This window comes from Canis lupus, chromosome 9 (assembly GCF_011100685.1).
Source record: "Canis lupus familiaris isolate Mischka breed German Shepherd chromosome 9, alternate assembly UU_Cfam_GSD_1.0, whole genome shotgun sequence".
Classification (NCBI taxonomy): Eukaryota; Metazoa; Chordata; class Mammalia; order Carnivora; family Canidae; genus Canis; species Canis lupus.
This window is the reverse complement of record NC_049230.1, coordinates 58822696-58966131: the sequence shown is the minus strand read 5'-3', so window position 1 is coordinate 58966131 and position 143436 is coordinate 58822696. Positions and strand designations below refer to the sequence as shown.

At 48.4% G+C, this 143436-nt stretch overlaps 1 protein-coding gene and 1 non-coding gene across 3 annotated transcripts; one reads left to right on the top strand and one right to left on the bottom strand.

The window, feature by feature from the left end:
* Nucleotides 1-35260: 35260 nt before the first annotated feature.
* LHX2 (LIM homeobox 2) lies at nucleotides 35261-55732 on the top strand. The gene is made up of 5 exons (XM_038549423.1): nucleotides 35261-35469; nucleotides 36961-37163; nucleotides 38146-38549; nucleotides 44073-44278; nucleotides 54864-55732. Exons 1-5 carry the CDS (start codon nucleotides 35350-35352, stop codon nucleotides 55149-55151), a joined length of 1221 nt encoding a protein of 406 aa, XP_038405351.1. The 5' UTR covers nucleotides 35261-35349; the 3' UTR covers nucleotides 55152-55732.
* A 10108-nt stretch (nucleotides 55733-65840) lies between these two features.
* LOC111097552 lies at nucleotides 65841-143096 on the bottom strand. Of its 2 annotated transcripts, none has more exons than XR_005364089.1 (4): nucleotides 142729-143096; nucleotides 126566-126622; nucleotides 66945-67043; nucleotides 65841-66099 (listed from the first exon to the last, which is right to left on the bottom strand). It is a non-coding gene; the product is annotated as an uncharacterized LOC111097552 (transcript). The 2 variants fall into 2 exon arrangements; XR_005364088.1 differs by lacking the exons at nucleotides 65841-66099; nucleotides 66945-67043 and adding exons at nucleotides 104938-105221; nucleotides 115663-115906.
* Between the last annotated feature and the right edge of the window lie 340 nt (nucleotides 143097-143436).

The window sequence follows — 143436 nt, the reverse complement described above, 5'->3', positions numbered from 1 at the left end:
AATAAATAAAATCTTTAAAAAAAAAAAAAAAGAGGGGAGGTGGGCAGGGGGTGGGGGTGACTGGGTGATGGGCACTGAGGTGTGCACTTGACGGGATAAGCACTAGGTGTTATTCTATATGTTGGCAAATTGAACACCAATAAAAAATAAATTTATAAAAAAAAAAAGAGGAAGGCAAGGGACAGGTCAGAGGACCTGGAATGCCAGGCTTAACAGCCACTACTCTATTCTGCAGGCCATTAATAGAGATTAGTAGAGTCGGGTTTGTGTTTTCAAAAGATCCCCAGTGCTTCAGGGTACAAGAGGAGTGGTACAGGGAGAGGTGGGAAGCAGGGTGAGCAGAGAGGAGCTTCTGCCTCTCTCTGGTCCCCTGCCCCTCCAGTGGGTATCGCGGGCCCCCTTCCATCTGCCTCCACCTCAGGCTTGGTGTGCCAGAGACTGACTTATTACTGGATAACTAGACTCTCTTCTCAAGGAAGACCTGCAGGGCTCAGCCCACAGCCTACCAGGCTTCTGGACTTCTCTCTATTACGTGGCGGGGAGGGGCACAGGAGCAGTCGGACCATCACCCATCTGGTACCCATGCATCAAGGGGAAGCTTTGAGACCCCACCTGCCCCCTCGGCTCAGTGCTATACCCACCCACCTGCTGGCTGAGAGTCAGCATGGTAGAAATGCCTCGACGTCTAAATTCCAACCACAGAAGGACCTGGGCGGTGGTATTACGGATTGTAGGGGTTTTTGAATTAATCCAGGTGAAGGGCTGACAATAGTGCCTGGTATATAATAAACTCGCAATATCATCTTCTTGCTTGCGTTTCTCACATGAATTTTCTTCCTCTTGTTTGAAACTGGCTACTGAAACTGAAACTTGTTGAATAGTGCCCCAAGACCCAGTCTGAGTGCAAGCAGCCCCCAGCCCCCAGATACTACAACAAAGTATTGGATGTGGAAGTGTGCCTGGCGGGATGACGCCCACGACATTTCACAATCAAGACTATATGGGGAGTGAGAGGTGGATTTTGTTCGGTGAATTGTTCAGCCGATTTTCACCTGGGGCGACAGCCATGAGTCACTTCTGGGTCGGAGGAGGTCACTTGTCTGTTCAGTCAACAAACTCTGATCACTTGTCTGTGGCAGAGACGGATGCTGAGGGAAGCATGCTGAAATCACCACTTCTTATCAACAAGCAGACGTGTTACTGGATTTTCCTAGGTGGATGATGTAAGCAAACTCCACTCTCTGCAAGAAGAGCCAAGAGCAAAATTGTTTCTCCTCTTCCAACAATTCCATATGATGCTTCCAGGTCTGGCAAAGGCATTCCCTCTATTTAGAACCACCGAGTAGTAGCTTTCCAAGAAAATTTTAATGTAGCATTTCACTTAATCTGCAAACGACCCTTTGAGGGAGAGATTATTATATCCTCCACCAAAGAGGTAACTGAGACCCAATGATCCACAGAGATCGCTGGCTACAGAATGGCAGAGTCAGGATTAGAACCCACTTCTCCCAACTTTGAAGTTCATACTCTGTTCACTGTACCATACTGACCCTTATAGACATTTCCACTCCCTAATTACTATGATTCTAGGCTCAAGTGAAAGGAAATGTGCCTTCCAGATGGAAGATTCCAGTCTCTGAATAAGCCCTGGTTCTGAATGGCTGGATAGTCCCAAGAATGATCAGCATCAAATTTTCCCCCAAAATCTTTATTTCTTTTCTTTCTACCAAGGTAACGTGTGTCTATTTTTAAAAATTCAAACATTATTGGAATGTTTAAAAAGTGAAAGTCACAGGTATTCCCCTCCCCCCAAATAACAGCTGTTAACAATATGGAACATATTCTTCTGGTCTCTTCCCATGCAAATATTAATAAGACACAAATAACAGAATAATTGTTAGTATTACAGAAATTAAGGATACCATACCACTTAAAAAAAATTAAAAAAAAAATTTAAGGGCAGCCCAGTGGCTCAGCGGTTTAGTGCTGTCTTTGGCTCAGGGCATGATCCTGGAGACCGGAGATCGAGTCCCATGTCTGGCTCCCTGCGTGGAGCCTGCTTCTCCCTCTGCCTGTGTCTCTACCTCTCTTTCTCTCTCTCTGTCTCATGAATAAATAAATAAAATCTTTAAAATAAATAAATAAATAAATAAATAAATAAATTTAACACCACATCGAGGACACCTTTCACTGTCCGCACAGTAAAAAAGTGCCTTGTTTGCTTTAATAGATTTGCTGTAGACTGCATGTCTGTGTCCCTCAAATTCATAGGTCGAAGCCTAATCCCCATTGTGAGGTGAAATTCTGAGAGTTAATTAGGTCATGAGGACAGAGCCCTAATAAATGGGATTAGTGCCCTTATAAAAGGGACCCCAGAGAGCTCCCTCACCCCTTCTGCCATGTGAAGACACAGCAAGAAGACAATCATCTGTGAACCAGAAAGTGGGCCCTCCCCAGACACCAATGTCCCAGCACCCTCATCTTGAACTTCTCGGCCTCCAGAACTGTGAAAAATAAATATCTGTTGTTTACAAGTCACTCAGTCTGTGGTATTTTTGTTACAGCAGCCCTATCAGACTAAGACAGAGGTGCTCAGGAATCCAAAATATGGATGCACCAGTTTCCCTCGCCACTACCCTGGGGGTTGAGATTTGGGCTGCTACCTTTCTTCGTCTACAAAATCATTGCTTGCACCTTGTCCCACCATGCCTTGCACGGCTAACTTAAAGTACTTGGTATCATCTCGACCAAGGATGTCTATGAATGGCTGTTCGACGTTTCTCTAGCCAACTAAACTCCCAGATTTTTAAGGCATCGTAAGGGATCATGGCTGTATGTTCATGAAAATATTCGTACTGTCTCATTCAATGCTGTGCATATAGTAGGACCTCAATAGTTCGTTTTCTATGAACTAAAAGAATGACTTCAGGGGTGCCTGGTGGCTCGGCGGTTGAGCGTCTGCCTTTGGCCCAGGGCGTGATCCCGGAATCTGGGACGGAGTCCCACATCGGGCTCCTTGCAGGGAGCCTGCTTCTCCCTCAGCCTGTGTCTCTGCCTTTCTGTGTGTGTGTCTCTCATGAATAAATAAATAAATAAATAAATAAAATCTTCCAAAAAAAAGAAAGTTAAAAAAATAAAAAATAAAGGAACGGCTTTCTGTATGGATCAATGCATACTCGTGTTGGCTTCTGCGGGGCACACTCCTGAGAAGAAACACCAGGTCACAGGATAAGCATTTTCAAAGCACGTTTATAGGCTGCAAAGTTTTCCTCTGGAAGAAGCCAACCAGTGTGCGGGAATGAGAGGGCTGGTTTCCACACACTCTTAGGAAGATACTTTGAGGGGACATGAGAGTATAGTCTATTCCATTGTTTTAATAATAAATTTATTTTTTATTGGTGTTCAATTTGCCAACATACAGAATAACACCCAGTGCTCATCCCGTCAAGTGCCCCCCTCAGTGCCCGTCACCCAGTCACCCCCACCTCCTACCCTCCTCCCCTTCCACCACCCCTAGTTCGTTTCCCAGAGTTAGGGGTCTCTCATGTTCTGTCTCCCTTTCTGATATTTCCCACTCATTTCCTCTCCCTTCCCTTCTATTCCCTTTCACTATTATTTATATTTCCCAAATGAATGAGACCATATAATGTTTGTCCTTCTCCGACTGACTCACTTCACTCAGCATAATACCCTCCAGTTCCATCCACGTTGAAGCAAATGGTAGGTATTTGTCGTTTCTAATAGCTGAGGAATATTCCATTGTATACATAGACCACATCTTCTTTATCCATCATCTTTCGATGGACACCGAGGCTCCTTCCACAGTTTGGCTATTGTGGACATTGCTGCTAGAAACATCGGGGTGCAGGTGTCCCGGCGTTTCACTGCATCTGAATCTTTGGGGTAAATCCCCAACAGTGCAATTGCTGGGTCGTAGGGCAGGTCTATTTTTAACTCTTTGAGGAACCTCCACACAGTTTTCCAAGTGGCTGCACCAGTTCACTTTCCCACCAACAGTGCCAAAGGCTTCCCTTTTCTCCACATCCTCTCCAACAGTTGTGGTTTCCTGCCTTGTTAATGTTCCCCATTCTCACTGGTGTGAGGTGGGATCCCATTGTGGTTTTGATTTGTATTTCCCTGATGGCAAGTGACGCAGAGCATTTTCTCATGTGCATGTTTTGAACTTGGCCACAGTAACTTCTTGCAAGATACATCCATGAAGGTAAGAGAAACAAAAGCAAAAATGAACTATTGGGACTTCATCAAGATAAGAAGCTTTTGCACAGCAAAGGATACAGTCAACAAAACTCAAAGACAACCTACAGAATGGGAGAAGATACTTGCAAATGACGTATCAGATAAAGGGCTAGTTTCCAAGATCTATAAAGAACTTATTTTTTTTATGATAGTCACAGAGAGAGAGAGAGAGAGAGAGAGAGAGAGAGGCAGAGACATAGGCAGAGGGAGAAGCAGGCTCCATGCACCGGGAGCCTGACGTGGGATTCGATCCCGGGTCTCCAGGATCGCACCCTGGGCCAAAGGCAGGCGCCAAACCGCTGTGCCACCCAGGGATCCCTAAAGAACTTCTTAAACTCAACAGCAAAGAAACAAACAATCCAATCATGAAATGGGCAAAAGACATGAAGAGAAACCTCACAGAGGAAGGCATAGACAGTCTATTCCATTTAGTCCCATACAAGGTATGGGGAAGCCAGGGATGAATCCTCCCCGTGCTGTTCTTGTGGAGCTCTCACCTGCTACTGAGAGAAGAAAACAAATATGAACTTGCTCGGCCCCTGCAGGGGAGTCATCCCCCTCCCCGACCCCGGCACACTCAGTCCTGCCTACAGCCCCTTGACCTCCAGCTGCCTAGCAGCCAGCAGTTAAAGAAGCAGCCTTTAAAGTTCTGTGTCTGCCCTGCCAGCTTTGGTATGGCTGCCCTACGCCCTCTCCTCAGAGGAAGAACAGGGTTAACCCTTGGTCTTGCTTTAATACTGGGGATCACATGCATGGGGCTGGGGGCTCAGCCTGGAGCCAGGAGTGAGATGAACCAGGAGATAACCTGCAAGACCTCTCTGCTCTGGGCCAGACTTTCTTCTGGCCCGAGGGATGGCTCTGTAGGGTTTTGTGTGTGCACAGATTGAGAATGTCATCGTCCTAGACGTGCAGGCATCTCAGGGGCTGCAGCACCCACCCCAAACCTCTAAGGAAGCAATGGGAAGGCCAAGAGGGTCAAGACCTGTGGCTTAGTTGGTGAACAGGAAGCAGTCCAAATTCCCTCCTCCTCTAGGCTGCATCACCCTTAGATAATGTGTCACATTTTACCCCTCCCTCACTCATTCAACAGATAAGAACTGAGCACGTACCGTGTGCCAGGCCCAACTCATGGCTCCAGTGACAGCACCAGGAATGGGTCAGATAAGACTCTGCTCTCCTAAACTTTGTATTGTGGAAGAAGGGAGCAGACCGTAGGAGCATCAGCAGATCAATGAGCTAAGTAACTTCAGATGAAAAGAATAAAACACAGAATGCTGGGATCCCTGGGTGGCGCAGCGGTTTAGCGCCTGCCTTTGGCCCAGGGCGCGATCCTGGAGACCCGGGATCGAATTCCACGTCGGGCTCCCGGTGCATGGAGCCTGCTTCTCCCTCTGCCTATGTCTCTGCCTCTTTCTGTCTCTGTCTTTCATGAATAAATAAATAAATCTTAAAAAAAAAAAAAAGACAAACTCTGAATGGGAAAAGATATTTGCAAATGATATACCCAATGAGGGGTTAATATCCAAAAATATAAAGAACTCATACCATTCAACACCAAAAAATCAAAATAAGTGAATTAAAAGATAGGCAGAGAGGGGATCCCTGGGTGGCGCAGCGGTTTAGCGCCTGCCTTTGGCCCAGGACGCGATCCTGGAGACCCGGGATCGAATCCCACGTCGGGCTCCCGGTGCATGGAGCCTGCTTCTCCATCTGCCTATGTCTCTGCCTCTCTCTCTCTCTCTCTCTCTCTGTGTGTGTGTGTGACTATCATAAATAAATAAAAATCAAAAAAAAAAAAAAACCAAAAACACAGAATGCTCTAAAGGGAGCAGTGGAGAGTTCCTTTGGGCTGGGTGGTCAGGGAAGGCCTCCTGGAGGAGGAGGTAGCACTGAACTGGGGCTGGAAGGAGCAGAGGGGATCAGACAAGTGATGAATGGGAAGTACAGTGTTCCAGGAGGAGGGCATGACAGGTGCCAAAGCCCTGATGCAAAAATGAATTTGCTATTTTGTTGTCTGAAAGATGAACAGAACTGAATGTAGTGAGCCAGGATCAGATCAGGCAAGGCCTGGTAGGCAGGGGTTTGGATTTTTTTTTTTTTAATAATTTTATTTTTAAGTCATCTGTATACCCAATGTGGGGCTCAAGCTCAACCCCGAGATCAAGAGTCGCATGCTCTACTGACTGAGCCAGCCAGGCGCCCCTGAATTTTATTTTATCATTTTTTTATTTTTAAAAGATTTTATTTATTCATGAGAGGTAGAGAGAGAGACAGGCAGAGACTCAGGCAGAGGGAGAAGCAGGCTCCATGCAGGGAGCCTGATGCAGAACTCAATCCCGGGTCTCTAGGATCACGCCCTGGGCTGAAGGCAGTGCTAAACCGCTGAGCCACCCGGGCTGCCCTGAATTTTATTTTAAATGTGGTGGGAAGTCATTTCCTACCTTGTACACAACTTATTATTGGACTTTCACTCGTTCAGTCATTCACTCAGTCAGTTGGCTGGTCAGTTAACAATCCTTTTCTGAAGGCAAGTACAGGGATTGAGACTATAGAGATGAATGAGAGACAGTCCTAGCCCTTGTGAGGCTTGTAGCCCAGTAGGCCAGTACAGTGCGGACAAAGATACTTACAGGCCAAAGGGACAAACAGAGGAATATTCAAGAAGCCTGGAACCCAGAGCAGGGAGTGTTTGTTTCCAAAGTGGGAGAATCAGGGAAAGTCTCCAAGAACACATGATATATTTGAGCTGAATCTTGAAACACCGAGCACTATGCTGGCACATCGAGGTGCTCAGTATATATTTATGAAATGAAAGAAGGAAGGGAGGGAGGAAGAGAAGGAAGAGGAAAGGATGGGAATTTGCCAGGTGCTAAAGAGAGAAAGGGCAGAAGGAACTATGTGTGCAGAGTTTTGGCAACATAACGGTGTGAAGAAGGGGTAATTGAGCCTGCTAGGAGTCCCCAGGGACATCTGAGAGGTAATATGGGGGCAGAGCACTTCCCACGTCCTGTTCTGGAACTCCCACCATGCATACCACATAGTAGGTGCACAGTAAATGTTGATGGATGTGGTGGTATTTAATGCTACTTGCTAAATATTTCCCTCTCTCTGCTTTCAAGGCACATACTAGGATTGCACTTCTCTGCCAATATGTAAAATTAGGTATGGTTATGTGACTTATCTTTGCCACTGAAATATGAGCAGAAATGACATGAGTCACCTCTGAACAGAAGCTTTAAGAGCTAGTTAGTGATTTGTGGGGTTGGCTTTTCTCTGCCTCAGCAATCACAGAAGCATGGAGAAGGAGCCTTCTTCAGCTCGGTTCCCTGGGGGAGAGCAATGTAGAGAAGAGATCCCCAGCTGTCCTGCAGTGTACACACAGAGGGAGCCACTGAGATTTAGGGGTGGTTGTTACCGCAGCAGAACCTATACTCTCCTGACTTCCAGAATCAATAAGGAAGTGGAGTGGAGCTAAGGGAAGATTTCTGAGTTTGGATAGGGGCACAAAGTCCCTTCAGAAGTTATGAGTGTGATGTGTGAGTGTGATGAAGCTGTCAAAGAACGAGTCATCCCAACGCCCATTAAAAATATTTCTTGAAAAAGAATCTTAGGGCCTCACTCTTAATTTAGCCAATCAGAGGAAACTAGAGTCTCCCTCCAGCCATGCTGCCCCTTCCCACAGACTTTCGCTTCTCCTCTTTCCCAGGGAAAGCATTTTGAGCCTCCCATGACCTCATCCATAGTCTTTGTCCAACCCATTGGGTCATCTGTTCTTTTCCAAACATTTCTTGTGACCTAGTCTGTACTAGACCCTGTGCTAGGGACAGAGAGATAGAGATATAGGTGGAGGTAGAGGTAGAGATAAGAGATAGAGGCAGGAGGAGGGAGAAAGAGGAGGTGTCCCAGCAGGAGAGATTGAGTTGGCTTCCCTGGTGTCTAAACTAGGGACTGAAGGATGGGCCAGAGTTCACCCATTGGAAAAAAGCAGGAAGAGTATCTCAGGCCCCTGGATCAGCATGTGCAATGGCACAGGGTCATGGAAGAGCAGTGAGGCTGTTTGGTGGGGCTGAGTGGCAGGGGGTGGGGGTTAGAGGGTTAAGCATGGAGAGCTTTGGAAAAGCCTTGTGTGCCAGACAAGTATTTGCACTTTGTTCTAGCATCAGTGGAGAGCCAGCAAAGGTCTTTGGGCCAAGGGACTGGGTGAGGGTTGAGTGTGACTGCGAGAAGCACCTGCTGGGGGTCCCCCAGTCCCCCTCTTTCCACCTTGGTCTCTGGTGGTACAACCCCAAAGAGACTCGCCCCTGCTGTATTTCCAGTCTCTCCTGAAAGACATTTAGTGACCTCCTGCAGACCTCACTACCTGCCTTTCAGATTACAACAAAGCCCAGGCTTTGCCCAGCTGATAGGATCTTTGCCCCACTCCCCTTATCTAGAAAGGGGCTTTTTAAATAAACAGAAAAGCTCAACAATTATAAGTATAGGATGTAGAGCCCACAGACCTGGATTCAAGCCCTAGTCCATCAGTTTCCAGCTGGATGACTTTGGCAAGTGAAGTAACTTCTGTGAGTCTCGGGGTTTTTTTTATCTGTAACGTGGGATGGACAACTGTGTATATCTCTTAATTTTGTAAAGAGAAACAGTCCAAGGAAAGAACTTAACAAGGTGCCCGGCACATAGTAAAGATCAACAAATGGTAGGTGTGATTATTAACAAAGTGTGACATCATAGAGGACAAGAGTGAGATTTAATGTGTGTGTGGAGCTGAGAGGGAGGGAATGTAACCTATTCTCAGCCACTTGGCAAACTTTTGGGACTCTTGCATCCAGTATGCCTTAAATCTCTTGGAGGGTACCTCATTTCCCTGTGTCTTGGGGGCAGACTAGCGAGGTGGGTGGAAGGTCTGAATCAGGGGCATTTCACTGAGCACAAGATCTGTGTCTGCGTCACTCGGGCTGTAAACTCTGGGACTGGGGAGAGGCAGCTTTGATGTGCAGCTACAAAGGCCCACCTGCTCCTCCCTGAGATGGCCAGGTGAGTGATGACACCCCACCTATTTTGGAGGATGTCTTTAATAAGGAGCGTTAGAGATGCTGGGTGTATTCCAGAAAGTCCTGAAGGCTGCTTCTGGAATGAGACTGGTTAACATGGGCACAAAGCAGACTTGGAGCTTCGGTCAAACCCAAGTCCTTTGGCTAATTGGGATACATTTTCCCCTTAGGCCCAAAGAGGAAGGAGCTAGCCTTGGTGTGTACCTAACATGTGCGCGGGGTTTGCGCATCCAGAATCTCACCTGATCTCCTCAGCACCCTAGCGGGTCAGTCTCCTCGTCCCTGACTTACAGTGAGAACTCAAGGCTCAGAAGAGGCCAGCCACCTGTCACACAGCTCTAAGGAGAAGAGCCAGAGAGGAAGCAAGGCTGACCTGACCCCAAACCCAGTGACTTATTATTTCTATGAACTTAGAGGATCATGTCTTACATGCCTCCCAGGGGATCTCTTCTGCCAAATTCAGCCCCATCCAAGCTCTTCCTAGAGTAAATCTGGTGATGTCACCTTCTCATCCTCACCATCAATCTGCTGAGAACCTTGCCATGGCCCCCTTGGCCTACAACTCAAAGCCTCCTTAGGATGGTGCTCCCTACACCCTTCACTAGCTGGTCCCCCCTGCTCCCCAGCTTCCTCCAACCCCCAGCAGGTGTCCAGTCCTTCTGATTCATTCACCACTCCTCAGTGGTCCTCCATGCCTTGCCCACAATTTTCCCTCTACCTGCAGGACGTCCCTTCACCTAAATCTCTACCTTTTGTCCCCTGGTGAAGCTCCAGCACCACCTCATCTGGGAAGCCATCCTTAGGGCTCCCACCAGGACCCCCCTGCCACAGCTTTCTCTGTCATTGTCTATCAGGGGTCTTTCTCCCCCATGGGGCCATAAAGTCTTTCAAGGCCAGGGTACTTACATGCCTCAAACTTCTGGTTCCAGAGCTCATAGATTTCTTAAGTAGACATTAATCTCTGCACTTATTACTTTCCCCTCAACAAAGGAGGCTTGAGGGCCATGGTGAAGGTACATTTACCCAAGTGCATGGCACCCACCATTCACTAAGGCCCCACTATGACCCAGGTGCTGTGCCAAGCACTTTATGTATAATCTCTAATGGACTCCACATGCCCTGTGAGGAGGAGCCTTTAATCATACCCATTTTACCCATGAGAAAAATGAGTCTTGGAGAGCTTGAGCATCTTGCCTAAGGCCTCTCCAGCTGCTTAGTGGCAAATCCCAGATTGTTAATGAAGTCTGAATGTATTCTTTTCAATATTTATTCAATCATTCAAAATGTACTGAGGGTCTGCTCTGGGCCAGGTGTTGTGTTAGGCATTGGGAACACAACCTTGAACACTAAATGAGGTCTGTGTGACTGAGTGTGCATGTGAGTGTGTGACTGTATGTGAACCTGTGAGCACATGAGTGTATGAGCATGTGAGCACATGAGTATACGTGTGTGAGAGCGAGACTATATAGGTATGGGTGTCTAGAAGTGTATGTATGGTGCAGGCTGTAGGTAGTGCCCAGGGTAAGAATCAGGGAGAGCTTCCTGGAAGAAGCCATGTGTAAGCTGAGACTTAGGAATAAGTAGCAGTTTGGTCAGCAAAGGTGGAGTGTGGAAGCATCTCTGGGAGGAGAGCAGCAGAGGTGAAGGCCTGGGGAGAGGAAGCACAGTGAGCTTGGGGGGTGGGGAGGAGAGAGTGTAGAGGCTGCTGAGACATGAGGCTGCAGAAGGAGGCAGGAGCCTGAGTATGGAGGGCCATCCCAAGAAAAGTCACCTTCATAGATTTTTAATGACTTAATCAGTTCAGTGCCCTCCAGGGCAGGGAAGAGGATTTCTATAGGTTCCATGCCAAGAGGATTTCCTGTGCCCACAGCCCTGCTGAGTGTTCCTCTACTGGAAGACCAGACAGGGAGGACACAGAGGCTGGGAGGGAAGCAGCCCCAACTCTCAGAAAACTCCCGAGTGGAGGGGAGTGTCCACTGAGTCCAAGGTCAGAAGCCAGAAGCTGGGTTTGGATCTTGGGAGCTGATCAGCTGTGTGGACCTAAGCAATTGCTTTACCTCTCTGAGTCAAAAGTTATTCTGTGTGAAATAGACAAATCCCCATGTAGGTGCCCTAGAAATGCTTGCCCCTTTATTTCCTCCTGGAGAAAGGAGCTTATTTTGCCCAAGAGGGCCAGCTCAGGATAGAATAAAACATTCATTGGACATGCTCTGATTCTTTGCAATTCCCAGCAGGCAGTAAAACACAGGGAAGAGAAGCTGTCCCAGGGACTTTCTAAGATAAAAGGGTGTCCACCATAAGGATAGGCTCCCTACTGGCCTCTTACAGACTCTGTGCCAGCCTCTGGGCTGCCTCTCGACCCTGCCCAGAGGTCAAGTCGGCCAAGGGCTTTAGCTTCTCTGCACATTTTCACTCTGGCTCTGCACCAAAACGAGTCTGACAGGTGGTACTGCCTCTGTAGGCTGTGCTCTGCTGGGCACATAAGCTCCAGTTACTTCCTAGCTGTGAGGCCTGAGGTATGTCTCTGTGAGACTCAGTTTTCTCATGTGGAAAATGGGAAAAGTTATTACCACTGTGATGGTTGCAAAGGACTAAATAGATGATGAATGGGGGCGCCTGGGTGGCTCAGTCGGTTAAGCATCTGCCTTCAGCTCAGGTCATGACCTCAGGGTCCTGGGATGGAGCCCCACATTGGATCCCTGCTCAGCGGGGAGCCTGCTTCTCCCTCTCCCTCTGCCCCTCCCTCTGCTTGTGCTCGTGCTCTCTCTCTCTCTCAAATAAATAAATAAAATCCTTTAAAAAATAGGTGATGAGTGGTTTGCAGTTGGCATGGCACCTGGCAGTGAGCCCTCAATAAAGATGACATAGAACACTGTTCTTGCTTTTCATCTTTGCCTATTTGTCTAGGAGGGCTTTTTATTAGAAATAGGGGAGAGGTGTCTGGCTGGCTTAGTCAGAAGAGCATGTGACTTTTGATCTCAGGGTTGTGAGTTCAAGCCCCTCATTGGGTTATAGAGATTACTTAAAAATAAAATCTTAAAAGGGCACCTGGGTGGCGCAGTTGGTTGAGTGTCTGACTCTTGGTTTCAGCTTGGGTCGTGATCTCAGGGTCATGAGGTTGAGCCTTGCTTCCGGCTCACAATGAGCGTGGAGTTTGCTAAAATTTCTCTCTCCTTTTCGCTCTGCCCCTCCCCACCTCAAGCCCCCCCCCCTCTCTCCCAAATAAATAAATAAATATTTAAAAAAATAAAATCTTTAAAAAAAAAGAAGTAAGGGCAACATCAGCTTTGGCGTTTTTATGGTAGTAAAACATGCATAATATAAAACATATCATTTTAACCATTTTAAGTGTAAAGTTCAATGATGTTAAGCACAATGATATTGTTGCACAATCCTCACCAACACTTGTGTTCACTTTTTTTCATCTTCCCAATCTTTTTTTTTTTAATTTATGACAGTCACACACACACACACACACACACACACAGAGAGAGAGAGAGAGAGAGAGAGGCAGAGACTCAGGCAGAGGGAGAAGCAGGCTCCATGCACCGGGAGCCCGACGTGGGATTCGATCCCGGGTCTCCAGGATCGCGCCCTGGGCCAAAGGCAGGCGCCAAACCGCTGCGCCACCCAGGGATCCCATCATCTTCCCAATTTTAAACTCTGTGCACATGACATAGTAACTCCTCATTCCCTGGCCACCCAGCCCTGGGTGACCACCATTCTATTTTTGATCTCTAAGACTTGCCCATTCAAGGTACCTGAGGTAAGTGGAATCATGTAGTATTGGTCCTTTGGTGTGATGGCTTTCTTCACTCAGCACAGTGTCCTTGAGCCTCATCCACGTGGCAGCAGGTGTCATAACCTCCCTTCTGTTTAAGGCTGAATGACATTCCACTGGATGTACAGACCGTATTCTGTTTATCCTTTCACCTGCCAATGGACACTTGAGTTGTTTTTACCTTTGGCCTGTTGTAAATAATGCTGCTATGAGCATGGGTATACCTCTGCTTTTAATTCTTTCCAATATATACCTAGGAGTGGAATTGCTAGATCATATGGTCATTCTGTTTCATTTTATGTAGTGTGTTTTAAAGTCTCAATTTTGGGACACCTAGGTGGCTCAGTGATTGGTTGCCTCCCTTTGGCCCAGGGCATGATCCTGGAGTCCCGGGATCAAATCCTACCTTGGCCTCCTTGCATGGAGCCTACTTCTCCCTCTGCCTATGTCTCTGCCTCTCTGTGTGTCTCTCATGAATAAATAATAAAATCTTAAAAAAAAATAAAGTCTCAATTTCTTCTACTTAAACAGGGACACCATGGCCAAATAGGATCTCCTTCTCTACCCTCTCTGTACCCAGCAGAGTTAATACAGTTAATACAGACTCTGCCCACCGCCAGGCTTTGGCACCCAACCCAAGGGCCATGCTGACCTCCACTGTGGTGGTGTAGTTGGTGTGTTCCTGGCCCTCCACTGACACATAGCATCCAGCCATCCCTTGTGGGGTAGCTCCTGCCTCTTGCTCTCACTTCAGAGAAGAAATCAGGAGCCACCTCCTGTTTCATGGAAATCCGTAGATGAAGCTGAAGCATAGCCACATGAAGCACCCACCTCTGCCTTAAATCACCATCAACTGGGAGGATTACCTCTTCCTGCTGACATCCCAGGGACTCCACTCCCAGGGCATTGCCCAGCCCCACTGGCCCTCCAGAGTTTGCACCCAAGAAGATTACGGTCCTAGTTATAAACATGGGCATTGGAACCAGACAAATTTGGGCTTGGCACATAGTTCTGGCAGCTGCTGGCTGTGTGACTTTGAGAAAGTCACTTCTCCCTCTGAGACTCAGTTTCCTCATCTACAAAAGGGGGCAGTAATAGACTCTGTTAATAAGGGAGTTGAACTAATGCATTGAAATCCCTGAGCCCTCTGCCTGGTACCCTAAGTGGAACTTTCATGTTTAGGATCATCAGATTGAAGAAGGCGGAGCTTCCAGATGGAAGGGAGCTGGGATGGTGAGCACTTCTGAGCAGGTCCTCAGGGGCCCCGCTGAGGACACTTGGGAGCAGATTCTCCTTCCCTCCCATGTTATTGGATTTCTTTGGTCCTTGGCCTGGAAGTAGACGAGTTTCCCAAAAGAGTCAGCGGCTCTGCACCTCCACCCCTCCTCACCCCCACATGATGCTCTGGGGGGGCTTGTGGGGCTCCTAAGTCTCAGTCAGCTGCATCTTGGCCTGGGGTGGGGAGGAGGACACTGCACTGTGTCCCTCCCAGCTCTCCCTGCTCCGACCCGTGGCTTTCCAGTTCCCACAATGATAAACAGGATGATTCCCAAACTTCTTATTCTTGCCTCCAATCATCCTTAGAGTCTTTGCCACTCCTCGTCCCCACTTTCAAATCCTCTCCAATGCTACTTCATATAAGCAGAAAGGCTCCACATGGCATTAGAGAGCAGGTCACGAGCCTGGCAGGGCCACAGGTCCCCTCCCACATCACTGCCCTCTCTACTTCACTTGGGCTGCTGTTGGCTACATCTCCCTCCTAAGCTGACACTGTTTGAGTTTATATTTTCCCCTGCCTCCTCTCATCTTTTAAACCCCATCAGGCTGAGATCATTTTGGATGCTTATTACACTGATTGTGCTTGTATGATTCCTCCACCAAACAGTAAGCTCTAGAAAGGCAGGTACCCGTCTGTCTCTGTCTGCTTCTCCACTGTTCTGTCAGAGCCTAGTTCAGTTCCTGGCTAGTTCAGTAGGAACCCCTTGCTCCCCTGAAAAAAAAATTTTTTTTTTCATTCAACACAGTGTCTAGTTCTTCCTTCCTCAAACCACCTGTCAGTGGGACAATTGGACTGTCCAATATTTGGCATCATCACATGTGACTTGGATGGACAGAACAAGAACTGGTATAGAGGAGCTAGGGTACTTCCCTAGAGATCTTTTTCCATGAAACAGAGATCTGTCAAAGCCCTTCCATTACAGGTAGTTACCTTCCTAATCACCTTTGAATCCGTTGTACATTTTCTCTATCCTGTTTACGAGGCTGGGCTCACTGTGTCCATTACACCCTTCCTGATCTACCTGCCCAGTGACCCTGGTAAAGAAAGAAATGAGGCTGACCTGGCATGATTTGTTCTTAGGGAATCAGTGCTGAGAATCACTGCTTTCTCTTTTAGGTACTCTCAGAAGCCCCGACTTCTCTGAAATACTGCTCAGAGTGATGTGAAGCTCACCATCACTGTGTGTGTGGAATCTCTTGGCTTCCAGATTTTGAAAATGCAGGCAACCCCTGTCCATTTCTTAGGTTCTTTCAAGGATAGCAAGGATTCCCTGGGAAACCAGGACAGTGACTCTGCAATCCTGTGTGCAAAATCTCTTCTCGCCCAGGAATGAACTCCCGCTAGCTGGGAGATTCTAACTTCTGTGCCCCCCACCCCCTGCCACCCAGTGCCCTCTTACCACTGCCTCATCTTTCCTGGCCTCCTGTTTCCATTCAGCAATATTCATTCGGGTCTTTTTAGATCTGGTGATCATTTTCCTTGCTGGTTGTCATGGGTTGACTGGTGACCTCCAAAAAGATAGGTCCATTTCTTGGAACCTATGAATGTGAATGTATTTTGGTAAATGGGGTCTTTGGAGATCTAACTAAGTTAGGGGTTGAGTTGAGATCATCTTATATTACCCAGGTGGGCTAAGTCCAATGGCAGGTGTCCTTCTAGGAGACAGAAGAGAGCAGCAGAGATGGGAACTACACAGCCACCAACCAAGGAACATCTGGAGCCAGCCAAAGCTGGAAGGGGAAAAGAAGAATTCTTCCCTACAGCTTTCAGAGAGAGTTCGACTCTGCTGACCCCTGAATTTCAGACTTCCGGCCTCCAGAACCGTGAGAGAATACATCTTCCTTGTTTTAAGCACCCAGCTGGTGGTGATCTGTTACAGCAGCAGTAAGAAACTAATGCGCTGCTGGAGACCAAATCTCTGCCTGCTCTTCACCGTAAGCTCTCTTTAGGATGCCCCCACCAGCCTCCCCTCTGGTCTCCGAGCCTCCGAGCTCGCCCCCTTGGGTACCTCAGCTACATGATGACTGCCAGCATGATGTTACTAAAATACACAGTGGTGTCCCATTCCTGTTTGAAGCTTATCAACTAGAATTATCTGTTCCAAGTGACAGAAAATCCAACCCAAACTGGCTTACACAAAAAAGGGAATTTATTGGCTCGTGAAACCAAAAAACCGGGGGCTAGGGCTAGCTTCATCTCGGCTGGATTTGAGGGTCAAACAATGCCACTGGAACTCGTTCTGCTGTGCCCTGCCGCCTTCTGCTCTGTTGACTTTGGTGTCACTCTCTGCGTGGCAGTGAGATGATGGCAGCAGCCCCAGCCCCTCCATCCGGTTGGATTAGAGACCAGCAGAAAGATTCAAAGACCTCCCCCAGATTCTCAAGCCAGAGCCCTGGAGTGGCTCCCATTGGGCTTGATTGTTCATCCCTCAACCAATCACTGTGGCTGCAGTAATGGAATGAGCTGATTGGCTTTGGTCTAGGTCACATGCCCACTCCACTGGTTCTGGTGGAGTTGCTTCCACCAGAACCAGATGCACTCGAAAGGAAGGAGGGAGAAGAGGCAGGGAAACACAATCCCAAAAGAAAGCCCCATTCGAAAGATAGCAAGTGCATGCTGAGCAGCCAAGACCAACCAACCAAACAGTAAATGTCCACCCAGGCGCTCTTCCGTGGTTCCTGCCAAGACGCATCAAGATGTGAGTCCCTGGTCTCCAGCCTAAGCTCGGTTCCAAGTCACTTGACATCCCCAGATGTATCCTGCCATGTCTTGGCCACGTACTCTTGTTCACAAGGTCCCTTTTACTCAGAAGACTCTTTTCCCCTTCTCCACACTCTTCATCTAATTCCTTCTCCTTCAGAACTGCTTAGCTGGAGGTTTTATCTCCACTCTGGACCCTGGAAGCATCCTGAAGTGCAACTCTACTGACCCTTACCCCGCCCGAATGAACTTGACTGCAAATGAATGTATCTCTTCTTTTGAACTCTATCCTCCACGAGGGCAGGAATGAATTTTACTTAACATACACTCAAAACCCTTTCCAAGGGCCAACCGCAATTCTAAGCTCTTTACAAATATTCACACACTTAATCCTCATTAAAAACAAAACAAAACAAAAAACAACGCATGATGTGGGCTCAATTATTAACCTTACTTTGAAGATACGGAAATTGAAATAGAAAGAGCATATGCAATTCATCTCTATTTCCTGGGCCCAGTTCAGGGCAAGGTACACAGTAGGTATTAAAAAATATGCCTTTCATGGGCACCTGGGTGGCTCAGCAGTTGAGCTCTTCCTTTGGTTCGAGTTGTGATCCCAGGGTCCTGGGATCGAGTCCCACATAGGGCTTCCCGCATGGAGCCTGCTTCTCCCTCTGCCTGTCTCTGCCTCTCTCTGTGTCTCTTATGAATCAATAAATAAATGCTTTAGAAAAAATATGTCTTTCACATTGTCTGTCCTGGTTCTCCAATCTTACCACAATAGCCATAGCCTCAGGTTCTCCCATTTCCCTAAGTTGCCCACATTCTGGGTCTTCCCAGCCTGGAAGGGGTTGTTGAGGCCGCCTCAGCCTGTGCTGACATCTGTCTGTCTCTGCATCTGGTGTCCAGGCTAGCAACCTAAGGGCTAGTATAGAAGTCTGTGACATGTAGAAGGGACCCCAGTCTGGACGCTTTAGGCCCACGATATCCCCATAATTACAGAATGAACCCAGGCAGAAGACCCCCCACACACACTTCAATGCCCCCTACCCCTCTGTGTTCCAAGATCCCAGTCCTGGGGTCCTACCCTGATGATGACTTAACCTGGACAGACTCCTGAGGGTGGCTTTTGCCTTCAGAATCCCCCCCTTAAAAAAAAAAAAAGATTTTATTTATTTACTTATGAGAGACACAGAGACACAGGCAGAGGGAGAAGCAGGCTCCCTGTGGGGAGCTTGATGCAGGACTCAATCCCAGGACCCCAGGATCTCGACCTGAGCCCAAGGCAGACGCTCAACCACTGAGCCACCCAGGTGCTCTTACCTCCAGAATCCTAATCTGAAACCTCCTGAGTTTCAATGGGCTCAAAATGAAAATGTGTAAAATTCTTGTGCTCATGGGAGAGATTCTTTTAATTAAGACCGACAAGCCTCCACCTCTGCGGACCTACCTGATTCTTTTTGGTTTCCCTCTCCCCACTGGGCCCATCCTCCATCCCTCCTCCAGCACCCTGTCCTCGCTGCCTCTTCCTCACAGGCCGTCTGCCCTGTCTGACTATCCACATCCCTGTCCTTGCTCTGCCCCTTTGCCTTTGTCTTTTGTCCCGGTCTCTTTCTGCAGGACTCTTCCCTACTCTGACCCCCCGCGTGTGTCTGGCTATCTGTGTCCCCTGGATATCTGCCTGTCTCCTTCTTGACCTCTCTCTCTCCATCTTTGGTGAGTCAGGATGTCCAGAAATAGGCCTGGGACTTATGGCTTTCTCATCAGAGTGACAGAACCCCTCTGTAGCCCGGCAGCCTCAGGGTCCCTCACCCAGGACTCTCTCCTGTTCTCTGAGCCTCCTGCCTGCTCTCTCTGTTCCTCTAGGCCCCTCTGCCCAGCCCAAGAGGCAGGAACCCTCAGGGCCACATGGGCAGGGTGGCCCGTCTGCTGCCCTGAGGACCCAGGTCACAGCAGCTTCCCTTAATGAACGTGCCTTCAGTGACACATTCATTATTCCTGTTTGGTGGCTTCAAGTCAAAACTGATTAGTTACACTTACCGCTGCAAAGATGTAATGATTTTATTGTTTATCTTCAATTTATTTTGATTAACATCTCCGTTCTTTTCATTGCAAGAGCAATTAGGTGCAATCTAACAGCGACTACTTTAATTTTGTTGAAATTAAGATGAATAAGTGATGGCTTATGGTGCTTTGTTTAACAAATAAATCATAGTTAAGAGGAGTGTATTAGTAATAAATGAAAAAAGACAGCTTAATTAAAATGCATGGAGCCAGCCTCTTGATGTACGTCCAAAATCCAACTCTGAATTCCAAAAATCAGAGGGAACGGAGGGCTAGGAAGACCCTCACTGCCCCTCGAAATGGTGATCACAAGATGACAGACTGCGTGGCTTGGTTTTGAGGCTGCTGCTGCGCAGAGAAGAGCAAGGTGTGTATTACGAACCTTGGGAGAGAGTGGCACCTCATCAGCAGGTGCCACCAAGAACCCACGTAGAAACTAGGCTTGGGAGGACACAGGAAGAGAGGCTTTAGCCCTCCAGGAGGAACCAGCTGGCAACCCCACATCCCGAATTCTCCCTGAGAAGCCATCTAGGGCAGGGGGCCTGTTCCCCCCACTCCACTGAGGTTGCCCTGGGAGGTGGGGAGCCCAGTGCCAAGCTGGGGAACCCCAGGGCAAGTCTCTCGGTGAGATCTCCTCCCCACTGGGCCGAGAGAGGACTTCCCCATCTCTTGATTTGGAAACAAAGTGCAAAAAGTCAGCCCTGGGAAGTTTTCCGTGTGAAGTTTAAAAGCGCTTGTGCTGAGGAGGCTGGCTTTGAAGCAGCTTGCTGGGGCCCCTCGGCAGGCTTCTGCGAGTCAGAGGGCCGGCCTCGCCTCAGATCCACTGCGCCAGCCTCTGCAGGGCTGGGAAATGGGAATTGTTTTTAAGCGGAAAAATTACTCATGGAGCTCACTCCTTTGCCACTGCTCTTCTTTTGTTCTCAGTTGTCTCTTTCCTCTGCTTTTCCCTCCTCTTTTGCTCCTTCTTTAGTGAAGAAGAGCAGCAGACCTGGGTTCAAATGTACACTCAGTCTCTTACTAGCAATGTGACCTCAGGCCAGTGACTTAACCTCTCTGGGCCCCAAAGTTTACTCAGAAAAGCGAGGGCCATAGTGCTGTAGAGGCAGGACTGCTGTGAAGGTCAACCAAGGTAACTGCACAGAAGTGCCCAGTACCTGCCTGGCCCAGAGAAGGAGCTTGGGAAACATTACCTCCTTCTCTGTGTACAGACCCTCCTGTTTCCTCCTGTCTGTATTGCTACTAACTGGATCTTCACAGGCACGTCGCCTCATCCTCGCCCAGCTCACTTAACTCCAACTTCTCCTTCCTCCTTCTGCATTCCAGCTTCACTCTTCTCTTTTATCCTCTTCAGCACATGTCAGTGAGCAGCCACCTGTGCCACACCTTTAGACTGTCCCGGGTCTGAGTAATCCTGGGATGGGACTGCCCTCCAAGAGTTGCCAATCCCATGCCCTGAGTCCCCATGGACCTCCTTCCTGATGGTCATCCCAGTCCTATGTATTCCAAAGTGTCCTCCCCACAAAATGAGCACTTCGCGACGGCAGGGGCGAATGCCCCGCACGGGGCCTGCCTGGCACCCATCAGGCCCTCAACAGCTACCGATTGTTCAGTCAAACAACACATGCTGGCATGTGGACCCTCCTGGGGGGGCTGACTGTGAGGGCCCGAAGAGGAACTATGCCTGGATGTGTGGTGCTCTCAGTTTGAATGGGCACACAGATACCAAGGCAGGCAATGACACTATGGAGCAGACAGTGCCCAGACAGAACAGAGGAGGGGACAAGAGATGACAACCCCCAAGGAGGACCAAAGGCTAAGGACTTATATGGCAACTGAGTCTGGCTTCAGTCTTCCTTCCACTTTAGCAAAGAAGAAGTCAGGACTTATGGGGTTCCCATGCCCTGAGCTGCAGACTCCTCCTCGGTCTACATGCCGCTCGCCCTCCATGCCTGGTCCTGCCCACCCTTCCAGCCTCATCCTCCAGCCCCCCTTCTTTCTAGTCCAGCCATACTGGCCTTCCTACTGGCCAGGTTCCCCGCTGCCTCCCAGCCCTGGCACATGTTGGTCGCTGTGCCAAGAACAGTTTCCCTTTAGCAGCTTCCTCTCCATTTCCTGCCACCTGCAACCCTGGTCTCACTCCTGACCTCAGGTCTCAGGTTCTATGTCACCTTGAGAAAGCCCTTCCTGAGCCCCCAGCCCAGGCCAGTTTCCCTGGATCTTGGGTCTCACTGCACTCTCTATTCTCCCATGGCATTTATACAACTGTTATGAAATAATTATGGAATTGCTGTTCATAGTCTGTCTCCCCAGCTAGACTGCAAATTGCACGAAGGCAGAGACCACGCCTGCCTGGTGAATTGCTGTATCCTCAGTGCCCAGCAAAAATACTTGGTAAGTATTTGTTGAATAAAAGCTGAGCAGAATAAATACCCTTCTATAGGCTGGGCACTTTATACATACCATGGATGGTCCTAGAAGAATCCTAAAAAGGAGGTGGTTATTGTTCCCATTTACAGATGAGGACACTAAAGCTTAGACATGTGTGACTAGCCCAAGGCCATGCACTAGGTGGGTGGTTCCATGTTTGTCTGACTCTGAAGCCACAGTCCATCCAAGAAGCCTCTTTGAAGCATAAGGGCCATTCATGGAGTGTGCGTGCGTAAGAAGGGGGTTGGAATAGGTAGGCTTTCTCCTGCTTGGGTCTAAGGATAGGGGAGAGCACTGCCCCTCTGCCTGGTGTCAGTAAGGGAGGAACCAGCAGATTCCTGAGATGTTGGATCCAGCTCTGGGAAGAGCCAGGGAGGTGGCACAGACGCTGCTCAGGAGGGGATTTGGGGGCCCCAGAGAGCCCTTGACTTTCCCTGCTGAACTGGCTTTCTGGTACTTGTCTTGGCCCCCAAGGCCGGTGACAAGCGTTCTACGGGGCACACTGGTACCCACCCAGGGAGCCCTGGTTCCAGACAGCTACTAAGGTGGCTGCTGCCTTTCAGTAAGTATGGACTCGGAGAGGGGAGACCGGAGTCCCTGGGCACCCCCTGTGTGCCCCCCTTGTGCCCCCAGCAGGGCCCCTCCCAACCTCTCCATCAAGAGCGGCTTAAGGCCTTTTCCGAGATAAGACAACTTGCAGCTGGGAGGAAGGGACTTGTCCGAGGTCTCAGCGGAGAAGCGACTCCAGCTGCATTCCCGGGGCTGCCCTCCCAAGAAGGGGCCGAGAGGAGGGACGGCGGGTTCTCCTCTGCAAAGGGAGGAAGGGGTGGAGAGTGAAGGGAGGTAGACGGGGACAAGCCGGGAGAAGATGGGGCGAGCGACCGAGAGAGGGGTAAGGAAGAGCGGGAGCACCGGGACCCGAAGAGAGAAAGAGGCGCAGGGAGCGAGCGAGCCGGGGACGAGGCCGGGAGAGGCCGGGAGAGGGGAGCGCGCGGAGGGGACCGCGGCGGAGAGCGGGCGATGAGCGGGCGCAGCGGCGGGCGCGGAGGCGGAGGTGACCCGCGGGGGGCGCGGGGGGCGCGCGGGGCGGGGGCGCGGGGGTGCGCGGGGGGCGCGGGCGGCGCGGGGGGCGCGCGGGGCGGGGGCGTGGGGATGCGCGGGGGTGCGCGGGGGTGCGCGGGGGTGCGCGGGGGTGCGCGGGGGGCCGCCTCCGCCCCCGCCCCCGCCCCGCGCGCCCGCAGCCTAATGCCCGCAGCCCCGCGGGGGACGCACGGCCCGCGCCCACTCGAGGCGGCCGACAGCTGGCGGCGCGGGGCCGGCCGGGGAGCCCCAGCGCCGCGGACACCGTGGCAGGCTCCCGGCTCGGCGGGCCTGATTGATTTGTCAGCCGAGGCGACGAAGCAGCCCCTGGGATCCGCGGCTGCCCGGGCGCGGGCCTCCCTCCCCGCGCCTCCGCCCGCCGCCCGGCCGGTCCCGCAGGCTGGAGCGCCCCGCCGGCCGCCAGGAGCGAGCCCCCGCCCCGCGCCCGCGCCCCGCGACCCCGCCCCGCGCCCCCGCCCCGCGCCCCCGCCCCCGCCCCGGCTCGCACCTCCCCCGGCTGGGCCGGGCCGGTTCCCAGGCCCCGGGGCTGCCAACTGCGCCCTCGCCCCCCGCCCCGGCTCCGTGCCAGCCCCGGCCCCCGCCCGGCCGCTCCCCCCCAGCCCGACGCTCCCGCCCCGCCCGCAGAGCCGGCCACACCCGCTGCGGAGGACTCGGCCAGGTAAGGAGGCACCGGGGACTCGCCCCAGGGGCCTGGGGGCTGCGCGGGGGGCGCGCGCCGGGGCCCGCCGGGGCGGGAGGGCCTTAGGGCAGCGGGTGACGTAGTGGCCCGTCCCCGTCCGTCTCTCGGTCCCGGGACCAGGAGGTCTTGCTGCCGGGGACGGAGCCCTCCGTCCTTACCGTTCATCTCTTGAGGCATTTCCTTCCTCTCTCGCCTTCACCTCCGAGTCTCTAAAATCGTACGGGACCATCTTCCCGTGTCTCTTTTGAGGACGCAACTCTCTGCCTCTCTCACTTCTTTCCCCCAATTAAGCATATCCCCTCCCTGCTCCAATTGAGAAGGATTTTCTTCCCTTCCCACTCTCCCGTTTGGAAGGAAGTTCTCTCTCTCCTCGCAGTTCACAACCATCTTCGGTCTCACTCTCCCGCTTCAGAGGCTGGACCCCCTTCTCTGTCACCTTTCTGCCCCCACTTAGTTCGGAGTGTGTAGGCTCAATTCGAGGTCTCAAGGAGGGGGTGGACCTTGTGTTTCCCTGGCGCAGGGGCCAGCCATGGGGACTGGTCTCCCAAAGCAGGGTACCAGCAACCCATGGTAGCCTTCCAGGCAAAGGGCAGCTTCCCAGGTGGACGGAGCATTTGTTTCCAGGGGCAAGAAGAGAAGACTTTACCCCCGAACAAAGAATTGAGGGCAAGGAGACTGTCCCAGCCTCTTCGAAGGCTGAAAAATCCCAGCTCCTGGGCCGAGGGGCCACATCGCCTCCCTCCCCCATCCCTTTAACTTTAAAATAGTTTAATGAACACAGAGAGAGAAATCATTTTTTTTTTTTCTGCGTGGTGAGCAGTCTACAAAGAGAATGGGGAAAGGAGAGAGAGAGAGAGCTTTAACTCTGATCCCCGCAATTAGTTCCCTGGGATTGGGAAGGGGGGGGCAACCGGGGAGCCTCAGTTCTTCAGATACAAAAGCATTTAGATCGCTTTAGACCGGTTAATCCTGAGTCTGGCTCGGGTCTCTTTTGTTTCCCAACTCCATTGTGGGTTTTGTGCAGTTTCTCTCTGTTCGCGTGATTGACTAGCCAATGGATGGTAATTATCCAAATGTCCCCTCTGTCCTTTGACTGACTTCTCCGTATTATGGGCAACTGTCATGCATTCTGTCATTCCATATCATATTACACGTATTATCATATGAAGTCTCCCCCCCCCCCATATAAAGGAGGGAGCCTCAGCCCAGATGCTGCTGCTTTTAGAAGGAAGGGCCCCCGAGAAATTTGTCCTGGGCACGTTTTGGAATACAGAGCAGGGGACTCCCGAAATGGGAAGTTCTGCAGGTAATTTGTTTCATTGGTTGGGGGGAGTGAGGGAGATCTTTGGGGCTGGGGTTAGAATGACTGCTGGAGGCTTGGAGCAGACTGGCCAGCTGGTATTCTTTGGCTGGACCCTTGGAGCAGTTTGGACAGATCCAGCATACCTTATGGAGAAACTTAGAACCAGCCTTCTGACCCCTGAATATCAGAAAACTCTTTTGGTGTGGGGGGGTGGAGGGAGAGGTACTGGAGCTGAGTGTCACATGCTCAAGGACATCAGCCTTTGATATCCCAAAATACACCTCTTCTACTTGTGGCCCTTTGCAGGACAAACGCTTTGGACTCTTGTCCCTGTTTGCTGCCAAGCAGACTGAGGACAGGGGAGCCAGCCATATCTATTTCAAACCCTCACAAGCTAATGCTGAAGCTCTGAGAAGGCTAAGCTTTTCCAATGATGCTTTTGCACAGATAAACTTAGTGCCCCTTGGTGCAATTGTGCATGCCATCACTTAAGAGGGAGGCAGGATTTATAACAAGGAGGCTTTGCAGACGGAGACTCTGGGGTCCTCTGAATCTGTGGGCAGGACCAGCCTTTCTTCTGCTAAAATGGGGAAAAAGTGTTTTATTATTGTGATGGATATGAAGTGCTGCCCAGATGTATAGCCTAGCAGTTAATTACCTTGTTCTTCATCAAATATATGAGCAATAAATTTTCCAGAAGGGAGGGGTGTGGATGTGTGTGGATATGTGTGTGTGTGTGTGTGTGTGTGTGTGTAAATAGATGGATGGATAGATGAATGCAGAAGAGAGAGAAGCTCACACTCTTTTCAAGACCACAGAAAAAGGCAGGCAATTTTATAGGAAGCTTGATACACAGCTGCAAGATGCTTTGAATTTTTTGATGATCAAATATACATGATCAAGCTGTGCATGTTAGGGTGTGAGGTGCACTGACGGTCAATGGCTATTGATCAGGCTGTTAAGTATTTCTGCTCGGTTTTATAAATATAGATGGATCCCAGATGATTTAAGGAATTGGATAGTTAAGAAACTGGCATTCTACATTTCTTTGGAGAAGCAGAAATAGCTAGTCAGTTAGAAAAAACACAAACCATTGTTTACTCCCCTCCCCAAATACCTAGGAAAATGTGAACTTCATTTGCAAAGGTGTTCACAAATAGGGTAAAAATATCCCAAGTGTTTTGTTTGGGGTCTGCCCAAAAGAGTTACTTTATTTGAGCCTGATTCACAGACTGGGAGTTAACTTCCTTGTCTCTGTCTCTCTCTGTCTCTCTGCTTCTCTCTCTGTCACACACACACACACACACACACACACACACACACACACATTGGCAACCACAATTTTGCCCCAGACTGACGGGTTACTAAAGAGATGGGGAGAATTTCATTTCTGGGAGTGGAGTCTAAGGTCCTCCAAACGCTTCTGGTTAGGAACAGGGTGAACTGGCCACGAGGCCTTTCCCAATTAACTAATTTCTTGCTAATCTAAAGATCCATTTAGAAAGGTGTGGAGGGAGTCGTGGGGGAGGATGGAGATTTAAAGATAACCTCTAATTGGTCTGGAAAAATTCAGTCAACACCTAGAAAACCTTTTTCTTTTATTCTTTCCCTCCCCTCCTTCTCCTCCTCTCCTACTGTTTTTCACATCTCTTTCTCTCCTTTTGCTTTCTAGAAATTAAAAAGTGGACTTTGGGAAAAAAAGGGTAATAAATAGTTGGGAAGGGAGGAGGAGAGAGCAAACTCTTAATTTTTTTTTTATTGAGTTGCATGGCAATCTTATTTGTAATCATTCAACTAGCTATTTTGTAGAAGGATCATGGTCAAGAAAATCAGCCTTCACCCAGATCGGTGAAACTTAAGCGTACAATTTATAGTTATGTTTTAGTTTCACATCTTAAAAAGGCAGAGTGTAGATTTTAGATTTTTCTATCTTCAGAAAAATCTTTTCTAGGTGAGAGCCCCTCACTGGGGGAGCTCAGGCATTCCTATTGATAAATCCTCTCTGGAAATAGAACTGAAATTGGCATCTCTCAAAAAAAAGTTGATCCACCAAGAAATGGATGAATCAGTCCTGATTGGGTGGACATGCCCTTTCACCTCATTGTGTCTGACCTATCACTTAATTAATCTCTCCCAGATGCAGAGCTGTTGACAATGCCAAAGATAAGCAGTATTTTGAACAAAGCAGGAAGCTTTTTAAAGAACAAGGCACACACAGTGAGGTTTGAGGCTCTTAAAATGTGTAAATCATCAGCATTTAGATGGAGAGTTTGTTAAAACATAGCTGGAGCCGAGGTGGTCCTCTCTTTGCTAGAAACTTTCTGTGCTTTTCTTCAACCATTCACATTTACCTACATTCATTTTCTGCCTCTCCTCTCTCTGATGATCCCCTTCCTTCTGCCACTCCCTCTCTGGATTCAGACTATTCATGGCTAGTTTACTGAAAATTGTCTTCTGCTTACCAGCCTTGTCTCTGGCTCTTCAGATCCTTTTTATAGCATTAGGACAATCGAGGTGGTCAGCTTCGAAGGCTCTGGGTGACAAAATATTGACTGCATTTGCTAGTACCTTATGAAGGAAGACATTTGTACTGGAGGAGGCACCTTGGTGACTTACAGGGAGTAGTTCATTAATTAAAAGACTTGCTAATTGCTACTTGAATTACTGTACAGAGAGAATGAAATGCGTTTGTAGAAGATAACAATTTGGGGAATAAATGTGTGAGGGTTTTTTTTGCTGTTGTTTTTTTTTTGGGGGGGGGGTGTTGCTTAAAATATTTTTATAAACAGGTCCTAGAAAATGTGTTGCTTTTACTCATGCCTCTATCGTCAACTATTCAATTGAGCTTCAATTAACGATAATATATGGTCCGGGATCCTTAGCTGGGTTGACTGATGGAAGAGCTTTGTTGAATTTGGTGCAGGTGGCACTGTTTAATAAGCACAGGAAAGAGTGAATAATGTAGTGCTTGCAAAGAGAAGTAAATGCAAAATAGATTGCTCTAATTATGGCAGCCCCCAGAAATGGAGATGCAAGCTGAAATGGCCAACTAGCTGGGAAATTCCAAATTGAGCTGATTGTCCCCTGCCTTTTTTACTTTCGAGGACTGACACAGTAGTGTAAAAGTAAATTTGGGTGAGCTCATCTGACTCAACGCAAGTACAAATTCAAAACCTGGGTCTGGTGACCTATCCATGTTTGCCTTAACTGTCCAGAATCCCTTACCAGATAGTATAATTCAGCTCTAAAACAGGGCCATCTGAACACTTCTTGCAAGAGATCGGCACAAGCTCATTACTACCAGTCTTCGTGCTTTATCACAAAGTGTCAGGAGATTTTGTTTTTGTTTTTGTTTTGTTTTGTTTTGTTTGAATTTCTTTATGCCTGAGAAAATGAGTCTATTGGAAATCAAAGTGTGAATACTTAAGCATAACAGAATTTCCCATATACCTGCAAGGGTCCATAATGATTTTCATTCATGCAAAGATAATCGATGGGATATTGGTTGTTTTAATTAATGGAAGAATAAAAATTGGGGGGGGGAGGTGAGGGGCTGGGCTTCAGCTGAAACATATGTGGGAAATGACTGTTCCTCACCTAAAGAGACAATGCCAGCTTCCTAAATGGCAAGACATTTGTTAATGGGGCCAATGGAAAGTTGGGCTGGGGTAGGGGAAGGGTCCTGCAGAATATGGCCACAATGAGCATTTTCTTTCCCTGTAAACGCACCGTTCGTCTCAGAAATGTATCATGTCCTACCTCACCTCATAGGAGAAGAACCTTCTTACTTCAAAGAAAGGTGCATTTTGTGCTAGGAGCCTAGAATATTTTGTGACGGTAGTGCCCGTGGCTGGAAAGCCAAAATCAGCATTCTTTAGCCAGAATTAAGGAAACACTGGGGCTGAATATGTGTGGGTTTCTTCATGAAGTGGGCTGAGAAATGTACTGGGTCTGCTAGATATGGGGTGATCTAAACAGCAATGCCTACAGCGAGGGTGTGGAGACTCTCGACCTATGACTGAGGACCCAAGGACGAGCCAAGTCCAGCATCTTTAGCCAAAACCCCCTCTTCTGGTTCTGTGGAAGTGTTTACCAGATCCATCCCCAGTATGGTCTGCGCTGGCTGGGCACCCGTGTTGATTAGTGTATGTGAAGCTCATAAAAGGTTTATGAGGAAACCTTTGCTTAGAAAGAGTTTAGAGTGTCCTGCTGTCAGAGAGGGGTGGCAGAGATGCCTCTAAATACAGAAAGACTGTGGTAGGAAATATTTCCAGTCTCAAGTCCGTGTAGATACAGGAGTTGTCAGCTAGTCAAGAGTTCAGCTGCTTCCTCCCCCTTCCACCCCTTTTTTCACACAAAATCTTGGTTTTCCTTTCAGCAAGATGTGGCTCCCTGTGTGAAGAAATTTAATGCTGTTATTTGTGCTTGAACCTGAAAGGCAGCGAGATTAGCAAAATGGCCCTTCTAGGACTGGGTAGTATTCTGGATTAGATTAAAAAGAAATTACCCTCAAGGAATGGCTGTAGTTACACCAGCTGAGAAAAAAAAACTGACCATCTTGTTGCAATATTTACTCTGTGTGTGTGTGTGTGTGTGCACGCGCGCGCACGCATGTGTGCGTACACGCACCCGCGCCTTCAAGGCAATTTACATCTTTGCATGGATATTAGGAGATGGGGGAGATACAGCCACCTATTGTGTATTTTGTTACAATTGTTCTTTAAGAATAATCTGATATGACAGATTTACATTGTTGATAGTGTGATTTAAGCAGGACCCAGATACAAACTTTCCCCACCCAAATCAATAATGGTAAATCCTCTCGCTGAGGTGAACAATCCCTGACCTAGTATTCCTATTTCTTTTACCGATTTGCTATAATAAAATTGAACATTTTGTCACCACTTTGAGAAACACTGCCAAACACCTTAAAACACATGTCACACGCCAGCAGCCCCTCATTTCCCTCCTCTGGGAGTTTCTACATCTGGAATCATAATCACAGATAAAAACCTTGACAAAATTGCATCTGAGCATATTCCTCTCTGCAGCCCTCACTTCCTCATAACATTTAATACAATATTAATACCTGCCTACCGAAATGCGAGAGGGAGGAAGAGGGCTGCCAACCTGCACGTTTCCTGATGCATCATGTTCAAACCTGAAATTCACACTTCGTGTTTCATTTTAAGTTCTGTGCATTTAACAGGGCCCTAGAGAGAGGGCCCTGGTTAGTTCCCCAACCTGCTCAGCTGACGCCCAGGGAGGTAGTTTTGGAATTGTTCAGATCGCTGCAGGGAGAAGGGGGGAGGAATTGGGCTTTGCTCTGCCTGAGACGGGCATTTATCTATCCACGGACGTGGGCTGCTTCTTGGAAACAACTAAGGCTCCGCTAATTTTTCTTATCAATAACAGTGACCGCCAGATTTTCCGTAAGGTGTGACCAAGGCAATGAACTGATTTCGTAAAGAGGTAGCCATGCCTGAGCTGATTTGCTGCTGACTGACAGCCTCTCACATCAATATAAAACATTCCTCCTGTTTGCTGATGGAGGCCCACAGGCCTGGGAGTGGGGAGCGGGTATCCTTGTTGAAGATAAGGGGTTTTTCTGCCATTCCTGTGACTTGGCCTCACCCCATCTTTAATTAAAGATGTCCACAACCCCACATTCCTGCGCAGTGGCAAGGAATCACCATTCCCCTGCCGTACAAACAAGAGGGAGAGATTACAGAGAAGGGAAAAGTGGAGGAAGCCTACCCCACTGGGGGCAGTTCCTAGGGGCCAGTGTGATACCCTCGAAGTGGACTTTCAGATGTTGGTGGCTTTGTTCAGTCCCTGCCATTCTCTAACCAGAATTAGGGTCAAGACACACTGTAGCAATCCCAGGGAGCCCAACCAGCAATGCTACCACTCCTTCTAAAATTTAAGCCTTCAGGTTTCTGGAACGAGTATCCAGCACTTCTAGTAGCAGCCTCACTGTAGAGGGACACACACACACACACACACACACACACACACACACGCTTCCCTAAGCAGGACCCACTTTGGGGAGCAGGGAATATAATTTGCTGAATGATGCTACTGGAAGAACCGGAGACATTACACTTTACACAGGCAGGGGAGGCAGGCAGCTGGCCCTGTGACTGAAACAACAGCTTTAAGAACACAGTCCTTTCTGCTTCAAGGCACAGAAGAAATTGTTTTTGCCTCTTTTTTATTTGCAGTTATTATCGGAGAGGCTTCCCCGACCCCAATCCCCAGCACCATCCTCATAGTTTCAGGTCATCCGTTGTCAGTGCCCAAAGAGGGGGGGGGGGGCGGTGGTGGGCCTGGGCGGCTCCTTGTGCGCGGAATCCTTCCCTGGTGACTCCCAAATCCGGCGTCTTCTCGGCCCGCCTTTCCCTCGGGGGAGATTCGGAGAGGCTGCAAAAATCTGGGCGCCCGCTCGCTCGCTTGTCAAGAAGCAAACTGTCTTCACATTCTCCAAGAGCAACATCCCTGCCTAGGAAGAGGAAGGAAGAGGCAAAATAAATAAAACCAGTTAATGTTGTAGTTAACTTGCAAATCAAGTAAATCTGTTGGTGCCGTATTTGAGAAATAAACCATCAGAGCGTCACAGCAAACACACACTTCTGAACGTCTTCATTTTGATTTAATGGTATATCAGCGTCAACTATCGCTTCCTCTGCTGGTACACACGGCCTGATGCCGCGGGAGGAGGGTGCCCATGTTTATCACCGAGTGAGATGACTAATTACACCTTGTCAATCACCGGCTATGAAGACATAAAACCAGCGCGCACAATGAAGTAGTTGCCTGCAGCGTCAATTAGTTGGCGATTCGGAGGTTATTGCGTGGCCCTGCTTCGGCCGCCTCTAATAACGGGCCGGAGCGCCGGGAAAGCGCGCTGATCAATCACTCTCCTCCCGCGGCTCCCGGCTCCCGGCTCCCGGCCTCTCCCCCCGCGCCGCCCGGCCCCACTTTCCCCCTGGCCGCCTGTGCTTCCTCCCTGCGCGGCCCAGGCTCCGTGGCGCCGGCAGCCCCGGGAGCCCCGGGAAGTTTGCGCGCGGCAGCTCCGCAGCCGGCAGCCGGGAGCCCCGCAGCCTTCGGGGAGCGCCGGGGCTGGTGGCCCCTTTGTTGGAAGAGGCGTGGAGGGAGCGCTTTTGTTCTGAGTTAGTCACGGTGGCCGGCTGGAGGCTGCTGCCTCATTATGCGCCGGGTCTGCTCGTCTGCGAGGAAGCAGATGGTGGGGAGGTAGGCAGCGGCGAGGCTAGCCAGACCTGAATTCCGTTCACCTGTCACCCGCCCGCAAAACACAGGTTCTGGGGACTTGGGGATGCTTTCTCCCCGTCGGGGGGAGAGGCGTCGAGGGGCCGCCGTCTCCGACGCCTCGGAATACCACTCTTACCTGCGGGCGCCTGCTCCCCCAACCCCCTGCCTCCCTTCCCCTGGGCTGCGCCTTCCCGCGCCCGGTACACGTCGCTCACGTGTCAGGATGTGTGTTTGCAGCCGGTTCCTTTCCTTGTTTGCTCTTCGCGGACTGGGCTCAGCGGTGATGCTACGTCCCCCTGCCTCTGGGGAAGGTCAGCAAAGTGACCCGCTCCCGAGCCCAGGGCCGGGGCACCCAGATCCCGCCCCGTGGCGGGAGACCCCCCCCCCCCTGCGCGTCCCAGCCCCACACGGAGGGATGCTCAGGCGGGCGCGCCCGGAGGGAATCTTGACCGCCTGGGAATTCGGGGTCGGTCACGGATGGGCGCGGACTGCAGGTCACAGTGGCGACGACATCGTGTACTTACATATGTGGGGCGAGCGGAGAGCCGCAGGGTGTGTTTCCATGTTTCTTGAGAAGCCGGCGGCAAGAGTCACCGAGCGCGCCTCCCCGCGCCCCCACCTGCCCCCCACCTCCTAAAGCGGCCCCTCCTCGAGTTCTCGCCGACGGACTGTATCCATCTAGCCCAGGCGCGGAGCTGCACCAACCACAAACTCCCCAGCTTTGTTACAATTTTTTCTGCCCTTTGGGAGACCCCCAGATGAACCTCGGTGACTCCCAGTTTAGATTTCATTCCGTACTTTCTTTGAAAGAAAGTGCCCCAGATGCGTCAGTAAAACACGCCTGTGTATGCGCATAGGCGTCCGCGTGCCTGGGCGCGAGCCGTGTGCAGGCGCCAAAGCACACGTCTGTGTGAACACAGGCGCACGCGCACGTCTTTGGGTTTATGGTCCTTTCCTCGCGTTGGGGCATCTGTGCATGTGCGGCGTGTACACACATACTTGTAACTTCAAGAGTTTTTTCAAATTCGCAAAATATGGCGGTGGAGAAGCCCAAGCAGGGACTTAGGTAGTATTGTCTGAACATGCACTTGTATGTATAACATGCAATTTACCCCTTTATGAATGCATCCTCCTGCCTGGCACAGGCCACTTATACTTGATGTGCCCGAGTAAGTCTTGGTTCTACATTCCTGCTGGTCAAGTTTCTGCGAACAGAGATGAACCCGTGGGCTTGCGCACATGGACACCAATGCATGTGCTTAGACATTACAGACACCCACGTGTTTATGTTTGAAAGTTATGCACAGTATGTAGGAGGTATGATTTTGTGCCCTGTAAGATAAACTGCACAGACCCCGGCTAGCCTGTTACCTCCTTGAGCAAGCAGACACCCCCAAAGCAAACCCAGGAAATGGGGCTTTGTTACTGACTTGCTCACTCGGTTTTTCTCCACAGTCACTGTTTGTTGCCTAAATCCAGCTTCACCACACATCTAGGCATCTTCCCTGTGTCCCCAAGAGACTCTGGGTTGAGCCTGAAGTCTGGGAACTGGGGTGGCAGTTGGGATTTACCCACAGGCTGGGCTGTTGATCCTTGGAGAAGTGGTGCAGCCAGGCGGCAGGATGGATGTCTATCAACAGCTGGGTCTGTGGCATGATGCAACCAGTCAGCAGAGGATGGGCCTGTGATCTTTAAGGACCTCAGTGATACCCAATGTATGTCGAAGTGGGAAAGTTACTAATAGGAGGAGATGGAGAGGGAAAAGAGGGAGTGCTGAAAGAATTTGGTTAGTGCTTACTAGGTTCCAGGTACTTTAAAACCCATCATCTCTTTTGTTCAGTGCACGTGTGGAGGGGGCGCCTTGCCGTCCCTCCGTGAAAAAAATCAAAAACAGCCTAAAGGGAGTTAAGTCACTTGCCTAAGGTTAAACTGCATGTAAATGGCGAACTGGGATTCGAACCTGTGCCTTCACTAGCGCCTGAAGACGTGTTTGCATTCACTCTAGGCTGGAGAGGGAGCGGGAAGGGCAAGAACTGGAGCTACAGGCTCCCTTAAAGTGGGCCCTAGCTTGCTTGGAGCCAGGCTACGCTGGCTGGCCCTCCACCCCCGGAGTCTTCCAGCTCCCGCCGGCTCTGGCCTCCCTGGCCCAGCGGGGTCCCGGGGAGGCCTACGCGGCCGCCTGCAGCCCGCAGCGCGCAGCCTGGGCGGAAGGCCGAGCTTCGCGGGAAGCAGCCGAAGGCTCCCGCAGCTCTGGCCCAGGCCCGCCTTCCCAGGCCTCCCCAGTCGGTACCCGAGGCGGCGGCTCTGGGCCGAGGGGAGACCGGAGTGAGAGCTCCTCAAGCATCCTCCGGCTGCGCCTTCTTAGGATGGAGACGGCAGGGAGAGAGGGTTTAATTTTCTATCCCGGAGAAATCGCAGGAAACTGTTGGTAGCTTAAAAACTCCAAACCCCGCGCTCTCCCTCCTCCCTCCCTTCCTCCCGCCCCCTCCCTCCAGCCTTGCCCACCAGCTCCCACCATCTCGTCTCTCCTTTCCTCCGGCTTCTCCCCTCCCTCTCGGGTCTCCCGCCTTCCCGGAGCACGCGCTGCCAGGGCCCGGGGTGCTGGGCGGCCAATGGCGCGGCGGCAGGACGTGATGTAAGGCGCGGCTGTAGAAAAGGCGCGGACGCTTGGCTGGCGCGGACTGCAGAGCCGGGGCTGGGCTCGGCGCGCTCTTGGAGAGCTTTGCGCGCGGCTGGGCCCGCGGCCGCGGCTCCTCCTTCCACTCTGCTCCTCCTCCTTTTTCTCCTCCTCCTCCTCCTCCTCCTCCTCCTCCTCCTCCTCCTCCTCCTCCTCTTCCTCCTCCTCCTCTTCAATTCTCTCGGTGTCTCGGCTCGGCTCGCTGGCTTCGGAGAAACCCGTGCTACAGTCGCCGACCCAGCGCCTAAGCGGGTCGCTAGGGGTGGGGGTGCACCCTAGGGAGGGGAGAGGTCCGGGCAGCTGCGCCGCCGCGGGCACCCAGCCGTCCCCGAGTGAGCCCCGACCGCAGCCGTCGCCGCCTCGGGCAGAGTTTGCGCTCCTCTTTGCGCCCGGGGCGCTGAAGCCGGGCGGGCGATGCCCGCGGCGTGAAAGCGCCCGCGGCGGGCGCCGACCTCTGCCCTCGTCTTCCCCCTTCCCACTCCCCACCCCCGCCCCGTGCCCTTGTGACCCTGGTTTTGGCGCCGCCGCCCAGGCGCCCCGCGATGTAGCTCCCCCTGCGCCTCGGCGGGAGGCGTCCTGGCCCGCGGGCGCCCGGGGCCCGGAGCCCGGCCTGGGGGCGCAGCCGAGCTCGGGCGGGGCCGGGGCCGGGGCCGCGGCGGCGATGCACCGGGCCCGTTAGCCCCGGGAGCGCCAGGCAGCTGAGGCGGGGGGCAGACCCTCCCGCGGAGGAGCCGCGCCCCCGGCCCCGCCGTCCCGCCGCGATGCTGTTCCACAGTCTGTCGGGCCCCGAGGTGCACGGGGTCATCGACGAGATGGACCGCAGGGCCAAGAGCGAGGCTCCCGCCATCAGCTCCGCCATCGACCGCGGTGACACGGAGACGGTAGGCGCACGGCTGCGGGATCGGGGCTGGAAGCCGTGCCGGGGCCGGGTCGGTCTGCGCTTCTGCTCCCCGAAGTTTGGGGGCACTTTGGGGAGTGTCCTTCGTGCCGCACGGGACCGGGAGCCGGGGATCCGCGGACAGGATGCAAGGCCCGTAGCTCCCGGCTCGGGGGAAACCCGGCTGCTAGGGCAGAGGAGGGAAGCAAGGTTTAAGCCGGAATTCCAGACCCCAAGGGTGCGAAAGAGCATTTCTCCCCAAGTGGGAGCGAAGTCCTACCCGCGGCCCGGGATGGCTCCCCTCTCACTCCCCCGGGCCCTCTGGTCGCCAGCTCCGCGTTGCCCTCGACCGCTCGGCTGCAGCTGCTGGCGGCCCGCCTGCGGCGCCGGGAAAGACGAACCAAACGGGAGCTTTCGGGCTTCAGCGGTGTGGGCCGTTCCCAACCCGCCTCCTGGCGATCGGAGTTCCCTCTCCAGCCCGATTTCAGGGGTCCAAGTCTTCTGGGCCGGTGCTTTTCGTTATCACCTCCCTGGCCTCCCGGCTGGCAGCCCTGGCCAGGCCAGGGCTGGCAGTTCAGGCTCTGGCCTGGCTCTTGTGGAAGTAGAGTCCATTTGGATCTCCACACCTGGCTTTGCCAGCCCAGCCCCAAATAGCCACTTCCTCACCTCAGACCTCCCAGGGGGCCAGGCCAGCAGCGCCTTCCAAGCTGGGCCCAGAAGTGACCTTTAGAGGCTGAGGAGGTAGGGAGCACGGGTGAAGCTTCTCCACTTGGAAAGCAGAGCAGCAGCCCCACTGCCTCCGGCTTTTGAGCTCTTCTCCCCGAATTAAACTCTCAGCCTGTCCTGCACTCAGAGACTTTGAGGGTGCCTTTGCACTCCACTCGCCATCTCCCAGGACACAAGAGGGCCCCAGCCAATGTGGCCAAGGCGGTGGAGGGGTAGGGGTGGCTGCGACCTGTCCTGACTTAGACCTTTGGCATAGGGATCCAGAGATCACTGGGGCTCAGCACCAGGAACTCTGTGCGTCTCCCAGAGGAGTCTGTGTAGAGGGTGACTTTTAGTGGTCATCTTACTCCTTTTCCTGGGGCCCAGCAGAGTGGCTTTTTTAAGAAGCCGTTTTGAGGGAGCTTCTGGAGAGCTTGACTGGAGTAGCCACTGCTGCCCCATCCTTCAAACACAGCCCAAGACTTTCTGGGAAAAGGGCAGAGGGGGCAGGAAAGGGGAGCACGGAGTAGGGAGATCCATTCAGGCCGGCAGCCAGACCTGGGCCTGTGGCCGGACTGGGCTGTGTGGGGCGAGCCTGGGTTCTGAACCTCCTGAATATATCGGCCTTTTGGGGTGGAGGAGGCGCCCCGCGCACCCTGGCGGGCCTCTCCGCGTTTAAGGCTAGCGGGAGTGGCGGAGAGAGCTTCCGGGGCTCCGTGCTCCGCGGCAGCAGCGGCAAAGTAGCAGGCTGACGCAGGCGCCGCGGTCTCCCGCCTCCCTCCCTCCGCAGACCATGCCGTCCATCAGCAGTGACCGCGCTGCGCTGTGCGCTGGCTGCGGGGGCAAGATCTCAGACCGCTACTACCTGCTGGCGGTAGACAAGCAGTGGCACATGCGCTGCCTCAAGTGTTGCGAGTGTAAGCTCAACCTGGAGTCGGAGCTCACCTGTTTCAGCAAGGATGGGAGCATCTACTGCAAGGAAGACTACTACAGGTAGCCCCCCCTACCTTGGGACCCCCTGCCCCTCAGGAACCTCAGACACAGTCTGGTCCAGGCAGGCTCCTTTCGATCCAGTCCCAAGGGACAGTTCCCTACCTAGGGTCCCCCTTCTCCCAGCCAGTACAAATTGGGTGACAACCTATCTGAACAGCAATTTGAGGGAAGTCCTGGAAAGGTCTGAGAAGTATAGGGACCCCAAGAAAATGGCCCTCATCAGAGCTTAGACACATAAATAAGCTTGGGTGGGGGGTCCTTGCACCCCTCTCCCTTTGAAGTTTTCTTGGGTCAAGCAGCTGGAACAGAAACAGGCACCCACCCTACCCCCACCCCCATCCCAAGCCCAGGCAGCCTGGGCTAGCGTAGGACAAAGTTGGAGGGAGAGCTGGAGGATCAATTGGGTTTGGGTGTGTTTCTGGGTCTTCGGTGGATATGGGAGTGAAAGCTGCCTATAGGGTTAAAGAGCCGGAGTCACTAACAGGCTCCAAGTTTCTGGTTTCTCCTCTCCGGTGTAGGGTTAGGGGTCTGTTTATATATATCTCTCTCTCTCCCTTCTTCCCTCTCTCTTTCTCTCTCCCCCTCTCTCCCCCTCTCCCCCTCTCTCTTCTTCCCTCCATCTCTCTTTCCCAGTCTCTGTGTTTCTTCCAAATTACAAAGCTCTGTAGGATTCTCAGGCGCTGGTGTGGAGGGCAGGGGTAAAGGATGAGAAAGGGTAAGTGGGCAGCCCCCTCCCTGGTTCCCAAGCAAAGGCTTTCCTGGGACTTGGCCAGGCTCTGGGTAAAGTAGAAGCCTTGTGGATATGAATATGGTTAAGGGAAACTATATTTCAAGGTAGGACAAGACCTGGGGCAAAATCTAGTTCCCTTTTCTTCCGTCTCCAACTTAAGACTGGTTCCCATCTTAACCTGGAGGAGGGATAAGGGGGGGCACCCAGCCCAACCGTATGTCCCCACAGTCCCTCCCTCAATGGTCCCTACAGGCGGTTCTCTGTGCAGCGCTGCGCCCGATGCCACCTGGGCATCTCAGCCTCGGAGATGGTGATGCGTGCTCGGGACTTGGTTTATCACCTCAACTGCTTCACATGCACCACGTGTAACAAGATGCTGACCACGGGTGACCACTTTGGCATGAAGGACAGCCTGGTCTACTGCCGCTTGCACTTCGAGGCGCTGCTGCAGGGCGAGTACCCCGCGCACTTCAACCATGCCGACGTGGCTGCAGCGGCAGCTGCAGCAGCCGCGGCCAAGAGCGCCGGGCTGGGCGCGGCCGGGGCCAACCCGCTGGGTCTTCCGTACTACAATGGCGTGGGCACGGTGCAGAAGGGGCGGCCGAGGAAGCGCAAAAGCCCCGGGCCTGGAGCGGACCTGGCGGCCTACAACGCTGGTGAGTGCAAGGCGCACGGAGCGCCCCCGTGGGGTTGGGGGAAAATGCGTGGCTCAACTCCCTGGAGCTGGAGTGAATCTCGGTGTGATATATATAGAGAGAGATACATGCACACGCATATATATGCATACCCTAGTCCTTAGACTCTCTGGTCCCTAAGCACTGGATGACCTGGCAGAAGGACATTTAGGCTTCTGAGCTCCAGCCCTGGTGCACTCAGGTGGAGTGGGAGGAGAAGGTGCGTTAGAGTCTTGCTGACCTTGGTGCAAAGCCCTGTCACTGAGAAATTTTTTAGAGGCAGCTTTTTGGCTTGGGCCTCTCCCCCACTTGACTGGTCGGAGAGTGCAAGGATAGAGAAAGCAAGGTGGAGCGGCAGCAAACAGGCTCGGGGTATGCGGGTATGCGTGGCTGAGGACAGGGAGTCTGGCGATGGATGAAGGAGGCAGGGCAGTGAGAAATGACTGTCTGTGGCCGGGGCCACGAGCTTGGCCTGGCGTTGGGCCCAGTCATGTGAAATGTCCTGAGGGCAGCAGGCTCACGAAACTTGGGCCCAGGACCCTTATGAACAAGACTGGGTCGCTGTGCCTGACCCTCATCCTCTTGCTCCGCCAGGTGTTGGTTTTCCCCCCTGGGCTCCTTCCTTTGAGTTCTGGGCACCAGCAGGGCACTGGGATGAGAGCCGCAACCAAAGCCTGCACCCGGGGATGAGACGGGAGTAGGCCTGGCCTCGCTCTCAGAGTAGGGTGGAGGGCTCATTTTGCACTTCCGGAGGTGTCTTTGAACCCAGGGCCATTCCAGGGGAGTCTCTACCCTCCCCCCTTTGCCCCCTCCTGGCTCAGGACAGCTGGGGAGGTTCTGGGGCCGGGCAAATTGAACCATCAACATCTGCCTGACGTCTGCAAGGCCAGGAAAGGTTTATGACTCCCCGGGTTTCTGAACTAGATAGAGTTTATTTGCAATTATTTTCTTTCTTTCATTTGCGACAGTATTGGATTCGGGGATTTCTGTTTTCTCCCTCCTTTTCCCCTTAGTGTGATGCACAAGTGGAAACAAAACAAAACAAAAACCCAGGCCTGTGGGGAGAGGGCAGCAGCGGGGGAGAAGTCAGGGTTATTTAGATCTTTAAAAATCTGAGCTGGCTGGAAAATTCTGCAGGGGGAAGAGATCCCCTGTTCACTCCAATGAAGTTGCTTTTTGGGAGATGGATGGGTGTGTGTGTCTCTGTGTGTGGAGCCGGGACGAAAATGCAGCCCCCAGTCTGGTAAATGAAGTGACCGCAGGCAGGTCTGTGGGAGCAGATAAAAGATTTGTTGGAGGTTCGACCAGAGATGCCAGCTCTCTAAAACTTCCATCACTCACCTCTCAGTATCCTGAAAATAGACTAAAGCAAGTCCAGGCCAGGTCCCCTAAAACAAAGCCGTTTCTATTTATCAAATGGGGCCGGGCCCCAGTAGGAAGCAGCAGGCAGACTCGGCTACAGGGCGCAGGGCGCGGGGTGAGTGGGATTGTGTTTTTCTAGGAGGGAGGTTTGCAAGTGCGTTTGGAATAGAAAGGTAGAAGGGTACAGACATTTATTTGTGCCTTTTGCTGCTCTGCCGCCTTCTCTGGCGGGGTCCGGCGGCACCCAGCAAGAGGATGTGGCTGGAGGCTGAGTTTCAAGGGAGCTGGCACCTCTCTAAGGCATTCCCCATCCCTGCCATCTCCTCATTTTTTGCTTTTTGTTTTTGTTCTTGGACCCCTCTCTTTTTCCTTTCCACTCTCTGGATCCGTGTTTTTCGTTCTCTCTCTCTCTCTCTGTGTGTGTGTGTGTGTGCGTTTGTGCCTCGGTTGGTTTCTCTGTTGGGTCTTTTTCTCTCCCCCGGCGCGCGCGTCTCTGGCCTAGGCTCCGGCGGTGGAACCGGCGCGCGGGCGGTTGGCTGTGCCGCTCGCTTATTCGGGGCTCCCGGGACCGGGCCGGGGAGAGGGACGGCCGCCCTGGCCTCCCCGGGTCTGGCTCCCCGTTCTCCCGCCTGCGCTCCCGGCGCCGGCGAGCGAGGAGGGGTCCCCGCGTGGGCCCGCGGAGGGTGCGAGCGCGGCGGGTGTGCACGGGCACGGGTCTGCGTGCGGGCGTGCGTGTCTGGTTGGGGGACGAGAGCTCGCTGGCGTGGGCGCCCCCCACGCAGGGGCCCAGCCCTCGGCTGCGGGGCCAGCGGGGCGGCGGGGGCTCGGGAGGGCCGGGTGGGGGCCGTCGGCGCGCCCAGGCCGCCGCTCAGCGCAGGGCGGCCGGGGCGGGTCGGCAAGCCCTTCCCGGCGGCGGCCGCAGCGGCCCTTCCCTGGGCAGCCCTCGGCGCGGGAGCTCAACCCCCGGCCCAGCGGCAGAACCGAACCTTCCCCCGCCCGCGAGTGGGGCTGCCGCCGGCCTGGGGCGCGCGCCGGGCTCGGAGCCCGCGAGGGGCTTGTGCGCCACGGCCGGGGAGTCCCGCGCGGACCGGCCGGACGCCCGGGCCTCCCCCAACCCCAGCTTTTTGTGTGTGTGCCTGGCGGCGTAATTACTGATTTGATTCCAATCCATTATTTAGACAATTGAACCTACAATCTCGTCTTTAGTAAAATGAGGCGAAGTCAGATTTGATTACAGGTTCAGTCCCAGCGACAAGAGCTCGAAACCCGATGGGTTAATAACAGATCACGAGTAAATTATTCATGATTCTACGAGCTCTTTAGCTCCATTGAATCGGCCTAATTGAGAGGAAAAAAAAAAAAAAAAAAAAAGGGAGAGAGAAAGCCCGAGGTCCTCCCCCTCCCTTCGGCCCCTCGCTCCTCTCCGGATCTGATCTTGGGGAATCTCCACCCGGCCGGGGCGTGAGGGGCGGGAGCGAAGGCGCCTGGGGTGCGGGCAGATTTGGGCCCAACAGCTGCTTCCAGGCCGCCCTTTCGCTAGCGGCCGCTGCCCCAGGCGCTGGCCTGCTCGGCCTCCCAGTCTTGGGCCAGCTCCTTTTCTGCCCTCCCTTCCTTTCCCCTCTCTGCGTTTTCACCATTCCCCAGCCGGTAAGGACCGCTGGGGTCCTGGTTTCCTTGAGACCAGGGAGTCAGTTCCTTAACCTGGACCCTCTACCACACTATCCCCTTTTTCCTGGCCTCGCTGTCTTCTCAGGCTCCCTCTGTGTCTCTCCTAATTTCTTTCCATCTTTGTAGTTCTCTCTCTTTCTCTCTTGGGTTCTCCCCATCTCCATGGCTTCCTTTCCCTCTGTCTCTCTTCTCTTTTTCCCTGGCTCTGTCCATCTTTCCTCTCCAGCCCCTCTTCTATACTCTCTCTCCTTTCTCTCTCTTTCTACCTCTGTCTCTTTCTCTCCTTTCTGTGCCCTTCCTGTCTCCCTCCCCCAACCCCCCCCCCCCATCTAGGCTGCACTTGGGGCACGTCCCTTGGGTGCATGGGGCGCCAGGGTCCCCATGGAGCTCATTAACAGCAGCAAGGCCCAGGCGGGGACTGGGCAGAGGGATGGGCCCAGAGATCCCCTGTGGGGAGGCCTGCCCCGCCCCCTGTGGATCTGGGGACTGGGGGCAAAAAGAGGGTCGCTCCCTGCAGTGGGGGCAGGGCAGTTTCCGTGGATTCCTTTTGGAGTCATTTTCTGAGCCCTTTTAAATTGCTGGACCCCGTTCTTCACTCTGAGTGCTCTCGATGGGAGTATAGCCCTGGTGGGGGGACTTGGGTGCCTGGGTGCATGTGGGAAGAGACCCTATAGCCACTTGCTGACAGCTTCAGGGTTAGTGATGAGACCAGCATCTTGCAAATTCTTTCTGTAAGGGACTGCTCCCAACCTGAGCAGTGGGTGGAGTAGGTCACCAGGAAATCAGGAGTACTTCTGAAGTGGTTTTTGTCAGATAAAATGCAGGACGCCCAGTTAAATTTGAATTGCAAGGACACAACAAATGAATTTTAAGTGCAAGTATATCCAAAGCAATATTTGAATTTTAAATAAATAACAAATCATTTTTTAGTGTAAGCATATCCAATGCAATATTTGAATTTTAGGTAAACAACAACTCGATTTTCAGTATAGGTATGGCCCATGCAAAATTAGAGGCATAATTGTACTAGGAGACTGTTCGTGGTTTATCTGAGATTCAGATTTAACTGGACAACCTGCATTTTTATTTGCTAAACAGGGCAGCTCTGTTATGGGCGTAAGATGGGCATGAGACACATTCCCGGTTGTCCTCTGAAGGGGGACTGAATTAACCTCCTATGAGGTTTTCCCCAAAGTAAGACTTTACATGTAGGATGGCTCAGGATGTGATGAAGGAATCTTGGAGAGGAGTCCTTCATGTCCCCATCAGGCTCCAGGTTGCCAAGCAACTTTCTGAGGCCTTAGGTTTCCACTCCATCCCGCATCCCCATTGCCTTCCGGGCATTGGCAGACAGGTCCCAGCTGGGCCCCTTCTGGATGGGGACTGGCTCCCCAAAGAGTCGTGCTTCATCTTTGCCTGCCTTTGTGGCTGAGTGGAAGGAACCAGGCAAGGCCTACAATGCTGAATCTAAGCTCAGCCCTTACCAGTGGTGTGGCTGTGTACAAATGGCTTCATTTACCTTAGCATTCCTTTCTTCATCTCAAGAATGAGATGAATGGCAGTAGCCACCTCTTGTTGCAGTAGTGAAGGCCCCATGATATATGTAAAGCCAAAAGCATGCTCTAGGTGTCCGATACATGTTGATTTCTTCCTCCAACTTCCTTTTCTTTCTGGTAGAAATCTGCCACTCTGTGAGATTTCTAGAGATTGCTTCACCTGCCTGCCTCGTTCAGCCAATCTGTACAACTGGGAAGCATGTGCTTCCCAGGGCAGGGGGAGAGGGATGAACTACATAATACAGTTTCCAACCTTGGCCCAGTGCCCATGGCCCAAGTCAGCCAGAACTTCTCGTGTGGGGGTACCAATGATCAGGGTGAAATCAGAGTGAGTGGAGAGATGTCAGTCATTGACTTTCAGCTGCCTGTCCCGGACACTGTGGGGAGAGACCGGAGACAGCCTCCTTCCTTAGGGAGCACAGGGGCAGACAGGAAGGGTGTGGGCCCGGGAGCCCTGCACACTGCTCTGTCCTCAGTGAAGTAACTTCCCTTCCTGAGCCTCAGTTTCAACATCTGTAAAAAGGAGAAAATAAGGCCAGGCTAATCAGGTTGTTTTAAGGACTCAAAAATATGTAAAACCACTAAGCACATCACCTGGAGTCTAATAGCCCTCAACAAGTTGTAGCTGCTGTTGTTACTTCTAAAAGAATGGCTCAGAATGGTTTTCGGATTGTCTTAGAGCTGGGTTTGAATGGAGCATTTACCAGCTGAGAGGCCCTGGGCAGGTGGCTCTCTACAAGCCTTAAATTCTATAAATCTATCAAATGGGCATAATATTTTAATCTCAGGGTGGTGCAGTGCACGCTGTGTGGTCCTGAAGCTAGAAACTTTTGGTGGCAGGTGGGGCGGGGGTGGGATAGGCAGGGTAGGGGGGCAGGTCTGGAGATTTACCTGCCGCCTCTGTGTGTCCCCTTCCCAGCGCTGAGCTGCAATGAGAACGACGCGGAGCACCTGGACCGCGACCAGCCCTACCCGAGCAGCCAGAAGACAAAGCGCATGCGCACCTCCTTCAAGCACCACCAGCTTCGGACCATGAAATCTTACTTTGCCATTAACCACAACCCCGACGCCAAGGACTTGAAGCAGCTTGCGCAAAAGACGGGCCTCACCAAGCGGGTCCTCCAGGTCAGCTGGGCCAGGGCAGGGCTGAGGGTGGGGGCACCCGGGGCCTCCAGAGCCTGGAGAGGAACCCCACAACTGCCCTGTGGGCCTTGGAAGGACCTTCCACCCCATGTCTGCTCTGCTGTTTGTCATTCTCTGCTCTTTCTCCATCTCTTCGTTCTCTCGCTGTATTTCAGGATTGTGGGTACCCCAACTTTACCTCTTCTCTTTCCATTTTTGTCTCTCAGCTTTTCGATTTTGCGTGTGTCCCTCTGTCCTCTTTGTCTCTACCCCCTAGCCTCTTTTCTTTCTTAGAAACAATTCTTGGTTGCTCTTTATTACTTAAGTGGCACTCAGTGTTCATGTAGTAAAAGGTTCAAGCATTTCAGATAAATCCAGAGCATCCCAGGATGCCCGTCCTAGACAACCGAGTAAGCTGTTTGATCCTTTTGCTTCTTGCTCCTCACTTGTTCTCCTCGATCCTCTTCCTATCTCTCTCTAGATTTTTCTTCCGTCTCTTTGTTATTTTTTAGACTCTCCAAGAAGCAAGGTTTGGGAGGGGGGATGTGGGCTGATCCCCTGAGTGGGCCAGGGAGGCTCATCTGCCTGCGGGTTCTGGCAGCAGATGGGCACCTCTGAAACTGAGCAGAATTACACTTGTATGTGAGGGTGCTTTCTGGATAGAGAGAATACAGAGCTTTCAACAGATTTTTGAAGGGTCTAACATACCTCAAAATGTTAAGAAACACAGTTTGGGGAGTTCCAGGCTCCTGCATGACCCAAATTTGTGGCAGAGATTTGGGCCACCACTTCTCAGATCTTCAGCTTCTTCTCTTACTCATTTCATTGTCCTGGGCAAGTTATTTAACTCCTCTGAGTCTCAATTTCCTCATATGTAAACCAGACACAAGAAATTATCACCACTGCAGGCTTATTGGAGGAGCCAGTGAAATAATGTAAGTATCCACCACAGTAGCTGACACTTAACGGCTCAGTGGATGGTAACTAAGAATAACATTAACTAGATTAATAAACTAACTGGTATTAACTCGTATGAATGATTATTCTGATCACGGGACTTCAGTTTTCCTATCTGTATAATGATAGGTTGGGGAGAATACCCCAATATTTCTTTTTTAAAGCTTTTTTTTTTTAAAAAAGATTTATTTATTTATTTATTCGAAAAGAGAGAGAGAGAGAGGCAGAGGGAGAAGCAGACTCCATGCAGGGAGCCTGACGTGGGACTCGATCCCGGGTCTCCAGGATCACACTCCGTGCTGCTGGCGGTGCTAAACCGCTGTGCCACCGGGGCTGCCCAAGATTTTATTTATTTATTAAAGAAAGAGAGCCAGTGGCAGGGGTGCCGGGCAGGAGAGGGAGAAGCAGACTCCCCACTGAGGAGGGAGCCCAATGCCTGACTATCGCAGGACCCTGGGATCATGACCTGAGCCAAAGGCAGATGCTTCGCCAACTGAGCCACCCAGGCCCCCGAGAATCTTTCTTTACAGCACGTTATTTATTTATTTATTTATTTATTTATTTATTTATTTATTTATTTATCTATCTATCTATCTATCTATCTATTTATTTATTTATAGACAGAGAGAGAGGCAGAGACACAGGCAGAGGGAGAAGCAGGCATCATACAGAGAGCCCGACGTGTGGGACTCGATCCCGGGTCTCCAGGATCACGCCCTGGGCTGCAGGCGGCGCTAAACCGCTGCGCCACCGGGGCTGCCCTTTCCAGCACGTTTTAACCAATTTATTCCTTAGACCGTGTGATGGTAGAGATAGCAAAGCACATTTGGGGGTAAGACAATCAGGAGGTGATGATCTGAGCAGGTCTCACAACAGGAGGGGAGGTGCTGAGATTGGAGTCCAGACAAGTCTGATTGACCTTCCAACCCCAGGCCGCTGGGGATGGAGGGCTCGGGGACTGGACACTGAGGGGGCGAGGGGGACGATGATGGACATCAAGGGTCTGCACTGCTGCGAGTATGGGGGCGGGGCAGGGACAAAGCATTGGTGATGTGACGGCGGTGGCGGGATGGGACTGTGACTCCAGCGCTGGTCCTGGTCGACAGATGCCCGGGGAGCCGGCAGTGCCTGCACCCCTACGCTATGTGAGGGGTTCTGGGGCAGCTTGGTGTCCCGCGGGCTCAAGTGACACAGCCGAGGGAAGCGAGGGCTGACCAATGGGACGCTGATGCGCCGCTCGGGGCCCGCCCCCTGCTCCGCGTGGGCCCCGCCCCTCGGGTTTGGATCCCTTTGTCCTGGGCTGGAGAAGGGGAGGGCGAGGACGTTGCTGCGCCCAACGAGGTCTCGGATCTCCCTAGTCCGGTTCCCCCGGACTTCATCTTCTTGGGTTAGGTATAGGCACCCTCCTTGGGCACCTCTGCCATTCCTCAGACCTGAGCAAATTTGGTCATCCCCCTCTTCTCTGGTTAGTAGGACACTTTGTCCCTTCCCCCATCTAGAGCCCCTTACTGCAGGTTGTTGGGGGCCACTCAGTGAATCAACCCTGGGGAGCAGTGCAGGAGCAAGGACTTGGAGTGAAGGGGAGCTCGGTTCAGGAGGACCTGGGTTCAGTTCTGTCCCTCTACTCCCTGGCTGTGCATCTTGAACAAATTAGTTACCTCTCTGAGCCACAGCATTCTCACCTGTAAAATGGGCACCACTGGGGCATATATCTCTCCCGGTTATCCTGATTAAATGATACAGAGTAAGTGCTCATAGTGGAGTCTGAATCTGGATGAGGAGCCACACACTCTGTGGGCCTTTGAGGCAAGAGGCTTGGCTGCCTGATTTAGGAACAAAACAGGTTTCCAGTATAGTTGTCTCTCATTCTTTCATCTGACCAAATATCTATTGGCACCAGGCCTTGGGGACAGAGAGATGAATGAACCATAGTCCTGGCCCCGAAGTAATTCACCCTATTAGCTGTAGAAACAGACCCACATTCAGTTTCCGTGTTGTGTGATCAGTTGGGAGGGGAGTTCTGTGGGAGACCAGAGGAAGAATTAATTGTTCTTTGTGTGGAAAGAGTTCCCCTGAGGGACCTGCGTGAATACTTGCCCTGTGCCTTCCTCCCCTAGAATCCTGAGCCAGGCCTGCTCACACCTGTATGCCCCCTCCACCATGCGGACTCAGAAAAGCCAGAGGCATGGAAATAGTTGAGGGAGAAAAGCACTGACAGTTATGGTCTGTTTACTACTCAGCGAATGTTTGAGTACACTACTGTGCGTCAGGCACTTTGAAAGGCCCGTGAAATACACTTGCTCATTAAGTTCTCCCGGTCAGGCATCGTGATGACCTCCTTCCCACTGTACAGATGAGAACATCGAGGCCCAAATGATCTCCAGTTGCCCTAAGTCACACTTTGCTAGTTTTCCCTCTTCTCAGACCTCCAAATCTCATGCATGATCCTTATTCCCTAACAACTGCTCATGATTATGCAGCAGTTTGCAAAGTATTATTTTTCCAGCTACACATCTGCCTTACTCTAATATTTTCCTGCCCATTTACAGACAAGCCACTTAAGAACTAGTGAGATGAAGTGATTTGCTGGAGGTTACAGGAGCCAGGCACTGGCAGGGTGGGTCTCTCTCTCAGGGGTTCTGCCCACTGATGGGCCAGCTGGGGGAGGTGGGATGGAAGCAGTTTGAGGCCTGGCAGTTGGTTTGGAAGGTTAACAGACTGGTTCAGGTCTTTTTGGACTTACCAGCAGTACGATTTGGGCACTTAACATCTCTCTGAGCCTGATTCCTTATCTGTGGGACAAAGGTAATAGTCTGTACCTTGAGAATTCCTGAGCATTGAAGCAATGAGTGAGAAGCCTCTAGCACAGTGCTGCCTGGTACAAAGTAGGTGCCCAGGAAATGGTTCCTCATCACTGGTCTACCCCAGTTTAATGGCACTAGGCCTTGGGTGCCCCCTGTAGGTTGTCCTCCGCTTCAACCCTTCAGAGAGAATCTGTGTGGTAGGGGCAGGTTGAAGTTGGGGCTGTGTTCCCCAGAGGTGAATGACACAGGATGTGTGTGTGTGTGTGTGTGTGTGTGTGTGTGTGTGTGTGTGTTCCTGAATCTGTAATGCATTAATAACCACCAATATGGGGGGGCCTGGGATGCAGTATCCCTTCTGGAATTTGGAGTCAGCTGATGTGAGGTCCATACTCACTCAGCTCTCTCACTTACTCTCCCACTTAAGCAAGTGACTTAACCTCTCTGAGCTCCAGTGGCCTCAGCTCCAAAATGGGGATGATAATAATATTCATTAGGTGTTTGCAAGGAGTAAATGAGATGACTTCAAATGTAATTTCTAAAGTATAGATTAGAGACTCAACGCACATGAATTTCACACACATTTACACAGTAGGCTTCAGTCAACCAACCTCTCCTGCAGTCATTAAAAAATTTAATTATCTTTATTTTGCAGATGAAGAAACTGAGGTTCAGAAAGATTAGGACCTTTGCCCTCAGTCCCACAGCTAGTAAGTGATGAAGCCAGGAGTCAAGCCCAGGTCTGATTCTACAGTCTTTGGAATATAGCACAGTGTAGGGAGGGGACCCTCCTGCCTTGGATCTAGCTGTAGAAAGCAGCTATAGAGCTAGAGAGAGAAGAAGGAGTGGGTCCTAGATGCCGTATCTTGGGAGCAAAGCAGGAATCCTGCTGTAAAGGTGTAAAATGCATAAAAAGTGCTCAGAATTATCATTGACAATAGCATGGCCATCACAATTCTCACTTTCTGCCCGTGGGCAAGGTGCCTGGGCTAGGGAACAGTCTCTTGGACAGAGGTCCATGGAGGTATTAAGCTTTACAAATGCTTGGAGGCCATTCCTCAGCATACAGATGCCCCTCCAAGTTGCCTCTCTTTCTTTCTGGGGAAGGGTCAGGAAGGCAGAATAGGCCCTGGGCTTGGGGACCAGAGGTGGTAAGCTGACGGATTTGGATGAGTGAAAGTCTCCTTAGCATTTCCTGGTGTGACTTTGATTTTTTTAAAAAAGATTTTATTTATTCATGAGAGAGAGAGAGAGAGAGAGAGGCAGAGACACAGGCAGAGGGAGAAGCAGGCTCCGTGCAAGGAGCCCGATGTGGGACTCTATCCTGGATCCTGGGATCACACCCTGAGCTGAAGGCAGCCGCTCAACTGCTGAGCCACCCAGGCTTCCCACCTGGGGTGACTTTGAAAGAAAATACATTTTAACCACCAACAGTTTAAAAAACATTCTGCAGATGACTGGTTAGTTGTCACTAACTGGTGTGGGCTCACAGAAACTGAGAATGCTAGTTTGCCTCTGTTCACTCATTTATTGAACAAATACACTGATCTTCTGCCTTGTTCTGGGTGGGGCGTGACCCAGACAAGTGAATGGGACCCGCTGGAGCTAGAACTACAATCCAGAAGGGAGACAGATGTGAAACAAATAATTACAAATGGAAATAATGTTAGTGCTTACCTTGTAAGGCACTAATGAGTTACTATGTGCAAAATGCTTAGAACCTTCTTTAGACAATGCCTGATACTTAGTGAGTGAATAATATTTGTTGTTACAACTTTCTTTATGAAGTTGCTATACTGGAGGAGATATTCTTTTTTTTAAGATTTTATTTTATTTTTTAATTTTATTTATTTATTCATGAGAGACACACTGAGAGAAAGAGAGAGAGAGAGAGAGAGAGGCAGAGACACAGGCAGAGGGAGAAGCAGGCTCCATGCAGGGAGCCCCACATGGGACTCAATCCCGGGTCTCCAGGATCACGCCCTGGGCTGAAGGCAGCGCTAAACCGCTGAGCAACCTGGGCTGCCCAAGATTTTATTTTTAAGTAATGTCTATACCCAACATGAGGTTCGAACCCACAACCCCAAGATCAAGAGCCACATGCTCCACCAACTGAGCTAGCCAGGCACCGCAGGACATATTCTTTTTACTCTTTTTTCCTCACATGACATTTATCATAAGACACTACCCCCGCAACTGCATGGAGTATCTGTGTCATGACTTCCACTTGCTTCATCTGGTTGGACACTTTGCATGTTAGTTTGATGTTATTAAAAATGCCACAATGTAAAAATGAAATCTTAAAAAAAAAAAAAAAAGGAGGGAGGTGCTAGAGCATGTGACTTGATCTCAGGGTTGTGGGTTTGAGCCTCATATTGGGTGTAGAGAGTACTTAAAAATAAAATCTTTTTATTTTTATTTTTTAAAAAAGATTTATATATCTATCTATCTATTTTTAAGACTATTTATTTATTTATTTATTTATTTATTTATTTATTTATTTATTTATTTATTTATGAGAGACACACAGAGAGAGAGGCAGAGACACAGGCAGAGGGAGAAGCAGGCTCCATTCCGGGAGCCTGATGCGGGACTCCATCCCTGGACTCCAGGATCATGCCCTGGGCCGAAGGCAGGCACTAAAATGCTGAGCCACTCACGGATCCCTGTATATTTTAAAGCACATGCACATGCACATTTGGGGACAATGAGGGAGACGGAGAGGAAGAGAATCTCCAGGAGGCTCTCCTCCTGAGCAGAGGCTCAATCCCAAGACCCTGTAATCATGACCTGAGCTGAAACCAAGAGTCAGACACTCACTGACAGAGGCCCCCAAAATAAAATCTTTTTAAAAAAATGCCAGATGGGACATCTTTGGGCATGAAGCTTTTATCTTTGGGTTGGTTTCCTTAGTGACCTAGGAAGGGATTTGTGAAGCAAAACACAACCTGCAGGGCCTAGTAGTGCCTGAGGAGGGGCATGTGGTAGTGTGGGCTTCTTCATCCACTTAGGACTAGTGGGGATCCCCTGGGTGCCAGGCTGAGGCACTCCCGGTGGATGAAGAAAGGGGGGCTGTCAGTTTAAGAAGATGGGTGGGCAAAGCAGATCATCTTCCTGCATCTGCCCTAGAATCTCAGCCTTTCAGAACCCCAAGAGTCCATAGAGATGGTGTGCCGTCCTCCAACCCTCTTATTGTGCCGGTAGGGAAACTGAGGCAGGCCCAGAGGTAAGGGACTAGCACAAGGTCACTGGGCTGGTCAGTAGCAGAACTAGAACTGGAAGCTGCATCTGGTGCTCTTTCCACTGCACCATAGTTGCTTTTGTATTTATTCACTCATTCATTCATTTATTTGCCGACTCATTCAGGATCATGTGGTGGGGAGCGCATGGGCTTTCTAATGGCAGATATTCCTGGATTCTAGTCTCAGCTTGGCCTCTGGTAACCTTCGGCAAGTGATTTCACCTCTCTGAGCCTCTCTGGTTTTAGATCTATAAAGTGTGGAGAATGATAGAAGCCCCTAGTTGGCTCCTCACGGAGCTATGCCATGACTCCGCATGCCGCAGGGTGGCATGGTGCTTGGCACAGAGGTCTGTAAATGGTATCTATCATTATCACTATTAATTCAACACTTGTTACTAATTCTTCCTTTTTGCTAGTCCCTGTACGGTGTCCCAGGGACATGAAGATGACTTCGACCGGGGCCCTGCCCCAACAACCACTCTGGAGAGGACCCTGGGGAGAGAATTCTGGTGAAGCCCTGCTGAAGGTGAAAAACAAGCCCAACACAAAACCCCACAGCAGCCAGGGTTTTGGTTGAGTTGTTGATTTTCATCCACCAGATTCCCAGTGCCTCAGATTCGGCAAAGCAGAGCATGTAGTTGTGGAAGATGGCGTCATTGTTTACAAACCACTGTTAGGGGCAACAGCAGGAGAAATAGCAAACAGCTGGCAGCTAACTGGTTCCAGCCCTTCCCAAGGGCTTGGAGCCCTGGACCTATGAGCCTTGTACTGCCCCCGGGGCTCCCTGCTCCAGCTACTGCTTGGAGAGACACACAGGACACCAGCATAGGGTGGCACCAAGATGCCAGCCTTCCATGTCAGACCTGACGTGAGACTTTGGGGAAGTCGTTTCCTCTCCGAGGGCCTATAGGGACTTTCCCTATCGATTTTTGCCATCAGCCATTCCCTGGGCCAGAAGGACAGAGTCTCACCCCTGCAGATTTCTGCAGGCCAGGCAGGGAAGGGCTCCCTACCTTAAGAAGAGCACGTTGATGGTGGTCTTAAAAGCACTGTACTTATCTGCAAGCGTCCAGAAGAGGTGATAGGCTTGCTTTGGGCAAAAGGCCAGGGAAAATGTGCTTTATTCCTGGAAGACCCAGGCATGCTGGGGAGAGGGCTTTGTTTCCTGGCTTCACAGGGTTCCCATCTCTCCTTACCTCAGGATTCTCATGGATAGTGCTTTTTAATTGAGCCCAAGTCTTATCAGCCACCAGAAAGTCTTCTTTGATGCCCCGCTCGGGCCCCTGCTGCGAGGTGGTCCCCGAGGGAGGGTGGGGCCTGGAGTTAGCCCTTCCCACCCATGCCTGAGACACTGGGAAGACAGGCAGATGCAGGCACATCTGGAAATATGCAACTGGACACCCCAGAATCTGTAGAATTCCCTAAGGCCTTTTGTTTTATAGGGAGGCTTCTGGCGGGTGTTTTTCTCATGCAAGGGGAAGTGAAGGGGCCCTGCTTTCGGGCTTTTTTTTTTTTTCTTTGGGAGACACACCCACACACACACCCTCCCACTGGATTTCCTAGGCCCTGCTCAAAGTACTTTGAGGACCTCTGGGTATACAGCTAGATCTCTCTGTGCAGCTAGACTGGTGGTCAATAGTTGTGTGTGGGGGGGTGCTGTGAAGATGAGTTTTGGTGCATGTTTTCCTGAGTGTGTACAGGCTTGTGTGCAAACAGTATGGGTGTGGATGAGTGTATGTGTCTGCACCCAAGGAAAAATGAAAGAAGATACTTATTCTCTCTCTTTGGTATTCTTTTCATACCAAGCTCAGTTCTAACTGCACAATGCACCCCACGTCCCTCATAAATGATACTGGGATGTGGCCTGTTTGGAGAAGGAAATCTACAGATCACCACCTCCCTGGACTGGCTTTAATCCAGCAGCTCTGCCTACCTCACCCCGAAACCTAAAGCCCCCCGGAGTCCAGGATAACCAGTGGCTTCTCCACCTTATGGCAGTGGGGAGTAGGACAGCTGTCTTTTTCTTCCTTAAAGTAACTCTTTATTGATTGATTCCTATGTGTTCTTTACAACATTCTAGTATTTCCCAGACTTACCACGAATCACTTTAAAAATTGTACCAACGAGAACCCATGGGATCTATTGCCTGCTTCAAGGCAACTGCCAAGGGGGGAAAAAAGAATCTCTCGACCATTGTGAAAAATGATCAAGATTTGGTTTGTGCACATCTTCCAGAATAGCGCTGTCCAGTAGAAATGAAATGTGAGCCACATGTGTGATTTTCCACTTAAATATTTTTAGCAGGGACGCCTGGATGGCTCAGTGGTTGAGCATGTGCCTTAAGCTTAGGTCATGATCCCAGGGTCTGGGATCGAGTCCTACATCAGACTCCCCTCAGGGAGCCTGCTTCTCCCTCTGTCTATGTCTCTGCCTCTCTCTGAGAATAAATGTCTGTCTCTCATGAATAAATAAAATCTTTTAAAACATAAAATAAAATATTTTTTTTGGCAGCCACATTCAAAACACAAAAAGAAACCATTAATATTAATTTTAAGGGTATATTTTATTTAGCCTAAATATCCAAAATATTATCATTTCAACAGGTAACCGGTATAAACATTAATACTGAGACATCCTAAATTCTTTTTTTTTCATACCAAGTCTTCAGATCTATTTCTGTGTTTTCACTTACAAAGGAGCCACTTTTTGGCTAGTGACATTTCAAGTGCTCAATAGCCATCTGGGACTAGTGGCTAGGAGAGTGTTGCTTAGCTCTGGAACCTTCTAATAGAAAGGGAAACCCAGTGCTAGCTGTTAGAGAAAAGGAACTTTTTATTTTATTTATTTATTTATTTATTTTTAATTTTTTTTTATTTATGATAGTCACACAGAGAGAGAGAGAGAGGCAGAGACATAGGCAGAGGGAGAAGCAGGCTCCATGCACCGGGAGCCCGATGTGGGATTCGATCCTGGGTCTCCAGGATCGCGCCGTGGGCCAAAGGCAGGCGCCAAACCGCTGCGCCACCCAGGGATCCCGAACTTTTTATTTTATTAAGAGCAAAAATTGGGACGCCTGGGTAGCTCAGTGGTTGAATGTCTGCCTTTGGCTCAGGGTGTGATCCCGGGGTTCTGGGATTGAGTCCTGCATCAGACTCTCTGCAAGGAGCCTGCTTCTCTCTCTGCCTGTGTCTCTGCCTCTCTGTGTCTGTTATGAATGAATGAATGAATAAATAAACAAATCTTTAGGGCAGCCTGGGTGGCTCAGCGGTTTAGCGCCACCTTTAGCACAGGGTGTGATCCTGGAGACCCGGGATCAAGTCCGCAGTTGGGCGCTCTGCATGGCTCCTACTTCTCCCTCTGCCTCTCTCTCTGTCTCTCATGAATGAATGAATGAATGAATGAATCTTTAAAAAATAAAGAGCAATAATTGCCCAACTTTTTAATCCCTCCCAAACCCACATTTCGCATCTCTGGGAAATGCTTTGCTACCCTCCAGATCCTGCCTCCCTTCTAACCAGCCCTTCTCTCTCTCTCTCTCTCTCTCTCTCTCTCTCTCTCTCTGTCCCTCTCCCTCCCTCCCCCCACGCAGGTCTGGTTTCAGAACGCCAGGGCGAAGTTCAGGCGCAACCTCTTACGGCAGGAAAACACGGGTGTGGACAAGTCCACCGAGGCCGCGCTGCAGACGGGGACGCCGTCAGGGCCAGCCTCCGAGCTGTCCAACGCGTCGCTCAGCCCCTCCAGCACGCCCACCACCCTCACAGACTTGACTAGTCCCGCCCTGCCAACTGTGACGTCCGTCTTAACTTCTGTGCCTGGCAACCTGGAGGGCCACGAGCCTCACAGCCCCTCACAAACGACTCTCACCAATCTTTTCTAGTGACTCACGCCCCCCCCCCCACAATTTCTTTAAAAAAGAAATTATCTTTAGTTGAATTCCAAGTGTATTTTAAAATAGAGGCTTTGAGCAACTAACTAACCACATTTTAGGATCTCGCCTGGGAACAGAAGAAGAAAATAATTGTGCGTCCGGCTAATGCAGCGGTGTGGACCGAGGAATTACTTGGAAAATCTATCTGCAACACAACATTTGTGTCACTGTACAGTTTTGTGGACTGAGCGAGGAAAAAAACAACAAATAATTTAAGTTGGCTAGAGCTTCTGTATTTTCAAAGACTGCCACGTGCCTTAGGAATACTGTTTTATCTCCATACTTTGGATGACTTGTTCATTTTTCTCTCCCTCTTTTTCTCTCTGTATATTTATGACCAGAGCAAAAATGTAAAAAAAAAAAAAAAAAAAAAAAGTTTGTTACTTTGAATAGTCCTAAAAAAAAAAAAAAATGAAAAGTCAAACCCCCTCCAACGGTCGCTTTGTTGTTTTAGAATTTTAAGGTGGAAGTCTGTTCGAATATCAGAATTTGTAAAATCTAACCAGTAATAAAACCACTTATTGAAACTATTGGTGCTGCTGCTGTTTAGTTGGGTGTGAAGTTCACAGGACTCTAAGGTTTTACTGAAGCCCAGCCATAAATTCCAGGGTCTTCCCTTATTTATAATATTTACTTATAATATGTATGAGGCTCCATTGTCTGTTCCACGCTTTGGACTACTGGTCGAAATCCAGAGATTCCCTGCAGTCAAGGAATTTAGAATGGAGGCAGGGGCAGAAGAGATAATCTTAACATGGTGTGATCTGTGCCAAGTGGAGAGTATTCGACAAAGTACCATTAATTTTTTTTTCAAATATTAAATTAAGTACACCCTCGGGCACCTGAGTGGCTCAGTAGTTGAACATCTGCCTTTGGCTCAGGTTGTGATCCCAGGGTTCTGGGATCGAGTCCCACATCAGGCTTCCCACATGGAGCCTCTTCTTCCTCTGCATATGTCTCTGTCTCTCTGTGTCTCTCATGAATGAATAAATAAAATCTTAAAAAAAGAAAGTATGCCCTGCTGAACACTTGTGATATAGAGGTAAAAGGTTATCACACCTGCCTTTTTTTTTTTAAAGATTTTATTAATTTATTCATGAGAGACACAGAGAGAGAGAGAGAGAGAGGCAGAGACACAGGCAGAGGGAGAAGCAGGCTCCATGCAGGAAGCCTGGTGTGGGACTTGACCCCCCGCCTCCAGGATCAGGCCCTGGGCTGAAGGTGGTGCTAAACCGCTGAGCCACCCGGTGTGCCCCACACCTGCCTTTCTTGCTCTTTCTCTGGGCTGCAAGGGTGTGTCAGGCAATGAGGATGGTCTACCCATACAAGGAGTGAATGCAGTCACTACAGGGCAGCATAAACTCCAGATTTCCTAATGACTAGACACAAAATTTCGATCTCCTAAGAGGGCAAAAAAGCAAATGAATTTGGCTTCTTTACTAAGGCTTCAGGCAACCTCAGAAATCCACAGAAAGGACACATCCAGGGAGGACAGAGGATCAGAGGCAGGCAGAATGAGGTTGGTGTGAGCTGAGAGAAGTCATTTCATTTCTGTGAGCCTCTGTATCCTCAGCTGGAAGATGAAGGTAATGGCTTTTACATACAGTTCTAGCGAGGACAAGGCAAGGTGTGTTGAGGGCCCAGCGGAGGGCCTGGCATATAGTGGAGGCTCACTATGTCTTACTGAGTCACAGGTGATTCATATGGATGTTGCAGGTGGAGAGCAGGAATATGTGTATCCAGGCATCACCCATCATTGCTGAATGCATCAGGCCAGTGTGGTGTCTGTCCACTGGCCATCTTATACCCCTGATTTCTTGCTCTGAGCCCTGCTGCAGAGCACTATGTTACCAGCTTCATTGAATGCCAGCAGTTACCTAGAAAAATGTCCCTCAGTGGCCTGCCAATCTGAAAATCCAGAGGGAAAATCATAGCTGCTTTGAGGAGAAAACAGCCAGGAGAGTTTGGGCAGGGGAACAATCTGGCCTAGGACCGGGGTCTCTTTCCTGTCCTCCCTTTGCCATCGTGGTTGGGACAGGGTTTGGGAAGAATGCGCTGGGAGTGCTTAAAGCCTGGATTGACTCACTTTCTGAAGTGTTAAAAACACACCCTCACAAACACTACTGTTGTTACTGTTATTTGATGCCTGGAAAATGGTAGGAGCTCAATAGAGTGTTTGTAAACTCTTATATTGATCTATAACGTGTGTAAAGTGCACACATCTGATAGGAACAGCTTGATTAATGTTTTCCAAATGAAGAACAACCATGTTGACACCACCCAAATCAAGATATAGGACATTTACAGCACCCAAAATGTCCCTTGGGCCTTCTCCCTGTCAGCCCCTCCCAAGGTGGCTCCTGTCCTAACTTCTAGCACCATGGATTAGTTTTATCTGTTTTTGATCAATACATATTTGCTGAATGAATTCAGGATTGCTCAAGATGAGCCAACTTGCCTGAGGTCAGGCAGCTTAGTGGTGAAGAAGCTAGGATTTGAATCAGGTCTGACTCCAGACCCCAAGTTCTGTCAAATAGGGCAAGAGAATCTGTACCTCACCCATGGCTGCGTGAGAGGATGCAAGCAGAGGATCTGGCCTATGGAGAAGCACACAGATACAACTCCAGGTATTCCCGGGAACTTACATACGTGCCTCCAGACACGCACACATGTACACCTGCAAGACGCTCATGGATAGATCCACAGGCTAGGATGCTTACACCCAGACAGCCCCACACAAAGACACACGTATACCAGTGCTTGCAGACAGACGTAAACAGGCCCAGACACTCACAAATACATCTAGACAGATGCCTAGACCACCCCACACAGACAGACCCGCACACAAACCCAGAGGTGCACAAACATTTTCGGCACCGAGACACCCCCGCATACCCCGGCTGTGCCCCCTTGCTCAGGCCCGGACAGAGCCAAGGCCTGATCCCTATCTTGTCTGTCAGTGCCGCCACCCAGATGGAGCAGACCCTGGAATGATGCCCAGGGGTCCCCCGCCTCCTCCACGGGAGTGCTGCAGGCCAGGGATGGGGATGCTGTGGAGGAAACATTGCTTTCCCCAGAGTCAGAGACCCAGAGAGACACATGCTGAGTGAGAGACTCAGAAAGATACTGATAGAGGCAAGGAGACAGGGAGAGTGGCAGAGAGATAGTACAGAGCCTGGGAGACAGAGACAGAGGGGGACACAGAGACAGAAAGGGACAGACAAAGACACAGAAGATGGGAGGTAGAGAGAGAGATGCATCCACAATAGACAGACTTTTGGAAAGAGAGAAACAGCAACAGAGGAGTGAAGAGGAAGAGAGACAAAGACCGGAGCCAAGATTCAGAGTGTCAAAGTGCATGGGGAGAGATAAAGAGAGACCCTGGGACAGATTCAGAAGCTGAGAGAGACCAAGACAGAGAGTCAGAGCTGGAGAATCCGCAATGAGCACTTTGAGCCTGAAACAGGGTCTCAGGCTGAGGGAGAGATGGGAAGGCAGGTGCTTAGTGGGGAACGGGCTGAGGCTGCCCTCGCAGCTCAGTGTCCCTGTGAAGCTGCCTTCGGCTCCCGGGCATTGTCCCCACCTCCCTGCATGCTGCGACAGAGGAGACCAAGGCACCATCTCTGAGACCCTGTCGGCTCTGACTTGCTGTGAAAGCAGGGAGTCTCCTGGTTCTTGGGCCCCACTAGGCCTTGGCGCCAGGCAATCTGCAGGAGCTGAGGTCTTGGCCGTGACTCTGCACCCCACCTCCCCTCCACCTGGCCCCATCCTGTCCCACCCCACCGAGTCTCCTGTTCTCCAGAGCAGGAAGGCCTGGGGAAGATCTTCCACAGACTTCTCTGCTTTGAAAGACTTTGGCAAGGAACTTAGCCACTCTGAACCCCAGTATCTTAATCTGTAAAATGGGGCCCATGGCATCCAGCTTCCAGCGGTGGGGGTTACTGTCAAGACCCCTGAGAGAATGTGTACACGCTACATTTGTGGTTTGACCAAATACAAGGGGAAACACAGAGATGTGAGGAAGTGTCCTGAGAAGTGGGGAGAGACTCAAGTAGGAGACGATATTTAACCTGGGTTCTTGGGTAAACCAAAGGTGACTGGGTGGGGCCACCTGGGTGGCTCAGTGGTTGAGCATCTGCCTTTGGCTCCAGGCATGATCCTGGAGTTCCAGGATCAAGTCCCACATCAGGCTCCTGCGAGGAGTCTGCTTCTCCCTCTGCCTGTGTCTCTCATGAATAAATGGATAAAATCTTAAAACAAAACAAAAAAACAAACAAAGGTGACTGGGTGGAGGAGGGAAGCAGAGGAGCATCCCCAGGCAAGAGGGCACAGAGCACATCTGGGAGTGGAGAGTAATTTAACGGTGGGGCTGACCCTGGACACGTGGGTCAAGTTCAGCTCATGGACAGCCTTAAACACCAACTGGAACTTCATCCCGGAGGCTAATTGTAACATCCTTCTCCTTCTCCTTCTTAAGATTTTATTTATTTATTCATGAGAGACACACAGAGAGATGCAGAGACACAGGCAGAGGGAGAAGTAGGCTCCACACAGGGAGCCCAATGCAAGACTCGATCCCAGGACCCCGGGATCACACCCTGAGCCGAAGGCAGACGCTCAACCGCTGAGCCACCCAGGTGCCCCCGACAACCCTCTTCTTTTTCAGGCTGGATGCTGAATCAGCTCCCTTTCCTACCTTGCACTCAGGTTAGAGTCCCACATAGCAGAACCACCTTTCTGGAGAGGAAGTGTTTGCCGTTGTGATCTGTGGGTCCTGTGGCAAGAGTGGACGCTGACAGGCTTCACCTGTCAGCTGAGACCCCAGGGAGGGCTGCCCTGGACCCTCTGGCCCCCGGAGACTCTAGGAGTGCCAACAAGCCCTTCCTACCTACCTCTGTTTCTATCTTTCCCCTGTTCACCCCTCCCTTTCTCTTTGGCCTAGTGCTGGGCACTGGAGATGATTTGGCCAACAGCCCCTCCCTCTGGCTCCCAGGGCTCTCTGGGAGGCAGATGTATCTGTCAACAGCCAGCCACTACCCAACATGAGGGAATTCCAGAGGGTTCCAGGAGCCCCCAGGAGGAAGAGGCTGGCTCTGCAAGGGGTGAATGATCCACCCAACTTGCCAAATCTTTATAGTCATGATCTCATTGAGTCCTTCCCACAGCATTATGAGGCAGGGATTATCATTCCATCTCACTGAGAAAGAAGCCAAGGAGAAGCGTTCTGCCCAGGATCACACAGTTTGGGGGCCACCAAGATATCTTCGTTGCAATTCAACCAATCCGGTTGGCACGTATCAATCCCTCTGCCATGCCAAGCACTGCGGCTGGGAGCACCTAGACAATTCCGGTCATCCTAGGGTCTTGCAGAAGCAGACTGGGTATGAGGGTGGCTGGGCCTGGAGGTTCGGGATGCAGGGGGAGTCCAGAAGAGGCTATGAGTAGAGATTGATGTTTGAGGGACTTTTTGAGTTGGAAGATGAGGCAACTGAACTAGAAATGTTTGGGGTCATAGGGGGATTAAGGGAGAGGACAGAAGCGTGTGCTCAGGGTGTGGTATTTTTCCATGAGTGCACAGCACTCACGTGGGCAGGAGAGAATCACTGCCAGGTTTTAGAGATGGAAGCAGCCTCAGAGAGCCTCTAGCCAGAGCTGTGCTTTAGAACTACTCCAGCAGCTTTCCCCAAATACCCTTCCTGGCTCTCTACCACTCACTGGGGAGGAGTCCTGGCTGGTCTATCTTATAAAAAGCTTTGTATTATGAAAAATTTCAAACATACACAAAATAAACAGCAAAGTCTAATCAACCACCGTGTATTCATCGTCCAGCTTCTACCATTATCAACATTCACTCATTCTTATAACATCTCTACCTTCACCCACCGACCACTCCGAGTTCAATGAGGATGATGGAGGGTCACCGGTGTGTTTTGGAAAGGTCCCTCAGGGATTCTGATAGGCAGCTTGAGTTGGGGACTGCCCACCTGGTCCCTTCACAGAAGGGAAGGGAAGTAGCTAAGGATACGCAGCCTGGAAGCAGCAGAGCTAGGTTTGTCTGGAATAAGGACACCTGGTATGTGTCAGGTCCTGTCAGTCACTGGGGATGCCAGGGTGTAAGATGGTCCCTGCCCTCCTGGAACTCAGAGACCAGTGGGGATTACAAATACCAAACAGCCTCAAAAGTAACTTCCTAATGATGTCTATGATAAGGCAGCAGATACACAGGTGAGAGAAAGCACAGCTTCCTGGAGAAAGGTATCACTGAAAAATCAGGTGAGTGGCAGTTAATTCAGCAAGTGGGGTGGGGAGGTGGACACAAAGGAGTAACAGTGTGTGCAAAGGCCCTGAGCTGACTTGGTCCAAGGCATTAAAAGGTCTGCCTTTTCAGGGCAAGGGCCAGAATGGTGGGAGGTGGTGCTGGAGCCATAGCCATGGGGTTTCCTGGCAGGATCTTGGATGCTTGCTTCAGGAGCACCAGGAGGTTGGGAATGATGAACTGGGGCAGGAGGGGACAGGTATGGATGAAAGGAGTCTCTTGAGGTCATTGGGGCATCTGACTGGGTGGAGGCAAAGGAGGTGGACTGGCTATTGGTGGGGGGAGGGAAAGGAGGGAATCAGGGAGAGGAGCCACAACTGGGTAGATGGTGGGGCCCTTCACCGCAATGGGAAATGTCACCGGGAAGAGGATGGGGTGAGATGATTAAGGATTTGGAGCTGGAGCTTGTTGAATTTTTGATGCCTTAAGACATCAAAGTGCTGGCCGGTTCTTCGCTTCAGGGGTCTCCAAGTCGCATGAGAAAGGCATGAACAGGCCCTGGGACATTTACCCATTGCTTCTCTTCTTTGAGTCTCACCTCTCCGGAGCAAGTTGGTCCTTAACTTGGTGTTTGAGACTTGGTCACAAGCTTGTCCCTGCACACTTCTCCGGAACCCATCTATCTCTGGGCTTAAAGCCAGCCCAAGTGCACCAAACTCATGATGCAAGCTTTGCTGGCCCGGTGGGCCCCTCTCTGCCTGGGGGTCCAACCCCTCAAAAACTCTTGCTTAAATGCCTCTCCCTTCTGGAGCCTTTGCTGGGTGGGCCTTCTCCCCTTCTGACCCTATTGTAACTCTGCCCCTCTCACCACACTGGTCTGCAGTGGTTGCTGCATCCCCACAGGTGCTGTCATCTCCACCTGAGGACAGGGCCACAGGCTGGCCTGTTGCTGCTAAGAGCCAGCACCGGGTTCCTCCGGACACATCTGTAGTAAGTGAGCCAATTAATGATGAGCTGCAGCTGCATATACTGGAACTGTTTTACTTTTCCTCCTGCTACTGCAAGCTCCAGGCTGTGTCTCTGTCTTCATGCTACACCCAGGCAATGGCTGGCAGGTATGCGGCGGGTCCTTAACAGATGCTTTCTAGATCCGGGAGTGGGATAGATGTCACTGTGGTTGACGGCCTGCTCAGAGCTGTGGCCCGAGACCCTGATCTGCCCCTTAACGCTCCTAGCACCCCGGGCAAATTGCATAACCTCTGGGCTTCTAGTGTTCTGAATCTGTGAAAGGGGGGCAAGAGGAGCACCCGGGTCACAGAGTTTTGTGAGGCCTGAGTGACAGCAGCCGCGCAGCCACAGCACCCAGCCGAGCAGGGACCCTGGCACAGAGCAATGTTCTGGTCGCGTGGGCTCTTGCTGTCTGTCTCTCACTTCAGGCACCTTGGGGAGTCTCTGCGCCAGGGGAAGAGGCGAGGCAGGCGGCTCCCCAGGGGGAGGCAGCCCGGGAGGGGGTGGGCTTGGGGCGGTTCCGGGCAGAGGGGGCGGCCGCGGGCCTGGAGCTGTCCGGGAGGGCCCCCGGGGACCGGGGAGGGGGCGGAGGCCGGAGCCGAGGTCGGATCCGGGGGGGTGGGGAGCCGAGAGCCGAGACATCCTGCGGGGGCGCCCGCCGGGACCCGGGGCAGGTCCCAGGGGAGCGCGGGGCGCCCGGAGGCCAGGTGCGGAGGACGCCCCCTGGCGGTGCACCGCGGCATCGCCCCAGGGTTCCCGCCCCTCCTCCTGGCCCAAGTTGGGGATGGGGGGGAAACTAGGGAAACTCCCCGGAGAGAAGTCAGAGACCCGAGTGCTACTCTGGACCCTTAGCTTCAAACGGGAGTCCCCAGTGTGTGTCAGGCCTAGTGGCTGCGGCCGCAGGGGAGCACACAGCACAGAGACTGGCACACGGCAGGTCACCCCTGCCCCCCAAACGCCCTCCTTTAGGCTTGTTCCGCGGTCCTAAGGGTCCCTAAGCGCAAAGGCGTTGGGCTCAAGCCCGAGGGGGTTCTCTGAGCATAGGAAGGTAGACGAGGTGCTGCGGTCCCAGGCACTCGTTCTGGGCTCCCTGAGGGGCTCACTCTGCCCTCCAGTGGCCTCCGCGAGCATCGGAGCCGGGTGGTGTGTGATGCGGTGGGGGCAGGTATGATGTGCATCCAGGTGTGGTGGGTATAAGGCGAGTGTGTAGTCTGAGGTCGGTGTAGCTGTGTGTGTGGTCGTGATGGGTGGGTGTTAATTTGGGGGTGTCTGTGCATTTGTTGAGATGTGTGTGTCTAATCAGGTGCGTGTGTGTGTCTGTGTTTAGGGGAGTGTGTCCGTGTGTGTCTGTGGCCAGGGGTGTGTGTCCATATGTGCCTACGTGTATCTGTGATTGAGGGTGTGTGTGTGTGTGTGTGTGTGTGTGTGCAGGTGTACTCAAGTGTTCAAGGTGGTGTCTATGCGCTGCAGGTTGAGGTGTGTGTTGGGTTGAAGGGTGATTCTACCCCGCAGAGGGACAGCCGGGCCCCTGCCCTGTCCCTTTACTGCGGCCCCTCAGGACTACCGTTTGCTTTTCCTCTGCCTTCCCTAACCCCCACCTGTACCTGAGTCCAGCTGTCTAAGCCTCATTTTGGAGGTGAGGAAACCAGCCCTAGAGCCAGGAGGGACTGGTCCAACGACCCTCCATCAGAAACCAGTGCAGCCAGAGTACTGGTCCAACTCCTGACTCTAGCGTGAATTTTTTCCTCTCCCAGGAGGGCACTGCACACCCTCCACCCAGCCTGGGGCAGGGGTGGGGATGGGTTTCGGGGCTGGGCCGCGTGGGGAGCAGGACACAAAAGGCCCAGTGTCTGCCCTTGCCTCCCTTTCCTGGCCCTGCCCTGCTTCAGGAGCCAGGTGGGTGTCCAGTGACAGACTGGGCCAAGATGGCTGTTTGTGACATCCCTGCTCACTTGGGGGCCAGCCCAGCATTGGACCCACTAGCCCCACTAGCCTGTGGGCTGACTTTCATTGGGTGTGCCCGGGAAATAAAACTTTGCCCACATTTTAGGCTCTTGGCACCAGCTCTCAGCTGGCACCCACCCAGGGCCGAAGAGCTTGAGCTTGCCCTGCTCTGAGAAGGGATTGATGAGTAATTAAGATCCTGATGATATCAACATATATATTAATAAAATCATAATAACGGCTACTGTTTGGTGAAGCTGGACTATGTGCCATTTCTAAGTGCTTTATGCAGGTTCTGAGGAGGTAGGGATGCAGGGTGGTCAGGACCTCAGACTCCAGTGCCAGCCAGACTGCTAGGATTACTGTCTGGCAGCTCTTCCAGCTGTGTGACCTTGGGGGAAGTTGCTTAAAATCTCTCTGCCTCAATTTTCCCAGCTGTAAAATAACAGTAGATGAATTAATACTTAAAAATCACCTTTTTGGCAAACCCTGTTTGGCATTAAGTATGCAACAAGTACTAACTCTTACTGTGGCTTTCTTGGCTCTTCACACTACCCTAGGAGGTAGGTATTGTTATCCTCACTTCACAGGTGAGGAAACTGAGGCTAAGCCATTAGCCAAAGGTCACAAAACAAAAAGGTGTCCGGGCTGTGTCCTGAGACCAGGCCTGATTCCCAAGCTTTGTCCGACACTGTATTTATTTCTCCCACTAACATTGATAGGATAGTTTGTAGCTGATCGGATTAACCCTCTGAGACTCTAGAAAGTGCTTCCACATGTGTCGACTTGTTTGAATCTCACCAGAACCTTACTATGGGTCTTTAATAATAGCATTTCCGTGAATAATTGGAGAAATTGAGGTCCAGAGAAAGAATGCTTTGCCGAAGCTTACACAGGAAGTAAGTGGCAGAGCCACCATTGATTCCAGGTCTTCCCACAATTAAATCTCTCTGCCTAATTACAGCATCATGTTATACGATTAAGGTTTTGGGGTATACCTACTGTGTGTCTGGCTGCCTGCCAGTACTGTGGTCCAGGTGATCCTTTGTAATTCCTATAACATTCTGAGTGATTTCAAATCCACTGGGTTTCTTTATTGCCCCAGGCTAGGACCCCCTAGAGGACGGGCCCAGAATGTGATTTACCTCTGGGTGCCCAGGGCCAGCATGAAGCCTGGCACACAGTGAGCGCACAGTCTGATGGAGAAGACACAGTCTGGAGTAGTTACATGGGTGAAGAGTGGAGGAAGGGGGACTTGGGAGGGAATGTAATCGGGACCCTGACCTATGGGAGGGATCAGGAAAGGCCCTCCGGAAAGGCAGATGTCTGTGCTGAGATGGAAAGGCAGGTGAATTCAATACGTTTACGTGCACGGTGACATGTTCCTGTGTGATATTTTGTGCCAGACACTATGATAGGTATGCTTTAAGGGTTTTATATTCGTTATCATATTTAATCCTCAAAATGTCTCATTACATTCTCGAACTCAAGGTTGGTATAAGCATTAGCTTCGTTTTGTAGATAAAGAGATTTGGGCACAAGGTGATGAGGTCGGGCAACTGGCGAATGTGGGGTCCTGGTCACCTGCCTCCCTCCTGGCAGAGATGGGTGTGGGCTGGGGAGGGTCACGTCCCCCTCGCTGTGTCCCCTCTGTCTTCAGCAGCTCTGCGAGAGGCTGCCTCAGCTCTCCTTCAGTTTTAAAAGCAAGAAAGGAAGACACGATGCGGTGCGCAGGTGCGCAGCGGCTGGTCGCCGCGGGTTTCCTCCTGGCCCAGGCCCCCTCTTGGTTCTTTCCCGGTTCTCATCCCTGCACCCGCTCCCGCCGCCTGGAGCAGGACCGGGCATGCAGCAGGCGCTCAGGGGTGCGGTGCTGCCCCTGGGGGGGCCCCTCCCGGGCTCCAGGCTGCTGCAGGGCCGGCGGGGAGGGGTGACACCCACACTGGCTCTCACGTGCAGGGTGCCTGGGCCTGAGGGTGGGGCTTTGGGTGGCCCGAGAGCCGGTCTTCCAGCACGTGGGACCCCCAGAGTTTCGCCTGAGCCCCGGGGAGCTGCCAGGACGGAGCCTCTCGGGGTGAGCCAGCGTCTGGGGCCCGCGGCTCGGAGCAGGCCAGGAACCGCCCGCTGGCGCAGTTGTTTTTCCACCACCGAGAGGCTTACGTAAACTCCTCGCCGGGCGCCCGGCGCTGCCAGCACGGGGGTGGCGGCCTTATCTGATGGGGGCGCGGCCAGCCCCGGGTCCCTGCGTGTCCCGGCAGCGGCCCCGCCAAGGGAGCCCTGGTTGGGGGGGGGGGGGGGTTGGCACTCGCCGCTGCTTCTCTCCCTGAATCTCCAATCCGGGGACAGAAAGTGCGGGCCCCCTTCTCCCCTGCCCCCCTCCCCGCGACGGTGGGGAGCCACTCACTGTCCCCGTACCCGGTCCCCAGCTCCCTGTGCTGCAGGTGCGACCTGCCAGGAGTCGCTGCGCGCAGGGCAGGGCGCGGGGGCGGGGTGGGGGTGGGGGCCCAGTCCCCAGGCTCAGTCACCAGGCTCCTCACCGCAGCTTTGCTTGGTCCCGTGGTTCTCGGAGAGCAGCATGCTTGGGAGAAAAAGTCAGGTTTGCCAGCCTCACCTCTGGAGGTTCTGACTTCACCGGTCTGGCAGGGACACAGGAATCAGAAATTAGAAAACAAAACAAAAGTTACTTGCAAAAAATGTCAAAATTACAGAAAAGAGGGTAATACAATCATGCAATGAATTCCTGGATAGCCTTCCTAGGTTGACCAGTTAACCTTTGTCACTTTTGGCATATTCCCTCCTGCCCCCCTCCACCCCCCCAGCCCACCAGCTCCTTGAGGTGGGCAGTGTTATTATTCCCATTTTACAGATGGGAGAACTAAGATTTAAAGCTAAAAAAAAAAAAGTGTTCAAGAAAGTGGCAGAGCTAACATTTGAACTCACATCTCAGATGAAAACTTTTACCTTTATTTTTTTCAAGTTTTTTTTTTTTTTTTTTTTTTTTTTTTAACTTATGCATGAGAGACACAGAAAGAGGCAGAGACACAGGCAGAGGGAGGAGCAGGCTCCATACAGAGCCCCATGCGGGACTCGATTCAGGGACTCCAGGATCACGCCCTGGGCTGAAGGCAGGTGCTCAACTGCTGAGCCAGCCAGGCGTCCCAAAACTTTTACCTTTTGGCTTTCTTTACTTCTTTTTAAAAAAATCTAAATAAAAAATAAAAAAATAAAAAATCTAATATATTTGATTTCTTTTTTGATGAGCACCGACACATAATATATGCAAGTAATAAGCAGCATGATTCCTTCATCAAAGGTATTCTCTGTTACTGGTTTCTTGTGTACCTTCGCAGACATCCTATGCCGATGAAAATATGTCCATAAAACCGTTTTGGTTTTGTTTTTTAATTTAACTCGGCTCCTGGCCCAGCACGGGTCTCAAAGCCATGACCCTGAGATCAAGGCCCAAGAAGAAATCAGGAGTCACCTGCTCAGCCGAGGGAGCCACCCAGGGACCCCTCCATAAAATTGATTTTGTGCAAATGGTGTTCCGCTGTCCCTGTTGTTCTGAGCTTTGTTTCCCCCTGCTTTTAACTATGTATCAGAGATTTTTTTCCCATATTGGAAATATAAAATGGCTCAATCCTTTTCTTTTATTTTTTTTTAAGATTTTATTTATTTATTCATGAGAGACACACAGAGAGGCAGAGACACAGGCAGAGGGAGAAGCAGGCTCCCTGCAAGGAGCCCGATGTGGGACTCGGGCCCCAGGTCCCCAGGATCACACCCTGAGCTGCAGGCGGCACTAAACCGCTGCGCCACCAGGGCTGCCCAGCTCAATTCTTTTAAAAACAGCCCATAGTATTCCACAGAATGGATGTTCAATAATGAGTATCACCAGTCCCCTCCTGATGGGAAATTAGGCTGTTTCCAATCTACTCTTATTCCAAGCTGCAGTAGGACTACATCCATAGTCGATTTGCCATGTGCATGTATTTTGTATGGTAAATTCCTAGAAATGGAATTGCTGGGTTAAAGGGTATGTGGATTTTTTATTTACTTAGGTATTGCCAAATCACACTTCAGGGAGGTTGTACCAATTTGCCCTCCCACTTGCAATGAATGACAGAACCTGTTTCCCACAGCCTTGCCAACACAGTGTGTTATCAAACTTTTTGATCTTTGTCAATCTGTTAGATATAAAATGATATCTCATAGCTGTAATTTCATTTCTCCTGCTACAAGGGAGGTTGACCATGTATTCATATGACTAAGAATCATTTACATTTCCTTTCCTGGGAACTGTTTGTTTATATTCTTTGCCTATCTTTTAATTAGGTTGTTTTTTTTTTCTTCCTGATTAGGTAGGAGATCTTAAAATAGCAAGGATATTAGCCCTTTGCTGGTTATATGTGATATGTCTATAATCTGTGCCTTTTGACTTTGTTTATATTATTTTCATAAAGAATTAAAAATAATTTTGTGTATCCAAATTTATCAATCTTTTCATTTATGGATTCATTAAAATTTTTTATATTTTATAAGGCCTTCCTTCATCTAAGAATACTTTTGAAATTATTCCCAGGTTTTATTCACTCTAGAATTTGTTTTGGTGTAAGGTGTGAGGTAGGGGTTCAGCTGTTTCTTTAGTTGTCTCAACATGTTTACTGAAATATCCATCTTTTTGGTATTGATTAGCAGTGTTACTTTTGTTCTATACTAAATTCCTATAGATGTTTAGCTACTGTATTAGTTTCCTAGGGTTGCTGTAACAAATTAGCATAAACTGGGTAGCTTGTGACAATAGAAATGTATTCTCTCAAAGTTCTGAAGGCTAGAGGTCTGAAATCAAGATATCAGCAGGACCAGGATCCCTCTAGTGACTCTGGTGGGTCAAACCATGCAATTAGACTGTTCTAGTTTCTGGTGGGTTCCAGAAACCCTTGCCATTCCTTGGGTTATGGCATTGTAACTCCAATCTCTGCCTTGGTCTTTATATGACCTCTCCTCTCAGAGTTTATGTCAGTTCCAAATTTCCTTCTTCTCTTAAGGACACCAGCCATTGGATTAGGTGTAATCCAAAAACAATGTAAATTCAACATGGCCTCATTTTAACCTGACTTAACTTTTACTTACATTACCATAAGGACTTTAGAATCAGCTTCCTATTGGTATTTTACCAGAATATACATGTTATATATATTCAGAACATAACACATATATTCACAATATATATATTATGTATAAATATATAATATGTAAACTAGGAGAGATTTGGTACACTTATAATATTGAGTCATCTGCTCTAAAACCATCCCACATATTCTGACTTTCTTTTATGCCCCTCAGCAATTTATTAAAGCCCACTTCTTTTTTTTAAAAGATTGTTTGTTTATTTATTTATTTATTTGAGAGAAGAGAGAGAGAGAGAGAGTGTGTGCATGAATAGGAGGGCAGAGGAAGAGAGAGAGAGAATCTCAAGCAGACTCCAAGCTGAGCAAAGAACCTGATGTAGAGCTCAATTTCACAACCTTGAGATCATGACCTGAACTGAAAATAAGTGTCAGATGTTTAACCAACTGCTCCACCTTTTTAATAGGTTTTTAATTTAATTTTAATTTTTTATGTTTTTTTTTCAGATTTTATTTAAATGCTGGTTAATTAACACACAGTACAATATTGGTTTTAGGAGTAGAATTCAGTGATTCAGGTTTTTAAATTTTAATTTCAGTATAGTTAATATACAGTGTTATATTAGTTTCAGGTGTAAAGCACATTTCTAATAATCTTGTATATTTTATTTTTGTTAAATTTGTTTCCAAATATTCTATTGTTTTGCTTCTATTGTAAAGAGGGACTTCTCTTTCGTTATCTCTTCTAATTGACTATTTTATATTTATGAAGACTATTACTTTTAGCATATTAACTTTGTACCCAGCAAAATTACTGAGTTCCCTTATTATTTATAATGGTTTTTCAGTTGATTCTGTATGAAATGATCAATTTTCCTCCTTTCTGAGTTTTATACTTCTGATTTCTTTTTCTTGTCTAATCGTGAGGGCTAGTACCTCCAGAACTATTTTATTTTTATTTTTATTTATTTATGATAGTCACACAGAGAGAGAGAGAGAGAGAGAGAGAGAGGCAGAGACATAGGCAGAGGGTGAAGCAGGCTCCATGTACCGGGAGCCCGATGTGGGATTCGATCCCGGGTCTCCAGGATCGCGCCCTGGGCCAAAGTCAGGCGCCAAACCGCTGCGCCACCCAGGGATCCCCTCCAGAACTATTTTTAAATAATAATGTTGAATATAGGCACAATTCTCTTTTTTCATCACAATGGGAATGCCTTTAAGAATTCCCCTTAGGTGAGTCAATCCCATTTACAATTGCACCCAAAAGCATAAGATACCTAGGAATAAACCTAACCAAAAAAGCAAAGGATCTATACCCTAAAAACTACAGAACACTTCTGAAAGAAATTGAGGAAGACACAAAGAGATGGAAAAATATTCCACGCTCATGGATTGGAAAAATTAATAATGTGAAAATGTCCATGCTACCCAGGGCAATTTACACATTTAATGCAATCCCTATCAAAATACCATGGACTTTCTTCAGAGAATTGGATCAAATTATCTTAAGATTTGTGTGGGATCAGAAAAGACCCTGAATAGCCAGAAGAATATTAAAAAAGAAAACCGTATCTGGGGGCATCACAATGCCAGATTTCAGGTTGTACTACAAAGCTGTGGTCATCAAGACAATGTGGTACTGGCACAAAAACAGACACATAGATCAATGGAACAGAATAGAGAACCCAGAAGTGGACCCTGAACTTTATGGTCAACTAATATTCGACAAAGCAGGAAAGACTATCCACTGGAAAAAAGACAGTCTCTTCAATAAATGGTGCTGGGAAAATTGGACATCCACATGCAGAAGAATGAAACTAGACCATTCTCTTGCACCATACACAAAGATAAACTCAAAATGGATGAAAGATCGAAATGTGAGACAAGATTCCATCAAAATCCTAGAGGAGAACACAGGCAACACCCTTTTTGAACTTGGCCACAGCAACTTCTTGCAAGATACATCCATGAAGGTAAGAGAAACAAAAGCAAAAATGAGTTATTGGGACTTCATCAAGATAAGAAGCTTTTGCACAGCAAAGGATACAGTCAACAAAACTCAAAGACAACCTACAGAATGGGAGAAGATATTTGCAAATGACCTATCAGATAAAGGGCTAGTTTCCAAGATCTATAAAGAACTTATTAAACTCAACACCCAAGAAACAAACAATCCAATCATGAAGTGGGCAAAAGACATGAACAGAAATTTCACAGAGGAAGACATAGACATGGCCAAGAAGCACATGAGAAAATGCTCCACATCACTGGCCATCGGGGAAATACAAATCCAAAGCACAATGAGATACCACCTCACACCAGTGAGAATGGGGAACATTAACAAGGCAGGAAACCACAAATGTTGGCGAGGATGTGGAGAAAAGGGAACCCTCCTGCACTGTTGGTGGGAATGTGAACTGGTGCAGCCACTTGGAAAACTGTGTGGAGGTTCCTCAAAGAGTTAAAAATAGACCTGCCCTATGACCCAGCAATTGCACTGTGGGGATTTATCCCAAAGATTCAGATGCAATGAAACGCCGGGACACCTGCACCCCGATGTTTCTAGCAGCAATGTCCACGACAGCCAAGCTGTGGAAGGAGCCTCGGTGTCCATCGAAAGATGAGTGGATAAAGAAGATGTGGTCTATGTATATATAATGGCTGTGGAATATTCCTCAGCCATTAGAAACGACAAATACCCACCATTTGCTTCAATGTGGATGGACTTAAAGGGTATTATGCTGAGTGAAATAAGTCAATTGGAGAAGGACAAACATTATATGGTCTCATTCATTTGGGGAATATAAAGGTTAGTGAAAGGGAATAAGGGGAAAGGAGAGAAAATGAGTGAAAATATCAGTGAGGGTGACAAAACATGAGAGACACCTAACCCTGGGAAATGAACAAGGGGTAGTGGAAGGGGAAGTGGGCGGGGGGTTGGGGTGACTGGGTGATGGGCAATGAGGGGGGCACTTGGTGGGATGAGCCCTGGGTGTTATGCTATATGTTGGCAAATTGAACTCCAATACAAAAAAAAAAGGAATTCCCCTTAGGGCAGCCCGGGTGGCTCAGCGGTTTAGCACCACCTTCAGCCCAGGGCCTGATCCTGGAGCCCTGGGATCGAGTCCCACATCAGGCTCCCTTTATGGAGCCTGCTTCTCCCTCTGCTGTGTCTCTGCCTCTCTCTCTCTCTCTCTCTCTCTCTCTCTCTCTCTCTGTCTCCCATGAATGAATAAATAAAATCTTAAAAAAAAAAAAAAAAGAATTCCCCTTAAAACATGATCCTGGCTTTTGGGTTAAAATAAACATATTCTATTGCATTTAAATGTTTTCCTATTTTATCAAGAAAAAAAATTCTTTCAAACTGCCTCATTCTCTGGCCTTCTCCACATACAGTCTAGACTCTGCAGTACAGAATGACTTCTCATTCCCTGAGCAACTCTGTTGTGCCATGCTTTCTAGCCCTTGCCCCAAACTAGTCAAAGAATGCCCTTCCCTCTGGCTTCTCTGGGACAAGGCCCTGAACAAAGTCACCTCCTCTGGGAACCTTCTCAGGTCTTTTCTTCTGTCTTGTCTCCTTACAGCCTGTTTCTTGTTGGACTATAATCTCCTCTGCTTTCCATACCAGCCTGTAAGCAGCTTGGTGTGTGTGGGGTAGCATGTCTGGGTTATTTGTGTGTCTTTAGTGTCTAAACTAGGACCCAAACAGACTAAGTACACAATATATGTTTTTTGGACAAGTGAATACTAGAATAAAAGCTAACAATATGTAAGTTGTTACTAGATGCCAGGTCTTATGCTAAGCATTTCCCATTCATTATCTCATTTAATATGTAGAAAAATCCTGTGAGGTAGATGCCTATTATCCCCACTTTGAGAAGATCAAATAGAAACTCAGAGAAGTTAAGTAACGAGTGCAAAGTCACAGAGCCAAAATGTGAACCCAGGTTTATTCAGATGCAGCACCCAGGCCTAAAGTCTCTAAGCCATTCTGAAGGGCTATAAGTAAATGTATGAATGAAGAAATGCTCACTACCAGGTCTGGAGTGATGGTTGGGCCTAGATATGGTACCTGGGGGAGCCTTGAGACAATGTCTCCTAAGTGGCCTAGAGGGTGGAGCTAGGAAGGGGGTGACTAACTTCCTGGTTTGTTCTGGACTGAAGGGTTTTCTGAGATACTAGACTTGCAGCACCCAAACTGGGAAAGTACTGGCCAAATCAGGACAAGTTGGTCACTCTAGTGAGGGAGCCATAAACCACAAATTTCCTCTCCTTGAGAGCAAGAACTAAACTTGGGACCAAAGAGGGAGAGGAGAGGCAGCCTTGGGAGGTAGTAAGCTCCCTGGCAGGGGAGATGAAAAAGTAGAAGGTGGAGACTCCTTTCCTTTTTTTTTTTTTTTTTTTTTTAAGATTTTATTTATTTATTCACAAGAGACAGAGAGAGAGAGAGGCAGAGACACAGGTGAGGGAGAAGCAGGTTCCACGCAGGGAGCCCGATGTGGGACTCGATCCTGGGACTCCAGGATCATGTCCTGGGCTGCAGGCAGGCTCTAAACCACTGAGCCACCCAGGGATCCATGACTCCTTTACTTTCCTATCTCTCCCCCTAACTTTTCAGGATTCTTCAGTGACCTTATCTTGGGGGATGGGCTCCTTGCTTTGTTCCAAACTCCAGGGTCCCCGGAAAGGACAGAGACAGGGTAAAGGCTCAGTTGCTAACTCGTTGGTGGCTGAATGCTCCTCTGAGTGGTTTAGGAGGAGCATTGAGTGGGCAGAGCTAACCTATGTATCATGTGCCTAATGGTGCTCCTGCCAAGCCCATGGCTCCTCCTCCTAACAGCCCTCCTGTGAAGAAAGGGCCCCAGGAAGGGGACAGCAATTGAGAAGACTGGGCCTTGGAAGGGTTCATAAGGAGATGGGCTGGAACTTCTGTATCCTGCCTCCATCAGATGAATGGTAGGTTTCTGGGGACAAGGAAGCCCACCTGGTTCATCTCCATGTCTTGGGAATGTTCCTCTAGTGGGACTCCAGGACCTGGAATGGAATCTAAGACACAGGAGGGGGAAGTGGTTGGTGTTGGGGGCAGGAGAGCTAGGATTTCTTTAAAGGCCTCTGCATTTGTCCTATCAATGACCATGTACTTTTTAAATGTTTTTTATTATTATTTTTAAATATTTTATTTATTTATTCAAGAGAGACACAGAGAGAGAGGCAGAGACACAGGCAGAGGCAGAAGCAGGCTCCATGCAGGGAGCCTGACGTGGGACTCGATCCTGGGTCTGCAGGATCACACCCTGGGCTGAAGGCGGTGCTAAACCGCTGAGCCACCCGGGCTGCCCCATGTACTTTTTTTAAAAAATAATTTCTGCACCCAACATAGGGCTCAAATGCACAACCCGGAGATCAAGAGGCATGTACTGAGCCAGACAGGCACCCCATGTGCTTTTGTTTTTTAGCTCATATACACTTAAGCCATTTTTAGTTTTTAAAATGGCATAACATGCAGCAAAATGTGTGCATAAGTGTATGGTTTGTATGTATACTCAAGTAAACCACACAGGTCAAGGTATAGGTATTTCTAGTACCCCAGAAAGTGCCCCTACCCCAGCTATATTTACCCCCAGAGGTTAGTGCTATCCTGTGTTCTATTGTCTTGAGTAGTTTTGCCTGTTCTTGAACTTCGTATACATGGCATAATACAGTAAGTACTCTTTTGTGTCTGGCTTCCTTGGTTCGGCGTAATAAAGGAGTGATTCATCCATGTTCTGCACATCCTGGTGGTTCATTCCCTTCTTACTGCTATGTAGTACCCCATTGTAGAAATACCCAACTCATTTATCTGTTGATGGCATTTGGTTGTTTCTAGTTGGAGCCATTATGAACAAGGCTTCTGGGAACATGTGTGTCAGGCCTTCTGGTGGCCATTTGCACTCATGTCTGGTTATATGCATAGGAGTGGAATTGCTGGGTCATAGGGTAGGTATATATTTATTTAGCAAAGCATGTGCTACCTTTATTATAAAAGAAATTTGGAAAAGCTGACAAGTGATTTAATATCACTTTAGAAGGAGCAAATAGAGAGTGTCATATGGGAGGTGAGTCCAGAGCTTTTGGGGCCCCAGTTTCAGCTTCTGGGTATGTGGCTTGGATTCCACAACGGAAGGTCAAGCACAGGCATTGAAGGTGGACAGGGAGAGGATTAGCCATGCCTGGGCCCTCTCAGGCCCCCTTCCAGGGAAGGCAGGACAGGGTCTGCCTGTATGTTGTCTCCAAGGGTGGACATCATAGGCATTCCTGTAGAGTCTGATTTGGGGCCTCACTCGCTCCATCTGTGCAATGGGCTGGGCAGTGGTACATTTGGTGACTTCTGAGGGTCTTTGGGCACCTGCCTGGCATTCTTCTCTTTTGGCCTCTCCTCTGCCCCCCTTGGCTGCTATCTGTGTCGGTACTGACTCTGGCAGGTTTTAAGGGGTCAGGGAATGTCCCTGGACCCCCAAACCTCTGTCAGTGTGAACTCTGTGATCAGGGCCCCAGAGGCTTCCTCCTACCCCCAACCTGGCCCCACCTGTGCCTCAGGCTCCCTGGGAGCCCAGGGGGAACAGGGGTGACATGTGCCAGCCTTAGCCATGTCTATGAAGTTGAGCAGCTGCTGCGCAGTTTGGGAAGTTGCTATTCTGCCAGGGGTCACCCAAGGGAGGCGCTTGAGCCAGGGCCCTGGCCACAGCTGAGTGGTCAGATGGCTCTCAGATGAGCTTAGGACTTGCACCCATACCCAGCAGCTGAGCGGAAGTGTGAACCTGTGCAATCAAACGCTCCTTGGCCTGGTGACAATACTAAGTGGTGCACTGAAGTGACTCCATGGCCTGGTGGCACTACTCACATGGCAGCTGAAGACACTCCCTGGACCTGGAGGAGTACGTATCAGTCCACAAGCACTTGCTCACTTGGAAAGCACCAAAAACTAAATTAAAAACTTGAGAAGGGCTCTGGGTTAGTGTCCTGGCCCTGTTTCTTCCTGAGCTCTATTCCTCTGTGGAGATAGTTACTCTCTTTGTGGTTTGTTAGGAGGATTAAATGAAGGGCTTCTCTTGGTGCTTGGTGCAGGGAGTGCCATCAGCAACGTTTACTGAGAGTCTCCTACACACCAGATCCTACTGCTACAATTCCCACAGCCCTTGGGGGGCAGTCCTAGAGGTGGGGCCTTGGCCAACGATGGCTTCTTAGAACAAAACACCTGAGCATTACCCACAGCTTGAAACATTATGTGATACTTCAGGGTCCATTTCCGGTGTACTTTCTGGTTCTTCTTTAAATGTGTTTTGGAAAGCCCTGACTCATACCCAGATCCATTCCTCTTTCTTTATCAATGATTAAGCCCCACATCAGGCTCTAGTTCTTTCTTCAGAGCTACTGGATTTGAGCCCTGTGTATACAGCCATTTATAATGTATTAGGAGTCATAGTGATGCTTCCCCGCGGATCAGGGGGCCTGACACCGGGCTCGATTCCAAGACCCTGAGATCATGACCTGAGCTGAAGGCAGATGCTCAACCAACTGAGCCACCCAGGTGCCCCTGACTGTTGTCCTTATAAGAAGAGGGATGTTTGGACACAGACATGCTCAGAAAGGAGAATGCCAGGTGAAGACAGAGACACAGAGGTAGAAGACGAGGTAATGACGAAAGCACGGTTGGAGCAAAGCAGCCGTAAGCCAGGAGTGCCAAGGATTGACAGCAACGACTTGAAGTCAGAAGAGTTCAGAGCCTCAGATGGAGCATAGCCCTGCCAAAACTTTGACTCAGGCTTCTGGCCTCCCAAACTGTGAGAGAATACATATCCCTTGTTTTATTTTTTTTAATTTATATATTTTTAGAAGATTTATTTATTTATGATAGGCATGGGGGGGAGGGAGAGAGAGAGAGAGAGAGAGAGAGAGGGAGAGACACAGGAGGAGGGAGAAGCAGGCTCCATGCCGGGAGCCCGACGTGGGACTTCATCCTGGGACTCCAGGATCACACCCTGGGCCAAAGGCAGGCGCTAAACCGCTGAGCCACCCAGAGATCCCCCCCATATCCTTTGTTTAAAACCCTTGTGGTACTTTGTTATAGCAGCCCTAAGAAACTAATACACAAGGTAAGTTGAAAAGTCATAATACGACATCATTTATGTAAAAATTTAAAACACATACAGTACTGAATATTATTTGTGGATTTAAAGAAATGGACTGAAAGGAGGGATCCCTGGGTGGTGCAGCGATTTAGCGCCTGCCTTTGGCCCAGGGTGCGATCCTGGAGACCCGGGATTGAATCCCACATCGGGCTCCGGGTGCATGGAGCCTGCTTCTCCCTCTGCCTGTGTCTCTGCCTCTCTCTCTCTCTCTGTGTGTGTGTGACTATCATAAATAAATAAAAATTAAAAAAAATTTTTTTTAAAAATGAAAGGATGCATACCAAATTCCTTTATAATCTTTAAAAATATTTTATTTATTTATTTTTTGAGAGAGAGAGAGAGAGAGAGCATGAGCAGGGGGAGGGGCAAAGGGAGAGGAGAGAATCTCAAGCAGACTCCAAGCTGAGCATAGAGCATGATGTGGGGCTTGATCCCACCACCATGAGATCAGGGCCTGAGCCAAAATCAAGAGTTGGACACTAACTGACTGAGCCATCCAGCCACTAATATGTGCCAATTCTTGATAGTAGTTGCCTCTGCATAAGGAAGGGAAGTGGAACTGGGGAAGAGTATGAAAAGGACTCCAATTTAAAAATCTTCAATATCTGTTTCTTTTTTTAAAATATTTTATTTCTTTATTTGAGAGAAAGGAAGAGAGAGAGAGCAAGAGTAGGCCGAGGGGAGCAGAAGGAGAAGGAGAAGCCGGCTCCCTGTTGATCAGGGAGCCTGATGCAGGGCTCAATCCCAGGACCCCAAGATCATGACCCTAAGATCACAACTGAGCCAAAGACAGATGCTTAACCAACTGAGCCACCCAGGTGCCCCACAGCATCTGTTTCTTTCATAAAAATGTCTAAAGCAAAGATGATTAATTGGACACGTTTGTTAACTCAAAGTAGTAGGCATGTGTGGGTATTTGTTACACTATTCTCTGGGTTCTCTGTTATGACTGAGTGTGTATCTGTGACTATATATAAATAGTATATATGTGTTATATATATATATATATATATAATGTACATATGTGAATTTTGAATCTTTGCTTAAGGGATACCTGCATGTATGTGTATTTCCCATGTTCCTACTTACTCTGGCTGCCTTGCTGGCATCTTCTGCTGTACATATTCTTGTGGCATGGTGGGAGCAGGCTTGCTGGGTCTCTCCCTGGTGATTCTGGGGGAGGAGTAGAGATTGATGATGTATCAGAGACCTACTTTCTTCATACCTCTCTTTGGTGGGCATCTCCTAAATATTCTGGCTAACAAACAGCCCCAGGGTGGTAGCCTACAGGGGCATGAGGCTCATCTGGACCTAGCAGAAGCGGGGGCAGGAGCAGGAGCAAGGGCAAGGGCTGCTCCCACAAGCTCCACAGTCCACTCTGAATAACTTGATTTCTAGAAGCTAGGACCGCAGATGGCAGAAGCACCAAGTAAATTTCTCTCCAGGAAAGTGGAAAGATCCAGGTGGGAGAAAGAGCCTGGTCTGGGCTGTGTCTGTATCCACTGTGCACCATCTCCTTTGAGACCCTGGGCAAGTGACTCCCATCTCTAAGACATATAGTAAGTAAGGGGGGGGGGGTAGATGAGAACAGGATGACCAGTGACACACATCATCGCATGACACTTCTGCATTCATGGAAGACAGTGTTAATCAATGACAGCATATTTTTTGTCTGAGGTCTCATGTAACCTCAAAATCCTTCTTGAGGGCCCCTGGGTGGCTCAGTGGTTGAGTGTCTGCCTTTGATCAGGTCGTGATCCCAGGGCCCTGGGATCAAGTCCCCCATAAGTTATGCTCCCTAAAGGGAGCCTCTGCCTATGTCTCTGCCTCTCACTGTGTCTCTCATGGATAAATAAATAAAATCTTAAAAAAAAAAAAAATCCTTCTCAAGTAGGCCTCCAGGACCAGTCAGCCTACGGGACCAGTCGGCCCCGGCTGCATGAGAGATGAGACTACTCCTGGGGTCAGGGAGCCCTGAGGGTCTTTCTGACTTGAATATTCTGGGATCCTGACCTCTGGGTGGCAGTAAAACACCCTGGAAACTTTCTCAGTTACCTCATCTGGCAAATGGGGCTGAGAACCCCACTGAGATCTGCTATTAGCCTAAACCAAGTAGGAGACATGAAATTCGCTCGTAGTGGACAGTACTGAGCATGTGGAAAGGATGTTCATGCTTGAAAAAGTACAGGGGAGGCTGGTAGGGAAACTGGGATGTTCCCAGGTCTCTCCTTATGTGTCTTCCCCGCCTTCTCCCCAGGCTGGCAGGAGCAGCCAAGCTGTCCTGGGCTCCTATGGGCCATGTGCAATTTAATTTCGTGTTCACCTAAACCCTGCAATGTTAAAAATAATTATTCTAATGATGATAATCATAACAACAAACAGCCATAGCTCTGTGTCTTGCATGCTTGTTCTAAGTTTTTACATATATTAATTCATTTTACCTCCATAACTACCCTATCACATAGGTACTATTATCATTTCCATGTTATACATGAGAAAAACTGAAGCACAGGGTGGGCAAGTCATTTGTCCAAACTCACAGAACTAGCAAGTGTCAGACCGAGAGCTTGGACCTTGGTGGTCCTATGAGCCTTTCCTGCCTTCCAGAAGGTAGGTGCCACCGTCCCCATTTAACAGATGAGGCGGATGAGCCCAGCTTCCCTGAGTCAGCAGTGATTTCAACCTAGGCTGCCTGGCTTTTCTCCTACACCATCCTGATTTGCCCTGGAACCTGCATGCCCTCAGGAAAAAGAGCAGAGTACAGGGGCTCTGGATCTAGATCCTTTGAGCTTGTGGGCATCCCAGACCCATTGTCCCCTGGGAAAGGTGAAGATGCCACCAGGAAGCAGAGAGGCTCCTGTCTGCCATGTGAGCAGTCTCTCTTGGGCTGAGAAGGGGGCAGGGCTTGAGATGGCTAATGTGGCTGGGCCCTCCTTGGGATGTAGTTGCTGGTGGGGCCGCCCACCTTCTGACCTCTTGGGCCAGGAATTCAGATGAAGTAGGGGACCATTTCTGGGCTGTGCCCTGATTGCTTATGGACAAGTCTCCTTCCTGCAGTCCCAGATCCCCAAGGGTCCCCAGGCCAGGGTTATTTAGACATGTCTCTACACGGAGCAGGTGCCCCTCTAGAGGCCACACTGCTGGCACCGGGACTGGCTTCTGAGTGCAGTTATCAGAGGAAACTTTAGGAAGTGGGCCAGGCCAGCACCAAGACCATGTCAGGAACACACACACACACACAAACACACACATGCACACACTCATATACACATACACATATACCAAGGACTTACACTCTCACATTGTCACCCGCAGACACTGTCATCACACTACTGTCCACACACTCATTCTCACACCCACACTTTGACACACTCTCCAGCTCACACTCAGTATACTCACCCGCTGGAGGCCATGAGTGGGGCAGGATCTCGGCTCAGGAGCCTCTCAGGCCCAGTTTCCTTCACCAGGATTTCTTGGCTGTGTGACCCTGAGCAAGGTACTTTGTCTTTCCTACTTTACTCTCCTTATCTGTGAAATGGGTACAATAGTCCAGTAGAAACCTCTCAGCTGACCTGTTTGGTCCAAATAGTTGATTAGGAAATCAAAGTTTGGCTGAGAAAGGCAGTCATTCAAAAGGATTCATAAATATAGGCACTTGGGTGGCTCCACTGGGTTCGGCTCAGGTCATGATCTCAGGGTCCTGGGATTGGGCCCTGTGTTAGATTCCCTGCTCAGCGGGGAGTCTGCTTCTCTCTCTGCCACTTCCCCTGCTTGTATGCTCTCCTGTTCTCTTTCTCAAATAAATAAATAAAATATATTTTTTAAAATATTCTATTTATTTATGACACATACACACACACACACACACACAGAGGCAGAGACACAGGCAGAGGGAGAAGCAGGCTCCATGCAGGGAGCCTGACACCAGACTCCATCCCGAGACTCCAGGATCAGGCCCTGAGCTGAAGGCAGATGCTCAACCAGCATTGCCTGAGACACCCAGGTGTCCCTAAATACATAAAATCTTTTAAAAAGATTCATAAATACTTTAAACACTTTATTCTTTTTTAAAAAAATATTTAATTTATTTATTTGAGAGAGAGAGAGAGAGCACATGAGAGGGGAGGGAGAAGCAGACTTCCTGTGAGCAGGGAGCCCGACATGGGGCTCTATCCCAGGACCCTGGGATCCTGACCTGAGCCAAAGGCAGACACTTAACCGACTGAGCCACCCAGGTGCCCTTAAAAACTTTATTCTGGGATCCCTGGGTGGCGCAGCGGTTTGGCGCCTGCCTTTGGCCCAGAGCGCGGTCCTGGAGACCTGGGATCGAGTCCCACGTCGGGCTCCCGGTGCATGGAGCCTGCTTCTCCCTCTGCCTATGTCTCTGCCTCTCTCTCTCTCTCTCTCTCTCTCTCTGTGACTATCATAAATAAATTTTAAACAAATTTAAAAAAATTAAAAAAAAATTAAACACTTTATTCTAATGTAAAGTATTCAGTGTGGGTCAACATTGCTGCTTCAAGTTCTCTGGCTAGAGTTCTACTTTGTCTATTCGCCTGCACCCACAGAGCATAGTTAAAGATTTTCAGTTCCTTTTTCTTTTTAAATGGATCGTTATAACTCTTGTGGAGCAATCTTAATTTGGAATTCTGCATTGTTACTATCCCCTTCCACCCCAAATATTCCCTAAAACTACAGCAACAGATCTATTTTTAGCGATTTGTCTTTACTGTATATTTCCAAAGCAATGGACTTCATTTTTCTTAAAACATTTCTCTCTCTCTCTCTCTCTCTCTCTCTCTCTCTCACACACACACACACAGAGTCAGATTTCACTCTTTGTTTTATTTAGCTAAATTACATAATTATAGCAATCAACACAAATTAGCCAAAGATTTTGGGGATAAACTCTCCTGATTCTGGTAGCTCACAGCTCAGCCAGTGGGAGCAGAGCTCTGGGAGGGTGAAGGAAGCTGCAGAAGCTGAAGCAGTGAGCCTTGGTGGGGAGTGTCTGTATGTCTCAGCCAGGACGGACGGTAGCCACGAGTCCAGCAAATTGGTTAAACGCACGTCAGGTTAGATCACTTCCATCTGACACATGTCACAAGGCTACAGGGAGGATCAGTAGCATTCAGGCATCTGCCCAGCACATGGGGGGCACTCAGTGAACTGTTCTGGCTGCTGCCCTGTACCCCCAGACTCCTTATACATCTTGTCACAGCACTAGTCACCTGGGCTTGGGAGGGTCAGGGGCTGACTCCTTACACTGTCAGGGCTTCTTGAAGGCAGGATCTCCTTCCTCTCTGTCTCCTGAGAGCCCAATGCTCGGGTTTCATATGGTGTCTGGCTTCAAAACCTGTGCTCTTTACCACTGAGCCATATGCTACACACACGCACACACACACACACACACACACATGTACTGGGCATAGCAGCACTGCCCGGTGTCAGACATTCTTATGGAAATCAAGGAAGGACCCTACCTTTTTCTTTTTTTAAAAAAATTTATTCATGAGAGACAGAGACAGAGACAGAAACAGAGACAGAGGGAGAAGCAGGCTCCGTGCAGGGAGCCTGACGTGGGACTCGATCCCAGGTCTACAGGATCAGGCCCTGGGCTGAAGGCGGCGCTAACCTGCTGAGCCACCTGGGCTACCTCTTTTTCTTTTCTTAAAGATTTTATCCATTTATTTGAAGGAGAAAGACCGAGAGAGAGCGAGAGAGAGCGAGAGAGCAGGAGCACAGGAGGGGCAGAGGCAGAGGGAGAAGCAGACTCCCCACTGAGCAAGGGGCGTGATGTGGGGCTCGATCCCAGGACCCCAGAATCCTGACCTGAGCCGAAGGCAGATGCTTTACTGTCAGAGCCATCCAGGTGCCCAGGCCCCTGCCAGGTCCCTTGTGAGTGCCCTGTGGAGGGTCCTGCAGCCCTGGTAGGGCGCAGGCGGCTGTGGGCTGAACTAATCTCATGTCTAGAGCTATGCACCTGACTCTGAGTGAAGGAGGCAGGTAGGCTAAACCCTCCATCTGAGCACCCTGTGCTAGTCCCTGTAGTTTGTGCTTTTCCCATGACTTTCTAAGATGACATGCCCTAGGCTTCCACTGGGTGAGCCTGGGCAGGTACTCAGAGGGAGGAGATAGTCTTCGGTAGGTAGTCAGCAGCCTAGCTGCCAGGGTTCCTCTGCTGGAGAACAGGTGCCAGTATCGTTGGATCCGCTCTGCCTCCTTTCCCAGGCAGAAGGAGGTGCTTGCCTATGCTGAAGTGGGGCAGGGATGGGAGAGGCAGGGAGAGGGCAGGGAGAGCTTTGACTCTACACTACATTCCACTACAGAGGAATGGTCACTCATCTGAATTCTTTTTTTCTGATTATAAGAGTAAAATGCAGCTGATAATTATGTTAAAAGATGCTCAATATTGTATGATTCCATTTATATGAAAAGTACAGAAAGGGCAAAATTATAGACAGAAAAATTAGTAGATGCCTGTGACTGGAAGTGCTGTGCATGGGGATCAGCGGTAATGAGACAGGAGGGACCTCGTGGAGAATGAAATTGTCTTAGAACTGATTTATGGTTATGTGTGCACAGATTGGAACAGTTGATAAAAAGTATTGAATTATGTACCTGAAATGTGTGGATTTTATAATATGTGAAAATATGTCTCAATAAAGGTGTTTAAAAAGATAAAATGCAGGGTTGCTGGGGTGGTTCAGTTGGTTGGGTGTCTAACTATTGATCTCAGCTCAGGTCTTTTTCTTTTTAATTTAAATTCAATTAATTAACATACAGCATATTATTAGTTTCAGGGTAGAGTTCAGTGATTCATCAGTTGTATGTAACACTCAGTGCTCATTACATCACATGCCCTCCTAATGCCCATCACCCGGTTACCCATCCCCCCACCCACATCCCTTCCAGCAACCCTCAATTTGTTTCCTATGATTAAGAGTCTCTCCCTCTCTGATTTCATCTTGTTTTATTTCTCCCTCCCTTCCCCTATGGTCCTCTGTTTTATTTCTTAAATTCCACATATGAGTGAAAGCGTATGATAATTGTCTTTCTCTGATTGACTTATTTCACTTAGCATAATAGTCCCTAGTTCCACCCATGTCTTTGCAAATGGCAAGATTTCATTTTTATGGCTAATATTCCATTGCACATATATACCACATCTGCTTTATCCACTCATCTTTCAATGGACATCTAGGCCTGTTTCCATGGCTTGGTTATTGTGGACATTGCTGCTATAAACATTGGGGTGCAGGTTCAGCTCAGATCTCGATCTCAGGGTTGTGAGTTCAAGCCCCACATTGGGCTCTATGCCCAGTAGGGAGCTCACTTAAAAAAAAAAAAAAAGATAGTGGGGCACCTGGGTGGCTCAGTAATTGAGCATCTGCCTTTGGCTCAGGTCATGATCCCAGGGTCCTGTGATCAAGTCCCACGTCGGGGTCCCTGCTTCTCCCTCTGCTTATGTCTCTGCCTCTCTCTGTGTGTCTCTTGTGAATAAATAAGTAAAATCTTTTTAAAAAGATAAAGTGCATATTCATAATAAAAATGCAAATATCACAAACCAATATACCAACCAACATGTGTTGGGTGTTTACTATATGCCAGGCACTGTATTTTATAAGGTCATTTTATTAATAGGCAATGACGTTAAGGTAATTAAACTGATTCTTGTCTGTCGGATGAGAAAACTGAGGTACAGAGGTTAAGTGACTTGCCCAAGGCTGCTGAGTGGTGGCACAGGGAGTCCAATCTGTTGGGTCTGCTTGGGCAGACCCACAATGTTGAACGTCCAAACTGCAATCTCTCATTGACCAGTTCACTTAAACCTTAACCCTCACTAAGGTAAATACCATCATTCCATTTTACAGAGAAGGGGATGGAGGCAGATGATTGTGAAATGACTTATGGAGGTCACTCTGCTTGTTGGTGGCACTACTGAGCACTGTCCCATCCTGGGCAGTGGGACTGCGGTGCTGGCTCTCGCACCCACTGCATAGACTATGTAGAGACTCTAATGTAGTAAGTGAATGTTTCACCATGGTTTTGCCCTGCAAGAGAATCTCTGTGAATATTTCCCTGCCTAATCCTCCAGACAGTTTGTCCGATGCATAATTAAGATCTGCAGTAATAACAACTTTTTCAAAAAATGGCATCATCATGCTACGCACGCTATTCTGCGACATTCTTGTTTTTGTGTAACTATATGCCATGATCATCTTACCATATCTGTGACAACCTCATTTAAACAAAATTGCTGCACAGTATTCCATGATACCGATGTCTCAGAATGAATTTAACCCCCTACTGAGGGACATGTAAATTGTTTCTAATCTTGCCATGTTATAAGCAATACTGCAATGAACATCCTTATAAACATGTATGATCGGACTCTTGTATTTCTGTAGGTTAAATATCTAAAAGCAGCACTGGTAGGTCAAAGAACATAGGGATTGTTCATTTCTGGCAGCCTGGCCACCTCGGACTTCACTAGTTTATAAATACAAAGGTCGTCTCCTTGACATTAACCCCCAAGCTCCACCTGGTCCTGGCCTCTACCTAGTTGTTTGCAAGACTTCATTGTGCCATCAGCCTCTCCACTTGTTTGGTTTGTCCCCGGGGAATGGGAGGACTGGCAAGTGCTCAGAACACATCCTTCGGTTGCAGGTATCACGGGGCCATTTGTCAGCCACTCAAGGGAGGAGCAGCCATTCTGTGCTACAGATGCCCTTTGTGTTCCCTTAGTTACTATCTCCACCACTGTTACGTGTACCACTCAGCAGTGTTAGTACCTTTACATGGCTGTGCCACCAATCTCCAGAACTCTTCATCTTGTACATCTCAAACTCTACACTCATTTTTTTTTATAATTTTTTTTTCCTTATGATAGTCACACACACAGAGAGAGAGAGAGGCAGAGACACAGGCAGAGGGAGAAGCAGCCTCCATGCACCGGAAGCCCGACGTGGGATTCGATCCCGGGTCTCCAGGATCGCGCCCTGGGCCAAAGGCAGGCGCCAAACCACTGCGCCGCCCAGGGATCCCAAACTCTACACTCATTAAACAACAACTCCTCATTCCTCTTTCCCCCACAGCCCCTAGCAACCACCATTCTACTCTCTGTCTCTGAGAATTTGACTGTTGTAGGTACAATATATTAAGTGGAATCACAGTCTTTGTTTTTGTGACTCTGTTATTTCACTTAGCATAATGTCCTTCAGGTTCACCTGTGTTGTAGCATGGGTCAGAATTTCCTTCCTTCCTGAGGCTGTGTAATATTACCTTGTAGGTACATAACACATTTCCTTTATCCATTCACCTTTCGGCGGACACTTGAGTTGTTTCTACCTTTTTAGCTTTTGTCAGTGTGAAAACATTGTTTTGAGACCCTGCTTTCAATGATTTGGGATGTATATCCAGAAGTGGGATTGTTGGATCATGTGGTAATTCTATTTTTAAGTTTTTTTGCGGAGCTTCCAGACTGTTTTCCATTGCTACTGTGCCATTTTACATTCCTTTAAACAGGGCACAAGGGTTCCAATTTCTCCTATCATCTCCAACACTTTTGTTATTTTATTTTTTTTCATAGAAGTTATCATAATGGGATGAGTGTGAGGTGGTATCTCATTGTGCTTTTGATTAGTTGCCTTTCCCTAGTGGATCCTACATGGTCTCCGAAGCCCAGACCAGTTACCTCCTCCAGGTAGTTCCCCATGTCTTCCTGTCTCCATACAGTTCCTCTTGGGCTGTGATCTCTCCCTCTTTTCCCCTTCTCTGTCTCCCTTCCTCCCCCCATTCCCACCTCCATTTGGGGTAGGTCAAGTCTACCTCGATGGAGTCGCCTCTGGGTACCTAGAATTACTCACATGCCCTCCTTAATGCTCATTACCCAGTTACCCATCCCCAGTAGACTTTTGTACAGAATGGGTTCAAAGGGTTTTTGGAATGACTGAACCAATGAGTGGATGGATGTGCGGATGTTTGGAAGGAGGTAGAGTGTGAAGGAATGGGTAGATGAGTAAGATGGATGAAAGATGGAAGTATGTGAATGGCAGGAGAAAGTCAGGTTTCTCCATGTCAGACACTCCCTCATCTCCTCTAGACAACAAGTGCCTTCACAATTCTGCCTGTTGGACCTCCAGAGATTACCCCTGTTGGGAGCTCTCCTCCTTCTCTTGAACCAATACAAACTAGACTTCTGTCCCTTCTGCTTCACCTTCCTGGTCAATGTGACCAAGCAAGGGGAAAAGATGCTTGAAATCCTCTCCTCGTTCTGCTTGCCAAACCACAGGCCCTGGTAGGAGCTTCATCCATCAGTAGGAAGGGACATCGTTTTCTTTACACACAATGTGTTCCCTGCAGCCATGCTTGTAGGGCTGCCATGGCTCAAAGGGATACCTTTTCCTAATTTGGACGAAGACGCCTGTCAGGTAGCAGGTAACTCAGTTCCCATTGGTTCTCCTTCTCCTGCTCTCATTTCTCTCCTTCCTTTCTTCTCTCCCCCACCCCCCATCCCTCATTCCCCAACTTCTGCTCACTGTTTCTCTCTTCCCTCTTCCCTTCCACCACGTGGCTGGGGGAAAGAGCCAGGCCTGGGGATTTATATTGACTTTGGTTTTAAGCTGCCATATCTTTGATAAAGTCACTGCATCTCTTTGAACCTCAGTTTCTCATCTGTAAAATGGAGCTCACAGTTCCCAACCATCAGGGTTGTTGTGTGAAATAGATGACAGAATGTGTGCAAAGTGTCCTATTACAGAGACAGTGAAAAATGATAGTCATTGCTTGTGTCCATACTATTGTCACCATTAGTTTTTCTTACATTTATAAAAAATATTGTAGTGACTACCAAAAAAGCAAGCAAGCAAGCAAGCAAGCTGCTATTCGTATCATGATACCCTCTCTGCATCTACTGCATTCCTTCTACGCTTCTCCTGGAGCCGTTCTTCTTCTCCATCATTTTCAATTGAACTTTTACTTATTTATTTATTTATTTATTTATTTATTTATTTATTTATTTATTTATTTATTTATTTTTAAGAGAAAGAGAGAGAAGGAATATTCATGCACATGAGCACATGTGCATATGATTGGGGGAGGGAGAAGGGCACAGGGAGAGGAAAGAAAGAATCTCAAGCAGGTTCCATACCCAGTGGGGAGCCTGAGCAGGGCTTGATCTCACAAGAGCTGAGATCTCAGGGTTTCTGAGACAATGACCTGAGACTAAATCAAGAGTCAGGTGTTGAGCCACTCATGTGCCCCAAAACTTTAATTTTTCACAAGTGTCTTTCATATGCCAGGCAGAGAACCATGGTGGCATTGATAAAAGAAGAAAGAAAGAAAGAAAGAAAGAAAGAAAGAAAGAAAGAAAGAAAGAAAGAAAGAAAGAAAGAAAGAAAGAGGAAAAAAGAGTCTTTCTGCTTTTTTTTAAGATTTTATTTATTTATTCATGAGAGACACAGAGGGGAGTGGGGCAGAGATACAGGCAGAGGGAGAAGCAGGCTCCATGCAGGGAGCCCAACGTGGGATCACGCCCTCGGCCAAAGGCGGCGCTAAACAGCTGAGCCACCTGGGCTGCCCAGTCTTTCTGCTTCTAAATGCTTGTCACCAGGCAGCCCAGCGGTTTAGTGCCGCTTTCAGCCTGGGGCGTGATCCCGGAGACCTGGGATCGAGTCCCACGTCGGGCTCCCTGCATGGAGCCTGCTTCTCCTTCTGCCTGTGTCTCTGCCTTTCTCTCTCTGTGTCTGTCATGAATAAATAAAATAAAATCTTAAAAAAAAAAAATGCTGGTCATCCACCCATTCAACCAGTATCTGTTGCTACTGTGAAAGCATCAGGATCTAGTCTTCTGCTTCAGTGAAGTGTGGCTGTGAAGACCAGCCCATGGGTAACTTCATGGGGGTAGGACTTGTACTGATCATTTATCTCCGCAGCTCCAGTCCCCCAGAGAGGTCCTGGCACATAGGAGGCTCCTGTAAGGATTTGTAGAATAAAGTAATGAAAGATGTGGCCGTTGGGCACATGCTATCAGGGCCCTACCCATGTCCCTTCAACTTATCCCAAAGTCACAGGCAGACAGTTCCCTAGGAGCTGGGAGCCTGCTCTATCTCTCTACCTCTGGTCATGCTCAGCCCACTGCGGGCAGTGGGAAGTGCAGGAGAGTTACTGCTCTAGCAGCAATCCTCAGCAAGGAGGGGTGGGAGCTTATAGATTAATACCCCAGCTTCTTGCCCCTTGGCTGACGCTTTGAGACATGTTCCATGCAGTTGCTTGAAAATCCTCAGTGGAACTAAGCCCCCGCTGCCCATGGTGGTCACACCTGCAGTAATGTACCTTTATCAGCTTTGTTCCTTTCCGTCACCCACTTCCCTGCTCCTTCACCATGTTTCCTGGGACCATCTCCCAAATAAGCTATTTGTACCTAAATTGTCTCAAGGAATCCAAACTGAGATAAATGATGTGAAAATTTTGTTGTTCAGCACACAAATCACTCAATGTAAGAAAGCTAATTCATTTAAGTACTAACAAAGCAATCCATTGTTCTAGGAAACAAAAATAGTTATGGTTTTTTATCCTGGCATTTATAATCCCACCCTGCTACCCTCTAAATGCATTAGAACTTTTCTGTATCTAAGAAATCTGAACAAGCCTCACTCCAAATTATAAAGTGCATTTCAGGTGCATATCACAGGGCGACTTGAATCAATCATATAGAGTGCTTCCAACAAGTGACTGTATGAGGATCTATGTGGATGGACACACACACTGGCTCACTGGAGGGGGCTAGAAAGAAGGCAAATTCTATAATTGGATAAGCCTGACTCAAATCCCACCCTTACACCTTCCAGCTGGGGCCTTGGGCAAAGATACTACATCTCTCTGAGCCTCAGTATCCCTATTTGTTCAGAGAAGATGTAAATAATCCCAATCTTCCCAAAGTGTTGTGATAATCAGAACAGATAATGGAAGTAAAAGCTCTTTGAAAGCTGCAAAGCAATTCCTGTACTTGTTTCAGTGTCTGTTGAATGTCAAGGTGATAAAGCAGAGAGCAGTGGTGAGGGATGTGGGCTTTGGAATCAGACAGATGAGCTCAAGTCTTGCTTTATCATCTAGCGGTTGGATGACTGATGAGAAGTCCCTTTGCCTTTCTGACCCTTGGTTTCCTCTTCTGTAGTGGAGTTAATAACTCTATGTAGTGGAGACATTTTTGCCTCTGGAATCCCTCATACTCCTAAAAAATTTTTGTTAAGTAATCTCTATTCCCAATGTGGGGCTCAAATTCACAACCCTGAGATTAAGAGTTGCATGTTCTACCAACTGAGCCAGGCAGGTGCCCCTGGACTCTCTTATACTTTTAAAAATTACTGGAGATCAGAGTTTTTATTCATGTCATTTGTATTTATTGATATTTACTATACTAGCATTAAAAATAAAATTATAAAAATGTTAATTAATTAATTGAAAAAATAACAATAATAAATCCATCACCTGTCAACATAAATAGCATGATTTTTATGAAAAATAGCTGTATTTTCCAAAACAAAAGTTTGGAAAGCTGTGCGGCATTCTTTTACATTTTGCAAATCTCTTTAACATTTGGCTTAATAGAAGAAAACGAGACTCTTACATTTGTTTTGGCATTCACTCTGTTGTGATATGTTGTTTTGGTTGAAGTATATAAATTATCTGATCTGGGGCACCTGGTGGTTCAGTGGTTGAATGTCTGCCTTTGGGTCCTTGGATTGAGTCCAGCATCAGGCTCCCTGCAGGGAGCCTGCTTTTCCCTCTGCCTGTGTCTCTGTGTCTCTTCCCTGTGTCTCTCATGAATAAAGAAATAAAATCTTTTTTAAAAATCAGATCTCATAAATATGTAGTTGGAAAAAGGAAGAGAGTTTTAATAGTTTTTTCAGATAATTATGGATATTATTCTTTGATACTACACTAAAACTTGAGAAGTAGTAGTTTTTAAAAGGTTAGTTGCAATATGCACTCTGAATCATAACAGTGAACTTTTCATATTATATTTCATAAAAATCCATTGCATTTTTGAAATAACATACATTTATTTTTAAATTTTTATTTTAAAAATTTGAGTATGGTTGATATCTTGCATTTTGAAAGGGTCTTTTGCATGATTTTATAATATAATGTATTGTCATTTGGAAAATATTGGTTGGCTGTATCATGCAGACCTTCCAAATATTGACATATCTTAATGTACAATATCAGAAAATTATACTTGGTCAGCCCGGGTGGCTCAGCGGTTTAGCGCTGCCTTCAGCTCAGGGCGTGATCCTGGAGTCCCGGGATCGAGTCCCACGTCAGGCTCCCTACATGGAGCCTGCTTCTCCCTCTGCTTGTGTCTCTGCCTGTCTCTCTCTGTGTTTTTAATGAATAAATAAATAAAATCTTAAAAAAAAGAAGAAAATTATACTTGACAACATCTCATTAGTCTTTATTTTTTAATTTTTTAAAATATTTATTTATTTATTTATTTATTTATTTATTTATTTATTTATTTATGATAGAGAGAGAGAGTGAGAGAGAGGCAGAGACACAGACAGAGGGAGAAAGCAGGCTCCATTTCGGGAGCCCGATGCGGGACTCGATCCCAGGACTCCAGGATCAGGCCCTGGGCCAAAGGCAGGTGCTAAACCGCTGAGCCACCCAGGGATCCCCCTCATTAGTCTTTAAATGTAAGGAAGCTGTCAAACTCAATTTTCACTTGAATGCTCAAGTTTTTATTATATTCTATTTCCATTGTGTTATGTTTGAATGATACATCAGATTGCTTTCCCAACATCCAAGACAATCCATCTCAATGAGATTAATAGAATTTTTCTGGAAGTTCAGGGAGAAATAAAAAGTCCCCTTAGAACCTTGGGCCATCCAGAGACATCTAGCCTGGTGAATGCTTTAGGTATCAGTGATGTGGCAAGATGAGTGTGAGAGTGGAGTTGTCAGTCAGGGACCCAAAAAGGGTAGAAGTAAAATCTTAAAGACATAGTTGGCTGAATTTTATGACTTGCTAGAGACTTGACCTCTTAATATGACCTGGAATTCAATACCATGCTGGTGCCATTCTTTCCTTTCACTTCTCCAGGGACATTCTGCCCTTTTGGGCCAGAATTTATGCCATGGCCCATCAGTAATTCATTGTGCAGGACATTCATTCAATAAACATTTCTTCAGAACCTTTCTACTTCAGGCTCTGAGTTGGATGTTGGGGATATAAACACTGCTCAGCCTCTGTGTCTGCCCAATGGCACTTGATCTTTTGGCGAGTCAGATCATCAAATTTAACTTACTTTGGTAAGGCTTATGACCAAGGGATGTCCATGAGGCTGTGAGCCCAAGAACAGCTACTCTACCTGTTCCATGACATTACAGTGGGCTCTTGAAGGATGTGTAGGAGTTTGACAGGCAGAGAAAGGTCCTTCTAGACAAAAGCATATGCAAAAGCATACAGAAGTGTGAAAGAACATAGTTTACTCTGGGAGAATGAAAAATTACAGGATTTCTGGTTAATGGGAAGAGATGAGGATGGGCTTGGAAAGAGACCAGGTAATGAAAAATTTTGAATGTCATAAGGAATTTGAACAGGAGAAGTCAGTCAGTTAACTTGCTTAACACTAAGTTAAAAGAGTGAGAAGTACCCAGCCCTGACCAGGCACATCGTAATACCCCCTCCTGAGGTTAAAAAAAACAAAAAACAAAAACAATTCCAGGATGTTGGAAGCTCTAGAGGCAGCTGCATAGGGCAGGCACATGATATTCCTGGCTGTGAAAGGCAGGGATACAATAAGGACAATGCATTTCCAAGTCATCCAAAGTAATGCAGGTCTCATTTAGCAAATATTTGTTTAGCTCCTACTGTATGCAAGACAGAGACTCTCAGTATGTTCAAGCCAAAAGTCAAATACCCATGCCTGAGAGCTGAGTTCTAGTCTCAGCTCTGCCACTGATTTGCTGCATGAACTGTGGCAAATTGCTTCTCTTTTCTGGGCCAGAGTTTTCCCACTGGTACATTTTAGAAATTAGATTTGAAAATTTTGGATGTGACTCCTAGCTCTCATGTTCTGTGACTCTGACTTGCTCTTTGATATCAGACAAGCCCCTTCCCCTTTCTAGACCTCAGTTTCATCATCTGTAAAATGGGAGGTAAGACTAGACTTAGCTCAAGATACATGGAGCCTATGTGATAGACACTGAGGTCTCCCCCTCCCCACCGCCCAGGGTCCTGAGCCATCCCTCCAGCACACTTTAGCTTCCTCAACATTTCTCATCAAGATGCAACATACTTTAAATAGCATCTGCATGACTGGCTGGTTTTTTTCTTCCTGGAGAAGCTCCCTACAAAGTGTGCCAAGTGGCAGCTGTCAGGGCCGAGGTGGCATTTCCCTCAGTGATGCTGACAGCAGCTGTCCCAGCGCAGGCTGAATGGAATGGAAATGACATCATGTTTATTCAGGAAAGACGTTCTCAGACCCAGATCAGTGTCAGCAAGATGCTGGGATGCTCGACGAGGGAAAACACATCCGAGACCAGTCCCTGGATCTCCTCTCCTGGAACACACGCCATGCCACGTGCCACGCACCCCCCTTCCACCCTTATAGCACACATCATGCCCCGCAAGCCATACCACTCCATACAAACACATCTCCATGTATACCACAGCCCCTCACAAACACATACCAATACAGGCCACACACGACACACACTCACCCACTCACACACATATCACGCAAACATATCAACACATGCCACAATGACAGCATACACGCATGTACCACATGTTCACAGATACACCAATACCCAGAGGCACATGCAGATGCTCATGATCACTCTCCACCTCTATACAGACAGCCACACACCACATATACATTCAGTAGCAGCTTAGCAGTTAAAGTAGGGAAGAAGCTACAGGCACTGAAATGCGTAATCTGATCTTTCTTTTTCTTCTGTTTCTTTTCTAATAGATATTGTACCCTCTAGTGCTTATAGAGCTGTTTCAAGGACTGAACAGCAGAAGCAACATCTTGTGTTAGGAAGATCCCAGGATTTGGAGTTAGGCAGACTTTGCATGGAGTCCAGACTATGAATTCTAGCTGTGATCCTGGGTATGTTGTTTAACTACTCTGAGACTCAGTCTCCACATCATTAACATGGGATGTTTTGAAAAATGGGATGTCCAGAAAGCCTTAAAAGTCTCTAACAGAACAAAACAAAACCTGTTAGAATGAACAAATCCAGTAAAGTTGCCAGATACAAAATCAACACGCAAACATCAGATGCATTTCTTTTTTTTTATCATCAGATGCATTTCTATACCTAACAATGAACTCTCTGAAAAAGAAATAAAGAAAACAATCCCATTCACAATAACATTAAAAACAATAAAATTCCAAGAATAAATTTGACCAAGGAGGTGAAAGATCTGTACAACAAAAACAGTAAGAGGTTGATGAAAGAAATTAAGGAAGAAACAAATAAATGGAGAGATATCTTGTGTTCATGGAATGGAGGAAGTAATATTATTAAAATGTCCATACTACCCAAAGCAATCTATAGATACAATACAGTCCCTATCAAGATTCTAATTGCGGGCAGCCCTGGTGGCGCAGTGGTTTAGCACCGCCTTCAGCCCAGGGCGTGATCCTAGAGACCCTGGATTGAGTCCCACGTCAGGCTCCCTGCATGGAGCCTGCTTCTCCCTCTGCCTGTGTCTCCGCCTCTCCCTCCCTCTCTCTCTCTCTCTCTCTCTGTCTCTATGAATAAATAAAATAAAAATTAAAAAAAAAGATTCTAATGGCATTTTTTACAGAAATAGAAAAAATAATCCTAAAATTCATATGGAGCTGCAAAAGATCCTGAATATCCAAAAGCAATCTTGAAAAAGGAGAACAAAACTGGAGGCATCACACTGCATGATTTCATTTTTTTTTTCACTGCATGATTTCAAACTATGCTACAAAGCTATAATCAAAACAATATGATAGTGGCACAAAAATAGACCAATACAACAGAGTTGAGAGCTCAGAGATAAACCCAAAGGAGCCAAGAGTACTCCATGGGGGAAAGGATAGTCTCTTCCATAAATGGTGTTGAGAAAATTGGATGTTCACATGCAAAAGAATGAAATTGGACTCCCACCTTACACCACTCCCTAAAATTAAAGACCTGAAACCATAAAACTAATAGAAAAAAAACGAAAAGCTCCTTGACATTGGTCTTGGAGCAATCTCTTATGATTTTTTTTAATATATCACCAAAAGCACCAGCAACAAAAGCAAAAATAAACAAGTGAGTCTACCTCAAATCTAAAAGCTTCTGCCCTGCAAAATAAACAATCAACAAAATGAAAAGGCAACCTATAGAATGACAGAAAATATTTTAAAATCATGTATCTGATAAGATGTTAATATCCAAAATATATAAGGAATTCATACAACTCAATAGCAACAAAACAAATAATCCAATTTCAAGATAGGCAAAGGACCCAAACACTTTTCTGAAGAAGACATACAAATGACCCACAGGAACACTGAAAGATGCTCACCATCATTAATCATCAGGAAAATGCAACCCAAAACATAATGAGAAATCACCTCGCAACTGTTAGAATGACTATTATAAAAAGACAAGAGACAACAAGTGTTGGTGAGGATGTGGAGAACACTCCACATTTGTGCACTCTTGGTAGGAGTGTGGACTGGTGCAATCACTCTGGAAAACAGTATGGAGATTCCTCAAAAGATTACACATAGAACTACCACGTGATCCTGCAATCCCACTTCTATGTATATACCCGAAAGAAATGAAATGACAATATCTAAGTGATATTTGCATCTTCATGTTCATTGCAGCATTATTTACAATAGCCAAGACATGGAAACAGTGTAAGTGTCCATTGATGGATGAGCCAATAAAGAAAATGTGATATATATATATATATGAAAATGTGATTATATGTGTGTATATACATATATACATTACATACATAATGGAATATTATTCAGCCGTAAAAAAGAAAAATCCTACCACTTGCAACAATATGGATGAAGCTTGAGCATAATTATTATGCTCAGTGAAATAAGTCAGACAGAGAAGGACATATACTATATGATCTCACTTACATGTGGAATCTAAAAAGCCTGAACTCATAGAAACAGAGAGTAGATGAGTGATTTCCAGGAGAAATGGGTAAAAGTGGTCAAAGAGTACATACTGGACGGCCCGGGTGGCTCAGCGGTTTAGTGCCGCCTTCAGCCCAGAGCATGATCCTGGAGACCCGGGATTGAGTCCCACATCGGGCTCCCTGCATGGAGCCTGCTTCTCCCTCTGCCTTTGTCTCTGCCTCTCTCTCTCTCTCTCTGTCTCATGAATAAATAAATAAAATCTTTAAAGGAAAACAAAACAAAAAGTACATACTTCTAATTATAAGATCAAAAATTCTGGGAATCTAATGTATAGCACAGTGACTATAGTTAACAATACTATATTGTATACTTGAAAGTTGCTAAGAGAGTAGATCTTAAAAGTTCTCATCACACACACTCTCAGACCTAACAGTGTATACATCTATCAAATTATCATGTTGTAAACCTGAAACTTAACAATGTTATATGTCTGTTATATCTCAATAAAGATGGGGATAAAATTAGTTTTTTGATACCCATTCCTGCATAACAACCACTCCCAAAAGTTTATGGCTTATAATAGCGACATTTTTTTTTCTTTTAAAATTTTTAAAAACTTAATTTTATTTAAGTTCAATTAATTAACATATAATGTATTATTATTTTCAGAGGTAGAGTTCAGTGATGCATCAGTCTTATATAACACCCAGTGCTCATTACATCATGTACCCTCCTTAATGCTCGTCATCCAGTTACCCCAACCCCCCACCCTTCTCTCCTCCAGCAACCCTCAGTTTATTTCCTATGATTAAGAATCTTTTATGATTTTTCTCCCTCTCTGATTTAATCTTGTTTTATTTTTCCCTCCCTTCCCCATGCTCCTCTGTTTTGTTTATTAAATTCCATACATAAGTGAAATCATATGATAATTGTCCTTCTCTGATTGACTTATTTCACTCAGCATAATACCCTCCAGTTCCAATCATGTCATTGCAAATGGCAAGACTTCATTTTTGATGACTGAGTAGTATTCCATTGTGTGTGTGTGTGTGTGTGTGTGTGTGTATACATATCTTTATCCTTTCATCTGTCAATGGACACCTGGGCTCTTTCCATAGTTTGGCTTTCGTGGGCATTGCTGCTATAAACATTGGGGTGCAGGTACCCCTTCAGATCATTACATTTGTATCTTTAGGGTAAATAGCTAGTTGTGCAATTGCAACAACAGCTATTTATTATTATCATAATACTATGTGTTGATTAGGGCAGTAATTCTGCTCCTCAGGTATAAGCTGAAGCTCTGGAAGGCATGGAAGATCCAATATTGCCTCTCTCACAGAGCTGGCAGTGAATGCTGATTGGAATCTCCTCCAGAGCCATTGATCAGAGAGCTTTATTTGCCTTCACCAGGACCTCTCCCATGGCTGCTTGCATTCTCTCACAGCATGGCAGCTGGGTTCTAAGAAGGAGCATTGCAAGAGGTGAAGGTGGAAGCTGCAGACCTCTCAAGGCTTAGCCTAGGAAATCACAGTGTCACTACATTCTGTTAGTCCAAGGAAGTCAGAGGGCCAGGTCACAGTCAAGGGGAGGGAAATAGATGTCACTTCTTAATGGCTGAGTGACAAGGTAATATTTCAAGAGTGTGAGGATGGAAGATATCATTGTGGCTCCCTTTGGAGACCACAATGATATCTTAACCACTTCTTTCTCAAGATCTAATGTATGCCAAATCCTTAATGGCCTCACCCAATGTGAATGTCCTTCCTCCGGGATCTGCCATGATCTTCACATTCCTCTCACCTGGAGCTCAACTTTGACTGTCAAGAAGTGGTATGGTTAGGGATTTGAGGATTTGTAATCCTGATGTCTGTCTGTGGAAGATTCTGGCTTATTGTTTAAGCGGAAAGGGGGAAGGGAAGCACATCCCTTCTACTCTCTGAGCCTCAGTGTCCTCATATAGGGATCAAGCACATGGTAAAGGCCTAGTGATGGCAGCCATTGCTTAAAGTCATTATTATTTCAGTGTCAGGGCTGGAATGGAATCTGGCATGGGGCACCCCAAATTCCCAGTATTAAGACTTTATACCACTGAGACACTAGAGGGACAAAGTCTCTAGACGCCTATAGAGGCTCCACCCCAACCAAACAGGGCTCCCCCAAGATAGGTGTGACCCTACCTCCTCTGCCTGCTCCCATCCCAGCTCCCCAGGTTAGATTAGCTTGTATATTCTATTGCATTTGTAGACACCTACTATGTGCTAGGCACTTTGATCATTTGTGTCTTTTTTTTAATTATTTATTTTTTGTGAAAGAGAAAGAGCCTGGAGGGAGAGGTGGAGGGAGAAGGAGAGCGAATCCTAGGCAGACTCCCAGTGGACCATGGAGCAGATTCAGGTCTCTGTCACCCAACCCCAAGATCACAACTTGAACCAAAACCAAGAGCCATTTGCTTAACTGAGTGTGCTACCCAGGTGCCCTCCTTTGTGTCTTTAAAACCTGATGACAGTGGTTCTGTGATGTAGGGAGTCTTATTCCTATTTGACATGTGAGGAACCTGAAGTTAAGAGAGGGGCAGTGACTTACCTAAGCTCATAGAGTTGGCTATGGCAGAGCTCTTGCTTCTGACTCTTCTACTTCCACCCTGGCACTGACAGCACTTAGCCTCCCTGGGTCAACACTTATTGCAAGATGGGTCCCAGATGGCAGGTATTGAGATTGAGGGTTGCTGGTGAGAGGATGGGGATATCCTTCTCTACCCCTCTATAGCACCTCAGTAAGGATAGCATAAGAACACAGGGCCTGAAATCAGATGGTCCTGGGTTCGAATTCTAGCATTGCCACTTCCTTGGGCAAGCAACTTCACCTCTCTGGGCCTTAGTTTGAAAAGTGGGATAATCAGAGGACCTAGTTCATGGGCTTGTTGTGATGATTCAACAAAATAACATATGTATAAGTACAGAGTTTAGCATATGGTAGTGGTGGGGTGCATAAATGAAACAAGATTAACAAAACATCAATAGCCATTGAAGCTAAGACATGAGCACATGGGGGTTCATTATACTATCCTATTTTTGTACACGTTTGAAATTTTCTTTTCTTTTATTTTTTTTAAAAGATTTTACCTATTCATTCATGAGAGACACACACACACACACAGAGGCAGAGACACAGGCAGAGGGAGAGGCAGGCTCCATGCAGGGAACCCAACGTGGGAATAGATCCCAAGTATCCAGGATCAGGCCCTGTACTGAATGTGCCGCCCAACCACTGAGCCACCCAGGCTGCCCATGAAATTTTCTTTCTTTCTTTTTTTTTTTTTTTAAGATTTTATTTATTCACTCATTCATGAAAGACACACACACACAGAGAGAGAGAGAGAGAGAGGCAGAGACACAGGCAGAGAGATAAGCAGGCTCCATGCCGGGAGCCTGATGTGGGACTTGATCCCGGGTCTCCAAGATCACGCCCTGGGCCAAAGGCAGGGGTTAAACCACTGAGCCATCCAGGGATCCCCAACCATGAAATTTTCTATAGTAAAAACATGTTTTAAAACAGTTTATCCTAATTGCCTGCCACTAATGTAGCTATTATTATAAGTAGAGCCTGTTCTTGGAAGGCAGGGGTGGGTGGAAATGGGTGAGGGTGGGAGGAGCTTTTCCATGAGAGGACCACACCCTGCTCCAGTTGAGGGAGTTGGGAATGTCATTATAATGCAAGTGTCACTTTAAGACAGGTGCAGCCACCCAAAGTATCAGGGGTAACTGTTAAAAGACCTCACTGATTTGCCCTCTTAGTCTAGTCTCCTGCTTGTGCCACCCACCTCTGTACTCCTGAGAAGGTCCCATTTGTCTTTTACCCCTATTTAAGCATGGGTCCTCCCTGCCCCATCTTGTCACCATACCATGAATGAAAATATAATATTCTGGTTTCATTCCTTCCTTATTTCCCATCTGTTTTCTCCTTCCTTTTTAAAATAGCTCTATTGAAATATAATTCACATATTGGCCATTGTATAAATTCTTTGAAGAATGTCTATTCAGATCCTTTGCCCATTTGTAATTGAGTTATTTGTCTTTTTGCCAATGAGTTGTAAGCATTCTTGGATCTTCTGGATACAAATCTTTGATCAGATATATGATTTGCAAATATTTCCTCCCTTTATGGGTCCTTCTGTCTTAAGTTGGAGTCTCTCCTTCCAGATTCCACTCTGATCTCAGCTCTGTTAAATCCTAGAAACTTACATGGGAAATGTTCCCTTTTGACTGTGTGACCTTGAGCAAGCAACACAATCTCTCTGAGCTTTAGTTTCTGTACCTGCAAAGAGTGGGCAACACATTACCTGCAGGTCTGTACATGGGATTACATGCTTGTCTCTCCAATCTCTCCAGCCCTGTCTTTTACCTCGTGTAGGAAGCAGGCTGCAGCATTTACCCCAGGCCAAAAACCAGAGTTCTTTTGTAAAGAAACTAAGAAAGTTGTCTGGGAAATCTAAGGCTCCTACTATGCATTTTAGTGACCTAGAATGAAGGTTTCTTTATTCTAACATTTAGGGGCTGACTCTTGGCATACTTGCCTTAAAACAAAGTCTTGCCAGTCACATCTTTTCCCCTATCCTATGTAGAGCACAAAGTTAAAATCTTCAGTTCATGGGAGGCCTAATAAAAAACTAATCTTATAAAACAACAGAGAAAACACACAGTCCTTTTATAAATATTAACAGACACTCAAGGAGCAGCAAGCATATCAAGAGAATCAACATCATGAAATTTTCTAAAGAGATCAAGCTAAATAGAAAAATTGACCTGAGAAGAAATAGAACTAATTTAGAAAACAGAAGAGAATTTTAACATATACTCTAATATAATCAGTTTATAAAATACTATAGCCATAAAACCAAGACAAGTTGTCATGAAACAAATGAACAACTAGAAGACAAGAAATAATTCTGTAGGATTAAGACTATAATTTTAAAAATTCACCAGAGACCCTGAAACACATAGGTACGTATGTATTATAAGGATGAATTCAATCTGGACCATTTTGAGCCTCAGAAAGAGTGAACAGAGAACAGAGGGGGTTGGAAATAGCCAAAGAAATAGCAGCAGAGAATTTCACAAACAATCTTTACATTGAAAGGGCCCAGTATATACCCAGTACGATGGATAAAATACTTGCACCTAGGTATACCTTTGTGAAATATTAAGGTTAAGGAGAAATCCTAAAAATTTTCAGAGAGAAAAAGCAGTACACCAACAAAAGAATGGAATCAGATTAGCACTAGCCCTCCCATCAGCAACACTGGGTTCTAAAGATAAAAGAGAAATATTTTTAACATTCTTTTTTTTTAAAGATTTTATTTATTTATTCATGAGAGACACACATACAGAGAGAGAGAGAGAGAGAGGCAGAGACACAGGCAGAGGGAGAAGCAGGCTCCATGCAGGGAGCCTGACGTGGGACCCGATCCCAGGACTCCAGGATCATGCCCTGGGCCAAAGGCAGGCACTAAACGCTGAGCCACCCAGGGATTCCCCAACATTCTTTTTTTTTTTTTTAAGATGTTATTTATTTATTCATAGACACACAGAGAGAGGCAGAGACACAGGCAGAGGGAGGAGCAGACTCCACGCAGGAAGCCCGATGTGGGACTCGATCCCAGGTCTCCAGGATCACACCCCAGGCTGCAGGCGGTGCCAAAACACTGTCACCGAGGCTGCCCACATTCTTTAAAAAAAAAAAAAAAAAAAAAAAACATTCTGAAAGAAAATGGTCTGCAATTTAGAGGCTATGTCCATCCTTATTATCAGTCAAATGTGAGGGAGAGAACATTTTTAGACATGTGGTGATCCATAAAATTTACTTTCCATACACTCCCTTTTAGGAGGTTATTTGAAAATATATTCTAGTAGTAATAAGGAAGTAAGCCCATAAAGAAAAACCATGAGACTTAGGAATGGTGAGTCCAATCCCAAAACAATAGAATGACAGTGAGGTTGTAGGATTAGAAAGCAACCTATCCAGAAGGGAGGAGGTAAATGGGTGAGTTGGAAAGAGGAGTTTCTGAGGAAGTGGGGGATTCAACAAACTAGAGGAAGTAATAGAAAATTTGAAAAGAAATTGAAGATGTAAATAAAATGTAAAAAAGAAAATAAAGGCAACCAGAAACTCCAGGAAAAGCAAACATTTGTAAGAAAGTCATGGTCCAAATACAAAATAAACTAAAATGTGGCAATGTTTTTAGTGTTTGATAGATCATAAGAAAAGAGAATCAATTTGACTGTGATGTATGGAAAAGTCTCCTACTAAGTGACCTAAGGGGTCCTGATATTTGATTTTAAGAGAAGTGAAATACTGTTATTATTTGACTCATCAATGAGGAATATTTACACAGTCTTAATGTAAATGCTATTTCTTGACTTTGACCTTAAAGTCAAACTATGGGCCAAGCACAGAGGTATTTGTTGTGGTTTATAAATGCTAGTGAAAATATCTAGTGACCGTGGGAAAATAAAATTGTAAGTGGCAGAAAGGAGAAGCAAAGGGTAGAAGTGCAAAACCCTCACCTGCAAAATGTGGGGTCAAGAAATATTCTTTAAAAAATAGTTTAAGAGGGCAGCCCCGGTGGCACAGCGGTTTAGCGCCGCCTTCGGCCCAGGGTGTGATCCTGGAGACCCTGGATCGAGTCCCACGTCGGGCTCTCTGCATGGAGCCTGCTTCTCCCTCTGCCTGGGTCTCTGCCTCTCTCTCTCTCTCTGCATCTCTATGAATAAATAAAATCTTAAAAAAAAAAAGTTTAAGAGTTGTGAACAAGAAACAATGGCTTTAAGTAAGTTATTTGCATACTGTTTAGAGTTTCAAAGGTAACAAATAAGAGATTTAAAAATAATTATTTAAGCATCACATGTTGGGAGAAAAAGAAGAAAAGAGGTAGACTATATGAGCTAAATTCTCATCTTTCAGTTCATGGAATTGATATTGTACAAAGATGGTAAACCAAGCAATCGAAAGAAAAACAAACTAGCTAGAGATATGGAGTTACTAAGAGAAAGTTAGGAAGACACACTATTTTTTTTTAATTGTTTTTTCCAGGTGGGATGGGGTAGGTGGGAGTGAGGGTAGGAAGGAGTGAAAGACTTGCTTTTGATCACAACCTTTTCTGTACCATTTGATTTGCTGCCATGTACACATGGTGCTGTGATTCAAAAGGGATTGTTTAACAGGGTAAAGAAGGATTTCAGGTATTCTAAAAGAAACAACTCAAATGGGTATCAAGACTCCCTGTCTGCCATATGGCTGCCATTTAGACAATTTCCCCTTCTGTTGAAATCCCAGCTTTGCTTCCTGACAGCTCTCTGATTTGGGCATGTCAATTCTCTCAGCCTCAGTTTTATCCTTCGTAAAGAGGGAACAGTATCCTTCCTGGGTCAAAGTAGTACAGACTACATGATAGGTATAAACATCCCAATGCCTACCTCCTTCCCTCCCTGCCTCCCCCCCCCCCCCCCCATCCTAGGAGGCTGTTTGGAACACGAGGTGTAAGACTGGTTTTAAAAATTCAATAGAAAAAGAGGCCTCCGTGTCTGAGAAAGGGTCTTTGCAGCACAGCGGTGAATGGATGTTTTGCTTTGGCGCTGCTTCTGCCTTCCAAGGAATGGTCTGGACCAGCTGGTGTGTGTGTGCATGTGCCTGTGTGCGTGTGTCTATGTGCGCGCGTGCGCGCGCGTGTGTGTACATCACAGTCTAGTGGTCCCTATTTAATACTGGGGAAGGGGGTGTCAGCTGGAGGCTGCCGTGCGGCAAGCTTCTCGCTGAAAACGGAGGGCAAGGGGGTGACTGCTTAATGACTAGATGTTAAATGTTCCAAACAATTTATACATTTAGAATCCTAAGTTTTCAAAACTCAGCCCGCCGCGCAGTTCTGCAGATCTTGTTTATAACACATTTGGCTAAAATTATCTCAGCGCATACTGCACCTCCTATAGCACAGATGCTCCGGAACCTGCAGCTCTGTTTTGATCCCAGATATTCGTGCTGAAGCTATTTGTGTTCGCCGTAAATGAAACACGAAACCGAGGAACAGTGGCTCTGGTGATTTTTATAAATATATGCCTAATCTTCGCAGCGGGCACTGGGGTTCAAGTTTTATTTATGTGTGTTTTTGCCTCCTAGTGCCCCAGGAGGCTTGTTTTCCCATGTGCCTACAGGGGCTGCTGCCTGCTCGTGGAGGGAGAGCCAGGATTGGAGCCAAGTCCCATTCCCAAGGAAGGTCCTTGTCCCTGTCCCGGGAGACAGCTTGGAGCAGGCCAAAGATCGGGAGCTGTGGACTCTGCCAACTGCTTTTGGTGATTCTTCTTTGGCAGCCTCACCTTCCTCATCTGTGAAATGGAGACAGTATTATTTCATACCTCGCGGGGTTGCTGTGAGGATTATATGAAATGCTCAATAGACCTCGGCTCATTTGTTCAAGTGGGATTTACTGAGCAGACCAGGGGTTCTTAAGCTCTGCTGTACCTTAGGGTCACATGGAGAGCTTTAACCACTCCAGATGTGCATGCGCCACCTCAGATCAAGTACCTCACACTCTCGGGGAGAGGGGGCCCAGCCCTCAATAGTTTAAACAATTCTCCAGGAGCTACCAATGTCTGAGAACCACTGACCCGAATAAGTACTTCCCAGACTTTTATGCGCACATGAGTTCCCTAGGATTTGTTCAAATATAGAAAATAGGTAGGCTAGGTCAGGGGGTGGGGCAGGAGTGCTAGAGCTGCATTTCTTCCTTTCTCTTTCTTGAGAGAGAGCATGAAAAAGAGCGCCCACAAAAGTGGGGGGTGGGGAGGGCAAAAGGAGAGAGAGAGAAAGAATCTGAAGCAGGCGCCACACCCAGCATAGAGCCCCATGTAGGGCTCGTTCTCACGACCCCGAGATCATGACCTGACCTGGAGTCGGACACTTAACCAGCTGAGCTATCCAGGCACCCCCAGAGCTGCATTTCTTTTTTTTTTTTTAAAGATTTATTTATTTATTTATTATTTATCTATTATTTATTTATTATTTTTTTATTTTTTATTTATTTATTTATTTATGATAGACACACAGAGAGAGAGAGGGGCAGAGACACAGGCAGAGGGAGAAGCGGGCTCCATACCAGGAGCCCGATGCGGGACTCAATCCTGGGACTCCAGGATGGCGCCCTGAGCCAAAGGCAGGCGCTAAACCGCTGAGCCACCCAGGGATCCCCTAGAGCTGCGTTTCTAACAAGCATCTGGATAATGGTGATGCTCCTGGTCTGAGGATCACACATTGAAAAGCAAGGTTCTAGGCACTCTGTTAGGTCCTTGGGTACCACGTTCGGCTGAGCAAGGTAGTTACTGCCCACATAGATCTTACGAGAGGTAAACGATTTAATAGGTAATGACAATGATAAATGTTACGACAAGGGAAGGACGGGGTCCTACGAGGGTGTGTAGGGGAGCACTGGACCAGGCTTTGGGAATCGGGGTAGACAGATCATGAATGACTTCCTGGAGTAAGCTAGTATTAGCCAAGAGAAAGAGGAGGAATACTGGGGAGATTGAGGCAGGTAGACAGAATAGCATGTGCAAAAGCCCAGCAGCAAGAGAGGAGAGCAAGAGCTAGTGGTTCGGGATGATTGGAGCTTCCAGGTAAGCTGGAGATGTAAGCAGGGCCCGGAGCAGGTAGCAACTTATTAGCCCTTAATGTTAAGGGGCTTGACCTTTGTCCAATAGGAAATAGATGGGAGAAAGCAGTGAAAAGCTCCGGGCCTGGTGCGGGGAGGGGGAATGTAATCAGCGTGGCTTTGTGGAATTATTGGCATTCCATTCACTCCTTACCAAGTCCATCAGCAGAGCATATCTGCAGAATAAAAGTGGATGATCAGCGATCAATGAGAAGGCCAGTTAAAGCCCCTACTATGTGCAGCACTCAGGGATAACTGCTGCTGGGCAGCACAGAGACAACTCTGACCCCGTCCCTGTCCTCTGAAAGCCATCAGCTGTTGTGTGTTTGGGGGGTATGGGAGATGGGAGATGGACACAAAGAATGTGAACATGAGGGCAGCCCAGGTGGCTCAGCGGTTTAGCGCTGCCTTTGGCCTAGGATGTGATCCTGGTGTCCTGGGATTGAGTCCCGCGTTGGGCTCCTTGCATGGAGCCTGCTTCTCCCTCTGCCTGTGTCTCTGCCTCTCTCTCTCTCTCTGTCATGAATAAATAAATAAATAAATAAATAAATAAATAAATAATAAATAAATAAATATCTTTTTAAAAAATGTGAACATGAGGTGGATTCCAGGAGATTAAGGGACAGCAGCATGAAGAGAGCTTGGAATAAAAGGGGCAGAGGAAGGGAGCCCATGTATACTGGAGGTGGGTTTTTTTTTTTTTTAAGACTTTATTTAACAGAGAGTTCACACAACTAATGGGAGTGGCAAAGGGAGAAGCAGGCTCCTACTGAGCAAGGAGCCTGATGCAGAGCTCGATCCCAGAACCCTGGGATCATGAACCAAGCTGAAGGCAGACGCTTAACTGACTGAGCCACACAGGGGCCCCAAGACTGGAGATTTCGAGAGGTCTTCTGTGAAGAGGACAGCTGGAGGCTGGTATGAGGTCAGAGAAGCAGGGCAAGGGCATTCCAGAAGGAATGCCAGGAATTCCAGAGGGTGCCCTGGGAGATTGTCCCTAGACTAGCATAACCTATTAGGGTGTAAGAGGGCAGAGGCAGCGCTGTCTTTAACACTACTGATCCCCAGCGCCTGGCACAGAGTTGGCATGCCATAAATGTTTGTTGAGTGAATGTTGATAGTAAGGTGGTGTTATGGACTGAATGTTGGCGTCCTCTTAATATCCACATGTTGAACCACTAAGCCGCAGTGTGGTGTTTGGAGGTAGGGTCTTTGGGAGATGATTAAGATTATACGAGGTCATGAGGGTGAGGCCCTTCTGATGGGATTAGTGTCCTTATAAGGAGACCCCAGTGAGCTTGCAGTGTCTTTCTCTCCCCTAGTCATGTGAGGACACAGTAGGAAGGCCAACTACAAACCAGGAAGAGAGCTCTAACCAGGAACCAAATCAACTGGCACCTTGATCCCAGCCTCCAGAACTGGTGCAAGAAAATGAATTTCTGTTGTTGAAGCCACTTGGCCTATGTGGCCACTTGAGCTGACTAAGACAGGTGGAGTCTGAGTGTGAAGGTTCACTTTGGTTGTATCAGTTTGGTCAGCTCTGCTGGCAGCCTTGGCTTATTTCAGGCTGGCATCTACTTTAGATATTATAACACTTCTCTTTGGTTGGTAAATAGTTGCTGGCCCAAATCCCTGGACAGCAACCCCTACCATCTCTGATACCAGGCCACCCTCGCTCTTCCCTGGAACTGCTGGATCTCTCCATCCTCAAGCAATTAAAAAGTGAACGTCCTGAATACCAGATGACCCTGGGACTGTACTCCAGGGACAATGCCCCTGATTGTCAGGGTTGCATGACCCAATTATGATATATGGAATGTCACTCCTGGCTCCTAGTAACAGAGGGCATCCCTAGGAGACTAGCCCAAGAGAGGGAGGGTTGGAGGGCCCTGCTGGCTCCCTGAGGGCAAGAGTTGGGTGCAGACAGAACCTGGGCCTGACATCTCCAATAGCCAGCCCAGGGAACGCTCACTACCCAGCTTCCCTCTATGCTTCTAGTCTGTTTTCCTTCCTCCGACGCCTGGCCTTTTCTTCTCCTGGCTCACAGCAGGCCATGGCCAACAAGGCTCTTAGGATTACATGTCTTAAGGTTCAGCCATCCAAAGAGCCTGACCTTTCATTTCAGCTCCAGGTCCAAAATCCCAGGCAGGGCCTCTGATTGATCCAACTTGAGTCATTTGCCCACACCTGGACCAATCGACTGTGGCTCGGGGAAGGGTCTTGTTGATCAACACTACTGCCAGAATCCTTGGATGAAATGCACACATGTGCATGTGTGTTGGGGATGAGAGATTAAGAAGTTTCCAGAAAAAGGACAGGAGCCCCCAAAATGGGAAGAGGCTGGGCAGCCAAATAGTAATGTTCACTGTACTACGTTAAGGAATGTGGGTTCTGTAAACAGGCCATGGAAAGCCATGGAAGGTTCTGGAGGCATAGCATGATTGGAGTTAGGTGAGATTATTCCCCTAGTGATGCAGAGGAAGGATGGAGGAGTCAGGGAGACCAGTGGAGGCCACTACAGTTTTCCAGGAGGGAAGTGGGATGAGGACCTGCATTAAGGCTAACAAAGCAGGCAAAAGAGGTGCCAAATGCAGACAAGCAGTGGAGAATAAGTGACAGGAAATAGTTGGGATGGATCCTGTCCGGTCCTGGTGTTGTGGGGCCCATTCATCATTGTGGAGGGTGATGGGAATGAAGTAGTCACACTTGGAATCTACCTGAGTCCTTTGTCCAGGGTGGCTGAAGACGGGAGAGGGCCTGAGATCAATTCTCATTTCAGAGCAGTTGGTACAATTCTGTTAATCTTGCCCAGAGACTCAGAGCCTGATGTTTGCATAGCTACCTTGGCCAAGAGACTCAAGGAAATTTCTCAAAGGATGGACAATCTTCTATATCAGAGGTCCGCAAACTATGCCTATCTTGTAAACATAGTTTATTTGAACACAACCTGCTCATTCATTTATGTATCGTCTTGCCTGCAAAGCCTAAACTATTTACTATTTTTGCCCTCTGCAGAGAAAGTTTTCCAACTCCTGTTCAATATCAGGTTGACCTTAGCTCCTTCTCATTGTCATTGTCACCCAGCCTCAGAAACCAAGGACTGCCAATCTCCTCTTCCACAGAGCAGGACTCAGACAGCCTCTGAGATTAACAGATTAAAATTCCTGTTTTGAATTTGAGAGTGTGAGTCCTGGTTTACCTGGGCCCACCTGTCAGTTCCAAAGTCATTACCAGGTTATATCCCTGGAGGCCTGGTGAGTCCTCATGCAAGTAGGATGCCCGCGTGTTCCCAGCTGTCCCGGTACCCTGGCAGCACCTGGATCAGATTGTTCCCTGGGCTTCCACTTCCTTTGGAGAATGGATGTCAATTCACAGGAAGGCTGACGCTGGTTATTAAGTTGAAGAATGAGAGAGCAGAGAGGAAATTCTGACAATCCAACCACAAGGGGCCAAGGGACCGACCAGGAAGGGAGGAGCAGCAGGAGACATCAGTTGGAACACCCTGGGTACGCTACCCAGCTCAGCCAAGATGGAAGGAGGAGCATAATTAAGAAGGATCCAGAGGAGCAAGAGAGGGTTGAAATGCAGGTTTAAAGGTTTGAAGGCTCAGGAAAAGTCAAAGCTTGTGAAAAATGTTTAGAATACACCGAAGATGCTTCAGGAGTGTGTCTGGGGGGATCCCTGGGTGGCGCAGTGGTTTAGCGCCTGCCTTTGGCCCAGGGCGCGATCCTGGAGACCCGGGATCGAATCCCACGTCGGGCTCCCAGTGCATGGAGCCTGCTTCTCCCTCTGCCTGTGTCTCTGCCTCTCTCTCTCTCTCTCTCTGTGTGACTATCATAAATAAATAAAAAATCAAAAAACAAAAAAAGGAGTGTGTCTGGGGAGAGAGACACAAGATAGAGACTCACTGCTTGGTGTGAGTGTAATGCTAATAGAAGACAGAATATTCTGGTTTTCTTGTGCCCCTCACGAAGAAGAAGGCTCTTCAGAAAGGAGAAAGAAGAGCTAGTCTTACTGGGAGTGGCTATTAGGTACCAGGTGCAAATCAGGTATTAGGCAGTCTTCTGTTGTTTTTTTATTAAAGATTTTATTTATTTATTCATAAGAGACACAGAGAGAGAGGCAGAGACATAGGTAGAGGGAGAAGCAGGACTTGATCCCAGGACCCCATGATCACGCTCTGACCTGAAGGCAGACGCTCAATCACTCAATCACTGAGCCACCCAAGTGTCCCAATCTTCTGCTATTTTAAAGTTTTTGTTGTTGTTGTCGTCGGAGGTAACATACACACACAGAATAAGAAGTGTCCGGCTCAGCGGCTTTTCACCCTCATAGCCTGCACCTCTTGTGTTCCCCTTTCCAGGTATCATCTCTGCCTGGGGCAGCCACTGCCCAGACTTCTAACACTGCAGATTGGTTTTGCTCCTTTTTGAACTTCCTACAAGTGGAGTCACAAAGTATGTCCACCTTTGTGTCAGGCTTCCTTGGTTCAATATTATGAGTTTCACACATGCTGGTGCCTGCGATTGTGGCCTGTTTTTTCCTTTGATGTTTTGTGTGTGCACAATATGTGTATCCACTGCATTCTTTTCTTTCTTTCTTTTCCTCTCCTCTACGGTCCATGTTCAATCAGGATTCGATTTCTTTATAGGAAAAAGGTATGTAAGAGAATGTCCTTGCATTGAAAAAATGTGTGTGTTTATGTACATATATCGAGAGAAAGAAGGAAGAGGAGAGAGAGAATCCATTCTATTCTGATGAACATTTGTGTGGTTTCCATTTTGGGGCTGTTATGAATAGCTCTGCTATGAACATTCTATAATTGTGGTTTGATGGACATGTGTACACATTTCTGTGGTATATATACTTAGGAGTAGAATAATTGGTCATAGCATAGGTGTAGGCCTGGGACACCTGGGTGGCTCAGCGGTTGAGCATGTGCCTTTGGCCCAGGGCGTGATCCTGGAGTCCCGGGATCGAGTCCCACGTCGGGCTCCCTGCGTGGAGCCTGCTTCTCCCTCTGCCTGTGTCTCTGCCTCTCTTTCTCCGTGTCTCTCATGAATAAATAGTCTTTAAAAAAAATTTTTTTAAAGGATAGGTGTAGGCTTAGCTCTAGTTGATACTGATAAGACAAGATTCTTATTCACATTTTGTAAGCAGGAGGGTGGAGGCTCAGAGAGAAGAAGAGATTTGCCCAGGCCCCTTGGCTCCAAGCCTCTGCCATGTCCTCCTCACCATGCCAGCCTTTGGAGCAGCCTCCGGTGCTGTGCCATAGGGCTATGCATTGTTAATCAACATTTTCAGACAATTGAATAAACTTGGCAAAGGCACCCCAAAAACCAGTCTGTGCTGGCCTGAAGCTAGGAGGGATGGTGTGAGCGTTGGGACTTTAAAAAGTGTTGCCTTAAAGGGAATTGCCAGTCACACCAGGTAGGGTCCAGGTTATGGCAAGACCAAGGCTGGGGGAGGGATGGCAGATGTTGGACCTAGTCCAGGATTCAAGGGTGTCGGTCCAGGGACCAAGCCCATGTAGATGCCTGGAATACGAACATGTGGAGAGTAGGGCTGAGTGGGACCAGGCGCTGGGAACTCAGGAAAGGCCACAAGAGGCAGTGACGCTGGGAACAGGTGCTGGGCAGTGAGTGGGATTGCTTTGGTTTCTGAGGGTGTTTGGCTACCGGAGTGATTTTAGTGTCAAGTGCTCACCTGTCTGACCAGGCTCTGCAGAACCTTCTGGGTGGCCTGAAGACTGCAGAGTGTGTGTACGAGGGTTGGCTAAAGGATTGGTGAATGAGCTTATGTGGTGTGTGATCCTTGAGTATGTGCATCCAGGGGTGGATAAATGCACGTGAGCAGGTGTAGAGAGACCCAAGGGTGGCCAACATTCATATCTATACCATTTCTTTCCTTCTAACCAATACAATATGGCAAAGGTGATGGGATGTCACTCCTGTGATGAGGTACCATACACACAACATACACATGCACGTACCCACAGTCTTGGCTGGCCAGCACAGACTAGAGAAATTCTCCTTGCTGGCTTGCTGACGTAAGTGGCCACACTCAGGTTGACCCTGGGACCAGGAACTGTAGGCCGCCTTTAGCCACCAGCCAGCAAAAGCCAGGCCCTCAGTCATAGGCCAAAAAGAAATGCATTCTGCCAACAACCTGAGTGAGTTTAGAGGGGGGATTATCCCCTCCAGAGTAGGCTCCAGGTAAGAATGCAGCCGAGCAGCCACCTTGACTGCAGAGTTGTGAGTCCCGGAGCAGAGGACCCAGCCACACCACAGCCAGACTCCCGACCACAGACACTGGGAGGTAATCAATATGTGCTGCTTTAAGCCACAGTTTGTGGTCATTTGTTATGCAGCAAGAGAGCACTGACACAGCTGGGGCAGATGTGAGTGGGTGTTAGGTATGGGTCACTCGGGAGGTGCGTGTGACAGTAGGTATGGATTTGGATGGTGTGTGTGTTTGAGCGTGTGTCTGGGTGTGTGGATGCTTGGTCTGTGTGTGTGAGGGTGTGTGTTGGCATGGCAAAGGGGTGTGCATGTGTGTGCTCGTTTATGTCCGTAACTGCCTACAAGTGAGTAAGTGTGTGCGCACACGCACATGTGTGCAGTGGCCCCTCCCCCATCCTCTTTTATGACTTCCTCCCTGAGTTTGATGTTGTAGGTGAATAAAATTTAAAGAGCTCTAAATTTTTTTAGAAGAGCCCTAAAGGGAGCAGAGCTTTCTGTGTGTGAGTCATTACCAGGAACACCTGTGAACTGTTGATTTTAATTGGGCCACAGCTGTCAGGTTGCAGAGCAGGGGGGATCGGTCCCTTGGCTTGCCAGTCCCCAGCCCCCACCTCCTGTCAGCTCTTTGGGCCAGCCATAGGGGCAGGAGGGCAGGAGGTCCCTATGAACCCCAGTCTGGCTCAGGTTCTTGATCTTCCCAGGAGAGAGTGGGAAGGGGCTCAGTGCTTTTGGGAGAGGAGCTGGGCCTGGGTCTAGCCTCAGGCTTTGGCTTCATGCCCCACTGCAGGCCCTGGGCCTCCCGCCCATCTGTCTTGGATTTCCTTGTGCCAGGAATCACCTACCTGAGACCTGGGCCTCCCACCCCTTCACAAGGGTGCGACACACACACACACACACACACACACACACACTCACACATGAATACTCACGTACACAAATTCACACTTAGGAATAACAATTGCAAACATGGACTTAGCACTTAGCACATTCCAGGACCTCTTCTAGGTCTGTATCAACCATCTTGTGGAATCCTCATCACAACTAAAGATCCCAATATTACCCATGAGGAAACTAAGGCACAGAGGGGTTAAGTAACTTGCCCAAGGTCTCATGGTGAGTAATGCACAGTCACCATGGACCTGCACACACACACACACGCACACACACACACACAGATGTGCATGTCTGCATCCTCCGGTTACATTCCACGTACTCACACTTGCGGATACTCACGCACATTTAACAAAAACAAATACTTTCCCACCCTCCCAATCGGTGCTCACATGCTCTGATAGATGCTTGCACACGTGCACACACACAATTACACATGTAAATGTGTATCTTTAAGCATACAGGTGTATCCACCACCGACACCCACTTACCTTCAAACACAAATATATCACATCCACCCTTGAACAGCCTCACAACAGATACCCAGCTGCTCTACCCCCAAGCACGATGAACTATATATGCCCATACATGATGGCAGCCTCAAAACTCCTCACCAGCTGACTTCTTGCAATTCTTAATACAGACCATGTACGTTCCCCATGGATCTGTACCCTGCCAACCCACTTGCTGGGGGCAGAGGCTGTGTTTGCGTCTTTGTGGGCCTATGGTGTGCAGCCTATAGAGCCCCACGGTGGGGCCAAGTGAGATTTTGTGGCTCTTACAACTGCCAGTCTACAGGGGCTGGAGGAGGCAGTGCCACTTGGCCCCAGAGACGGTTGCACCTGTCCACTGTCCACCACCAGTCCAACCCTATATCTACACCCGTGCCAGTGAGATAGGTCCTTTTCCCCAATGTCACAAATGTGACATGTGATATTCATGTGAGCCACTCGCCCACTCCCCAGTACTTGTGGGCACTGGCTGAAATGCCCAAACTTTCTCTCCCACTCAAGAAGTCAAATAGAAAACCTAAGAGTGGGAGAAATGTCATCATGGAGAGGAACCTAAACCATCAAGTGTGTAACTCATCATTAGTGCTGCCCATGGACCTCCGGGTCTGTCACAACTCTGGGGTCACCCTTAACCTCAATATTTAAACAGAATGACCACTCTCATCCCATGAATAGCAGGACCTAGTCCCCTCCCTGGTGTGCTCCCACATTAACCCTGCCCCTAAAGGGCACTTTGTCACTTGCTTTATTTGGGAGAGGGGTTGTCTCAAGGCCACACTGCAGCCTGTTTCTCTGATACGCAGCTCCCTCTCAGGCCACTGCTTTCCAGGCTGTGGGCACAGCATGGCACACTGGCACTGCCATCCTTCTTCCTCATTCCGCAAAGAACTACCCATACAACTTGCTGCTGAGTACGATGGCAAGCAGCTTTGCATGGAAGTCAGTTATGGTCCCTGCTAGCAGGTGTCAGGCTTTCCCACCATGGGGAGTTGCTTTGTTCAGCCTCCTGGGTCACAGTGGTGCCCTCTCTAGACTCTTCTCTTCCAGACCCCCTCCCTCTAAGTGCCCCTGGACAGCTAGGACCTCCCTCCTTATGGGCAGAGCCACCAACTCTTCATGGCCTGACCAAACTGACCCACAAGGGTGTTTTCCTTAATAAGGGAGCAGTACTCCCCTATAAGGGTTCTGCACCCTCCCGGGCCAGCTGGCTCGCAGCTCCTGTCATCTCTCATAAAAACAATTTCTCCAGAGTCATTACATCAGCACACATGACTTGTCACATGCCGTACAACAATCATGCCCTGAAGAAGTGCTGAATGAAGTCCCCTGGCTGAGGCCACATGTCACCTGACAGAGGCCATGTCGAGAGTTGGAGAAGACACTGGAGCACGAGCCCCCACCCCAACCTGCAGGGAGAGCAGGCAGGTCTGTGCCCAGATGGAATCTTTATGCTGCCCTAGAAAGAAGGACTCACCTTGCCCTCTCTGCTGATGGTCAACTTGCTTTCTGCACTCAGCACACCCCCGGAGAGTCTTCTGTGCCATGAGAGGGGGCCAGAGAAGAACCAGAGCCAGGAGCTGAAGGGCCAGCAGCGCAGAGCTGGCCTCAGTGCCACTCGGCACGGAGGAGACCCAGAAGGCTTCACAGATTTGTACAGGATGAGCAAGGAAGATTTCTGCAAAGTTCTTGGCACTTGTCCTAAAGTCCCCTTTCCTCTCCTGCTCAAGAAATCACTCGAGAAGGCAAGTGAGGGGAAACTCACCATCCTGGGTACACATGCCCTTGCACATCTGGATTGATGTGTCTGATTGCAAATGAGCAGGTCGCACGGCACTGGGTCTCCCCAGCCAGCCCTGAGTCCATCACTCTTGGAATCTGCTCATCCTCTGCTGCCCCATTTCTGTGCATGGGTTTGGGGATAATGCTCGATATCACCTTTCACGTGGCTTAGTGGGTATAACTTCACTTTCTCTTCCTCCCTCCACTCTTCCGCCCCAGAGGAGGCAGAGTGAGTATTGTGATTGATTCATGTAGGAAGAATAAACTGGGCTTGGTGCTTTCCTTTTATCCCTGGGAGCAAGCTCCCTTCAGGGAACGGAAATTCTGGTGTGCTCCTCTGGCTACCAGAACCTCCTGGGCAGGTTCCCCAGGTCAGCACTTCCCAAGAGGCACATGGACCTTATATGGGGGTTCAGCTTACAGGCCTATGTGGCTTCCACCCAAAGCTATGCCCCCTCATCTAGCCTTTACCAGGAGCTAAGGTGACATTTGGCCTCATTACCCTTGGTCCTATTTCTTCAATTAATCAGGACTCAGATGGAGAAGAGAGTGGCTCCTTTATTGGACTTTCATTAAGAACTCCAGCAAGAGGCACCACTGTCCACCCCTCACTTAAATAAAAAGTCCTCACCTCTGTGCTCCACATTTAACCAATGTCTGTCAACACTTTCTCTCAGACCTCACCGCTTCACTCCATCACCCCACCCTCCCCTTGCCTAGGGCTCCATCATGTCCCAAGCAATCACAGCCTCCTCACTGGTCTCCCCACTACCCCTTGTCCTCTTCCTCTCCTGGCCATGTGATAGGTGCCTAGAGCCCATCTCTGTCCCATCTACTCACTCACTACTTGAGGAAACATCCACATTCTATTTACAGAGGACCATTCCTCATTTCTCCCCCCCTTTTTTTCTCACTTCCCTCTGGACAGAGTCTATTTTTATTTTATTGCATGGAATTTGTCTTTTGAAATAATTAACCACCTTCTTGCAGCAATTTTTCTTCACCCAGGAATGCAAAATCACATAACACATTGGAATATTTTTTAACACCCAATTTAAATTATGCAGTTGCTGTATTGTGATAAATATGTAGATCAGGGGAAGTTGGGGTAATATGTTCCAAGCCTGAAGCTGGACTCCCAGTCCACAGAGGAGGTCAGCTGGGAGTGGACAGGAGGTGTCAGCCACCTCCTACGGTGACTAAAGCAAGAACTTTTCTTTCCTCTGCAAACCTGAGACCAGATCACAGGCCATTCAGCCGGTCCACTGTCTCTTCCGGGGCAGATGCTTATTATGCTTTATTTTACCTCACTTCATGCTCCCAATAACCTTGAAAAGGGGACTCCACATTTACATATGTACAAACTGAGGCTCAAAGTGGCCAAGCAAATTGCCCGGGGGCACGTGGCCAGGAAGAGGGCTCTCAGTACTGTGGGACAGCCCGGGAAGTTTCCTGTTGTTTATTTTTATCTTTCTCCTCAGATCTCCAGCTCCCTTCCTCCCTCTTCCTGTTCCTATCCTACCACTTCACCTTCTTGTATCACTGAGAGCATGAGATGATCAGAAGACAACCAGCTCTTTGGATTGGATGTGTTAGAAAATACTCAGCAACTGGCTGTCTGGATAAGAAGGCCCTGATTTGTAGCACTTGCCAATTCCCATAGTGTAAATGTTCCCACTATAGCCTGTTTCAAACAGCCAATGATTTAATTACCAGCTCACCAAAACACCTTAAATTTGACCATCTGCTCTTGAGTCAGTACCAGTGCACCATGAGACTAGATGGACACACTCCAGTCTCCCCACTCTGTATTCACCAAGGTATTCACTTGCTCTCCACATTCTCTGCCGCCTGGTGAGGCCGGAGCCTACATGGAAATGCTCCAGAACCTCCCCCTCTCACCAGCAAGGATCTGACCTGTGTAGTTACTACCTCTCCTTCCTGGACCATCAGTATCCCCTTCCACTCACTCCATCACATTATCACACTAACACATTTGATGTCCCCCAGAAGGAACCTTCTCATGAAGACACCCCCTCCAGACACCACCCGATTCACCTGATCTTTGAAGCAAAACTTCTCACAAGAGTTGGCCGGAGCTGTGTTCTCCGTTCCCTCTGCCATCCACTCCTCAGCCTACCTGGTCAGACCTACGTCCCTATGACTCCTGAAGACACTATGGTCAAAGCACCAAAGTCCAGTAACTGCGGCCTCTGGATCTGGAAGGGCTTGGGAAGCAGCTGTAAGTCTATCTGACACATCTGCCAAGCCTTCGCCCCTGCTTTTTCCACCACTGAGAGTGTGTGCTCTTGCCCAGGTTTTTGCTTGACTCCTTCCTCCAGGCATTTGCTTCAACGTCGCTTTCCTAACCACCCCATCTAATAGTCCCTCCCTCTGTCCTTTTCCCTGCTTTACTTCTGTCCACAGCTCTTATCATCCACCTGACATGTTCATATTTAGTGATGTATTTGTTCATTTTGTCTGGCAGGATGGCGGCTCTGGGAGGACATGGGCCTTGTATTTGGATCACTGATGCATCCCCAGTGCCTGAAACACATAGTAGGTGTTCAGTAAATATTTGCTAGATGAGTGAATTGATGAAAGCATGAACAAAATAGTGAAGCTAAAAATCCAAATCCAGATCTGTTTGGCTTCAAAGCCTGTGTGCTTCCCTCTGCTGCGTGGTCTGCCGCACGGCCCGTTTCCATGAGCCAGAGGCCTCAGGGGGCCACTTCTAAGATTTGTTTGTTCTGTCTGTCATGGTCTTGTTAGGTTTTTTTCCCTTTCTTTTTTGGGTGCCTGTAGTTAGAGACCTCCTTCTCTCTGGCTTAAAAATTTCCATGGACTGCATGGCCTTTAGGAAAAATCTAAAATCTTGAGCCTGGGTTGCACAGTCCCCCAACTTCTGATGCAGGCTCCCTCTCTAGTCTTGCCCCCTGCCCCCTGCCCCCACCAGGGCAGCCCATAGCCACCAAGCACTGGCAACTGCCCACACATACCTCGGGCTGCCGTTACATAGTACCTCAGACTGGATGGCTGAGTCAGTAGAGATTTAGTTTAGTGGGGTGTTTTTTGTTTGTTGGTTGGTTGGTTTTTTTTTTTTTTTTTTTTTTTTTTTTTACATTTCTGGCAGCTAGAAGTCCAAGATTGTGGTGTTGGCAATGTTAAAGGAAGGATATATTCTCTCTCCTTGGCATGTGAACAGCCATCTTCTCCCTGTGTCTTCACATCACCTTCCCTTTGTAAGTGCCTGTGTCCTAATTTCCTCTTTTTGTAAGGACATCAGTCATACTGGATTAAGGTCTACTCATATGACCTCATTTTACCTTAATTACCTCCTCAGAGACCCTACCTCTAAATGCAGTCACATCCTGAGGTACTGGGGGTTAAGACTTTAATATGAATTCCTGGGGGACACAGTTTAGCCCCTAATACCTTGCATGGCTGACTCAACTGATGTCACTCTCCTTCCCGGATTCCCCACCCCACAGAGTGCATTGACCACCCTTCTATGCACTCCCACCATCTCTTGCACTGCCCACCCTGCCCCCCACAAGTCATGCTGGGTTGGAATAGTTTTTTCTGACTCCATCTCCCCTTATCGGACCTCGAGGTCCTTGGGTTCAGCAATCAGACCCACTTAGGAGCCAGTCTTTGGCTTTAGCATACAGTGAATACGGAAGATGCGTCTCAGGCTGAAATGGACGGAGGGAGGGAACAAACAGGTTTTTGAGGAATTTCTTCCTGTTGCTAAAAATCTCTCTGCTTCTTCCTATTTCCTGAAACAATACCCTGGAGCAGATGAAGTGACAAACTGCCAAGGACTACATTTTACCTGAGACACAGCCAAGGGGGAGAGTTCTGTCTGGCTTTCTCTAGGGGCAACTGTGTTTTGAGAAACTGAGGTCACTGAGATCCCTTGGATCCAATTCTGACTGCTTCAGTAGTCGGCTTTGTGAGCCTGAGTTGCGGCTCACTTCACCACTGTAAGCATCAGTTCCCTGACAAATGGGCATCATACTCCTGACCTGTTATGTGAATCAGAGAAAACAATGGGTGGTTAAATGTTTTGAAAAATTTCAGCTCTGTCCAGATGAAGGGATTATATAGTTATATTATTGGTATTGAATTCTAGGTGGTGACATAGAAATTATTTCCCTTGAGTATTGGATATATTGCTGTTAAATAATAGAACTTTCCTGATTTGGAATAATTGGAGGGAGGATGTTGGTGAATTAGTGATAAGTCTGAATTATAGAACATTGCAAAATTTTTATTACTTTTAAATTAATGCGAATGAACGACTAACCCTGTATTGTCAAGAAAAGGTCCCTTAGGAGAGTTGCTTTAATGAACAGATAAGAGTCACGGGTAATTAAGCACTCACTGTAAACAAGGGGTTTAAACCGGAATGGTTTTAAAAGTACTGGGGGAACTTTTTATTTAAAAAGCTAACCATCTTCCCAGTACCATTTGGGTGCTTGACAAATCTTTTCATAATCCCTTGCCTGGGTCAGATTATGAAAAATTGTGAGTAAGCAGGATTGTGAGTCACTGAAGCATGGTTATTCTCCAAATGACAAGCTGGGAATGCTGCTCAGAGTGGCCGGTGCCAGGAGCCAGCAACCTTGTGAATTGCCTAGGATCCCTCAAGCCTGCAGATGGCTAAAGGGCTGGTACCATGTCCAACAGCTGCACCCCCACCACACATATATGCACTTTACATACACTACCATTTCTCATTGGCTCATTACATCCGCAATCACATGTGTACTTCCATAAAAGTCACTCACAATCACATGACACATCTATCCCTACACTCAGATATACACACACACCAAAGCAAAAACAACCACAAAGACTGAACATTCCCCTTAGGATCCCAACCCTAGGTAAGAGATAAAGGGTCCCAGAGGACCAGAAGTGTCCCCTATGCATGTCTTCCTCCCAGAGATACACTAGATACATTAGATGAGCTCCAAATTACAGGTGTTCACTCTGCTTTTAAAAAGAAGACAGCAGCTTGAGATATGATTCTCTACTCTCCAGCTTGTAAGAGAGAAGGAAGAGCATTTCTGGAAAAGAGTAGAGGAAACAAAAATCAGAAAGTCAAGAACAATGATAAGGACTAATAGGTATTGGGCGCTTGCCATGTACATCTGTGCTAAGATCTTTTTTTTTTTTTTAGATCTTATTTATTTATTTAGTCATGAAAGACGAGAGAGAGAGAGGCAGAGACACAGGCAGAAGGAGAAGCAGACTCCATGCAGGGAGCCCGACGTGGGACTCGATCCCCAGGCTCCAGGATCACTCCCTGGGCTGAAGGCAGCGCTAAACCGCTGAGCCACCCGGGCTGCCCTTGTGCTAAGATCTTAATGCACTTTTTCCGTTGCTCCTTGCAACAATCTCACAAGGCAGGGGATATTACCATCACCATTTTACAAATGAGGAAACTGAGGTTAGATAGCCTAAGTGACCTTTCTAAAGTGCCGCAGCTAACAGGTGCTCAGCCAGGATGCAGCCCCAGGGTTGTCTGTCTGTCTCAAATAGATATTAACTAAAATCTGTATGGGATCCAGAAGAGGTGGACTTGAACCAAACAAGAATTGATAAGGACAGGGAGTGGGTGTTAGGGGACAAGTGCTATACTGAATAGAAAAAAAGAAAGAGAAGGAAACTGGTGTCCTGGGAGGTACCACAACCCATGGGAGTAAGAGGAAAGCCAGGCCTTTATGACAGCCTCGAATATTAAGAAGTTTGCAGCTGACTTTACTGGAAAGGACACATGGTGATTGGTGTTGTCCCTTTGAGAGACTCAGAGTCAGATGTCGGAAGTAAAAATAGCTGCCAATTAACAGAGCATTTATTGAAACATTACTAATCATTTTAGAAGCAACATCTCCTTTGGTCCACCCAATGACCCTATGGAGGAGGTGCAGTTGCTAATTTCATTTTACAGATGAGAAAACCGTGGCTCAGTTTTTTGGCAAGTCAGAAGTTGCTAAAGTCACAGAGCTAGCGAGTAACAGAGCTAGGCCTCAAACCCAGGTCTGACTGAGTCCAAATCCTATGCTCTTTTCCTACTGTGTGTGCACCTGACTCATCCTGCTGGACGATGTGCTGAGAATCATCAAGGCTTTGACTATATCCCTGACTGTAGTAATGGGTAGGAACTGAGAGCTTCAGGAACCCATGTTCTTTTTCTTACATCAGGACTGGAAAAGAAGAAGAGAAGGCAAGGATTTTTCAAGTCTTAATCTCCAAGACCTCTGAGAATATTAAAGAGGTAATAACATGGCGTAACTGGGAAAGAATAGCAAAGGATATTTTTTTTTATCAGAACCGTGGACAGCAGCCAAGCAAGCGAGGGTGGGGAGCTGTCCTGGGTACTAGTGCTAAGAGCTGGGAGAAGAGGACATTTATTAAGTCCACCACATGCCAGGCACCATTCCAATGCTGTACATATGTCATCTCATTTACTATTCCAAATGGAATTGAAATGTAGATGTCATTTCTCCCATTTTGCAGGTACAAAAGATCAATGATGGAAAGCACCTTGTCCAAGCGTGCACAGCAAGTAATAGAACTGGGATTTGAGTCTACAGTGATCTGCCTGGTGATCTAGTCCCTCTTTCACACAGATCTTCCACAGATCTCAGAGACCTCCTGTTCCTCATTCTCACAGGGTTGGGGGTCTATCCTGAATATCTCTAGGGAAATCAAACATAGGTGATCTTGGCCTAGGGTGATAAGGGGCTGATTTGTGAGTCTTTTTGTGCTGGGAGCAGGGCATCTGAGAAATGGAGTGTCCCATTCACTCCCAACCACTCCCATCTTTCAATCAGAACCAAGGTTTTGGTCAGGGGGAGGTGATGGCAGCCCTACGTGATAAAGGGGATGAGGTATTATGCAGGTCACCTAAGAGGGAGGCACAGAGATCTGCACCCACAGGCTCAGCTCTCCCATCCCAAGAGCCCTTTCAGATCAGCAGAGGTTGAGACTGCATTAGCACCTTCCCTCAGTGGGTGCTGCTCCATTGACATGTAGTACCTCCTGCTCCCTGAGACCCACTGCTGAGCCCTGACACGGTCTGTGGGAAAGATAAGCCTGAGGAGCTGGGCTGAGGTCTGCTTTAGAAGAATTTTGAATTATGAGCTATAGAATTTAGATTATTTCTCATGGAAAATGTGGTGTCCCCTAAAAAACCACCATCCATTTTTAGAGACTTTACTAAGAGCCAGGCATGGTGCTTGGCCATTTCCATATATTTTCTCATTAAATCTTCACTACAGTCTTGTAATGAACTACCTTGAGATAGTTACAATTATCCTCTTTGTTAAAGGTGATATAACTAAGGCTCAGAGAGGGGAAGGGGCTTGTCTAAGGTCACAGAGCTGGTTCTGGGGCAGAACCAAAATGAAAACTCTGGTCTGTGTAACTCCTAGTCCTTCACTCACCCTCTCATTCCAGGGGTGATTGACCCCCTGTGGGCCAAGGGCCTGGCTCAGGAGAAGGCTGACCTGGAGGCAGGGCAGGGGGCGGGGCTGCAGCTTCTGCCTCATTAGGCGTATAATCACCACAGTTATAGCCATAAACCCCACTCACAGGGAAATTACTTGGGACATAAAAATTAATGTAATTTTCTAGGATTCTTAGATTTATTTAAGATTGTCTACATGGACATGTGGAGTGGGTAGTCTTTGAACTCTCAGGGAGGGTGCGGCATGAAGCAAAGCAAAGAAGGGCCTTTGAGTTCACTCCAAGGACAGGAGACCCACTCCCACCCAGAGAGAGTCCATCCTCAGTTTCAGGCAGCCCCTTTCCCTAGGCCCCTCAGCCCCGCTAACACTCTCCTATCCACCCCCTTACCCCCACGCCCCACCTAGACAACAGCATCTGCCTCCTGGCTACCTTCCCAAGCACACCCAGAGGGATCTTTGTCCTTGTGGCTAGCTCTGGACAGATCATTCTCTTGCTTTACAAAGTCACCTCTACAAAGACCATTTCCTCACTTGTTAAATGGGACTACTAATACCCACCCAGAAGTGTCGTCACTAGCTTAGCTCATCAGTGTGAGACATGGCCATTAAATCATCTGAGCAAGTCCTGGGCTGCCAGGCAGCCCTAGGACAATGAGCCAATGCCATGGGTCCAAGAGCATTCATGGCTATGCTCTATGCTCTGGTGGCCACAGAAGGGAGGCCTGAATTAGTGGCCACTCTGGCAGCTGCCCAAGGCCTTTGTAGTCCTGAGATCACCTCTGCCCCACAAGGGAGTCCCAGCCTCCCTGTGCACAAAAACATCCTCTCACCAAGGCTTTTGATCACATTGCAATCATTTTGTTCCCCTTCAGTCATGATGAATCAATTGTAAGTCCCTGAAGGTGTTATTTTCTCTCACTTCTGGGACTTTGCACATGCAACCCTCTGGCTTACAGCTCTCCTCTGCCTGCTCTGACTCACCCGCTGATTCCCATTGCACCTTTAGGTTAAGAGCTCAGCACAGATGCCTCTTTCTTCAGGGAGCTTTCCTTAACTTCCAGCCTTGGTAGATATTGCTGCTCTGTGTTCCCAGGGACCCCACTTACATTGGGGTGTGAGGTGTCTTGGGGGGGATGAATGGAAAGTGAGGCTGGAGAGGGAGATGCAAGCAGCAAGAGCTGTGGGCTGGGGCTGGGGAGTGCCACTGTGGCGGCCACCTGGAAGTTTTCCTGAGTTCAGCCTCTCCTGGGTGGGGCCCAGGTGTGATGTTTTGTGGATGCTGGCCCCAAGGGTGGCTCTGCTTACCCAGTAGATAGGAGCAGGAGGCAGGAGCCTGTTCCCAGAGGATCTGAGCCACCAATTGGCAGGGTTCCATGCAGCACTGCCCAACCCCCGAGTACTTATCTGCCAAGAGGCGGTGGGGCAGGCAAGGAGGGGTGGGAAGTCTATGCCAGAACCTAGATCTAAGTCTTAGACTAGACTCTGTGCAAACTCATGTCAGTAAGCTCAGTGTGTGTGACTGCACGTTGTCTACATTAAAATATGTGGCTGGGGTGGCTAGGTGGTTCAGTCAGTTAAGCATCTGCCTTTGGCTCAGGTCATGATCCCAGGGTTCTGGGATCAAGCCTCACGTCAAGCTCCCTGGTCAGTGGGAGTCTGCTTCTCCCTCTTCCTCTGCCCGTCCTGCAACCCTCTCCCTTATGCTCTCTCTTGCTCTTTCTCTCTCTCTCTCAAATAAACAAGTAAATAAAATCTTTTTTAAAAATGTATGGCTATGGGTCTGCTGGTATCTGACTATATGTATGTATATGTGTGTCTCTGTACAAATATGCAGTATGTGGGGGTCCATATGCATATGTGTGCCTGTAAGTGTGAATCGAGGTATCAGTACATGTGAATTTACGAATATGTGATAGTTGTGCTAGCAAATAGTCTAATGATTGTGCACTCTGATTTCAGACTTTCACTCACTGATGTTCAAATCTCAGCTCAGCCACTTCCTAACTCTGTGACCTTGAGAAGTGAAGTGAGAATCACTTCACTTTTCTGAGCTTTATTTTTCTCATCTTTAAAATGAGGGTGAAAATTAGAGTGCCCATACTGATTGATTTTTACAAAGAGATCAAGTAAAGCAGTGTATGTAAAGTACTTAGTGCCATGCCTGGATCATAGGAAACACTTAATGAATACTGGCAATTATTATTTGTTTTATGTGTGTCTATGGGTATGTGGTTGTCTCTGGGTTTATGTGTGCATCTAAGCAGGTGTTTATGGGCCAGTCTGGGGTTAAGCATATAGTATTGTGTATTTATGTGTAAGCACATACATTGCAGCTTAAAAAAAAAAAAAAAACAACTTTCTAAGATCCTCTGGAAGCTCAGGTGCCAGGGTAACTACTAGGTGTGGAGGCCGAGAAAAATCAAGGCCATTCCACCTCAAGTTTAGCATTAGCACAAGTACAGCCATCTTAGGCCCCTGTGAATAAGAGCTGAACTTTATAGGAAAAACTGCAGAATGTCCTCAATGTCCTCGGCAGGTAATCCCATATCAGAAAGATAACAGTGCTCAGAATTGCCCTCGGCAGAGAATCCCATATCAGAAAGACAACAGAGCCCATGCCCAGTGGTAGAAAGTCCCCTATTAGAATGAGAACAGAGCTCAATGCCCTTGAAAGCCCCACATCAGAATGTAAACAGAACTTGAGAAATTCCTCCACCCCTTCTGAAAATCCCCTAGATCAGCCTATAAAAAAACCAGCTGTAACCCACTTCGGGGTCCAAGTCCCTGCTCCGCTGTGTCGGGTATACTTGGACCCAAGCTCGAGCTTGTAAATAAACCCTCGTGTGTTTGCATCGGTGTCGGCTCCTTGGTGGTTTCTCGGATTCACAATCTTGGGCACAACACTAGGAAAGAAATTTATGCTCCTATTGTGTCTTTAAACCTCCTACCCTGACCCTTGGTCTTTGAAAAAAAGATGATCATTCTTTCAAAAAATCAAATTTTGAGTTATCTGGAACTCAGACACACACAAATTGAACCCCTATATGTAGGTAACGTGCATGTGGTACACATGTGTGCACAAACACGTATCAGCATCCATGACTGTCCATGGCTTACCTGTATATTCCAACCCACAGCCCAGGAGCCAGTGGAAGCAGAAGGAGTAAGTGGTCCCTGGAAAAAGAAAGATGATATATAAGAAAGGTCATTTTAGGCCCCTGGCCATCTTGTGATCTATGCTTGGCCAACACTACTTGCCCAAAGCACATTTCTTTTAGAGCTTCCTGGGATATGTTGAAATTGCAGAAGAGTAGACCTCAGTAGATAATGCTTTTAAAAGGGAACAGAAGAATGTTAGAACAAGCAGCCACTATCAGGCCAGGAGATAGCTTAATCATATTAGGGACAATAAATCAGGGGCAAAACTCCCAGGGCAGGGCTGGTTCAAAAATAAAGACTGACCTGGCGCACATTCTCGACTTATCTTTGCAGGATCTAAACCTCTTTGAGCACTCAGGTACCAGACCAACTGAAGCCAGAGATCTGACCCAGAGACTGTCACCTTCAGACAGCTTTTGCCCCAATTGCATGCTGAGTTCCCTGTCCAAGGAGGCACTGCTTTGGCAAATATCCCCTGTGCTCTCCCTTACTTATTGCAAGTAAAACCCTTTCTTTTCCTATTTTTTGGCTAGGTTGTGTCTTTTGGCTCAACACCCACCAAGAGAACCCAGTGCTGGGTAACACCTATGTAAGGTGGACAACCTCTAGTTCTTAACAGAATGACCTCTATCTTGACCTTGGAAATGAGTGGAAGTGTCTGCAAGCCAAAAAATCCTGAGTGTGACAGCTAGAGAGGGGCACGCCTTGAGTTCTGCCTCTAACTCAGGGCTGTTGCCCCTGGGTGTCCTTTAACAGAGAACACAAACCTGGAGCCAGGCAGATGTGGGTTCAAGTCCTTGCTCTCCCATTGGCTCCTGGACAGGATTGCACTTGGCTGAAGTTTCTGAGTGCCTTTCTGGGGCCTGGCCCCAATCCCAGTTAAGGAGTAGTTAGAGGCTGCAATTAGAAAAGATTAAACCGGGCACCTGGGTGGCTCAGTGGATTAAGCATCTGACTTCAGGGGAGCCTGGTGCAGGGCTCGATTCATGGGGCTCAGTCTGTTTGTCCCTCTGCCCCTCCTCTCTATTAGTGCTTCCCCCCACTCAAATAAATAAAAAAATCTTAAAAAAAAAAAAAAAAAGAAGACTCAAACCTAGTCTTACCTCAGAGAGCCCTGCATCCTAAGTAGGCCATCCCAGTGGATGTGACACACCCAGGGAGTTGTGGGTGATAATTGGAGGCTCGGGAAGGGTAGAGTCTGGCTGGCCCAGGGAATGGGCCAACTTTTGCTACTCAAAAGGCAGACGAGGGAGATGGATAACAAAATTGAGAGCAAGTGCTTAGTAAATGGGCAAAGTACTTTTTTATGTCTGTTGGGTCTAATAATTTTTTTATTTTTTTAAAAGATTTTATTTATTTATTCATGAGAGAGAGAGACAGAGACAGAGAAGAAGCAGGCTCCATGTAGGGAGCCTGACGTGGGACTCAATCCCAGGACTCCAGGATCACTCCCTAGGCCGAAGGTGGCACTAAACTGCTGAGCCACCCAGGCTGCCCGAGTCTAATAATTTTTTAAAATAGGTCTGTGTTTATACACCAATATTCATAACAGCATTATTCACAATAGCCAAAAGGTGGCAACAACCCAAATGTCCCTTGATGCATGAATGGACAAACAAAATGTGGTACATATACACAGTGGAATATTATTCAGCCTTAAAAAGGAAAGAAATTCTGATACCTGTTGTAACGGATATACCTTGAGGCTATTGTGCTGAGTGGAATAAGCCAGACATAAGAAGAAAAATACTATAGGATTCCACTTATGAAAGGCACCTAGAATAGTCAAATTCATAGAGCTAGAAACAGAATGGTGGTTGCCAGGGACTGAGGGAGAGGCAATGGGGAGGTGTTGTTTAATGGGGACAGGCTTTCCATTTTGCAAGATGAGAAAAGTTCTGGAGATGGAAGGTGGTGTTGGTTACACTACATGGTCGTATGTGCGAATGAATTTGAGCACAGCTGTATACCCAAAAAGGGTTAAAATGGTCCATTTTACATTATGTAGATTTCACCACAATAAGAAAAACGGAGCTTTGAGTTTGCATTTTTAAAAAAGATCTATTGAAGCTAATGCACACACAGTGAAAGTCACCCTTCCAACTATATAGTTCTCTGAATTTTGACAAATATGTACAGTTATGTAACTACCGCCACAATCAAGGTGTGAAACATTTCCTTCATCCCCCAAGTTTCCTTCATGCTCCTTTGTCATCAGTGCCCACTCATCCTCCCAACACCCAGCCCTGGCAACCACTGATTGGTTTACTATCACGAGGGTTTGTTTTTTTCTAGAATGTTATATAGATGGGATGATACAGAATATAGCTTTTTGAGCCTGGCTTCTTTTCACATCACATAGTGCATCTGAATTTTACCCATGCTCTGAGTATACCAGAGGTTCTTCCCTGTTTGATGCAGACTGGCATTCCTGTGCATAGATGTACCATGGTTTACTAGTCCAGTCACCACTGAGGGGCATTTGAGTTGTTTCCAGTCTGGCGTGATTGTAAATAAAGCCACTATAAACATTTTCATATAGGTTTTGTGTGGACATAGGTTTTCATTTCTTTGGGGTGCATATCCAGGAGTGGGGATTGTTCTGTCACATGGTGAGTGGATATTAACTTTACAGGAAAGAAGCTGTTATTTCCCAGGTTGGTTGTTCCTCACTTTGTTTTCTAATTTTGTTTTTTTGTAATGGCTCATATTTTTTGTATTTTATAAAAGCATCTGTCCATGATGGGCTGAAAGGGAAAAACCCCAACTTGATCTTATCCTACAGTTACTTTGAGGAACTTTCCTCTGGGAGGATTTAGTCAATGAAATACTCGGGGAAAAGCTTCTTGGCAGAGAGAACAGCATGTGCAAAGGCCCAGGGGAAGGAGAGGGTATAGCAGACCCAGAGAAGTGGGAGCATGGGGCGGAGGGAGGGAGCAGAGAGTGAGCCATGAGGCTGGGAATGGGGTCAGGGACCAGATGGTGTGAGATGAGGCTGAGTTGGCACTTTATTTGGTGGGGGGTGTGAGAGCCATTGAAGGATCTTAAGCAGGAGAGGAAACTGATTCGATTTACATTTCAAAAAAGTTCCTCTGGCTGGAAGTAGCGGCTCCCTGGAGGCAGGGAGCTCCTGGGCAGGCATCCAGGTCAAAGATGAGGAGACTGGGACTAGGACTGGGATGTTAGCAGTGGTGGGGCTTAGAAGGTAAAATGGATAGGATTTGGGCATGTGCTAAGATGTGGGTGGGGAGTAAGGCAGTGAGAAAAGTGAGGGGCCCCAGTTTCCCTGGCCTGGGCCAGATGCTCCTATATTGGAGTCAGTGGTATAGAGGGGCAGCCTGTTGGGGGGTTGGGAGTCAGGCAGGAGCCTGGAGATCGCCCAGCTCTATGGCTATAGGGCCTGCCTCCAGAAGCCTCCCCCTCCTTCCCGATCTGAACCCAATTCAGCTGTCACTCAGGCAGGCCAGACCATGAAAGGCCCCCAAAGAGCTGGTGATTTGTGCAGCCCTGGCTGACCCATTGTCCCTTTGGGATTCGGTCTTTGCCAAGAGTAACAAAGAGCTCAGCAAAGAGCTGGCTCTGGGCTTGGAGTGAGGGGTAGGGAAGGAAGGGGGAGGGGGAAAGAAAGGAGGAGGATCTCGCCTGTGGCCTAGGCCAGGCCCAGGGTGTTGCTTTCAGCCTTCTTCTAAGGCCTGTGTTGGTCTAAACTGTGTATAGGTGGTACAGTGTACATGTGAACACATTGCATTGTGCATCTTTGTGTGTGTGTATACCCTAGTGCCCTGCGTGTGGGTGCCATCATACATGCACAAATGTTAGACATACTCTGTCCCTCTAGATTTGCTCTCCACCCTGCTTCATGCCCCCCAAGAACACTGACCCTGCAAGCGCCTCAACCAGATTCCTGTCTGGCTTCTAGCTGGGTTCGGCCAATGGCCACCCTGGCCAGCAGATCAGAAGGCAGGGGCTGGACTGGCCAGCTCCTCCCCCATCAGGCTGTGGCTCAGTAGTGGCCTAGGAGTTATAAAGTAGATCCGACTATCTGATCGCCATAGTTTCTGTTGGAGAGTCCTGCAAAACTGCAGGACTGTAGCTTTGCAAAACTGTAGCTTTGACCAGCTCCCACATGGCCCCATCCCCTGGCCCTCCAGGCCGAGGGTGGGCAACCTGGCTCCCTACTATTGCTAGCACCAAGGGCATCACTATAGCTTTGGATTTTCCTTTACCCTATGCTCACCTTTGTGGATGGCCCCTTCATTACATTTTGCTTACCTTGTTTGAGTGTGCCAACTGTTTCTTGCTGGGCCTCTGGCTGAGACAGTAGGTACCCACATTTGGGTCTGTGTGCACATGTGCGCACTGCATCTCTTAACAGAGCTGTACCTGAAAGGGCCTGTGTGTACATGTCGATGTATTTGTGCTCACACATACATGTACTTTGTACCTGTGGGTATCCTTACATCTGTACATGTTACCATTTATGAATGGGGACACGTGGCATGTATGCCCATGCCCATACCCATGTGGGTATGCACACTCATGCAGTTTTTATTGTTTCTGCATATCCATGGATGTGAGTTTCAGCTGTGTTTGGTGTTTTTGGGTGGCACTGATTGTGTCTACGAGTGCGTGCTGGCAGAGGCACCACGGGGAGAAGGCCGGATGGTTGCAGGTGCAGATTCCTCCTACAGGCTCCTAGGCAGCCAAGGATCCAGAATTGCTCCTCCCAGGCTTCCCCTGGAGCTTCTTTTATTTATTTATTTATTTATTTATTTATTTATTTATTTATTTATTTATTTTAGACATAGAGAGAGAGAGGGGCAGAGACACAGGAGGAGGGAGAAGCAGGCTCCATGCAGGGAGCCCGACGTGGGACTTGATCCCGGGACTCCAGGATCATGCCCTGGGCCAAAGGCAGGCGCTAAACCGCTGAGCCACCCAGGGATACCTCCCCTGGAGCTTCTTAAGAAGCTTTGCCCTTCCAAAGAGACCTGCTCCTGGGACTTCAGCTTGTTTTGTTTAACAAACCTCACTGAGGGGGAGGGGGGGGACATATAAAGAGTTGTTGCAAACCAATAAAAAAATAACAGCAATCCAATAGTAAAATAGGCTAGATATATGGTCAAATAGTTCAGAAAGAAATATTACAAATGGCCAGTAAATGATGAAGAAAGCTTAAGCTCACTAATAACAATGAAAATTAAAACACGTGAGGAAACTACTTTTTGTCCAACAGATTTACTAAACTAAAAAGCGGATGGTATTCAATAATGGAGTAGGTGTGGAGAAATGAGCACACTCACATATCTATCAAAATATGAAGTATGTGTATTTTAGATCCCAGCAATTCCACTTGAAAACATCCATCCTATAAAATTACTAGCACATACATGCAAAAATATATTTGTAAGATTATTCCCTAAAGCACTACGGTAATACAGAAATATTTAGAAATAACTTAAATGTCTTTCAGAATTATGGTTGAATACATTGTGGTATATCTATACTCTGGAATACTATTGCACTGTTTAAAAAAAAGTATATCTGTATTACTTACATAGAATTGATGTTTTCTATATAAAAAGTAAAATTGAAGACAGTTGTATTAGATAATCTCACTTATGTTTCTGAATAATTGTGTGTAAACTGGCTTAGTGGTTTGAAGATTATCAACGTGCTTTTTAAAAAAAAATTCTTAAAAAAAAAAAAAGACTTATTTAAGAAAGAGAGAGAGAATGAGTGAGAGCCCAGTGGGGGTGGGAGGCAGAGGGAGAGGGAGAGAGAATCCCAAGCAGACTCCCTGCTGAGCACAGAGACAGTCTCAAGGTGGAGCTTGATCTCAAGAGTCTGATATCAGGACCTGAACTGAAACCAAGAGTTGGACACTTAACCAACTGTGCCCCCCAAGGTGCCTCACTTTTAAAAAATTATGATCTTGGCCATGGTTGGTCAGGGAACATCCATCTGCCTTAGGGGAATTAGAAATGTTCTGAAAGAAATAAAAAGAGAAAGGCAAATTCCACTTCAGATATTCAAAAATAGTTAAGGGTGTTTGTTAAAGGATGTTATCACTATTAACAAAGAGGCTGTGGCCTCCACTCCCCATTTCTTGCTTCAGGAAGAGATTACGTGAGGATGTCGCTAATCCCATAGGACTGATGGCCTTGTAAGAGGTTTCCCTCTCTCCTTATCTCTCCCTCCCTCCCCACCCCCCCTCTCTGCTATGAGAGGACACAGTGGAAGGTGGCCATCTACAAGCCAACAGGAAAACTCTCACTGGGAACCAAATTGACCAACACTTTGATCTTGAACTTTCCAGTCCCTGAAAACTGTGAAAAATCAAGTTCTAGGTCCTTTAAGCCACCTAGTCTGTGGGACTGTGTGACGGCAGCCCCAGCTGACTAAGACCGAGCTCTCACATTTTAGCATGACTCGTGAGCAAGGCTCTGACTGTCCTTTGTTCTGGACTCTCTTGTCATGGATGTTTGTGTGGCAAACCCTCTGGAAGACTGACATAGTGTCCCCCTCTGGGGGAAAGAGCAGGCATGCTACTGCTAATGATAGAAGATTTGGGTCCCCCAATTAGAGTTGCTCTCTTATAACATGACCCAGTCTGTGTGCAGGTGATTTTTATTTTTTTATTTTTTTAAAAGACTTTATTTATTTATTTACTTATTTATTTATGGGACACCCAGAGAGGCAGAGACAGGCAGAGGGAGAAGCAGGCTCCATGCAGGGAGCCCGACGTGGGACTGAATCCCGGGACCCCAGGATCACGCCCTGAGCAGAAGGAGGCACTAAACCGCTGAGCCACCGGGCTGCCCTGTGTGCAGGTGATTTTTAGTCCTTTCTGTGCTGATCTGTGGGAGTTGGGGCTCTGCTGTTATAATTCTGGCTACTGCTATTGCTGTGAGTTACAAACTTCTTCTGGCGCACCTCATGTCTTCTGCCAGCATCCAAGAAGCAGAGGCAGGCTAACTCCTTAGCATGCAATTAGGGTAAAATCTCAGACCCTGCAGAGTTCCTGACAGTCCTGCCCTATATCAAATCAGGTGTGACCCTTTTGGCCAGTAGAATACTGTGGAAGTGATGCTATGTGACTTCAAGACCAAGTCATAAAAGACAATATAGCTTCTGCCTGGTTCTCCTGGGGTTTTCACTCTTGGATCCCAGTCCCCAGGCTGTGAGGAAGCTCCAGATGCCTTGAGGAGAGGCCCACGTAAAGAGGGATTGACAGGTCCCATCAGCTTGTTAGAAATGTGGGGTAAGCTAACTTGCAAGTGGATCCTCCAGCCCCAGTCCAATGCTCAAATAAGTGCAGCCCCTCAACATCTAACAGAAAACTCAGGATCACTTAAGCAGGACTGCCCAGCCCAGCCTGCCCCTAGATTCCTGACTCAGAAAGACTGTGAGAGATGTTAAATGATTACTGTTGTTTTAAACCATGGCATTTGGGGATGATTTATTGCACATAATAAATAACTAATACATAAAACCTAGGCCTCACCCCCTCAGTGCCAGGTGATCCAGCAGAGGGGAACTCGGGGCTTTCCTGAGCTCCCATGCAGTGTGGAAGTTAGGGTAAAAGCCAGCACACCTGCCACAGGGCCTCTGAACCTCATTTTTCCCCATCTATAAAATGGGGGATGCTAACCATAGCCCCTTCCTAGGATTGTGGGAAACATTCAGCAAGATAATCCACATAAAGCACTCAGCACAGTGCCTGACATCAGTGTTAACTTTTGTGTATAACAAACTCTATCATGTGCAGTATTGCCTTTGTTCATTATTTTGAGAGATTAAAAATTCTGAGTAGTCAAAAGAACAGTATAATAATTACTCAAAATCACACCAACTAGATTAACAATGAATAACTTTTTTGTCATGTCTGCTTCGATTCTTTTTAAAACTCTGCAGTAACATATGTATGCATTCTACCTTTGAGAAGTGAACCTAGGGATGCCTGCGGACGGAGTTCCTCATCAGGCTCCCTGCGTGGAGTCTGCTTCTCCCTCTGCCTGTCTCTGCCTCTCTCTTTGTGTCTCTCATGAATAGATGAGTGAAATGTTAAAAAAAATAAAAAATAAAAAAAAAGAGCCTATAAAAAAGGGAAAGAGATGGGATCCCTGGGTGGCGCAGCGGTTTGGCGCCTGCCTTTGGCCCAGGGCGCGATCCTGGAGACCCGGGATCGAGTCCCACGTCGGGCTCCCGGTGCATGGAGCCTGCTTCTCCCTCTGCCTGTGTCTCTGCCTCTCTCTCCCTCTCTCTGTGTGACTATCATAAATAAATAAAAAAATTAAAAAAAAAAAAGCGAAAGAGAGAGAGAGAGAGAAGTGAACCTAAACATTGAGGGTGAGGCTGAGAGCCTCCTGGCTGCTCCCCACTCCTGCCTCCTGTCCCTGGGCGGGCCTCCACAGGAGTGTGGCGTGCTTACTTCTAGTTCAGCTTTTCTCCCAACATTGGGTGGTGGGTGGCCACATCTGCAGGACCCCTGAAAGCCAAGCATCCCACTCCTGGTGCAGATGTAGAGAGATGCCTGGGGAGCAAGGCAGTAGCAGGTAAAAGGAAAAGAACAGGAATAATGAACAAGAGAAACCCAAAGGAGTTCCCACAAGCTGCCTAGAGAGACAGGAATTAGAAGCTGGGCCAGGCTCGCTCCGGGCTATGGGTGCTACCATGGCTTCCTGCCATTTGGTTATCACTGTCACCTGCACAGTTAGCCCCACCTCCCAGTGTCACCAACATAGCCACAGAGTCACACACAGTGTCACCTGCAGAGTCAGTCCCATCACCTCTTGTCAAACCAACACACACATAGTGTCACCTGCATGTAGTGAAGCTCACTATGACCAGCCAACACCCAACATAGTGTCACCTACACATGGCCACAGAGTCTCTAGCTCAGTCGCACACCATCCCAGAGTTGCCTGCCTGTAATAAACCCCACACAGTGATTTGTTGTACCATCCTCCATCAGTTGCGATGTGGGGTGTGACATCAAACCCGATGTCACATGACCCATGCAGACTCCTCCCCCCACAGAGCCTTGCCCATACATCTCACTGCACATTGTGTGCTACTGGGGCCTAGGTCGTCTGGCTCAGAGGCCTGGGCTCTGGCCCTGCCTCTGCCAGCAGGACCACCATTCACCACCCAACTCCAGGAGCTGGGGAGGCCAGGGCACTGCGGAAGCAGAGCAAATCCAGAGAATAGGCTTTGTTCCTTGTGGGCAGGTCATTAAGGGGAGCTGGAGCCCCTCTGCCAGCCCCTCCCCTCCAACAAAGGAACAAAACAGCAGCTATTTTTAGATTCGTGTCAAACTCTCCCTCAGACCCTGGGGTGGGAAGTCCCATGAGAGAGGCATTTATGAGGGCTCTAATGAGCGGCAGCAGACTCTCCAGGCAGCTGGCCCCCATCTCCGCTAGGGGAGGAGCGAGCCCCGGATGCTCCCCAGACAAAGAGAAGGCCAAGACAATGAGAACAATGCCCAGGCTCTCGGACGCCTGCTTCCCTGGAGCATCCCTCAGTCTGGAAGGCAGTCCCACTGGACTCAGGGCGTGGGCAGAGGTCCGGATACCCCCTTCCTTGCTGAACCCACTGAAACCTCCTAGGCCCCATTTCCCAAAGAAGGCTACTGAGATGAGAGGCTTGCCTGGGATGGGCTCTTCCTACTGCACAAACTTCATGTGATGGGAAACTCTGGAAGCATCTAGATCTAAGAATGAATCATAGCTCTGCCCCCTCTAGCTATGCAGCCTCAGCTCTTAGTTTCCTTACCGACAAAATGGGGATGATAATTCTCACCTCCCAGGTTTACTGTGAAGAGTCCAGAGACGAGAATCGGGTTCATAGTAGGTCCTCAGTCAGCCCAGGAGCCCCATACTCTGTAAGCTCCTCCAAGAGCAAGGTCCTTGTTTTGTTCAACACTCAGCAGGAGAGCCCAGCACTCTGCCTGGCACATAGTAGGTGCTCACTAAACTTTGTTGAACAGGTTACTAAGGGTCTTTACCAGTCTTCTGCCCTACAGGCTTGCCCCAGCTTGAGTCACCTCCTTACAAATCCGTCTCTCAATGTCCTCTCAAAAAGAAATTTGCCCGGCTAAGACCAAGCCCTGGTCAGTGGGGGAGTCAGCCCCTGGACCTGGAGCCCTGTGCTGCAATGACAGAATCTGGCCACCAGGGGGCGCAGTCTCTTAAGGTTTCAGCCCCAGACCAGCTTCCTTCCCACCACCCCGGGGCCTACAGGGCTGGAGGTGGCACAACCCAATGGCACAACCCGCCTGGCCTGGTGCACTTGGCCACTCCCTCAGGTGGAGACTGTAGAGCCATTTGCTGAAAACACGAGAAGCATCATTACAACCAAGCTTGTCATCTCACAATGGTTAGAAAGAAACGTTTCTTCCTTCGGGTCTGCCCTGCTCCTCCCACTTGCCTGTGTCCTGTCCTCACAGACTATGGTGACCCATTATTCCCCAGGGCCTGCCCCACCAGACTCCAGGATTCCTTGTTCTATCACCTTTCCCCTCCCAGCCAGAGAAGGCCAGGCCATCAGAGCCAGAAGGTCCTTGAACTGATCTGTTTCCTACCCCATTTTACAGATGGGAAAGCTGAAGTCCGCAGAACAGAATCGTCATCTCAAGGGTATACAGTGAGGAAGTGGCTGAGTCAAGATCAAAACCCAGGTCTTCTTTTTTGACTTGTGCCATTTCACGCATGAATTGTTTTCCTATGGCTTCAGGGGAAGGAAACGAAGGAGAAGAAAGATGGTCTTTATGGCCTTCTTATTCTTTTCTAGCTCTTTGGCCTTACTCTGTACTTGCATTATCCCATTGAATCCTCCACCAACCCCTTGAGTAAGAAGTTCTTATTTGTATTTATGGATGAGGAAAGGGAGGCCTGACAAGGTTGCCCAGGTTTCACAGCTAAGCAACAGCAGCACCGGTGTTTGTCCCAAGACTGATTCTCAAATCCACATTCTTTCTGTTGCATTAGGTTGAACCATATAAAATTGCCATTCCCATAGGTCAAATCTTTGCAAATATCTTGTGTGCTTAAACTTAATGTTATGCCAAGGAGACCCCCTTATCCTGAAGGAAGGAGCCATTAATTGCAACATTCTGGTGGTGGAGTGAGAGAAGGATCTTTTTGGGAGCAAAAACTCCCAAGGAGATGACTGTCGCTGGAGACATTGTCCCTTACAACCCCAAAGCCCACATCAGGATTGTGGTCAGGTGACTCTACAGACCCAGATTCAATGGCCTCTGGCCACAGAGGGGTCATGCGCCTTGAGTAGGAGGAGACTTGGGGGACGATCCTGAAGGAGAATACAGCTTCTCTGGCTATGTCAGGGAGGCCCCTCAGAAGAGAGACAAGTCGACACGGTATAAATTTAGAATGTCACAGAATGCCACAGAATATCACAGCTAGAATGCCATAGAGTGCTGTTGAATGTCAAGGAATGTCGCAAAATGCTCTGGAATGTCAATGTCACGGGATATCGTGAATTCTTGTAAATGTCATAGATTGTTGTAAATGTCAAGAGATGTCATAGAACGCTGTAGATGGTTGTAAATGTCATTGCATGTCAAGGACTAACCTTCCATGTCATCATAGAATGCTGTAGATGGCTGTAAATGTCATGGAATGACTAAGAACGTCATCCTAGACCATGGTTGGCTGTTATAGAAATGTCACTATCACAGAATGTCATGGAAAGTTCGAGCCAGCTGGAAAGGACTTTGCGAATTGTCCGGGTTTAGCTGCTCATTTTGCAGTTGGGAAAACCAAGGCCCAGAGAGGGAAAGGACCTTGTCTGATAGAACTCACCCACACAGTCATCAGTTGCAGAATTGACATCCAGGTCTCTGAACTCCCAGCCCAGGCAGCCTCCTTTGATTAAGGCTCATGGGGACTAATTAACCCTGTGATGGAAACAGTGGTGCCCAGTGGGTATTCAGCAAAAGTTTTGATTCCGTCTGGCGCTAGCCCTATGTCAGGATGGGGAATTAACTCCACAACTGGGGCATTCTGGGCTGGAAAATGAAATAATGAGTTCTTTGCTAAACTTTGCTAAAATCAACAACAGACTCACTCTTCAGCAGAGAGAGGGTGGATGTGTTGGGGGAGCCCCCAGAGGCCTTACCCCAACCAACCCTGTGCCAGAAAGATGCTTCCAGGCTGTCCCCAGGGCCACTCCTTACATAGCCAGGGACTCAGAGGTGTCCAATCTGGTGGACAGCTCTTGGTAGAGGTCCTGAGGTCTAGGAGGCTGGGTATGGGTCTGAGAATCAGGGCAGCCAGAGGGGAACCTCAGAAGGAGAACATCTGATGTCACACTGGGTCTTTACAGCCAGATGTCAAGCAGGAAAGATGCCACTTTAGCTAAACTGATTGCAGCTGCTGATGGAAGTTAGCAGGAAGAATCAGGGTCCTGGGCACCTAGGTAGCTCAGTCAGTTAAGTATCTGCCTTTGGCTCAAGTCATATGATCGCAGGGTCCTGGGATCAAGCCCTGCATCAGGCTCCCTTCTCAGCGGGGAATCTGTCTTTCTCTCTCCATCTGCCTCTCCCCCAGCTCGTGCTCTCTTTCACTCTCTGTCTCTCTCAAATAAATAAATAAAGTCTTTTTTTTAATTTTTATTTATTTATGATAGTCACAGAGAGAGAGAGAGAGAGAGAGTCAGAGACACAGGCAGAGGGAGAAGCAGGCTCCATGCACCGGGAGCCCAACATGGGATTCGATCCCGGGTCTCCAGGATCGCGCCCTGGGCCAAAGGCAGGCGCCAAACCGCTGCACCACCCAGGGATCCCTAAATAAAGTCTTAAAAAAAAAAAAAGAGGAATCCAGAGTCCTTCTGCTGTCTTGGTAGGTTTATGGAGATGGGGGCAAGGTGGCAAGATGAAAGTGTTTTCAGGAGGTGGTCTTCCTTTGCCTCTGCAGCCAAGAGGAGACTACCCGTGATAAGATACTCTCTGCTTCCCTCCTTTTGTCCCCAAGCCTCTCCCTCCCTCTCTCCTCCAACACACTTTTGCCCTCATGTAAAGATTCCCAGAACTAGCCCCCCTCTCCTGTCTCTTGGTGCTGCAAACCACCCTGCAGGTTCTCTGATCCACACCAATGAACAGAGCCCTGGAGCTCCCTGCTCTGTAAATGGAAGTGAAACAAGGAGAATTTCAGGGCTCTGTCTACATCCTCACTGATGCAGAATCCCCTTCTCTTGGCTGCTGGGCTAGAGACCTTTCTGGGCACAAAGCCCAGAGCCAAACCCGGGTGTCCCCAGCCCTGAGGGGAGAGTTGGCAGCAGTGCTGAGCCAATTTGCCAGGGAAGGTCCCTCTGGCAGGCCTTGGAGGTGACCACAGCCACCATCTCAGCTGGACAGGGGAAACTTTGCCCCTCTAGGCTGGGCTGGCAGTGACTCTGAGAGTTAGGCATCCACCCTCTTAGCAAAGCCTTCCCTTCTTCTCTCTGAGAGGTTGCTCCCTGCAGCTGTAAAAATAACGAGATCCCAGCAGAGCCTGGTGGCAGAGCTGAGTTCAGGAAAGGGCACAATGAAAGAATATGCAGGAGGAAAAGGGGATGGAGGGGCTCAGGCAGGGGCAGGCCATGGTAACTGGGGGACCTGGGGGGAATTCAGGGCCATAGAGGACCACCAGAAGAGCAGTGGGGTTAGCCTCACTTTTGCCCATATTAATGACGCTTTTCTAGTGGTGTGCACACACATGCGTGGCTGGAGACTGTACTTCTGTATGTGGACATGTGTGCCCCGGTGCTGTGCTTGCTCCTGGGTATGCGCTCACCATTTGGTGTCCACAGGTTAGTCTGCATGTTGGGGTGTATCATCTATACACTGCATGAATTGGATCTCTTTCTACACGGATGGGTGTGATTGTGTGCGTACATATGTGTGTATCTTAATATAAACACGGTGGTCTCAGCATCAGCTGAAAGAAGATCTCATTGAAAAGACAAGGAGAGTAGTGTTTAAGAGCTTTACCTAGACTCAGGAAGATCTGGGTTCAAATCCTGCCTGTGGCACCTCGGGCAGGTGAGTTAGCTTCTTTCAGTTGTTCTATCTGTAACATGGGGACAATATTAGTCTCCACCTTCCCAGGGTTATCAGGAAGTTCTGGTGAGACAGGGAATATAAAAGCGCTTTGTGAACTATAAAAGGCAGGCAAGGCATGGGAAAAGACAAGTGAGTCAGGATGGCTGCGAGACCTCAGGATAAATATGGTAGTGATAGGCAAATTGTACATGAGACTTGTGTCTGGAATGAAAGAATAACAGAAGAAAGTGCCAGATCCCCTGTGTGCATATTGGGGAGAGTATTTATTAATGTGCCAGTGTCAGATACCTTCCCTATGCCTGCCCTGTTCTCCAACCATTTGCTAACTGGGTTCCCAGATCCCAAGTTGTGAAGAATCAGAAGATTAGGTAGAGGGGATGGTAAAGCAGGGAGAAGGAAGGAAGGGTAGAGGTGAGAGGTTAAGACAAAGAACTGGGAAGAAGGGAGGAGAGAAAAAGAGACACCTAAGGAGCATCGGGGGATTTGGTGTTATGAAAGGTGTTGGAGCAGGTGCAAGTGGGGGCGGGGAAGAGAGAACAGGTGGGAAGTGCTGCTGTGAGTTCTAGTCTGAATTCCTCTATTGTTCTTGAAATTCAGGTAAGGGCTGGAATTCTTTTTTTTTTTTTAAAGTGTATTCAGAGATCCCTGGGTGGCGCAGCGGTTTGGCGCCTGCCTTGGGCCCAGGGCGCGATCCTGGAGACCCGGGATCGAATCCCACGTCGGGCTCCCGGTGCATGGAGCCTGCTTCTCCCTATGTCTCTGTCTCTCTTTCTCTCTCTCTCTCTCTCTCTCTGTGACTATCATAAATAAATAAAAATTAAAAAAATTTTTAAAAAATAAAGTGTATTCATTAATTAAGTAATCTCTACACCAAATGTGTGACTCAAACTCATGATCCTGAGGTCAAGAGTCACATGATCTTCTGATGAGCTGGCCAGGTGTCCTTGGAATTCTTTTTAATTCCCTACTGGATAACTGTATGTTGTGTCTTGGATCTGATTCTGCTCTGAGACTGGACCATTTGGGGCTGCGGCCTATAGTCTGATCAGCTGTATCCTAGGAAGCTGGTCTGTCACTGCGGCAGGAGAGAAGTCTGGAGAAAAGAGCCATTATGAGCTGGGCAGATCCCTCCAAAAAGCATCTTCCAACAAGGGGCACTCCAGACCTTTAGTGCCAGGGCTTTCTCCCTGGCAGGTGCTTCTCTGTCCTCCAGGGAGGCAAATGGAAAGGCCAAGAGGATCTCAGGGCCCAGGAGTAAGGCCACTTGGGACTCCCAACCTCCAACCGGGCGTGGCTCCTCTGTATAAGTCTCTGCCTCAAAGAGTTTATATTCTAGTAGAGGAGACAGAAGCCATAACTCCACGTTGCATTGTAAGAATAACAATAAAGGCATTGCAAGGCAAGGCTGGAGGAGAGAGTATGGCTTAATCCACTTCTCATTCACCTCGGCAGAGAAGGGGAGTCGCAGAACTAGGGAGTGGTGGAGAATCGTGTTCCAGGAGGCAGGAATTGCATGTGCAGAAGAGAGAGTGTAAGCAGAGCCTGGTAGGTAAGAGAAAAAGCCAGGGAATGAAGTGTGGGACGTGAGAGTGAGAATCCACGGCAGGAGAGGCAGAGGAAATGCATGGGGGGCAGAACATCAGAGGCCGTATCAGGGAGGCCTTGGATCCTGGGGTAAAGAGAGAGGATTTATCTTGTAGCAGCGAAGAGCCTTGGAGACATGTGGAATATTTTAGCCAGAGTAATGGTATCAAGATGGCTTTTTTTTTTTTTTTTAAAGAAATGATTTTTTTTTTTTTTTAAAGAAAGATTACTCAGCCTGCTGGGTGGTGGGTGGGACTCAGGAGGGAAGATTGGAAGCAGGAAGCGCTGTTAGCAATGAGATAGTAACTACTGTCCATCAAGCTTTATGTGCGCTACTTCATCTTACCTTCCCCACAACCCAAGGTAAGATCAGCATCTCCATTGTACAGATGGAAAAACTAGGGCTCAGGAGGTGATGTGAATTTCCTGAGGTCATACAGCTTGCAAGTCCCTGGGCAAGATTCCAACTTACCTGGAAGATTCTAGGTAAGAATCTGGACGATTCCAGCCCAGCTCCCGCTGACGCCAGAGCCCTCAGTCTCAGTCTCCAAATCTGGATCCAGGCTGCCGGGCGTTCGGATCCCATCTTCACCACAGCACATGACATCTGCCTTAATATGGCAGCTGACATAGAGGTCTGGGGCCTCAGTGTCCTCATCTATAAAGCGGGGTTGATAATAGTATCCACCTCATGGGGTTGTGAAAACAAAGTGCCTGGCAAGGTGCCAGCAGACAACGTGCTTTCACTATGTCAAGTGTCCAGGCAGAGCACATGCCATTTATCGTGGAGTCACAGCAGTGAACCATCAGCTGAGCAGAGGCCTGGGCAAGGAAAGCAGCTTGAGGGTGGGGAGAAATGGGGAACTCGCTAGATGTAGGGGGTGGAATGAATAACACATGAGAGGGGAGGATGAGGAAGAAAGAGTCAGAGTTGTGTCCTCACTCTGTCTGGGTGGGGCAGGGCCTGGGAGGGTGGCAATTCTGTTTTCTTATTTGGGGAACCTAGTGACTGAGCAGGTTTGGAGAGGATAATGAGTCTGTGGCTCCTGTGAGCCCCCCACTTCCAAACTCCAGGCCCCACCTGCCTCTGGAGCCTGGGAAAAGACCTGTAGGCTTCCTCCCGACCTTGACCCTTCTCAGATAAAGGCCAACTCTGAGTTGGGTCTCCAGGGAGACAGAA

What these genes read in the sequence shown, in the direction of transcription:
- LHX2 (XM_038549423.1), top strand. Translation starts at nt 35,350, where the DNA reads ATGCTGTTCCACAGTCTGTCGGGCCCCGAGGTGCACGGGGTCATCGAC. An exon ending in CCTGGCGGCCTACAACGCTG is followed by an intron (nt 38,550 to 44,072) that starts GTGAGTGCAAGG and finishes TCCCCTTCCCAG; the next exon opens with CGCTGAGCTGCAATGAGAAC. An exon ending in TCACCAAGCGGGTCCTCCAG is followed by an intron (nt 44,279 to 54,863) that starts GTCAGCTGGGCC and finishes CCCCCCACGCAG; the next exon opens with GTCTGGTTTCAGAACGCCAG.